The following is a 133,675-nucleotide window of genomic DNA, read 5'->3' on the forward strand; positions in this document are numbered from 1 at the left end:
AAAGTACTGGTGTATGCAAATCGCACAATGGTCAAATAAATCAGTTGACGAGATAGGAGAAGTACAAAATAGCGTTTTTGTAAGAGAGATGAAAAAGAGAATTAGAAGAGATCTCATTTACACATTGAAGAAATTTGTTTTACACATACATATATATAGAGTATTAAATCACCTTATGTTACAATTTGAAATTCTTAAATTTTATGGGTGTGTTGTCACTCATATAACATTGAATTGATGCTTTCTAACTTTTCTCTAATAATTTATAGGCCTACGGTACATGTACATGTATTAGAGGCCTTACAACAAACAGAATTTAGCACACCCTGCTGGAAAGAACAGTGTGACAGTGTGTGTGTTCACAGTGTCAAAGAGTGTGTTTAATGTCACAGAATGTGTTAACAATCTCACACAGTGTGCTCACAGTGTGTTTCCCTGTGTCAAAGAGCACTCAGTGTCACAGTGTTCCCCCTAACACAGTGTGTTTGGTGTCACAGAGTGTGTTCACAATGTGACAGTGTGCTCAGTGTCAGTGTGTTCAGTGTCACAGAATGTGTTCATAGTATGAGTGCGCTCAGTGTCACACAGTGTGTTCAGTGTCAGAGAGTGTGTTCACAGTGTGACAGTGTGCGCAGTATCAGTGTGTTCAGTGTCACATAGTGTATTCTCAGACAGTGTTACAGAGTGTATTCACAGTGTGACACAGTGTGCTCACATGGTGGTTTCTGTGAAGATGTGATTAGCACATAATGCTTGAAAGACACGTCCGCCCCATGGACACTACATTTTGAATGTTCATCATGTTCATGAAATGTTCAAAATGCTCAAATATAACGTGTGATGATTATTTCACACTGTGAACACACTATTGGACACGGTGAACACACTGTATTCTTTCCAGCACTGTATTACCAAGTAGACCTCCATGTACATTTAAGTATAGATCAGAATATCATGTGGTAATTAATTAAGTACTGTAGGCTACTGTATGTTCGATCGACCCTGTTCACTAACAAAATCAATTACTGAGCTAATTACTACCATCGTTAATGGACTAATTACCATTTACCTATCATGATGCATTTACAATTAACAGAATTACACGAAGACCTACAGCTGATATAATCAAAACACCATCTACATATAGGCCAGTTCCTCAATTTACATGTAAATTGTTAACAACATGCATAATTTTCTGCAGTCTTTGGATTCTTTCAAATCTGCTTGCATACCCCCAGTCCCCCACCCAACATCTATCAATTGTCCCATCTCATTTCCTCTCCCTTCCTCTCTCCCACAACCCTCCCCCCTCCCCACCAAACTCGGACTCTTTCTTTCTTTCTCTTCCCCTCTCCTCGATTTCCTGTTGAATTTTCCTTTTCTTTCCAACATGGGGCAAGAAGACTGATATGGAATAAAATAAATGTATAATTCAAGAAATTGATCATTCAAAGGAAGGTGTCTTAAATCATTCATCGATGGCACACAATGTTCACATGCACGCCAAAATGTTTCTCAATAGTCTAAATTCACATCATCCATGCAATCTACACAAGCCCTGCATGAGTCACTGCTTGCATATAATGAAGTGATTTAAGAATATTGCTTTCCGGATGTCCACATTAGAACATTCCCTCGCACTTTCCAAAACAGTTATGAACTCTTCAACTCCACACAACAAAATTTCAACAAAATTTGGAGCAATAATCATCTCAGGAACTGAATCAGAAATAAGCTATGATTGTTTTGATTTAAGATGTGCCAGCATTTAAATAGAATCCATGATGCAAAAGGCATGAGAGGGCAGAGAAGGGAAATACCGTTAGAAATGGGACAAAATGCTTAGGTCCAGATCTAAACCTATAGAGACACTGGTGAGACAAAACTAGATCTGATTTTGAAGAGGGGAAAAAGATTGCTACACTTGAAAGAATAATTTACAGCTTTTTAGGAAAGTGACATATTTATTACTAATTACCTCTTTTGGACTTTCATACAGTTCCTATAGTATACTTTTATCAAAAACACTTTTTGGAATAAAATACCTCTTTTAGACTTACATACCCCTACATTTTTAATACAAACTACAAGGTTCCAATAGTACAGCTAGAATAATACCAGATTTCAAGAACACAAGTGAGAGATATGCAGTGACGCAGAGAGATGGGGTAGGGGGCCTCCAGTGTTTTTCAAGAAAAACTGATAGGACTAGTCCTCGGCCTCTTGAAATGTGATTTATGAACAAAGGTTTAACTTTGAAGATGTAGATTTGTATACATTTTAGGCTTACTATAGTACGATTGGAGGGGCACTGGTAGGCCCACGGTATCACAGACTTTCTCACAAAAGCATTTATTTGTCTGAAAAAAGACATTGACAAGGAGACAATCTTCTTCTCACTTTCCCTTGTTTTCATACCATCTAAACTTTTCACCTCTTAAGTTTTCAAACCACTAAAGAATTGGGTGGGCCATTCAGAGGTTTTCTTTGTCCGTTTTATTGATCCATCTTGTGTCCCTTACAGCATTCAACAATACCCTACATCAAAGGATATGTGGAAGGAGACACAGTCAGTTGATTGCTAATGAAGCCCTCCGGACAAACAGAAGCAAATAAGATAATGAGAAATGCTGGAAGAAACTTTCCACTTCTGTGATCTTTTTGACTGCTGAGTTCTGTAGTTCCCACAGGTTTTGTATCTACAGGGACCACCAGGTTTCTATGTACCGGTAGGCAATATGCTGCAATGGATTTATATTGTTCATTTTTTTCATGAAAAGGTTTTTTTCATGGAGATATCTCCATGATTCTATCCATCAATGCAACATACTACATTATATTTATAAGCCTAATGTCCAGGGATGTTTGATATAGTCTCCATGGTGTACATGTATTGTAAGCCTTCATGGTGTCACCTACATGTAGGCCTAGTATTGAATTTGTAAATGTAAATGTCAATCCATATTTTATTGTTCCAAATGGAAATAAAAAATAGAAATCCTCTGAAAATTCATTTTTCCCAATTGGGCCCGGCAGCCACTCAGCAGCTCCGGATTGACATTGCTCTAACCAGTGAATCGTTGGAACACCAAACAGGGTAGCAGCAACACCCATCTTTTAACATCTTTTCACAGCATGAAAACATGCTATTACATCTGGAATATTAAAAAAAACCATTTATTTAATCCGATTCCAAACGATTAGAATTCATATTGCAAACTGGCATAATTCACACATGCTTCCTGGAGTTCGAAGGTTTTTTTAAACTGGAAGGTTGAATATCCTGACTTAAAGATAAATGCCAGTTGTGGTAACGATCTCAAAATGACTTTTTACAGAATCCAAAATAATGACCACCCAAGTGTCTGTTTGTATGAATAAAAAATATGTGCCAAAGGATTCTGGGAGAAATTGTGTAATTGCTGAGAAATAAGCAAAATAAGCAAAATAAGCGCGGATTCGAGCACTTCCGTCGGGTCTTTATTCCAGCAATAATAATATACACTGTCCCACGTGTGCCTATCTGTGTGATATCAGAGGGATCGTTTTTCAGCTTAGATTTTATGATTTCACAAATTTCAGTTTATGTACCTGTACCAGATCTAGATCCATGATGATATAGTAATACTTAACCTTGGTTTTACAGACTTTCTCACGAAATCAGTGTTTTACTGCAACTACTTTCATTTAGCTTTAAGTCGATCAACTCCATCAAACAGCACACCAAGACTTCAAATGTAAACTACCTTGGGAAACCTGAGGTGAGGGGTGAGGAAGGGGGCAAGGAAGGGGGATAAGGTGTGCACAAACAGAGGAGTCACCTAACTGTAGAATAAACAAATAACATCCCAGACAATTGAATGAGGCAGACATAACAATCCCAGTACATATGGGTCTGCTACATTGAGCAGGGCCACAGAAAGAAAGAAGCAATTTCTACACTAGAATGTGATTTATGATCAAAATCAATTTCATTTGATTGTAAAGTTTCATGAGACAAGGCCCCTATATACATATGACTTGCATAGGCCTATCAATTAAAGGAGAATGAAACTCTTGGAGCAAGTTAGCTTTTGTGAAAGCAGAAAAATCAAAGAATAAGATCAACAAAAGTTTGAGTAAAATAGGACTAGCAAAGAAGAGTTATGAGCATTTGAATGTCAAGATCACTAATGCTATGGAGATCCTCCCATTGGCAATGCAACCAAGATCTATGATGTCACAGATCACAACTCTCCCCTTTTGGACACTGAAAATATACCCCAAAACATCTCTTTTTGCTCATTCTAATCATATGACAAACGATTCATCAATGATATAATGTTGTGAAACCTCTGTACTTGTCCTCTCATAAAGAGAACACCTCACCTTGTGATAGACTCTATAAAAGTGAGAATATAAGTGAAATAAATACTAAAGTAATGAGGGAGTTGTACGTGTGTGACATCACAGATATTGGTCGCATTGTCAATGGGAGGATCTACATGGCATTAGTGATCTCAATATTCAAATGCTCATAACTTTCTTATTATTCATTCAATCTTCCTCAAACTTTCAACAATATGTTTCTTTGATTTTTCTCTTTGATATGGATTCAGCTGGTTTCAAGGGTTTCATTCTCCTTTAAGATACAAGTAGGTAACACATAGGCCTATATACCTGTTGAACAGAGGATTGCATTTCCAAATTAGGGAAAACACAATGTCTAACCTCGAGTCTACCCCAATTAGTAAATGGTCAATAAATATATTTGGTGGTAGCAAATTGAAGGTCTGGTTAAGGTGGAACTTGAAGTAAATGGATGTAGGATCCCAAAATACAGCAATTTCATTTATTTACAACTATTAAATAGAATATTGGGGCAAATTATAGTTTGGAAACAAGATTAATTTCCGTTAGGTTATCTCCTGGTTGTGTATTTTTGCAGAGTCAAGTATTTGGGGGTGGAAGGACATTCTGTCCTCATCATCAATGTCATCCATGATCCATTATCCTTTTCGGATGATGGTGTCTCCCATTATAGAGCATGTCTGCCCTTTGTTCAAATACAAAATAAGCAAAGAAATGAGTCAACAGCATCTCACACTCACACTTCACCTGATCATGCATAACATATCCCTTTAAGATTAAAAGATTTAGCATAAAATAAGGGAAAGGAATGACACTCTTTCTCAGGCAATAAATCTACCTTTTCTTCAAGGATTAATCAACTCGGCCCAATCAACAGATCTCAATGGAAACACTTAGGACTGGTTTTAGAAAATTTCTATTTCAGTAAGGTGAATCAGAATGACAAAAAGCTTGAAGAGGGATTAGGAAGCTAATTTTAGATTAACATGCACAAAGGGCATACCTTCCAGCCATGCATTAATTTCAGTAGCAAGAAATTTCTCTACATTCACATTAAATTCAAGGAGGGGAGAAAGGAATGAATATACTGCCAAAGTGTAGAATAGACTATAGGAGGTCAAACTTCTGTGACAGAAAGATAAAAAACATCGCCTATATTATCATGTAGGTCCTAGGTGTTTTATACTCACCAAATCACAAAAGTAACTAATTTATTTCAATGTAAATCATAGTAATAAGGACCTACAATGTATTTACCTAAAAGGTACTTTAAAAAACTATGAAGACTTTAGGAGTTTTTGCAGGGAATTCTCAGAGCTTGCAAGCATATTTGTATTGTGAAAGCAAATTGCGAGAATTTTTAATGTGACACAATGGCAAGGACTCCAAGGAGAATTCATAAATTTGTATTGATGTAAGAGTCTTGTTGCTTGCTCATGATTTTAAGTACATTTGGTTCTGGTGTGAATGCACTAAATGAATCATGTAGGCCTACATGTATTCCGAAGCATGAATAAATTTTTGTAAACTACAAGCATTTGAGAGAATCAGCTCGGTGTGAAGGCATCTATAGATTCATGGAGGGAAAAAAATGCATGAATGATTTGTCTGTGAGTGACAATAAAAAGTTATTACTTACATGTATGATGGTGTTTGTATTTTTCTCAAGGAATTTATACTCAGTTCTATCAGTTTTAATAGGTGTTTGTATTTTTTTGCAAGGAATTTATACTCAAAGTCCACCAAAAACCAATTGACCAGTAGAATATCGCCTCATAGATGGCCTGCATGGAATGTAGGCCTACATTAAAGCAAACAACCTCCTCGCGTCCTACGGCTGCACATGTAATTAGCATTCTCCGCACCTACATGATCATTAGCAGTGGTAGAAAACAGCACTGATGACGCAAGAGGTGTCGGTTTCCCTTGGCAGAAATAATGAGGGATGGAATTTAATTAAATCACGCCCAATATCGATTGATAGCGATCCGCGGGAGCGGAGGAAGATGACAATTAAATATTTTCTTTGTCTGGATGGTGACATAATGAAGGCATAATTACTTTGCAATGGCATATTTTCTACAATAATATTGCAACAATGGTTTGTGATATTGGTAGTTCCTATTCTCACCTAAATACAGTAATGTAATATTTCTGCTTCAATGCGATCCAACCGTTAAAATAAATGTAATGATTTATTCTAAAAATTCTGGATGGATGAATACATGCACAGTTGAGGCCAAAAGTTTACATCCATGGAATTCAGTGAAATTTGTTCGCTTGCCAAACATTGTAAAATGTACTATTTTCAGAAATATAAATACTAACATGACGAATTTGGTATCAAATGAAAGAGCGTATTAAGCTCTTTCACATGATTGGGATGCTGCTAGAATTAAAGAATATTTCAGATTTTTAGGTGAAATTTTCTTTGAAGAAAAAATGTAATATTCATGCCAAACATATTATATTGTTTATTATATTTCAAACATTGTTTCATAGAAATATATAAATGTGAAATATATGATTTATGTTACATTTTCTATCATGATATGTCACCACTGAACAAAAAAGTGTAATCTGAAATGTTTGTGTTGAGAAGTAACTAGCACAAATATAAAATGTTTTTGTCAAGTTTTTATTTTTAATTTGTCTAAAATATGAAGATTTGGGTGGGGGGGAAATGACACCTAAATATTTTTCAGCTCCGATGACAAAGCAGTGTGATGAAGGGGTATGACATACTCGTTTGTTCGATATCAAATTCGTCATGATAGCACAAATATTATATAAGATACAGTAAATTTTATGATGTTTGGCAAGTGTCGACTTTTCTTTGAATTTCCTGGGTGTATGTAATCTTCTGGCCTCAACTGTATCTTGGAGGAAGTCGATTCCTTATTGAAATAGAAATAAATCAATGAATATCTCACTCTTTTTCCTTTTACTACAAAGTATTCTGCTCTTTATACACTTTTTCACATTTCCCAGCTCCTCCAATATATCCATGGAGCTATAGCTCCATGATATATCGCAGGATATCAACCAAGTAGCATTCTCTACTGCATTAACATAGCATGGCTTGCAAACTGATAACACTGTAAACTATTAACATGCTGTTTAAAAGTTTGAGAAAAGCTGCCACTTTTAGACAATCATTGTTAGAGTGACAGGCTTAAACAGCATTGCTTAATTTTTTTTACAGTGTAAAATAAGGCTATGTCGTGTATGGCAAATATTCAAATAAAAAAAGACTTCACTCCAATCAAATGTAATGACAAGATGAGATGGAAAAGGCATATATTTTGTTTGCAAATGCTCAAGGTCTCAGTAGTTGAATAAGAAATAGAAATAGTACTGGTGGTCAAAATAAATAATTTACTTCAATTCTCTTTTTCTTGATAAAGAATTACTTTCATCAAATAGGAGAACAAAGAGCACACAATCAATTGGTCTAAAGGCTACCGCACACCTTACGATTGGTCTGCGACTCAATTTTGCATTATACGTATTACGTAGTAGAATTTGATGCTAATATTGAGACTTGGAATATCTTACTGTGTAATGTTCGAAATCATCTTACAAATACCTATGTTCAAATCTGTGACTGTGCTACATGTATCATCCTTCTTAGAATAAAAGCAAATTTAATATCTAGTCGTAATGACGTCATAGCAGTCGTACGATTGGCTACGATTTGAAACTAATTTGGGCTTTACTCCAAAATAAAGGCTTGCAATCTTTCAAAATGGTTATATTAGTATTCTTTCAATTAATTTTAACCTCAAATAAAATGATATGCTCCATTCACATTTTCAGAAAATGAGCAAAATGCGATTTGTTCCAAAATCGGATCGCGTAAGGTGTGCGGTGGCCTTAACCTATACCTCCCTTGCTTCCAATGTTTATAACTTGATTACATTGATTGGGTCCTTTGTAAATAAATCAATAATGAAATATATCTAGATTTAGACAATGAACTTGGGAAAAGTGCATTCAGCACATACATGTAAGGCCTCGACAAACTCCATAACCTCGCAATAAATTCAACTTTGGTGAGTTCTTGAGATTAGGTCTCTCCTGTCATGTAATGCAATATTCAATCTATTGAAAGAATTAATGAGCGAGGCACAATATCTACAATATGTCAGCCTGTTACGCACACAGAGACCCATCCCATTACTCGTACAAACATCGCCGACGATAGATTCCGAGCTCAGTGACCAAAATTTTAGCCTTCCTGCAAAGGATATTTCAGCTCTGGTTTTATATTAATTTTTCACTATTATTCTTTCCTACTGATATCTACCTTTTAGATATTTTCAAAATATATTTTACTGAAAATAATTATCTTCATTCTTTTGCATCATTCATCTTTTGCTTTTCTTTTACTTCAATCGATTTTTTTCATATTTACTGCATCAATATTTCTAAATCAACAAACCGATAAGCTAAATAAAAAAATATATACAGTAGTTGATCTTCACCCATTTTTTCTTCTCCTCAGTTAGTTGGACTAAACCCATATGGTCATAATGGTCTAATCCAACTATCTAAGAAGTAGACTCACTGCTTGTAGACCAACACCAACAGTAGTGGACAGTTACCCATCCCCCCTTCAGTGTACGCGTCCCTCCATCAAACCTCTTGCTATGCCTCTTTAGACATTATTACCATTGGTCACTAATGAGGGAGAGTGGGGAGGGGTAATTTCAATCAATTTTCTCATTTAGTCAAAGCACACCAGGGGGCCCAAAGATCAAAATTACAATCAAAACAGAGACCATTGCATTGTTGGCAAAAAAATGGTTGCCTAGGAGAACATCTCCGCCAAAATACCCACAAAGACTTGCCTCAATTACTATTCAATCTGAAGTATTAGAGCAAATGGGGTAAATGAAAGCAAATCAGAGAGGTTTGGAAAATTCAGTAGAGCAATCAGGCATTGTTTATTGCTAAATGAAGTACATATGTACAGCAACTTCCCAGATATTCCCAATTTGGTGATATGCACAGAAAATCAAAACATAAGTGATCTAATTTACTGGTCCTCAAACAGTATGGTATAGTACGAGCATTTTTGGGAAAAATAAACATCTGAAATAAAAGGCGTAATGGTCTTTGTTCATCAAAGCATGGTGGTATAACAAACAAGGCAAGTATCTGCAATTTATCATAGGAATTTGTAGATTAGATTCGATTCTCAAGCAAGAAACTGAATCAACCAGGTTCTGAATACTGACTGTTTTATTCAATTTAAAGAAGTACCGCTGTACCGGTAATAACTGAACAGAAAGATATACAATGAAAGTTCAAGTAAAGCTATATATGCAGAAAATAAATTTCATGAGAAAAGAATATTAGGAATAGGATAATAGTGCTTAGAAAATAGAAACATAGCCTTCCTACCAGCGCAGAAAAACATTTCAGAAGTAAAAACAAATGCATGGTCGATATATTTAATTCCAAAAGACCTGCAATCTCACAGGCCATTCGACAGAGAGACTGAGAGTGTAGTTGTGATTTATCAGACTCCATTCTTGAAGAGAGATTTAAACTAGGTCAGGTCCACACAAAAATGATTTAACTAAATTAAATAGAGAAAAATCACACAAGTGCAATACTATTTTTTAATCAAGTCAAATTATGTAGGATCATGCAAAGTAATTGAATTAAAAAATTGCTTATTCTCGCATATTTATGCAGTGTGCACAACAAAGATGATAAGCAATGAACACGCCAATTATGCACAAACTTACTCTTTCTTTTATATTTCTTCATTGAAATTTTGAATTTCATATTTTTGTAATATTAAAATGTTAGATCCTACATAAAAGCTTCAAACAGACTTTGATCAGCTTCTTGTTTGGGAGAGTGTGAGCAAAACCCTGCCATGAGAAACTATTGAAATGTGACACAAGATTCTCTACATTCCTTTCTAGTAGTGGGATCCATGGTGAAATTTAAAAAAGTCTGAGAAGAGAAAGATTCTATGCAGAAAGTTACTGCAAAGACAAGGACAGAGCAAAGCAGAGGGGAGCGACAGCATCATATTCAAAGAAAGAGAGCATGATAGAAAGGGAAAGATAATGAGAAAGGGGGCAATGCAAAATACCAATAATTACATCATGAGATTAAAAATTGCCAGACTAGATAAATCAAATTATCCCATGTTAGAATTTCTGCCAAATTCCTTTCTGAAAATAACTGGTCTATTCTAGTTCTAGTACTTTTTTTTTTAGGATTTGAACTAAGATTCAATGACAGTATTGAGATAAGTATTCTAGTATATAATGCTATCAGAAGATCTGATCAAAGATTGTGGTTCAAAACTTCAAATCAAAAGTAATTAAAATCTCAAGTTGATACAGACCTCAAACCATAACAGATTGCAAATTCTCTTATCAACAAATGTATCAAATAGAATAATCTGCAAATGAGTTCAATTGAGTTTTCAGATTTGAATTGGTATTACATCGAATGTCAGTGATTCACCGAGCCGTGTCTGGACCATTCTTCCCAGGACAATAAAGAGCTTGATAGAATTCAACTCAAATTTGTAACATTACGCTGACTACTGGACTCCTTGTAGATTCCAGCATAATAGGCCCAGGGACCATTTCAATTGCTCCGTGTAAATCATCATGTCAAGTCACCGAAGTCAAAGGCATCATTCCTTCTTTTAACTGTCTCCTGAGCGAGCGTGGGAAAAATTATTTCTACTCTTGGAAGGGAGTAGGGACAAAACCAAACAAGATCATAACTCCAATTCTGACAGGAAATCACACAATTGTCAGTTTCCTTCTATTTTTATTCATTTCCCCCCTCTTTATTCCCCTTCATGTAGTGCAGACAAGCACCATCACCGAGAGTACTGTCAGTTGCATCATGTAATTTGAACAACAAGCAGTTTCCTGTATCCCATAGAAGTTTTATTGGCTACTAGTACTGGGATTCTAGAAGTAAATGAGGGTAGCCAGATGTTCAGACTTTCATCTCTCATCAGACATACAGCATAAAATGTGCATAATCATTTTTGTATCCTCACCCGAATGTCTGAGAAAGTACAATGGCTCAGTGGTCGAAGAGCTTTGAAATATAAGGGCTGGGTTTCAAATCAAAATTGATTGGCCTCTTAAATTCAGCAAAGATTACTCATTTAATACAAGGAAACCCTTAGTGATTTAGTCAGGGTCTCATATCATAAAAATTACTACCATGGCAACTTTGGCATCCAATGGTAATGGTAACAATGTTCAACAGCCAATAACAATGAAAGATTTCATGGAAGTTACCATTGGATAGCAAAGTTACCAAGACAGTGACTTCCATGCAATGGGGTCAATGTCTTCTCAATATTTCAAGCTTCTTTGGAGCAAACCAGCAAACCAATTTCATGTTAATCAAAACTGTGTTTGTAAACGCAATATTTTGAAGGAAACTTATCACATACATGTATGAACAATTTTTCCTAATAGATTTCTGGTTACTTTCTAGTACTGTATACAAATTGTAATCTCAGTTTCTTTTTTAGCTCAAACAGTGCAGTTTCCACTACATTTCCTTTAGTCTGAATGGGCTACAGCAGTATGATTGGTTGTGGCAGATGGGCATACCACACCCTATCAGGTCAGCAGCAGCCGTATACAGGTGGTAAGGACATAAACGTGACCAATAACTTGACCTTATAAGATGTAACTGATCTCAAAGAGCAGACAGGGCGTTCTTGAGGGATTACAAAGGAGTCAAGGTTCTTGTTACCACCATACAGTCGGTCATAGGACCAATGGTTGTCGAGGGGAGCGTTTCGTGTCGGGGCAACTTGCCAGTGATTTTCATTGAATATTCTGTACTGAACCAATTAGATGCAAGGATCTCAGTTGCTCACATTGTCAGTGAAAATTTCTGGCTATTGAGTTTCATCAAATGCTCTCTAGGTCAAATTGGGTCAGGACAATTTGAGAGGAATAATTCTGATTCAGACAGTACAAATAGTACCAACAATTAAACCAGGTTAAAAATGTAGAGGCTGATATTTATCAACAGATAACACTGGTTCAGGAAGATGTTGGTGGTTTGGCAGAAATAAATCAATATTATGTCTGCATTTTGGACACCCATTTTGTTGATAATAAAAATGATAATGCAAATGATAAAAAATAACAAACTAACTCACCATTATAAGGGTGTCTCCTTCTTGTAGCCATTCCTGGAAGGCCCTTCAAATCCAATCTTAGCAGCTTGCTTAATCTCCAGAGCTGATAATCCATTTCCATTTGTAATAATCCCAGATTGGTTAAGCATTCCTTGGCTAGTGTTTAATCCAGTATTTCCTTGGGGTACGTTTGCCTTTCGTTGAAACTTAGGGTTGGTACAGATGCCATTGCGTCTGGTACGTGGTTCAGGTGATCCTGGAACACGATTGTTTTGGGCACCCATCAAGCGTTGGATGTTGATCTGGTTGAAGGAGCCAGGAAGGGAGGCCTTGCGGGCAAAGGCCTGGACCTGATCAGGTGTCAGGTTCACAGGTTGAGAGTTTGAGCGATGATGGGATGAGCCCATCTTCATTTCATTCTGTTGCATGATTACAGATTGTTGAAATGAGTGCTTAGCACCATGTGTGGGAGATGGTTGGAGCTGTCCACAGTGATGGCAGGAACCGTTGCTCTCGTTCATCTGCTTACGGGATAGGCGTGGGGAGTAATCCTGAGGAGGGTAATGAGAACCGTTAGAAGGGTTCTGGAAGGAAGTGTTCAATTCCTGGCTGTTGATGCTTCCGAGGGAGCTGGCCCTGTACAGAGATTGCTGGCATTCTTGGTGCTGTTGGATCAGGTGCATGTGACTTTGCTGTTTATGCCAAGGAGATTGAACATCTTGGTGATTTTGATAGTGCCCATTGCCCATCTTCGGAGGCATCTGCTGACTGCTTGTCCGGGGTACGGGACGTCTTGTTGGTGATGGTGAAGCAGACTTCACATTGTGTACCATCACATGCTGTGATGATCCATTAGGAAGGGGATTTGAAGACTTCCGCACTCTCTGAGGGGTTGGTGGTGGCTTCCGCTCATCGGAATTAGTTGGGGAGCTTGGAGCGCTTGAAGAGCTCTGGCGCCTAGGGGAGTGCCGTGGAGATGGTTGGGAGGATCCTTCACTTGGGGTTGCTGATAGCTGTTCCCGTTGTTGATGCATTGAAGGAGATGACGACCGAGATGTATGAGCAGGTGACTGTGTTCTACGGGATGCAGCACTGGATGGTCCAGATGGCTGTCTTCTACTACCATGTTTTGGGGTTCCTTGCAGCTGCTCTGAACTATGAGCTGTAGTGATGTTTTCAGGTATTGTCTGGAAAGAACTTGTTGGTGTAATTTTTGTTGGAGTGCCATTTCTCATCAGATTGGGGTCTGGAGAGCATGTTCGTGGGGAAGGGGCTCTCTTGTGTGACACCATGTGTTGTTGTAGCTGCTCTGTGAAAGACGTTGTTGTTCGGTTTTCCCTCATTGCACTTAGATGCAAGCATGAGTTGTTGGTAGAGTTTGTTAGATTTGATGACGACTTTGTTGAAGGATTTGAAGTGCAAGATTTTCTCTTGTCATAAGTAGAGTCTGGAGAGTTTGAGGGAGAACTACCTTGGAGTAAGGCACCATTAGTTAAAACTGATGGCTTATTGTCACTGTTGCTTGATGACAAAGAACTACCACTTCTCTTTGAAGATGCTCTGCTTGATGGAGGTGACAAGGGATTTTGAACACCATAATCTTCCAATAACTTACTGACTTCCTCGTGGCCACCCTTCAAGGCAACTTTCATTGGTGTACGTCCGTGCTCATCAGCATGATTTGGATTAGCGCCATACTGGAGAAGGGCTTTGACAACATCGACGTGGCCTTCTTGTGCAGCAATACAAAGTGCAGATGCACCTTGATTACATGTGTGGTTGATATCAGCTCCTCTTTCCAATAATACCTTTGCCACAGAGACATGGCCTTGCCATGCTGCTGACTGCAGCACAGACCTGCGTTCCTTATCAACTGCATTGGGATTTGCATTACTTTGGAGGATGAGAGAGACCATATCAGAGTGGCCTTGCCATGATGCTACATGGAGAGCGGTTCTACCTTCTGTGTCGCAAAGTTCGGTATCGGCACCATTTGCCAAAAAGAACTGAGCCATAGGGAGTTTGTTTTCCAAGGCAAGCATATACATAGTTGATCTTCCTTCAGCATCTCTGTAATTGATGTCTGCACCATGCTCCAAGAATAAGCACGCAAGTTCCTGATGTCCCTCTGATGCAGCTGCCCTGAGTGCTGTACGACCATCATGGGAGCAATGACTAACGTTGGCACCATGCACCAGCAATACCTTCACACCTTCCATATGCCCCTCTTGAGCAGCAAGTACAAGAGGAGTACGTCCATCCCGATCAGCAATGTCCACAGTGACATGAGGCCCCTGCTCAAGGATTGCAAGGCAGACATCTTGGTGACCCTCATAAGCACACATATGTAATGGTGTCCATCCATGGTTATCTTTGTGCATCTCATCTAATCCCCTCTCCAGCAACATGCGGACAATCTCACAATTACCTTGAGATGCAGCGATAGATAATACCGTCCTTCCTTCTCCATCGATTGTATCCACAGCAGCACCCCAATAGAGAAGTGTCCTAACAATTGTGGGGTGTCCCATAGAAGCAGCTACAATCAATGCTGTCCTGTTGTTATTGTCAGTATGATCAACATCAGCTCCACCTTCTAACAGTAGTTCAACAACAGTTTGGTGGCCTTCGTAGGCAGCAACCAACAGTGGTGACATTCCCTCATGGTCCCTATGATCAACAGCAGCACCTTTCTCAATCAGAAGTGTAACAACATCAGTATGTCCCTGATTAACAGCGATGGACATTGCGGCAACAGACAATGCAGTACGACCATCAAAGTCCTCATGGTTTATTTCTGCCCCATTGTTTACAAGATATTCCACAATAGCACTATGTCCCATGTATGCTGCAGCTATAAGTGCAGTCCTTCCTTCATGATCCGCTTGATTGACATTGGCACCATGATCAACAAGAGTTTTCACAATATCTGCATGACCGCCCCATGCTGCTGCTCTCAATGCAGTTCTCTTTTCATTGTGATCACTACAATCCACTACTGCTCCTTTGTTGAGAAGTGTTGTAACAACGTCTGTATGGCCAGCCCAGGCTGCAGAGCGCAAAGGTGTCCATCCATCATGATCCACATGATCAACCTCAGCATCATGGCTCAACAGCAAAGCAACAACTTCCATATGTCCATGTCGAGATGCCAACCCAAGAGCTGTTTGGCCTGTCCTATCTGTTACTCCAACATCTGCACCATAGATGAGTAATGATTGAACAACTTCCAGATTCCCGCTGTAGGCAGCATTGGCAAGAAGTGAGCGACCATTGCTATCAACTTGGTTTATTGATGCACCACTACTAATGAGTGAATGCAGAGATTCCTGTTTCTCAAGAGCATCTTGGAGAATCAAAGAATTCCTGTCCATATCTACAACTCGAGCACCAGCACTGACCAATAGTTGTGTGACTTGCTTATCCTTTGGGGACTGAGAAGCTAGGCAATCATAGAGTGGTGTACCGGCCCAAATTAGCCACAGTGCTAGATGGCTACTATCTAGAGGTGGTGAAATCCCTGCTTGGATCAGATTTCTTGCAAAGTCCTGCACCTGTGAAGGGGTCAAGTCTGGAGCACTACATGTATACCTCAATGCAAGCATGGTGTGGCCTTCAGTGAGACTGCACATGTACTTCTGTGTGCAATATTTGACATCAAGCAGCCATTCAGAGAAGCTATAATGAAATATTAGAATCCGGTTGTCCTTACTTCTCACCAGAATTTTGCACATCATCTTCAGCCTGTCCTGAAACTCCTCTCTTGTCAGGGCAAAATTGCGAGTCTTTGCACATGCATAAAGTTCAAGCTCAGTAAGAGGGCACTGAGCAGCAAGCATTACTCCAAGAACCGGTCTGATTTTCGTAAACTGCTTTTTCAGGAACAGGCGCTGGCACAACCATAGGTACAATCCATTTAGAGTTCCTGGAATTTCAGTGATGTCTTGAAGTGAAATGAAGCCATCTGCCACTCCATCCAGCACTTTCTCCAGATACATGATGCACCCATTGCTCTTGATATGCAACTGATTCAGCATTTCTGCAGTGTCTTTACTCAGCTGCGTACGTATTGCCTCCTCATGATCTAGTCTCCTCAATATGTACTGCTGTACATCCCTCACTACATGGGACTTGCGAAGATCGTCCAGGCTGAGCTTACGAAAACCTGTGAACATACGCGTAACAGTCTTACTTTGACGGCGCGCACTGCACAGGAGGCAGAGCCAAGGTGGAAAAAGTTCATGGTGATTTGCAAGAAGCTCTGCAATGGTTCTGCTTCCTGCAGGACTATCTCCTTCCATCACAGGATAAGCCTCGTCCAAAGAATCCACAAGAATGAAGCAGTTACGAGATGGTGGGTTTAGAGAACAAAGAGGCACCAAGACTCCATTCTTGAATGCTTCATCTGGATTACGCTCACAGGCAGCAGGCTCTAGGACGGCTTGCACACTTGGGTCCCTCAGCTTCTCGTCATAGCCATGGATGAGAGTGGAGCGTGTGATCATGTTGACCAGTCCTAGAATGAACTTTGACACGGACAGGGATTCTCGATTGTGAGCCTCACAGAAATGATATGCCAGCATCCTCTTTGTAAGGCTACGTTGCTTCCCCGAACTAGTCGGCCAGACAATTTCGGAGCAGACCGCCGTCTTTCCACTTCCTGGACCTCCCATAATTAGAGTTCCACATGTTCTTGAAGCCTGTCTGTTGTCCAAGCCATGGACAAGCTTCTGGAAGGCCCATTCACGGCAGTAGAACCGCTTTCCTTGAAGCATGCAGGTCGTCATCATGGAAAATTATTTGTTAGATTCCAAACTTTTGACACACTCAAATTTTTTAATCCTCTCTGTTGAACAGTTTTTTATCTAACTTTCACCTCTGAGCTCCAATCCCGGTAGATATCCATTTCCACTTTGCACAACTTGAAAATCATGGAACCAGTCAGTATCTGCACATGAAAAGAAGAAAACAAAATAAACTTGTTAACCAATGATAATACTTTGTGATTTTTCAAGATACTCATAACCACTATTATCTTTTAGCACAGACTTCAGAGTTCAGACTATCAGTGGGGGATAGCCCAACTTATATTTCTATTGCCTCTTTTGTTGATTTTATTGACATAGCCTCTGTGGTTCTTGATATCCAGACCAATTTTCAAAGTGACAAAATCCTTATTTTCTGGAAGAAATTAAGACACCTGACCACAATACAAAATTACAGATATCCCTGCATTAAATTGGTGATTTATTCTGCATTTTAAGCTCTAGACTAGCTAGAGAATTCACATGACACTAGATGGATAGAATGGTAAGCACCGAATGTGCAATTTGTGTGTACCATTTTAAAGGTAAATGCTAGTTTTGGTAACGATATCAAAATGAGTTCGTACAGAATCCAATGAAATGACGACCAAAGTGTCTGTTTGTATAAATAAAACGCATGTGCCAAAGGATTCTGGAAGATATTGTGTAATTGCTGAGAAATCAGCAAATAAGCACAGGATTCGGGTAGAGCGTCGGGCCCGACGCTCAAAGCAATAATTATACACTGTCCCACGTGCGCTTATCCGTGTTGGGGAAGCTCAGTCTGAACATTATTCAGCGTAGATTTCAAGATTTCACAAAGTTCAGTTTATGTAACTGTACCAGATCTAGATCCTCGATGATATACTGACAATTAAGCCTGGTTTTACAGACTTTCTCATGAAATCAGTGTTTACTGCAACTACTGGAATTTATCTTTAACTCAAGAGCAGCACTTTTTGTATTTTTCTTGAACTAGAGAGAGCCCCAAAATAAAAAAATTGGTAATGAAATCCAAATCAGAATAGATTTGTGTACATTTGCTGAATTATGGTTAGATAGACAGCTGAGCCTTACTTTAATTTCAACTGGTACATGAATCACAAGCAAAATAGGTGTTGGCTTTGACTAAAACCTCTTGACAAGCTTACACAGCACCCCTCCCAACCTCTTTTCCCTACATATAATCTCCACATACTGTAGTCATAGAGGATTATCCCTTGATCTTCTTGGGAGACAACAGGTGGTTTCAAACCGCCTCGATCACAAGAATCCTGGTTAAATTACGAGAACATTTTTAGGCTAAAAAATACCCATTAATTATTCCTGCATTCACACCGCCCCGAAACATACCCTTCGGGATAAATTCCTGAAGTTAGGAGCATGCGCAGTATGGTCTAATAAGCAGACAGGGCGCGAGATTCAAAACCACTAGCCCAGCAGCCACCCACGGCGCCCGCGCACAACGACACGCTGGGCTAAAAGTTCCCGTAAATTGCTTTCACATTGCCAAAATACCTGCGACCTTGGAAAAATCCCCGCGAAAGTTCTCGTAATTTCGCCAAGTACCTACTATTTAGCGGGTATTTTCTTTCTGGGAAATTACGCGTAGTTTGCTTTCACATTACCAAAATACCTGGTATTTTCTGATCGGGGTAAATTTCCTGATCAGAGAATACCTGGAACTAACGAACTTCGAGGCGGTCTGAAACCACCTTTTGTTCTTGGATTCCAAGGTATAGTTATTTTTGTCTGGCACCTATATGAAAATTGGACAGTTAAGCCCCCTCCCTTCTAAATCATAAATCTGATTAACAAATAAGAGTGGGTATTCCAGCCAATGTTCTTTGTTGTGGTGGTTGCCAGTGCTGTGGACTGGAATGCTGGAGTCATGCTTTGCATTGCAGGGAAACCGTAGAACTGGGGATGTCCATGGAGGAACAATTTCCTGCATTGAGTACATGGGATTCTGGGAATGAGGAAAGATCCTGACCACCTCAAATGAAATGTTAATAGAATATCAAGAATTACAACTGTATCACACATTGTACGTGTACATAAAGCCGTAATTCCTAAAACAATAAAACCATTTCAAATCATACTTTAAGTCTGATGGAGCTCTAAATAATTAGCTTTCATTTTTTTTGTTTCGTGCATTCATTGCTTCACTCAACTGATGGATCTCATACAAGAAATACAGAATTACATATGTGTGTTTAGTTTGTTTGATGTTCAGATTTCATTTTGTATTTGGAACTCTAAAAGATGCTCTCTTCAAAACTAAGACTTAATTTCTAGCTGGCCCTTTTTCGTTTTCAGTTATAATTGAGAATCCATTATAAGCACTCTATGGTTAGAATATAGCACTGTGTTCGATATTTACTAATCAAGGAGGTACGCTCAATCAAAAAGAGCAATTGATGAAAACACATCATTTGTGACTAACGCAAGGAGTCCCTGATCAGACAATACACTTTGGTACTCTCTTTGAACTTCACTATGGAAATCTTGAAAAAAAAAATATTTTTATTGTTGTGCAAGGGTTTAGATGCCCCTCTCATGGGCTTTTTTTTTTGCTTTGTTGTCAATTGTGCTAAGTGCCACCCTTTCTCCATTCTGTTAGATCCTGGATCTGCCCCTAACCACATGACCCCCCCCCCCCCCCCTCATTATTCTACCAGGCCTTCAGAGCTGTTACATTCTTAGGTGCACATGTCCTATGAATAAAACAAAAAAAAACAAGCTAGTACAAATATTAAAATAAATCTTCTTGGGGGATTAAATGATGAGTCAAATCCACCTGCCCTAAACATACAGGTAATTAAAATGACAAACAGATTAGTCTTTCTTGAGGTCAAGCTTTTCAGATTACATGTGCAAGTTAACACCAGTCCTAATCACATGATCATGGATTGGAGGTAAGAAAGATTTACCTCTATGATGGGATAGATGGAACAATTATTATTGCAGGTTGAAACAATTTTCATGTAGGGCCTGATAACTTTTCAATAAAATTTGATTATTTGACCAACTCTGGCATTCTCGAATTTAGGAGTTCACATTAAAAAAAATCTTCTTGTGGGCCTACCTTTTAGTCCATGTAAGTATTGTCATATTCAAATTGCAACTTTGAGGATATTATTACCTGCAAGTAATCCGCTTAAATTTTTTCCTGTACTGATGTTCTTAATGATCACTGCTTCATTATTTTTAAGCCTACATTCTAATCAATTATTGTTATTTTTCCATGCTGAATTATAATTACATTTTCAATGCAGTTAATACAGTGGCAAAATGAGCCAAAAATTTGAGAGGGTTAGATGTATGGCGTATCACATAAAAACAATAAAAAAAAGTTGTGAGTGAGTGAAGCAAGCAAGCAAATATTTTTACATAATATTCAGAAAATAATATATTTCACCCTTCTCTTTTTAATTTTCTTTCCTTTTCTCTTTTTTTCCTTGGTTGTGAAAAATTTGGGTAAGGCAAGAACACCTCAAGCCCCCCCCCCCTCCCCCACCCATATCAGTACACCAGTGAGCTAATATAAGATAAAATGTGAAAGCAAGGAAATGAAATGTCACTTAATTTGAAATTGAAAACCTTATGTAAATCTAATGTTCAATATCAAAGTAGAATTCAGAAGTTAGCTGAACTCTTCCAAGTATCAACAATTAAACTTGCATGAATCATTATCATGCTCTATGTAGTGTCTAACATTGTCATTAAGCTGGAAATTTTATCTTTAAATTTTTTATGTGAATATTCAGTATTCAAAGTTCAAATGCTTAATCCGATCCAAATAATTTTGTAAACCAAGCTATAAGAAAGGCCTCTATAGATTTCTTTTTTTTTCATATCGATGATTACAACATGGGGATGTGTTGTTATGAAATGTGAATATACAACTTTCATGAACACAGGGAATTTTCTTTTATAGTCACATTAACAGTCAGTTATGTGTCAAGCCCTCTGATTATAATGAGCCGGGCATGAGTAACGGCCATCGTCTTCATCAGTCAAGAAGAAGAGAGCATCCTGCTCTGAATAATTCAACGATGACAGTACCATGCTGCACTGTATTGCAGTCCAATGCAATGATGACTGACTGAGAAAAGGCCTTTCATTCTCCCCAGCCACACAACGGGATGTGATGGGAAGGAGAATGGGAATGTCACATGAATCATAGCAGAGCGGTGTCAGGTTGCAGTGTGATACAGCACATTCTCAATGGAGTGACTTGCAAGGAGGATTTTAATATGGAGTCCAAGAAATTTACTATCAAGAACCAGTAATGATGTTTCTTATTATTGACTTTTATAATGACTTGAATCTGAAGGCAGAGCATCTAGGAAAGATCTTTGCAGCAATTGGTGCACAGCACACAAGATTGTCGAAACACCATTAATCAACAACAATGACGATTGCATCATATTTTTCAAGAAATATGAAGAGACTGATATCTCTCATATTTTAGTGATTTGTTTAATAGGAATCAAGAAATATTTTATGAAAAGACTACTTTACACTTGTGAAAATTTGATATATATTTGCATCACAAAGATTGCAGTTTGACATTAGAATGGTTTTATCATGTGAAAATTCTGAATCAAATGCTAGAAACAAATAATTTTCTAGACTAAAAACAGAGCTGCGATCTAATTTCATAGATTTGCACCTGTTAAAAAGTTACAGTCAAGGTTACTTTGATTCATGCTTCTGCCAAACTGAAGCGAGGTCAGTGGTATGAAAGAGGTTTGTGTCCGCCCACCCGGGTAGGATGTAGAAATAAATTGATGCAATCCTTTCTGCAAGCCTGCAACAAATCTTAAGTTACATGTAGGAACACATGATATTCCCCCCCATAGCCCCTATAGCCTATCAGACTCAGAGACTATGCTTGAGTTACAGATCACACTTCTTCTACTATCAATGATTAATTTGCATTGATCACATGTTTTCTAGGAACAAAGTTGGGCTTAAACCTGGAGGATTTTTATAATTTATTTTTGTCATTTTTCAGTTTATCTAAATATACCATTTTATTATGCACAGAAGCCTGAAATTGTAAGATGTTTTGCATTGTGAGTGCAGATCACCACTATAATATAAGGACTTCACCCATCGCACACTGAGCCCACATAGGCTAATCATAATTGTATAGGCCGAGGCACACAGGCATATGCAGGCTGCAGTCTTCGGTAAATGCATGACAATCTGCTGGTCTTCAGTGGGTTAAACTTGAAAATGTAGCCTTCTAAATGTAGGGGGCAGCCTGGTACCCAACACAGAAACACACTGCAATGTAAGGGGAATTATTATCCAACAAGGCCTACATGTATAGGCAAATTGGTGAGGTTGAATATGGAGTTGTGAGGAGATTGCATCCTAATTTCTCAAAAGTGATGTAATACCAAACGAACCAAAATACCCAACTTCATTTACATGTACCTCCCTCGGCCCTCCTACATAATTTTTTTTTTGTATTTTTAAATTTTCCTCATACCAACACCCCATCTCTCAATCCTCCCTTGTCTACACCCCCCCCCCCCCCCCCCCTCTGCTCTTTATACCACAAACCTACGTTGCTCCATACCATAATAGACAATAAAGTCTTGTTTTCAAACCTAGAAAAATTTCCTCTGTATCTTATCTCCAAAACCCATACATCCTTCTATTGGTCTATTTGGAATTGAGAACGAGATGTGAGCCCAATGACAAGTGACACTAATCATTATGAACAAAACAATGCAATGAAGGATTGTTGAATTAGGGGAATAGAATTTAAATAGATTACATTAATTACCAATCAAGCTCCTTAGACCAACCAACAAATGATAAATGATCAATTTTTAGGTCTAGATCTAATTTCTTCAAGCCATGGGGCTGGGCCAAGTCCATGCATGCTATTCACCACAGTATATCCAACCAGCAGAGACGATCTCCCTGAGAGCTCTGCTGAATCTGGCAATTCGACTTGGCGAACACACTCCGTACCGGTATATTTTTTATGCAACGGTGCATGGCTATCATTCAAAAAATAACTAAAATTATAATATTAGAATCTATAGAATAAAAGTACAGACCAATTATTACTTACGATTCAAGTGAAGATGACGAACTCTTAATGTGTACTCCTGTAATAAGGGTCCGATGCTAATGCAATGAAATCAAAATTGATAATATCCCGTATAAAATATCCTGTAAAATCCATATAAAACTTGTGGCGGGTATACGACGGGTTCAGATTCTCACGATACGAGAACAGCAGTATGGATGTCGTCTGCTGAGTGTGTCGGTAATCAGCAATGCAAAATGCATGTGCGGCTTGTATTTTCGCTCGAATTCCCTGCAAGGCCTATGGGTGAACGTTCGTGTGTATGACTCGTGTTGCCATAACCTATCTTGGCCAATCAGGGCCTCGGGTCGGATATGGTGGGTGTGGTTTCTATTTGGCCGGAGAGCGCACGGACGAATGAGATTACAGAGTGATTGACGTTTCGGTAGGTGTGTGTTGTTCCCCAGCTTCACAAAACGACCGTATTTCTACGCTTTTCTCTTTCTTTCCTTTTTTTTGTGGGTGATACGCTCTTTTTTCGATGAAGAATACTGTTCGTTTGCAGTCGGTTCATTCATGGCAACTCAAACAAGCCGTGAATAATAGATGTAGTGGAATAGAAGATGGGAGAGGCAGAATAAAAGATAATAAAGGCATGAATAGAATTTTGAAATACGAAGAGGATATTCCTTTCTGGTTTGTTGACGGTTTCATGTAAAAAATAATATAGAAAAAAGATAGCTTCCGGGATGTGAACGGCAACTAAACGCATGTCCATGTTAAAGTAATTACAGGAGTCTACGAAGTAAAATAATAATGATAATAATAATGATAATAATAATAATAATGATAATGATAACAATATTCACATGAGAAAAATGAAGAGCTCATTTGCAAAAGGGGTTAGGGCCATTTTTCATCAAATTTGATTTTTATGTCTCAATGTATAGATTTTAGTAGCTCTATAAGATGATACCAAAGAAAAGTTGAAATTCCTATTAAAAAGTGAACTAAAATGGCAACGAAAAATCACCTTTTTTTTCAAAAGGGGTTAGGTCCATTTAAGTTTAGTTGCAAAAGGGGTTAGGTCCACACAGAATTTTTTTGGGAAAAGAATATCCTTAAAAATATGAAGACAGGTAGATTTATTTTATACCCAATTTTATGTTATCATGGTAGGGTATCATGAAAATTCAGTTTCGCATAAGAATATTGCAATATGGGATAATTAAAAAAAATGATTTTCTTGGAGTGGACCTAACCCCTTTTGCAACTAAACTCTTCTGAAGAACTCATTTTTCAAGAGGGGTTAGGTCCATTTTTCATAAATTTTATTGTTTTCTGTCTCTAAACCTCTAAATTTTTAGTCACTCTGATGATACCAAAGAAAATTTGAAATTCAAATGAAAACGTGAAAGAAAGTGGCAAAGAAAACTGACTTTTTTCATCAAAAGAGATTGGATTCATTTCAGTTCGCTTGCAAAAGGGGTTTAGGTCCACAATTATAAATTTGTTTAAGTATGTAGAAAAAATTGAAGACAGGTAGATTTCTTTTATACCCAATTTTATGTTCACATGATAGGGTAGTACATAATGACAATTTAGTTTCTCATAAGAATATTGCAGTAAGTGAGAATAAAAAACGTGTTTTTTTTTTCAGAATGGTCCAAAGTGGACCTAATCCCTTTTGCAACTAAACTCTTCAAATAATCATACGGTTTTAATGAAAAATTTAAATAAATAATATGAAAAGCCTAAAGGCAGAAATCATGTAATTTATAAAGTAGAAACCATCACTGTTTATTTTCTTTGTTATAACTTTGTTTTGTAATTAAACTATGGTGAAAAGAGGTATTTTTTCGCCATATTTTACCAATAAAAAATCTTTCTCTCGTATGCAAGAGCAGGTTGCGAAATTACATTCAGGCATACTGTCAACAATAACGTGTGGTTCTTTCTTCTTCTTTCTTTATTCCGATTTGGACAGTTTATACAATATTTCGAAAGATCGAGCAAACTTCATGGGCATCAAAGAAGTTGCCGGGTGCATGTTTTCACACCTATAAAGGCCGTAGCAGGGTGTCTCTTGCAACAATGCAAGCACGCGGGACTATTAGCATTACCCAGGTCAGGGCTAATATACTGTACTTCAAGCTGGGTCAGCCAAATAAAATCGTCTTGAATTTCAAGACCAAAATAAAGAAAACTATAGGTAGGAACATAATATTGTCTTATATTTATTTTAAAGGTGGCTTAGGTGCATGAGTTTCTCTGAATAATTTTAATGCTGTGAGCATTTCGGCATGTACAAGACTAGCTTTAGAAGAAGGAGAAGGAGAAGAACTGAAGAAGTAGTAGTAATAGTAGAGGAGGAGAAAGAGAAGGAGAAAAGGAAGAAGAAGAAGTAGTAATAGTAAAGTAGTAGTAGTAGTAGTAGTAGTAGTAGTAGTAGTAGTAGTAGTAGTAGTAGTAGTAGTAGTAGTAGTAGTAGTAGAAGTAGTAGTAGTAGTAGTAGTTGTAGTAGTTGTAGTGTATAGTAGTAGTAGTAGTAGTAGTAGCAGTAGTAGCAGTTGTAGTAGTAGTAGTAGTAGTATAGTAGTAGTAGTAATAGTAGTAGTAGTATAGTAGTAGAAGTAGAAGTAGAAGTAGTAGTAGTAGTAGTAGTAGTAGTAGTAGTAGTAGTAGTAGTAGTAGTAGTAGTAGTAGTAGTAGTAGTAGTAGTAGTAGTAGTAGTAGTAGTAGTAGTAGTAGTAGTAGTAGTAGTAGTAGTAGTAGTAGTAGTAGTAGTAGTAGTAGTAGTAGTATAGTAGTAGTAGTAGTAAAGGTATGGTAGTGGTAGTGATAGTTGAAGTAGCGTGTATAGGCCCCGCTTTTCAATTTATTAATTATAGTCTCGAGATTCATAAGCCCCTCCCCCCCTGCTTTATATAAAAATAAGAATGTAGACCTTTACATAAAGCAAATCACACAGCGAATGGGGTTTATAAAAACAATAATACAAAACTCGCGATGATTATGCCTCAATGTGGCTAATTTGATTATAGTTTCAGATGAGTCGTGCTTGGGTTATCAGACACTCTTTCAAAGCCGTTCGACTGTGGTGATAATAAAATGATCTGGTAGGATAATTGCCTCGATCAATACATTCAAGTTCAAAAGTTCAAAATATAGCTCTCTTTTGCAACTCAAACAAACGTCCTGATCGCTGATATTAAACAAGATAATTTGAAATTTAAGAAGAGGCCACGAAACTGTACCATGCTATTGTTTACAATTCCGCTGTCTGCGTCTGCGAATACATTTCGTGCAGATGGATATCTTTGTTTTGAGACATGAACATGGAGAATAGCATGCATGTGTATACACACAGACCACTTTAAAAGTTTGAAAGTAATGATATGGAGCCTTCTGAATGTTCATTTTTATACGAGGATTGTAGGCCTAAATGTTTATGGCGACTCACACACTGTATTTCATTCATTGTCCTCAGACATCAATCCAATATTCGGTTCAATTCATTTCGGTTTTATTGTAAAGACTTGGATGACAAATGGATGACTGATACCAAGAAAGATTACAATGTAATGTAGATTTATAATTTGATAAGTGAGATATCAAAACAGAAAAGGTTATCATTCCAAAAAGAGCATTAAACATAGGTGCACAGAAGAAAAGAAAAAAAAACACACGCAACAATAAAACAACAACAGTATAGCATAGCATCGTATGGTCATGGAGCTAAATAGCTCCATTGTATGGTAGAGTAGAGTAAAGTATATTGTCTATTTTCTGTATAAAACACAAAAATTCAACATTTCAAAGTAGGCCTATATCTCTAATGTCTATTATCTTCAGGAAGAAGCAGAGTCAAAATATTTTGACAGGGGGGCAAAACAACTTGAATCACAAATCTTTTTTTTTAATTCTTCTATCTCATTTCTTCTTTTCTCTCCTATTTTAATTACTTGAAGAAAAAAAAACATAGAGGTGGTTGCCCCCTTCCTTGCCCCCCGCCCATGTGGTATATCACCCTTGTCTACAAGCTATAGACGACCAGATATCAATATGTTTATTGTTGATTAGTCAGAAGACGAGCATTGTAATTATGAGCATGATGATGAGTGTCGGTTTATGATACAGAAATTGAGATTATAATCTCTATAGGCAGTTAGCATTCCGAACTCAAATTCGAATCCCTTTTGTTTCTTTGCCAGACAATCGTGACTCCGACAGATCATAAAGATATCTTTGATCCCCGAACAGAAACAAAGATAAAAGAAAGCCCCTGACTGTCCCCACCCCCTCGAAGTTCCACGTCAGCTAAAATAACGTAGCATATAGTATAACCGACACGCTAGACAATTTCATTGAATATTATGTTCGACTTTATTAGTCATGATATTATTTTCTGTCTGCATTAAAATATGAGGATTCTTCCCATATACAAAGCTGGTTGTATTTACTTATGACACCCATTTATTTCATTGCCACGACACTATTTATGATCCGATTTCAATCAAACAAGTTTTGTTATTGGACCAACCTGTGAAATCCACTTATAAAGTGGCTCCCCAGGCTGAATTTGAATATAGACTTGAATTTGAACCTCGGCTACATGACTCTACCCCCTCCAAAAAAAAAACCCAGAAATTTACCCCACGCCACCCTAGCCTTATGATAAATGTTCTTTTCTCATGAGTATTATGAGCATGAGAAGATATCGATGAAGTCAAATATTTGAGGAGCGGGTGATATACTTCATCACCCCGGCATGGAAGTGTCGAAGTGTTGAACTTGAAGATAACAAAATATATATATATATACCACCATAACCACAGGGGCGACGAAAAGAGAGAGAGAGAAAAGCGAGCTATATTGGCTGATTAGTCCTGGTCACGGTCATTGGGCATTGTCTCCAGTTTATATCTCGGCTGGATATCAATTGGGGTGTACTTGTTTTGAGAGGTCTGAACTTGGTTTTGGTCTGTAACTTTGGAGTAGATTATCACACCTTCGGTTCGACCCGGGGAGGGGTCAGACAAACACGCCCTCTGGCAGGTGGCAACAGTCTCGATACACAGACTTCATTTTAATTTAGAACAAATAGTGGTGTATATTATGACGCTAAGTTTGATCAACGGCCGAACCCCACCCCTTCCATTTATGAATGAAGCAATGCTCTCTATTTATTGGATGATATAACAATGATTATTATTATGATGATGATGATAATAATAATAGTGATAATGATGATGATGATGATGATATAAAAAATAATGAATTAGAAGGGATGTGCCATTGCATACAATACATGAGTTGAGCCTCTATTGTTTTCATATTGTTATCATTATTATTGCTATTTATAAGAAACACCACACTGTCATGTTACATTTTAGACGAAGCACCCCTCCCACACACACACACACACACACACACACACACCCTCACACACACCTACTCACATATTCAGTTATTCATGCATGCCTGTACCAAACCAGTAAAAATCCAATGCCAATAATTGCAGTGCTCAATCATTGAACATTATTTCCATATTTATGCTAACTCAGTCTGATCAAACCATACTATCAGATTTTAAACCCATTATCTAACCTGACATGGAACCCTTGTTTACATTAGAAGTATTGTTTGTTACACATTATTCATCAGCCTAAATTGAAAATATTTATTATCCATAGTATCAGCTACGATTGTTGAGAGCAACAGTCGATGCATTAGATATCATCTCGTTTGAACTTGTAGACTAACCTATAGCCGAGACGAATTCTGTGTCGGTTATTTTTAGTTCCCACGAGTGGATATAGGCCCCCTATACCGTGACAATCATTTCATATCTTATAGGTGATGATATTACAATCTTTTGGTGAGAGATGGACATATTTTTAAAGGTGAAAAACAAATGAGCATTGGCATACAGATGGGGGACTTGGGGCCATGGACCCCCCAAAAAAAAATAATAATAAAGAAAAAAGAATCACGACCTAGAAAAGGGAGGAAGTGAAGGAGAGGAGGGTGAAACAAGATATTATTTTCTGAATATTCTATCACAAAATTAGATTTTGCAACGGACCAACCGATTCCTATATACCCCTTTCAAACTTCATTTGGCGGGGTACAAAAATAAAAGAAAAAATGATTTAAAAAAATATTGTTAAAGGTTTACGGAATATCCAACAAAGAATAAAAAGCTATTAGAATTTCAGTTTTTTATCAATGACGTCATATTATTTTCTCACAATATCGTATGGTAAAAAAATCAGTGAAATTCTATTTTTTCAGAAAACGGAATATGGTTAATATTTTACCTCAGTATATCAATCGACAATTTATTTCACACCCGCTGCGAGGCCCCTTAAAGAACAAATAAAAGAGTCGTCACGAACCGTTTAAAAAAATAAATTTATGCATTTTATATTACATAATGATATGGGGCAGCTAATATGACGTCACAAATCGAAAATTACAATTCTAATAATTTTCTTAATATTTGACAGATTTTCCTCGAACTTTCACCAATATTTGTCATTATTTTTCCTGCTATTTTTACAACAAACTTTTCGTCAGGGTGAACCTACCTTTTAAATGGCTATGGATATTACAGAGACAGAAATTAACGGCCTAAAAGTATCTTTTTATGCTCTTCTCTCTTATTGCTCCCCTTTTCTTCCTTGTTTCCTGGCCTTCTTTTTCACTACTTGAAAAAAATATATAAGGGGTCGCCCCCACCCCACTGTGGTACCATAATAAACAATCATATCATGATATCGTTTGGCTCGGGACCAGTTCGAATTTCACCCCGTAACACAATAATGAAATGATCTCAAATTAACTCTGTGTGATCCATGTTTGCATCGTTTGCACCGCAGCGTGTGCATCCGTGTCAAATACTGAATCAAATTTCAACCTGTATCCTCAGATCCTATTCTTATTTGTTATCATTGCCTATATTATATGAAATAGATGCAATTTAGCATGGGCCACGGAATGGTTTGAAAATAGGGGGACGGTGGGGAGTCATACAAAAATCACAAAATTTTCTCGAAATTATAGTTAATAATAATTGATATAATAAGTTCAGTTATGAACTATTTAGGTTGTATAACGTAAAGCGCTTAGAGAACAAAAAATCAATAGCCGCTATATGAATATTGAATAATCATTTTGACTATTATTTATTAATTTATTTATTTATTTATTTGTTTATTTATTTATTTATTTATTTATTTATTTATTTATTTATTTATTTATTTATTTATTTATTTATTTATTTATTTATTTATTTATTTATTTATTTATTTATTTATTTATTTATTTATTTATTTATTTGTTTATTTATTTATTTATTTATTTATTTATTTATTTATTTATTTATTTATTTATTTATTTGTTTGTTTATTTGTTTGTTTATATAACTTATATTCAGATAAAAACTGCAATTTTTAGAGCCTTTTTTTTATTGTGTATGAAATCAGATATAATGGTGTGTATCCATAGACCAGTCGGCACGATCAGAGCATGGACCTATTTGTAATAGGTCCATGATCAGAACTACCTCAACTCAACTCTTCAAGTCCACCAGATACACCGTCGACGGATTCCCCTCCCTATCCTGCACACATTGGAAAGCCAGACAATAACATTTTTCGAATGATTAGTAGAATTAAGTGGGATTAAGGCGGGGACATAAGATCACAAAAGCGTCTTAAATCAATGTTCTTCTAACTAATACAATCGGCAAACACAGACGTTTTTCTCACAATATCTTAAAGATATAACTGACTTCGAAGAACCGCATAAAGGAATGAATAATAGGCGTGGAGGCGTTTCAAAAGTCAAGTCATTTGTAGAGGTTAATGAACATGGCAAGAAGTCAAAGGATATAACTAAAACAACACAAGAAACTGATTTTAGCCAACATTAAAAATATATATTTTTAAGAAATCTTTTTTTTTATGCTAGACAGGTGGCAGTTCGGATAAATTATGTTTATTTTTAACAAAATGAAAAAGATAATATGAGAAAGTACATCGAAGACGTCGATAATGGGAAAAGGAAACATCGTTTCGAAAAATGACAAATGTTTATGCACTCTTAAAAAGGTTGGGCAAAAACGCCCAATGTTTTAACCATCACTGGTCAACATACTGTGTCCGCACAACTTTTGGTTACAATCTGTCGGCCAAATTGGGTAATAAAAAATAACAAGTGGGTAATTAACTTGCTTAATTGGATAATAATTGCCCCAGAATATATTCATATTTTTTACCAATATACATTACCCAACATAGTGGACAGTATGTTGCCCAACATTTTAAGTGTGTGCACAGTACTTCCATTTTCGTTAGTGTTCGGTCCCGTATATTATGTGTGACCTGATAACGATAAATTCAAAGCGTGTGAAAATGCGCTTAATTCGATTATCACAAATTACTGACTACTTATAATGGCAATATGAAAACTATTGCTCCAAAGTGATCATGAGACTAGTAGGCCTATATATTGTTTTCCACCGAACCGAAATTCGAGGGGAAACAGTATAGGCCCTACTTATAGTTTCAAGGATCGCAGTTTTTACGATTGCGCGGTTTAGAGAGGAGTCAATATTTAAAAAATAATAATGCTCTGATCAAATCGTAATAAGAACCAACACGCCAATAAACTATATAATCATAATATACCAATATTCCAATATATCGCTTCAGATAAACATTGTGCTAATATACTGTAACAATATACCAATAATATCCCCTCCAGTAATATGCATGCAGTTGTAAGACAAAAGGCCGATTACATCTTTAATATACAGTCACACTGCATGGCCGACTCCAGACCGATCAAAGCTATTACGTTATTTCCAGTGACATACTATCGGTCGGTTTGGATTCAGTTTCATTGGTGTGACTGTATCATATAAGACAGTGGGTGTTCGCATGAATATCAAAAGCGTGACTGTATTATCGCGATTGTATCAGGATCATTGGATAATTTACAAACAATCTCAACAAAAAAGTTAATCAGATATTACTTCCAGTAATCCCCCAGACACAGATCACATTCGTGAGACGACTGCATGGCGCGGTAAATAGATCTCGAATGTATATATCTATTCGACAAACAGTTCGTTAAAGGGTTGGGGTGGTTTGTTATTTCATGTTTTAACGGTATAAGATATGAAATATTTTTTACCAGTAGCGTTATGAGCTAAAAACTTTGAGGAGGCCAGACATGGCGCACGGGGCAACAATTTCTAAAAAGCTGCGAGCAAAAAAAAAATGTTGACCTTATTTATACAAGAAAAAAATGTAATTTTGTGATATAGGTTATGACATAGTGTTTAGAAAATAATATCATATTTCATCCTTCTCGTTTTCTTTTATTTCTTTGTCTCTTTCTTTTTTATGGTTTTATGAATTTGATGGATGCACGGTCCCAAGCCCCCCTTATCCCACAACCATTCGCGTACGTGGTCTAGGTGCAATATCCGTCCCGTTATCGGTTTCAGAAGAAGAGAAAATAGAAAAGTCAATCTATTAAATGCTGAAAATATCATCAAAATAAGATAGTTATACCATTTTTTATTCAAAGACCATGTGCATAAAACCCATCCTGTAAAACCCAACTGTAAAATGGCGATCGATCCTTGTGCGTTTGAGGCGCCACTAAAAACACGAAAAGAGGGGACAGACCTTCTCAGTAATTACCTTCAGATGGACTGACAGCAATCCGCGGCTGATGCTAATGATCATGATAGGATAATAAAAAGTTATTTATAATATCCATCGTGGTCATCCCGAAACTATATACATGCATGCCTGGGATAACTCATGGTCAATTTGACCATACTGAGCACATGTAGGCCTAGGCCTTGAATTCTAATTGAAATTGTACCACCCCCCCCCCCCCCGCCTGCCCACTCTGGAAAAGTAAATATAAACATACAAAATGTCAGCCACTGTAATTGATTCTTTTTTCTTGTTGTTGTCAGCTCTAGAAAAGTGTTGACCGCTTTGGAATTTAAGGTGAACCATACAATAGCCACCCCCTCCCCCTGTACTGGCATATATTGGGCGTTGGTAGAGTTTTTCCGCCACCCCCCCCCCCCCCAACACACACTGTATTCAGACACACACAATACTATACGATTATTTCATTAAGTATGTTTGTATTTATTGTTTTCTCTCTCCAACAAAAGGTTTAATCTGTAGTATGAATTATAATTGAGATAGTAGACCTATATATTTCTTTCTTTTTGTTCATTTTCACAAACAGGTTCATTGGTTTGGGTTGCACAGCATTTGAAATTAAATAAATGAATAACAGTATGCATGCTCTAAAAACAGAGGATACAAATATGACGATGTGAACATGTTCTTGGGCAGCGCAAACGCGTACGAAAAGTGAATTGTATATTCATAGTTTTAATATTTACTTAACAAAAGTATCCGGAGTGAAAAACAAGGACTGAAAACATCTTGAGGTCAATCTCTACAGTTTTTTTTATTTCTTCGAGATAAGGAAAGTAGTTTGACAAGCACAACGCATTGATTAATTGGTCAAGCGACCACGGATCAATTCCCGTTATACCCCTGACACAACCAACACAATAGGTCCGCGTCATCAAAGCCCCTTTGTCGGTGCCGAAAACTTTCATTTGATCAGAAAGAAAAAAAGGCAAATAGTACAAAAGGTATGAAGAGGATTAAGATGGGCAGGGCGAGACGATGGCATTCAGAACCAGAGTAATCCGAATGCTCCTACTGACATCATCAAGTATCCTTTGTATCCATTTTCAATTCACTTCGACACTAACCTTCTTCATTTTTCTTTATTCTGTCAATTTCCAAGCCTATTGATAATCGCCTTTCAGCCACACACGTCGCAGTGGATTTGAAATTCGTTGGCTTTCTTTGTAAATAAAGGACTATATACACGTCACGTTGATAATTATTATGAATGACGATTGGAATTAATTACCGGTAGTTCGTTCCAAGCGAAGGTAAATGTGTGCTGTCATGGGCAGCTATTCTCTCAAGGGGGGAGACGACCCTCCTCCGTAAAATTGGAATCCCAGAGGGACATGTATACGCCCACCCCCCCCCCCCCCCGCCCCGATCGACGCCCATTGTACCGTGGTTCAATTGTCATATCATGGTCACGAAATATCATGTTTATCGATTATCGGCAAGTTGGTCATTTTAGTACAGAACCAAAAAGAGACATCCTTAATTAAGGTTATGTAACATTAGAAAAGGATCACTGAGGAGGTGATTTGTAATTAATAACAACAAAAAAACTCTCTTATTAGCAAGAACTGACATGACCGAGTAATTTTCTGAAGTATTGTATGCCTAACTTGTCAGTAGTTGGTTGAATCCCTCTTGTTATAATATTTTATCTGGTCTTGCATTTACCAAAACAGAAGACTGATCAGAATATCTAATTGAGCTGTTGTCAGGGGCGGAAATCTTTCCCAAAAGGTAGGGGGGACACAGGGGCGGATCCAGCCTTCGCCAATAGGGGGGGGCGGAAATTTGTTTCAGCCATATTTTCCCCGATCGGCAGCTCAAAGATGATTTGTGTTTGTTTCTTTGAAGGGGTAGTCGTCATCAGTCACTTCTAAGCTTTATTCTTATAAATTCATATATAATATCATAATCCTTAATTATATGATGCGAGCGCGAAGCGCGATCTAATATTTTGGAAATTTTCATGTATTTTTTCTTAAAATTTGAACATTCTGGGCAATGTTTGTTATCCTGAAAAAAATCTGTATGCAACTTAATAATTACTACGAACGCAAAGCGCGAGCAAAAATGAACTGATGGAAAAGATACCTGTTAAAGACTGCGTGCAGTTAGCATTTAACAATCAAATAATGCGAGCGCGAGCTGAGTTTTTTGACATTTTCACCTAAAGAATGGAAATTCTAAGCACTTTTTGTAACTCAAGCAGAATAGGTATATAAGAAGACAATTGATGCGAGCGCGAAGCGCGAGCGGAAAATTTTGAGATTTAGTCCTTTAATATTTACTGAACGAGACACTCTATTCATGTTTTGTAAATCATGAAAAGGATGAGTATTAGTCATGCGAGCGCATAGCGCGAGCAGAAAATTTTTATATACGTACCTGTTGAAAAGGTACCTGTTAAGGACTACTTGCACTTAGCCATGAAGGCGTTACATATTTCAACAATCAAAAAATGCAAGCGCGAAGCGCGAGCTGAAAATTTTTGCAAATTTCTAAAGAAAGAATGGAAAATTTTAATCAATTTTTGTAATCGTGAACAGGATAGCTATATAATTCAACAATTGATGCGAGCGCGAAGCGCGAGCAGAAAAAAAAATCGAGATTTAGACCTAAAAATGGGCCACCCTGTTCATGTTTTGTAAACAGCCATAGGCTGATCGAGGGCTTTTTACCGTGTTTAAATAAAATAAATCAATCAAAATCAATGTTTTGTAAATCATGAAAAGGATGAGTAATAGGGGGTCTTCCTACATTAATAATGCGAGCACAAAGCGCGAGCAGAAAAATTTTGATATTGTGATCTGAAACTGGATAATGATTTAAATAGAGAACAAGTTGAGTATTTTAATAAACATGCGCACGCGTGTTTCATATTTAGACCTAGAATCTAGGCATTCTAAATACATCTTTAATCATGAAAATCATGAAACTTTGATATTCCGATCTGAAAAAAGAGTCAATTACAGCTTTATATTTCAAGCACTTTGTAGGAAAATTGTAAGGTGGATATGGATTGCACTTAAAAAAAAGAGCTAAAATTGTCATTATATTACTTTGAGTTTTAACATAGGACCGGGACATCCTTACGACATGTCATGAAAATGATGACTATCTTCCTATTCCTCTTGCTAAGCGCGAGATGAAACAAAAGGGACAATTTAATTATTAAATTAATATCATATTTATTAACGCCCAATGAGGGCGCGATATCTGATGATATTATGGCATAAAAACTGGACATTTCACTTTTATAATTATGAATAGGATGCATCAGTTAATATATTTTTAACCATTAATGCGAGCGCAAATCGCGAGCTAAAATTTTTGATAAACCGTCATGAAAAGGGGATTTTAAGTAGTTTGTTGTATAATCAATATTAAAACATACGTAACTCGCCAATCAAAATGCCAGCGTGCAGCGCTAGCTGATACGTCTTGACAATCAGACTTGAAAAGGGATATTTTGAAAACTTTATGGAATACACGAAAATAATAGGTACCTGATAAATCACGATTTGCGAGCGCGCAGCGCAAGCAGCAAATGTTGATAAAATTATTCAGACCATAAAACTGACATTTTTTTTACAGAGCACTTTTTAAAAATCAATTTGTAAATCACACAAAATAATGAAAGTTCGATCTCCGAGGTGAAATATGTTTGTATATTGACTTCTACACTTGATATTTGAGCTCCATATTGAACAAGATATGTAAATCACCTAACAGGCAATGCGAGCGCGAGCGAAAATTTTATATATTGGCACGAAAGATTCTTTTTATTTTCCAAGTTTTCCCCTCATCTTATTTTATGCTCTGGTCCTTTTCTTTTTCTCCTCTCTTTTTCCCTCCTTTTTTCCTTTTTCCTTTTTCCTTCTTTCTTTCCCTTTTTTCTTTTTTTTGCTCCGCCAATAGGGGGGGGGGGCCTCGGACAAGGGGCGGGAAAATTTGACAAGCAAAAAAAAGGTTATCATCCCAAAAGTACGGTCATCTCGTCCCAAAATACATGTTTTATTTCGATTTAGAATGATGTATTTCTTACCATCATAAAATACAAAAAATAGTAGGGGGGACATTTGATATTGTGTCCCCCCTACTCTTTTGAGTAGGGGGGACACGTCCCCCCTGTCCCCCCTGGGATTTCCGCCCATGGCTGTTGTGTTATCAGATTATAGTTTTAAAGCATTCATCGCCTCCAATAAGAATATCATGAACAAGACTCAAAAGGACACGTTCCAACATTTATATTTGAGAAACACAATGGACTCCTCAAGAGAAAGATGGATGACTTTGGACAATCCATAATATTCTGCGAAGTATCGAATTTGTATCAATAATTGTGATAATGATTCTTCTGCGACTTTCATTGACGGGATTAGAGAAGAATGTTATTGTGTGTCATTATTTCGAAACTACCTTTCTACTCTAATAGGCCTCTCGTCACAATCGATAGTTCATAATGGCCATCAGAATGACTGGAATGTGAAGAGCCAATCATGGAATGTCTCAAGGTGTACAGGGCTTGATGACCTCCAAGATGCAAGAGATGACTCGCATGAATGGTATCCTCACGGGAAAGAATATTGTCAAGTCATAACTGAACAAAAAAAAAACTAAATCAGTTCAAAGTTACAAAAGAGATTGACAGGGCTTTTAGTTTAAAGATGTCATGGTTGTGAGTGGGAAAATTTTGTTCAAAAGACAAAATGTAACAAAAGTGAAGAACACGTTTGAGTTTGTATGCAGTGGCATAAAGGGCGAACATAGAAGTAGCAAAACAAGGGGCAAAGTTTCTAAAAGGTCTCGAGCAAGCCGAAAATTTTATCTTTTAAACATTTCCCATAATTTCAATTTAAGTGGAGGGTATACATAATAAGTCTTTGCCTCTTTCCCATCTAGTTTGTTTTCTTGGTCTTGTAACTTTCTTCTTTTTTTTTTTTTGGGGGGGGGGGCAAGTTCCCCAAGCACGCCTGTGTTTGTCAGTATAATTGCTACGAAACCACTCAAAGCATAACACCACCATACGGGCTCCCAGAAGCTTGTAATGTACAGATGTAGGCCCACGGTTGAACAAAAGAGATTACCTACAAATAACTCTCAGTCAAGCCTAACGGTAATAGAGGGGTCTTCTTCATCGATCATTCTTTGATGGTATATGAACAAAGTTGAATCAATCGCTAATTTACTTCAATTGTGACTCGAATTTAGCTGATCATGAATAGATATTTAATAATCAAAAATTTACACACAGCAAAATCGTGTAAGGAGCACACCAGTCATTTTTCTCCGGTGTTCAATTTACAGTGTAGGCCTATACAATAAATCATAGTTGTTATTACAACACCTTTGGTAGTTTAGTGTTTAGTTTAGCACTCTTTGTTGTTATGTTCAATCTCTGTGGTGTAATATCAAGGTGTTTATCTTAACACCCCACTTTTATTACAGTGGAAACGATACACCACCTTTCTCGTAAATGAAACTTGCCTTATAGCCTTCGAATGTATGCCCCGATTCTGTACTCTTTATTCAAAATTTATCATTACTGTTATACCAGACATTGATAATGTTAAACTAAGTTGCTTATTTCCGCTGATATGTTGATGTGTCATCTCATTTGCAAACTTAATTTTCCTTGCAATAGTGATTAATGCGCCAGTGAATGGCATATTTCCCATAAGGGGATACTGATAAGGGGATAATTCAATTCAATTCAGTCATATTCATTTGGAAATCACTTTTAGAAAAAGAAACACTATTTTCATAACGGTAATGTTTAGTCTTCAAATCTTTTTTTTTTGTCAATGACTGTATAAGGTACATTCCCCCCTAATTTTGTAAAGCAAAGAGTATATAGGACCTAAACCATCAAATTCGTAGCCATATTTCTGTCTAGATCTCTTTTGATTATCCTTTTTCAAGATGTCAAATGAATCCGACAAATGACTTGCAGAGCTAATGTTATTTCTGCTAACTTAATGACGAGGGAATTATCGAAGTAACACACTACCATTGGAAAAAAAAATTAAACATAAATCAACTATGCGGAAAAAATGTAACGACTAGATCGCCACTCCACTGATTTTAAAATAGAATCGCGATTGCTGAGAGAGGCATTACAACATTCTTTCTCATTTGGTTAACCCTCAGAGGAAAAATCATAAATCATGCTCCCCAAATTAAGTGCTCAATTAATAATGTAATCTGGGTGAAATCCGGGCTTAATCCCTCAATCGAAAGTAGAAAAGAAGAGATGAAAAAAAAGTCATGTTCTGATTTATGTGGAGGTATGAGGTGGAGGAGAAAAGTTAATTTGAATTGATGTCGGATCCTTTGAGATGGATTGTGGAGTCGGCAGAGAGAAAGGCATGTATCCCCAGGAGATGGCAGGCAACAACAAGTATAACTGCTTCATGTCGTCCTGAATTGACGTATAGAGCGAGTTTAAAAAAAAGTTCATTGGTCGAAAAAAAAGGAAAATGAAATGCATTAAACATGTTAAATGTCAACGTGAAACAAAATTATAAAAAGGACCCTATGGCCAAGAAGTCATTTATCGACTTTCTTGCTGTCGCAAAACCTGTTATCACGACATCATTCATATCATTGATCGTAGCTGATAGCACCCCACCCCCTCGATCTCAAACTGTGATCATGACTGTGGCGAAGGTGGAAACGCACCCCCCCCCCCCGGTTTCATGGAGATAACTCTTTTCTTGTTGATATACTTGTCGAAATTTATTCAGCAATAATGACCATGATGACTTCATTATTTATTACTTGCAAAGAAATATAAAACTTTGGTTGCCCCTCCAAAAGTAATCAAACAAAAGGGCGAACCCCCCCCCCCCCCCCCGCCAAAAAAAAAACTTGTTTTAGAAATACGTAGCGAATTATTACCGGCCATAGCTTCCAAGCTAAAAGACATGCTTTGAATAAAAGGGGTATATTAACAAAAACATAGCACTAAAATATTTCTTCATAGTCGGATGAAAAAAAAAAAAATTATGGAACTTCAACTTTGCATTTATATTCTGGTGAAACAGTTAGAAATATGTCAAAAAGATTCAGTGATTAATTCCTGTATTTCTGCCCTTTTCCTAATTTTATAGTCCGTCAGGAGTATATTCAAAGCCTGTACATACCTACATTATGTCTACTTGTACAGCCTTCCATAAAGACAATGTTGAACTTGCTCCCCGCAATGACGTCACAATATTTGATTAATATACCGCGTTTGATTCCTTTGAAGACACCGTAGAACACAGACACAACATTAACTAGAATGAGACAGAGTGTAAACATGACTTTCGAACCACATCCTTTCCCACAGTGTATACAAATGCAAAATAATACCCATATCACAGGTAGACTAGACATTTGCGCTATATAAGAAGCTACTATTATCTTTTGTTATCAAAAAGACATACAGCTAGATTAACTTTGCCATTAGTGTAACTATGGTCATATTTATTGTGATAGGCTGTTGCATCACTTGCATGAGATATGATAGTTATGCCGTAATGACAAAGTTAGCATAGTTGAAACAATTTATGAAACGAACCCATACACTTGTTTTAAATTATCACACACAGTTCTACATGCTCAAGGCAACGGAGAAAGATTCGACTTTAATCAATGCAAAGTCTAACCATGAATGTATACCAATAAACCACATCTTCCGTTAATTAATTATCTTTCTTGGCCTCTACATCTGCCCCCTTGTATTTCATAGTTTTTCAATCGTTAATAATCACTTAATGTAAACAAAATTCGTTATATTTTATCATAAGTTACTAGTAACTAGGGGCGGCGTCAGGATATTTTTGACGGGGGGAGGGGCAAGGTGACCTCACAGATTCGTCACATTTTTTTTCCTCAAATAAATTACAGGGGTATTATAGAGTTATACGCCCAAGACATCTCATTTTATACCCTCCATTATTTCTTGGCCTTTTCCCTTTATTTCTTTAACTTTACTTTTAAAAAAAACACCTAAAAACTTTCTGTTCAATTTCTTAAAAAGCGCCTTGAGTACTCCACAGAGTGAATTTATTATTATCATTAATATTTTTCACAGCAACTATGATCTTTACTCGGATGTATACAGTATTACACACATATCATTAAATTCATATTAACTTAATTCAAGAGAATGAAATCGGTTCAGGACACGCAAAGTTCAATGAGGTTGTCGAGTCGTCGTCGTCAATTCACGCTTCGAGGGGAGTCATAGTACAATACTTGGTGTCAAAAAATGATGATTGATTCGTTTTATTGACATCCAAAAATGCTTTGGTGATAAACCGACACCCATTGGGGGAGTTCAATTCTTTGTTTGATAGGCAACCATATTTCATTTTTGTCTTCTTTTCCATCTGTTATCTCTTTGTGATAAGCTCTATTGAGTTGTATTAAATATTGTATTATACAACTCTATAGAGCTGCATAGAGTGGTCACCAAATATTCGAAGAGCAGCTATGTATTTTGTCATTATTGCATTTGTTTTTGTTTTGCAGGTGGACCATTTAAGAGAAGGATATGCCAGAGGCGGTATACTAGTTATCAACACGGCGTACAGATGGGGGGGGGTCATGGATCCCTACCCCCCCCCCCCCAATAAAAAAAACCGAAGACTAAGAAAAACTTAAGAGAAAAAAAAAGAAAAGGGAAGGGAAAGGGTGAAATATGATACTATTCTCTAAATATTATGTCAAAATCTATCAAAATTAGATTTTGGTATAAAAGAGTCCAAAATTTTGCTTCCATGCTTCGCTCACTCGCAGCCTTTCAGAAAAAAACTTGCCTGTACGCCAAATCTGACCTCCTCATTTTTTTTTGGTCTCTTTACGCTAATGGTCATCAAACAGGGGCGGTGGGGGGCAAAGACCCTCATGATTTTTTTTCCAGTCGCGGAAAAAAAAGATGAAGAAAAGGACGAAAGTTTGAAGAAGAGTATAAAAATGGGAGGTCTGGGACGCGTCACTCTATACAACCCCTTGTGCTGCCCCTTTCATTAACGATTTATTTTGTTAAATTGACACACTAATGAAGTAAAACTACATTCTCTATCTTTTTGAAAAATAAACTTATTCAGTTGATCCGGTTAGTAGGGGATAATGACAAAAGAAATAGAATCATAATTTATTCCTATTTATTATTTGTTTGGGGTAGAAATAGTAAACAATATTTGTTTATCTTAAAACAAAGATAAAAGGAATAAATGAAAATATTTAATAAGTCGTTGGTACTGTGTCTGCAATTGGATCATCACAAGTTGATGATGTATTAAAAATAACGATGCATCTTTTAAAAAACCTATTTCCTGAACTTCATAAACGAAACGAAAGCTGCATTCCAAAGCGGACATCGACTTTGCACTTTAGAATTCGGCTACCAAATTACATGATATCAAACAATACAATCATGAATCTTAAAAGAAAGGAGTTTATCGCATTTAAAATCTTTTCCAATCGTTCTTTCACTTCAATTAATAGATCAAGAGTATCAGGTTTAAACGAGTGTAAGCCACCCCCCCCCCCCCCACACACACACACAACGTCACACCCTTTAAAAATCAGTACAATTGGAATAGTAATCATATATGAATCGTACGACCGGAAATATTTTATTTGCTTTATCAACAATAGGTGCAGTTCACAGTTCAAGTTCGGAATGACAAAAAGACATCACATACAGTGGCATGTCTCTACATGCTGAAATCGCTTTCAAATGAAACAAATGAATAAATATCATCGAAAAAGAAACTGAATTGAAATAATGTATTTCCTCGAAGCAAAAGTCACTGACTTTGGTATTGCACAAAGGGTTACCAACAGGTGTATGTGTAAACTTAAAACATTTCAATTAATTCGAAATATAATTTGATTTTTTTTTATTGTTTGTATGTGGTTTGCATTGGTTGAAATGTTTGTTATTAGCAAAAGTTACTATATAGACGTTAGTTTGATAGGAACATAATCCAAGTATGTATTTTACCTTTTGACGCTCATGGTGAAAGGAAAACTTTAGAAACAGATCAGGGTAAATTAAGATTAGAATTTTCTGAACCAGTTATTAAATGAAAGGAGTTCATTTCAAAGCTTTTGGTATGATGTTCGAAGTCTATCTATCAGTGTGTTTTTTCTATGTGTTTTTATTTGCATTAATTATCTAACTAAATTTAATTTATGTATTTGTTATTTTAGTGTTTATTTGTCGACTAATATATGATGAATATTTCATACCTTCTCGGCCTCCATCTTCTTTAGAATATACCATTTATTCTGCATACATTGACCTGTTGACCCTGTCGGCAATAAATGGAGTAATTTCTTTTCTTTTCTTTTTTACACGGGGGCGGCACCACAGGGGGCAGGGGTGACCGCCTGTACGATTTTCAAGTAACTTCAAAGAGGGGAAAAATGCCCCAAAAAAAGAAGAAAAGGGAAGAAAGAATGGAGAGTATACAAAGATATATTTGGTTATGTCAATTTCAGAGAACAGAAAATGTAATATTCAGGTCGTGTTGCCCCGATGCTCCATCCCCTGGCATCAAAATACCCTGGTGCCGCCCCCGCTTTTCGCGGACATGATGGATATCTCCACGTCAGTGGCGGATCCGGGGGGGGGCACAGCCGGCCCGTGCCCCCCCCCCCCCCCTTTGAGAGCCATAATCAAAATTTGTAATGTAAATAATCCGTTTTTACTCAAGTGCCCCCCCCCCACCCCCCTTTGAAAGTGAGGACCTTTTTTTTGCGCTTGTCAAATTTTCCGCGGACGAAATGAACTCCAATTTTAGGGGTGAACCCCCCTTTTTTTTTGCTGGTTAAATTTTCAAATGCGCCCCCCTTTTGGAAAATCCTGGATCCACCCCTGACAGGGAGTTGAGAGTAGACTAAACTCCCTGATACGAACAAGATTTTAATACACTATTGCAAATCATTTCGCAATGATATTCACTACATTTCTATAAAAGAATATTTTATCAAAACAACTGACAGTGACCGTGCTATCGAATTTCATCTTTCAACAACCATGACAATGTCAAATGATAAAATTGTCTTTTTGTTTGTTTGTGGCGCTGTCATCAAAGCCATCATAATGAAATATTTCCAGTTGTGAAAGATCAAATATTTCAGAGAAAACTCGCATTCCTTTCCCCCACGTGGGTGTATGTAATGTAAACTGGCATGCGCCCAGAAAATCCCGCCTCTTGTAATTACAAGCCCAATATTACACGCCCTGCCACGCCATTGTATGTATTTTGATAATTTTGTGTTGTCAGGTTTGTGACACTATCAATCATGTGAAAAAATACAAATAAAAGGACGAGTTTTGCCACTTTTGTCAACTATGGATTCTCTGAAAAGAAAATAATTATTCAGATATGGTCGGAAATCCGGTACATGACAATCAGCAAACTGTGAACCTGGTAATTATGCTCAAATTTCGTCGGTTTCAAACTGCATTAATTTGCGCCCTATTCCACCATTAAGAAAATCGTTCTTGAATTCCCGCTCTCTCTTTTGAGGAGAGCAAAAAAAAAGGCACTGTGACGAGGGACAAAAAGTTTGGGTCTTCCCAAAATGGAATATTGGATTTTGTGGTTTTTTAATTCAGGATGTGATTGTGGTAAAGGATGAGTGATGACTTTAGGGAGCTGGATGTACTTTAATTACCGTATCCTATATTGTAACGCAATTATTTCATATTTTATCTTGAAATGGGTTTATTGAATGATTAAACCATGATTAAACACTCATAATATCGTGAAACGTTAACAGGAACTGTTACACTGCTTGTCCCACATTTGGAATAGCTCAGATTCTTCACACACAAAAATGTTTGTCAAAGAAAGGTTTGATCATAAAGAACCATAAGGGTTCTACGAGGGAATTTCATTTAAAATAATTGAGAAATTTTACGTTTTAGAGTACAGGCCTGATCTTTTTAGTATATTTTTTTCTTGAGGGGGTGGCGCATTTTCCAGTTACACCACTGTCATGACTGTCGGACCCATTGTCCTATATACTACATGATGATGATCAAAATAAAAAGTTAAAGGGGAATCCAGCCTTGGCTATAAAATGTTGTGTTGGGAAGGAGAAAAATAAATTAAACAGAATGGTGAAAGTTTGAAAGAAATCGGACAAGCAATAAGAAAGTTATAGCTGCTTTAAAATTGAGATCACTAATACTATGTATATTTCAAATTGGCAACTGAGTAAGTAAATTATGACAAGGGGCAAGGACAACTTTCCCATAGGCCATGTACTTTATTATCAGGGATTAGTGGTTTTCTCCTAAGTACCCATTCCCCTGGGGCAGTAATCTAAATATAACCCAGGTAGTATATTGTTTTATGTCCTCATGAAAGAAAACTATAATTTGAAATAGAACTTTTGGGGAAAATGACATTTTAGCCATAATATGTATTAGAGTACATGGAAGAGTAGTCCTTGCCTTACATCACTATGACTTCCCATATGTGGCCAATTTGAAGTCTCCATGGGTATAGTGATTACCAATATTTATAACTTTTAAAAATTCATAACTTTCTTGTTGTTTGTCCAATATTGTTCAAACTTTCACCTATCAACTTGTCTGATTTTTCTTTTCCTTATAAAAACAAGTTTTTATTTGGGTTGGATTCCCCTTTAAGGGAAATGTAATTTTCACAAAAAGCAATCTAACCATCCTCTTCTGAAGGACGTATTTGGAACGGATCGCTTGCTCTCGAACAGGGATCCTTATAACCTTTCTTTCTCAAACACGAGTTTCAGAGTCGGTAAATAAACGCACAAAGTCAAGTCGATTTCAACAATACCTACAACACAATGAGGTGCCGAAAGCGGTTTTGTTTTTGTTTGTTTTTTCAGTTTCAAGCATGAATGTAAAAAGAAAGAAAAAAAACTGTAGGAAGTCGCTATGTAAACACGGTATATGAACGCGATCATGGCGATGGGTACTCTAAACACAGTATGAATAATGAAGGAAAACATTCATAGATTTTATACCTATACTATAGCTGTTTGGAAATCAATTTGATTTTTTTCTCTTTGAACTAAGTTTTGTTCATGATAGATTGGAACTCGGTCTAACTGACGCTAGATCTATATTGCTTCCGCTGATTTTAATATAGAAAACGCCAAAATTCAGAAAGGATATTGACTGTACCATGTGCAGATGGGAAGGAGGAATAAGAAAGGGGTGTTGATAGTATTAAGGGGGTAAAGTTTTGGATTTGGGAGGGGTGAACGTAGAAGAAATATCAACTATACAGGACCATTGCCTAATGCCAACCTAGCTGTCAAATGCTTCATTCATATCTATTATCGCATAAGATAAACTTCGATAAGTTTTGTTACGTTCATAATACTCTGTGATAAATTAGCATCAACCCGGTAGGTGGCAAAATTATCATAATTACATGTAATCTGATTTGGGCCTACCTCCATACTAACGTAAAATCTTTATCCTCAAATTAGATAATTACAAGAAAGTGAAAAAAACGATTTACACTGAAATGGCACAAACATCGAATAAGTCGAAAAATTCATGTATAGCTTGCATGTAGGCCTCCAAAGAACTTCTTTCCAATAATCGCATAACTCCGTGAAAATGGATAAAAGATGCAAGTCGTAAAATGAAGACACACGCTAACAAAAAAGTATTAAGCATATCGTAAAAAACCCACTTCTGATATATAGGCTTAAGAAAACAAACAAATTAAATGACTGTATTGGAAAATTCACTGCTTATTTTATTCTATACATACGCCTGTAGAACCAGGACATTATCAGACCGAAAGTATAAGCGTATACAAGAGTTTGTGGGGGTAACCAAAGTAAAAAGGTTATACCATGTCAAATGTCTCCTTTAATCATTGCTGATTGTAAGGCACTATACCGCTATCAAATATATTCCAAAATCGTTCATTCAAATAAATGGATAGAGACATCGCTATCGCCATGGAGATTACAGGCCCTATTTCTCAAGTGATTAAAAAAAAAACAAGCAGTGAGTCTTATCCTACTTTCGTCCGTGTTTTTACGTCACAAGCTCCGTTCTAAACACGCACGGTTAATTACTGCTAATCGTTTGCTTGGAATCAGTAATTAAGGATGACTTGCAAATCGGCAATCAACGCATAATCGGCAATGCAAGAAGTAGTTCGGTGCAGAAGCTCACGCCTGATGGCGCATATCGTATGCCTTATCAGGAAATTGCCATAATTGTGCGTAAAGAAAAATATCCGATTTTATCCTTCTTGAATTAGGGCCTACTCGACAGCTTTTAGCAAATCGATCAGCGACTGGATTATCTATTTACGTCAGTGATGTTTACTGTGTTCTTTAAAACATATAACCGAAACGAAGGGCTCTTAATTTTTTTAAGGGGGGTCTCCATAATAATGACAAGTTTGGAATTTGGAATAAAAACTGTATGAAGAATTTGACAAAGAATGGTGCTCTTTAAAGTCCGAGTGAGCGAAGCGAGCGAGTAGAAAGACTTGATAATCAAACATCTAATTTTCTGATAGATTTTTTTTTTTTTTTGGGGGGGGGGGAGGAATCTGTGGAGCATTGATGAGAGAAGGTCCACCCCCTCCCATTAAAGCAATATTGCTGTAATAATTATACAAATTATTACAGCAATAATTAATTATTAATTATAATTAAGAACAAGCATTCTTTCCAGCAGAATTCAGAAGATAAGAATTATTCATTGAATATTTTATTGAAAATGTTTCAATCAAGGAGAAGTTGTGCATTAATTCTGTCGTGGGGAATTATACAGTTAATGAACAACTAGGCCTACACTTGTTTGTAACCTATACATAGGCCACCCTTTGATGATTATGAAAACCAATTCATAGTTATGACAGTAAGACATTTTGAGCATTGTAGATTTGCCCGATTTCCCCCTTTTATGAGATGATCATGTTAACGTGTTTGTCCGTGGTTGTCGAACTCTCTTTTATTAGTGAAAATACTCTTTTGTTATTGTTTTGTTTAATTTTGATTTTTTTTCCTTACATTTTGATGACTTGAATTTGGGTTCTTCATGAACGACAGTATTTTCAGGGTGTTTTGTGTCGAAAAGCTCTATAGAAAAATGTTATGCCCGCTCCTGTATTAAAAACAAAATCAACCCACCGCTATAGGAATAAGCTTATTTCACACCATATACCTATCGTTATCAGTTATTAATGTTTTTTTACTCAGGAAATTTTTCATTAATTATTTTTTGTTCGAAAACTTTGAAATATAAATTCTGCCTCCCAACAACCCACCCGCCATTAATAAAATAATGAATCCACCTCTGGGAATAAGCTTAAGCGTGTATTCCGTCATTGAATGAGGCGCAAAATTCCACCATGTTCTTACACACACACACCATTGGCTTTATCCTGCCTATTATTAGAGGATCTAGAATCTGCCAATATTTGGATTCAATTTTTACCTCTTTTACCAAGAGTGAGCCTGGTTGAAGATGACAAGGGGTAATCTGTTTACCCTCCGTGACTCTTCAAGAGGGGTTGAAACGAAATATTGTGACGTCCATCACACCCCTCCTCAATATCCCAACCGATCGTCCGATATGATGAGAGCTGTCATATCAAGCTTATTGTTCATGTCATCTATCGATGGACTTGCCAGAAAAGGGCAACTGCCACGCCCCCTCCCCGGTCGTAATACGAGATAGAGCTGCCAAGAGAGAGGCGTTGAGGATGTTCAGACCACCACCACCCCCCCCCAAAAAAAAAAAACAATAATAATAATAAAATAATAATAATTCTAAAGATAAAATAAAAGTAAGAAATCAAAATTCTTATTTTAGTCAGATTTGTTACTTTCAGAAATCCAGTCCCTGATTTTCTTATTATTGTGTTTTTATGTTTGACGGAAACTTTTGATAAATGTTCGACTTTGTAAGGTTTTATTTTTATTTTTCGGTGGAAATAAATAAATCTATCTATCTATGAATAAAATGAGAAATGATAGATAAATGAATAAATGAATTAACTAATAGATAAATAGACCCCAAAATAGTTGAATAAACAAATAATAAATATGAGATATATGTATTTGATTTTAACTCCACCATACAAATGTCAATCCCACCTCTTGTTAGACAGATATGATAAACACCGTAAATGTTTTGGTGTTTATCATATTTTAAATACACAAGGATGAATCCCCTGAAATTCATTTTGGTTTCACTGCTTATGTTATATTATAAATTATTCAGTTCTTAGTGTATTTACCTTTAACATAATTAATGTTCATGCAGATGTTCATTTTCGATTCAAATTCGTTACTTATTAAATAAGTGTCACGTTTATTTATTTTTTTTCGTTATGTTAGGGTTTTCCAAAAAGATCGAAATTAATAATAGATAAAGAGCAAGCGTTCACATGTTTATGACTGGTATAATCCTTAAAGTATGTTTGAATATCAATACCATTATCATACTTGGTTTTTTACATCTCCAAAACAAAATGCAGACATGGGAACAAGTTCACGGATTATATTCTGGAAATAGCTCAAATCTCGTAAAATGCCAAACTGAATCATACTTGTCACAGATAAAATTACCATAATGGGTCCATTAACACAGATAGAGTCGACGTAAAGATATACAGATACATTCAAAACCATTAAAAATCTTATTCGAAGATCGATTAGATGAATCTACAAGTCACCATGGCAACGACTGGAGCATAAATTGGACTGCAGCAGTGTTCTATTACGTCACAAGGTCAATCTGTGATCTTGACTGTATAGCGAGTGAAATCATATAGATAAATAAATAAATGAGTAAATAGACGAATGAATAAATAAATAAATAAATGAACAAATAAACAAGTGAAGACTCAATGTAGATTTATAAGCACACTCATGGATAGATATATCTGGCAAGTTTTTCTGGGTTTTCGGTGACAACTCTACTTACTGAATGGTTTTGGATTCATAAAAAATGTTGACTTCTCTGACATTTGGCCGTTGAATCTGAAATCGAAAGCCCGGGGCTGGATGGAATGAAAAGTGTGGAGGAGAGGCGAACAAATTCGGCACCAATGTTTGTCCATCTCGGCATTTCAAGAGCAAGCGTCGTTTGCACAGATACCCAATATTTGCGCGAAATAAAAGAAGAGAGTTGGGGATAGTGCTTTAAACTTGACAGGCTGTTGAGATGCCTTGACCGAGCGTTTTCACACGAGAACAGAAAACCGAATTGAATTGAACGAGCGCGAAAAAACAAAATAAATGGCCCGGGTTTTTTTAATATCAAATTTTATGATAGATTTTGGCATAATATTGAGAAAATACTCACCCCTTTTCCTTTCCTTTCCTTTTTTTCCCCCTTGGTCGTGAAAGTTTGAGGGGTCCACGACCCCAAAGCCCCCCCCCCCCCACACACACACACACACTCCAAACACACACATCTGTATGCTCTTTTCTTTTGCTCTGTTCTTTTGTATAGTGAATAATTTGGCGGGGTTCCATGCAGGCTTTCAGATCAGTGCTCCCAGGCACCCTGTTCCTCCACTATCCGCCACTGACCCGTATACCGTTAGCAGGTTATAGGGCGGTGTTGTAGGGGGATATAAAATTGAAAGAGATTCAAAAAGAAGAAAGGAGTAAGAAAACTCATCAAAGGAGGGGTAGATTAGGCCTATGTTACCCCCGTAATTAAATTAAGGAAACAAAATTGGGTTGCCCACCACCGCCCCACCCCCTATCACAATGCCCTGGCAGGCTGGCACATCCCCTATATTTGGGGTCTTTCAAGTTGTTAAAATCAATTTATATCCTAGATTCTTGTGTGAAAACTTTCTCTCTCAAAAATACACATCTGAATGAGAGGCATGGCGTACGAAACAAGATCCATTACATCACATCTTAATGTAATCAAACATCCCTATACATTTGAGACTGGAGAAACACAATGTCGTTTGAAAAGTATTGTCACTATTATGACCAAGCAAGGCTGCGAAACAGTGAGTGCACCCCCCCCCCCCCGCACACTGACACAACATACACCGACCAGCATTAACCAATCGGCGAAATGAAAAGGCACGTCATGTTAATACCTCTCTACGACTTAGTACTAACTTTTACCATGGACCTAATAGGTCCATGCTTTTACCATTCCTTAATTTCCAAGTTTAGGATGTAAACCTATCATAAAAAATTATAAATAGTTCATCAAATCTTATTAAGTTTTTTTTTATCATTTCAGTGTCCTTTTTCTTAATTAGATTATCAATGTCCGTTTTATCTTGTTCGAGGCCGAGCTATGTGAATGGAGAAGTGGTGCTCCCCCTCCCCCTAGAAAGTTTATGTTTTTTTTTCTATCATTATTATTTGCTTGTCAGACTTTTACGGGAGAGTGACACCGAAATTTGTGGTGACCTTTGACCCCTTTTGCCTGACAAGCAGCACACCATTATTTCTCCATGGGCTCATGTGTTAAAAATGAGAATTGATAAAATCACTAAAAATAAGTGTTCACAATGACACAATAATATACATACCTTTGTCATTAAGAGAACATTAAATATCCTTCATTTTCTGAGAATATGTTTATCGGGTTTTTTTTTTTTTTTTTGCTTGGTATAGGGGGTCTGAAACACAGAATACTCAGAAACTTAGCTGCAGCAACAGTGATGATATGTATTCTTTATGATGGATTTTGTCTACTGTTTTGTTGGAAATGAGAAAAAATAAAACTGAAACTGAAACTACTAAAGTCCCCATAAAATACTAAAAGGATGAAAATATACCACTCCCTAACTTGATTTATCTGAAGCAGTAATAGTCCAAATTCACGTTCATGTGATAAAAAGTTCTCAGATGTGCATCATTGATTTTATATGAATTTATTTCAATGAATGACGTCATTTTACCTATTAGTGGTGTGCGGACTTCACAGAAGTTTGGAAAAAAGCGCCCCTTCAAGTGACCCACCTCAATGGTCATTTTTTTACTTCGACCACTGAACTCACCCCCCCCCCCCCTTTCTCTCTCTCTCTCAACATATCTCCTAGTTTGGCAGAGCAACTATCGTGTCAAAAAAGAGTTGAGCTGCAGTTCAGGTTGTAGAGCGTTGGTGTGAGGTCGGGCGGAACGAGCCCCCACAATGCGCGATATGCAATCCATCTCGGTCGCTTCTATACTGATGTTATCGCTCAGTGGGTATGAATAGATCCATATAAATATGAGCGAAAATATGAAAGATAATAAGGTAAAATAACGGTTAGAATGAGAGGGAAAAGTGGAGAAAAAAATGCAGGCTGAGGCAGTTGAGGAAAATTTACGGAAATTGAGGGAAGGAGAACTAGTAAAGTTAAAGAAAGCTGTGGTGAAATGAGAAAGGAAATATAAATGAATATAGGCCTAATTATGGGCGGCAGAGATAGTATATGCAGTAAAAATCCACACTATTATATCCAAAGCTGCTTGTTTATTTGTTAAGAAGCCTTTGTCATTCTCCTTATAAAATGATTCTATTTGAAATTCTCTTTTAAATGATTACACATTAATCATTTTATTTGAAAAACACAAGTTATTTTTAGTAAAACATTGATAATTAATCCGAGAACATCGGCGTTTTTGGTCCGCTAACAATTTCGAGCAGTATTATTTTCTTCCTTTTTTCGTGAACTGACAAACTCATGCACAACAGCAGAACATGACTGGCTCATACTGTACTTGACCTTGAGGATACTGTCTAGACAACACAGCAATGGTCTTTGACCTTGGTGAATCTCGACAGACTAAATAGAGCAGGGTCCTGTCTTACCAAGAGTTGCAAATGATCTTATCAAACTCATCCGTGGAAGTCCATCAATGTCATAATTTTCCATGTCTGGAAATTTGCACAGTGTCCCTTTGTAAACAAAGGGGAACACACTGAATTAATCAATTGTAATTGTCAAGACAGGAAATGCATGTATTAATATACATCATATCTAGAAATCATTTTGAACAGACGTTTTTTTAGAAGTTGAAACTATGGCTTTCCATATTTGTGGTTGATCAGGGGGGCGTTTCATGAAAGGACTTGTCGGACGTTTTATCCGACAAGTCCCATTTTATCCGACAGTTACCATAGTAACAGTACCTCTCAGCCAATCAACATCAGAGAAAGATGTCAGATCTGACAACTTGTCGGACAAAAATGTTGATGAAACGCTCCCCAGATCAATTGCAACTATTTGTAAGACAGGGCCCTGAGCGTGCGCTTAACGGATTTGATGTGAATGATGGGGGCGCATCATCTCCATGATGTATTAATGTTGACTTTAGGAAAAGAAGAGGAACATGCCATTAACGGTTTTGTCTTGCAGAGCGTACCGTCTTTCAGCACCTTGAAATCCCGAAAGGTAACGAACGATCTTCAGTTCTGAATGGCAGATGTGAAAAGGACCAAGAGGCAGATCCGGGGGGGGGGGGCGGCGGCACAGCCGGCCCATGCCCCCTTTCATACTTGATGAGATAATTCCTCTTGCAGCTCCAAAAGGCTAAAGTGGAATGAACTTTGCAATATGTCGTGAAAGATTGGTGTCACAGTGAAGTGCGTTGTGCAAGTAAAAACCTGGATACATCTTAAAGAACAAGAGATGATAGCCACAATCAAAACTTGTAATGTACATATACCGTTTATACCCAAGTGTGCCCCCCTCCTTTTTTTTCTTGTCAGATTTCTCGCGGATCAAATTACCTTCATTTTTAGATGAAAAGCTTCCCCCCCTTTTTTTTGGGGGGGGGGGGGGCTTGTCATATTTCCATCGGAAAAATTAATGTGCCCCTTTTGGAAATCCTGGAGCCGTCCCTAATTAGACCGCATTTAAAGGTCAAGTCCACCCCAGTAAAATGTTGATTTAAATAAATAGAGAAAAATCAAACTAGCATAACACTAAAAATTTCATCAAAATCGGATGTAAAATAAGAAAGTTATGGCATTTTGAAGTTTCGCTTATTTTTCACAAAACAGTTATATGCACAATTAAGAGACATGCAAATGAGTCAGTCGATGTCTTTTGTTTTTTATTGTTTGAATTAAACAATATTTCAATTTCTACAGATTTGACAATAAGTACCAACTTGACTGAACTACAAAATGTTAAAACAATGGTAATACAACACGTTCAAGGAGGAATACAATTTTGTTTCATAGGACAACAGGGAGAAAATTGGAATATTTCATATTTCATATAATAAAATGCAAAAGAAATAGTGAGTGAGTGATGTCATCAGTCCCCTCAATTGCATACCGACCAGGATGTCAATATAACTGGTTTTCTTTTAATTAAGCAAGACTTTTAAATGTCGTTACTTTCTTATTTTACATGCGATTTAGATGAAATTTTCAGTGTTATGCTTGTTGGATTTTCCTCTTTCTATTCAAATAGACTTTTTGTTGGGGCGGACTTGTCCTTTAAGGGGAAGTTTGCCCAAGTTTACAACATTGTAACATTTTCAAATTCCTGTACAGCTATCCAACCACTTCTTACTTATTGCGGCCTATCACTGATAAATATGACATTCCTTTGTCTCAAGTATTTTTTTTAGATGAAGTGGAGCATAATCATATCTGATAAAGATTTATCGATTTCCATTCGTACCGCGAAAGCTTTGTGCGTCTGCATCTAATGTATAGTATGTAATATATCCGCAACAAAGGAATGCAAAAAGTTTTATATCCTCCATATATTCCCCCGTCACAACTATTATGATTAATACGAGTCAATGATTTAGAATTATTAATAAGAATTATCGTCTGCTATTTTTTGCTCTTGGGCGTGAGTATCATTAAACATTCCTTAGATCTCCCATACTCATATTCATTTCAGGTGGATACGAAACCTCAGGCACAGGCAAGTCACGTAGTGATAGGTGAGAAGTCCTACGATATTGTGTAAGAGGGATCAAAATGATGGGGGTGGGGATTAGTATGGGATGGGGGGGGGGGTGAGTGTCATTATGTCGTTTTTGGGGGGCCTTTCTTTCCTATTCTCCTGCCATACAATATTCTCCCTTTTTCCACTCAATTTCCTCCGTTTATACTTTTGTGGGGACCGCTGCAGCGCGCTGCTAAGTGTGTCCTCGATGTCAAGAATTGAAAACAAAAACCTCGAGATTTCATTTTCTGGGGGAAGACGGGCTCCCCGATACCACCCTTGAATTTTCGCCCATGCATCATGTACAAGAGCCGCGAAAGAATATATTGTTAGGGGTGGGGCATAAAACGACATAAAAGTGACTTCATTGTGTTTTTTCTCATTTTATTCAATTGCATACGAATTTAAACGAATTGTAATACTCAAGGTATCATAGAGTTACACGGCCAGCCCCCCCCCCCCCTCTCTCTCTTAAATACTTCTTTCTCCTTTCTTTCTTTCTTCTTCCTCTTTCCCCCAACTGCTTGAAAATAATATGTGGAGAGTCGACCCCATTACCCCCCCCCCCCCCCCCCTCTGTGTTACCGCGCCTGACAAAGACAAATATGCAGTGAGCATTGGTAACCGCAGACAACGGACACGGATCATTGCGGTGTCTTGCAAACCCGAACAACCGACAGACCGGGTAGACCTACGTGCTCCTTCGCTATTATATTTGTACAGGTGTGTCAACGAAAAACCTCTCATCTCTTCTTCATTTTGAGTTTTTTTTTACAAAGCAAACGGACTGTCGTTTTGTATCGCAATATGATATTAATAAAGATAGCAGTGTGACCTAGATGTCTGGATAGAACTGCAAAAATGCCCCCCCCCCCTGGAAAGGGAACACGTACATGTGTCCTTTTCAGATACATTCATAATAAGGGGGGTACTCGCATCATTCACATCACCCACTCAGACACAAACACACACCACTACAATTAGACGGCATCAACTTCTAGTTAACATTTTCATAATCATTATGTGAAAAAGCTTGTTAACTAGGATAAACAATATAATATTTATTCAATCTTCATCGAAATCACCTCTGCCCTGCAAGGAAAAGGCCTAAAGGTGGAAAAATCACTGAAATCTCTGCACACAATGAGAGTCGTCATTAAATAAATCGGATTCGATGATATTTGGATTAATTTCACTCGAGCGTAGATGATCTTATTTATCATGTTTATAGAAGTTCTCCTTTTACATAATTTCTTTGAAGTGAAGTGCTATTTATCTCATTCTTCTCTTCTCTCACGTGTAAACAACAACTTCGATATAACTTTATTTGGATGGATTTTCCATTCTTATTAATTAGCATTGCGTATGCCTAAATTCTACTCTATAAAGATTTAATTCCACTTTCATTCAAGTCTCGCTCTCTCTCTCTCATTACTCCTCCTTCCCTGGTCAAACATTCACTAAGTTAACAGATGAAGATTGAGAGAGTCAACATGGTCGGTAAATAAATGGAGAATAAGCAAACCAATCCTCTTCTGAGAATTCTAGTTTGAACGGTTTTGCAAACAGCATTAATGAGGGTACGTGGGACTGAATGAAATATATACAGAGCGTCAGCATTGGTATCCTTTTACTTGCATTTATAAGTATTTCGACAAACGATTTATTTTGGCTAAATAATTATCAGGAGCCGTGGAACGGTTTCGTAGGTTGGGGAAGCTGTAAACAAGCACAATTAGATAGTAACTTTTATGTTTTGTACGTGTTTATTGAAAAGAAGTGGGGGGGGGGGCTAAAACCCCCAAGCACCCCCCCCCCCGATTATGGATCTCTAATTTGCAGTAGAACATCAATCATATGATATATTTCTTTAATCTCCCTTATTTTGTAAGTGACCTTGGAATACCTTACAAAATTAATTAAAGCACTTTTAAGCTTTGGTAAGCCCCCCCCAAAAAAAAAAAAAGGTTTATGTGAATGTGTCTGCCCTAAAACAGTTATGATGCTGAATATATGGAATGAAAATGTGTCATAGATATAGACATGTATTTCAATCTGGTGCCCGATCAAAATAAGATATCTGCATGGTTTTATTATCTCTGATATAAAACATATTCCAAAGCTGAAATTCATCTTTGTCTGCAGCTTCTTGATATCTAATACCTAAAGTTTTTCTTTTTTAACTTTAGGTATGCGCAAAGAGCCCTTTTAAAGTAAAACACAAATCCCATCGATAGAGAGTGCTAGATAATTATGTAAAATTAAAAAAAAAATTCACAGAGAATCTGCAGTTGAAAAAAGATCCAACGGCTACAAGTTTTTAACATTGTAATGTTAGATGAAAAGTGTTGCTGTAACTTGTAATATTTATTTCATGGTATATTTATGGATAAGTTCTTCGTTTTTTGTAATGGGTTGGCCCCCTTAAAGATTTCTACTTTTTAGGTCTATACCTTTGTCAATTTCTTCAATTCATTTTAATTCTTATGTACATTTTACATTGGTTGTTTTGAGTATATCTTTTATCTTTTGATATCTTGGGGAGAAATGAAATAAACTTGAAAAAGGAACGCACCTACTATACCAATTCTTCGCTACAGCGGGCGCTATTCCTTTAAGATAACTATGCCATAAGTAATTTGATTGTGATCTGCAGGCTTGTGTGTACTAGGCTCGTGAAAAACAGGTTTTGTATCAGGGAATATTATGAAGCATATAAAGGCTTTTAATTTCTATATTCGAAAAAAAAAACTCTGTCTAAACGTATTTGAATATAAATTTAAAATAGATATAAATGAAAACATTATTTAGGCCATTACATTCTGGTTTGCGCTGGCCTTCTTATGCTTATCTGTTTGGGATCGAATGCATGTACTATGTATAATTGTTTGGATTGAATATATAAAATTCAGTTTTTAATTTCAGTTTGGTTTATTTCGTATCTCACAAAATGTTGTACATTAAGAGTTATAACATTCGAAAAGAGAGAACAAAACATTAATTGTAAATAATACAATACAATAATTCATTAGACATAAAACAATGATAATAACGTTTGAAATTACAGGTTGGGGATAACATTATAATTAATAATCTAGCGAACACTTTTGCGAGAGTGATCACAAATTTCCTTGTTGACCATAGTAGATTGCGAGACAAATGAATACCCTTTAGCGATTATATCAGTCCGCAATAATGAACCTATTTAGTATTAACATTACAATTGATTGAAATCTAATATTGATAATGGAACAAACAATTAATAATCTAGCGAACACTTTTGCGAGAGTGATCACAAATTTCCTTGTTGACCATAGTAGATTGCGAGACAAATGAATACCCTTTAGCGATTATTTCAGTCCGCAATAATGAACCTATTTAGTATTAACATTACAATTGATTGAAATCTAATATTGATAATGGAACAAACAATTTGACATCCCCCTCTCTATTTCTCTTTCTATTTTAAAAGTATATCCAGTCCATTCTGATCGCAGATAAAAATGAAAAGATAAAGCCTTCTAATCAACAAACTGATCCCGATTCCAATGCAATGTGGATGATTGACTCAAATCTTCTTGGCATGTATCTTGAAAGGATTCGGTTTGTTGGTAAAGCCATGCTTGCCACCGATGCTTGTCGGGGCACCCTCTGGCAAGGAAAGCGAGAATCGCTGTAGAAGATTGGTCACAAACAAGAATATTTCCAAGCGAGCGAGCTGCTCCCCGGGGCAAACTCTTCGACCTAGATTGGGGACATTGGAGGTTGATTGAAGAAAAAAAAAATCATTAATAATTATATTTTCTCAAAAAATCACATGAATGATAACATTATTTTATACTTGATAAATTACTTTTCGCAATTATATTGCGAAAAGGATGGATCGCTTATCCCTCAAACACACCTGTAATAATGTAAATACATGTACTCTAAAATCGGGTTAACATTTTTACATTATTCAGTCGGATTTCGATGAGATGGTAACATAAGAATGACAATTTTCATTAGCAATGATTTTAATGTAAATTAGACCGTTTGATCAAATAACAGACACGTTGCTTTCATAAGACCTTGTGTGAAAAACCAAGTCCTAATTTCGTAGATTCTGATATGCACATTAAATTCTTAATTATTTCAGTCAGTTAAATCAATTGTCATTTACTGTTTCACTTTGGAAGGATCTCTAAGCTCTTTTTACGTTTAGCCAGTGGCAACGCTAGGCGTTTTCCAGGGGGGGGGGTGGAGCCCCAGATCCCGACAAATATCGGTACCGACCTTTCATCAATAGGGGGGGGGGCGGATAGTGAAAAATATTTTCATCCACATTTTCCCCGTCGTGTCCGCAAAAAAAAAATCAAATTTTTCATTTTTTTAAGGGATTAGCCCTTACTGAATTTTTATTCTTGGAAACAAGATAAGTATTTCATGTGACCTGAATATATATATTGCCATGAGAGCGCGAATGTTTGGATACTTCATTTAGACCAGAAAATTGAACATTTTTATCAGCTTTTGTAAATGATGAACTAGATGCGTATCTAACTAAACGATCAATATACTGGCTTGCAAATGGCCTTTTAAAGAATGTTCGCAGTGATTCATGAATAGAATACATATCTCACCAATCCAAAAATAAGAGCGCAAAGCGCGAGCTGAAAATTTTGATTTCCGACCAGAAAACTAGATATTCTAAGCACTCTTTGTATGAATAATATGCGTATATAAATATAAGCACTTTATGCGAGCGCGAGCTTAAACTTTTAAATTAACTGTTCTGAAAAGGACATTAAAAATTTTAAAGACTGTTTGCAGTGACTCATGAGTAGGATACATTTCTCAATAATGAAACAGAGAGCTAGCGCGAAGCGCGAGCTGAAAAAATATCCGAGCTAAACACTGGACTGATTAATTACGTTTAAATAAAAAACAGTAACAAACGTGAAGCGCGAGCTGAAATTTTCTTCAAATATAGAACTAAAACAGGACATTCGAAGCAATGTAACCAGAAAAGGTGGGTATAAAAATAAGCAACTGTTACGAACGTGAAGCGCGAGCTGATATTATTTCATTTTACAACCTGAACACTGGGCATTCTAAACACATTTCGTAATCATGAACTCGATGGGTAGTTTATCAAACAAGTTAGTAATGCGAGCGCGGGCTCCTTTTAAGATTTAGACTTTAAAACAGACGTTCCATGTAATCAGGAAAAGGAAGGGCATAAATGAATGTGAGCACGAAGCGCGAGCTGGACATTTTTTATATTTTGACTTGAAAACTAAACATTTTTACATGTTTGTTATAACAAACTCAAATTCCGCATCTGTAATCGAACAAGCTGTATATCTCAATACACATAGTGCGAGCTTTAAGTTTTGATATCCTGACCCAAAATGAAAATTTTAAGCACTGTCCAACTTGAAGGAAAATTGTAGAGGATATGGATCTCATGCGAGCGCGAAGCGCGAGCTGATATATATATATATATACATATATATATGTATATATATATATATATATATATATATATATATATACATATATATATATATACATATATATATATATATCTATAGATAGATATCTTGTCATTGTTCAAAACCCACCTACACCCTACAAAGGAAATTATAATTGGTATAGTGTCGAAAATCTGTTTATCTGACGGTCACTCGGATCGGGGTCGCCCTTGCCACTAACCCATCTCTGTGGTCTAGTGGTTAGGGCACCGGCGCTCCAAGCTGGGAGCCCGGATTGGATTCCGGCAGAGACATTTTTTCGGCATCACTAATTTTCCCAAAGGGCAGATAGCTCTGGGGAACCTTGATTTTAAGCTACGTCTATATACCATTGTCGGTACAGAGATCTCCCCACGTTCACATTGCGAAAACACACAATTAAAGATAGCAGTATGCAATCGAAAAAGAAAATGCAATTAAAAGACCAGGCAAGAACAAGGTACATGGAGCAGTTGGAACAGTCCTGCTTGGCCCGACAGGCGAAAGTCCAACAACCCTGTGCTTGAGTAACAGTTCTCATTCTCCAACATCACCGATTCTGCATCTAAATGGAAATATACGCATTCTTGATAACATGTATGCACTTGTTTAAAAAATAAAAAGAATAATCCTTACCATAACCAAAAGGTAGTGGTTCCAGTTTCTTGTTGAACTGCCCATCTGCATCAAGGAATCTCTCCGGCTTAAAATCTAGCGGATCTTTCCAACGATTACGACTTAGCGCAAGGTACCACAAGTCGCTCGTCACAGCGCTCCCCTTTATGACGTCATATCCACCAATCTTGCAATCACGTGACGCGGTGTGGGGAATATGCAGAGCTGCGGCGGGGTGCAGTCGCATGCACTCTGCCAACGTCGCTTCCGTCAACGGCATGGAATGGCGATCGGAGAAGCGTGGTGATCTGTCGCTACCGACCACATCGTAGATCTCTTCACGAAGTCGACGCTGAGCTTCCGGATGAGCAGCTAGTGTGTGGGTGATCCAGGATATGCTCGTCGTCGACGTCTCCCAGCCGCCAAGCAGCGCGTCGAAGCAACTAGCAATTAGATTGATCTCATCAAAGGATCCCGGATTATTCTTTTATGAATAGAACGAATACAAAAAACATATAGATTACTACCTTGGTATTGAAATATTATTATCATTCTAAAATATCTAGTAAAATCTCAAACTAATCAATTATTATTTTGCGCGTATTTATCATAAATGCAAAAGAGCTAATCTGGTGCCCGTTGCAGAAAGAGTTGTAATCAATCGCAACTCTAAAACCATGCGCAACTTAATTTTCAACCAATCAACAGCGCGCATTCGGGACTTGCGATTGATTTTTTGACTTGCGGTTTAACGCAACTCTTTCTGCAACGGACCCCAGGTCCCTAATCACACTCCTCTTAGAGTGAGACGAAGGACCAGTCGTTTGGAGTGAGATTTACATCTTTTGAGAGTGGATTTACCTCTTTCTGGAGTGAAAATGTCTAAGTCACTGTTCACTCCAGAAGGAGCTATAATACACTCCAAAATGACTAGTCCCTCGTTTCACTCTGATAGGAATTTGATAAGGGAGGGACCCGATTAGCTCGTTTGCATTTAGAGTCAACCGATCTACTACTGCAATTGGGAGATTCTTGCATACTCTCACAGGCTAGAGATCGCAGAATAGCCTGATATTCTGAGATCTAAAGATTCGACAATGAACCCCCTTTTATTTAACATTGGGAAGGGCTCCTCTGACTCAGTCGAATAGGACTGGAGCCCGTAAAACAAAGCCTGGCAATCATCGTAGATGAATATCATTACGATTGATTGCACTGATCACAATGCACAATCAATCGTTAAAATCGAGCGTATGATCAATTGCTAACGCTTGTGCTACGGGATTCTGGGCCCGGTCTTACAAAGAGTTATGATTGATCCGATCAACCTCAACTGTAGGGGAATCCATCATTTTCATATATTTTTTTTCGAAAGGAAATTTGCACATCGTCCTTTGTAAACAAAAAATTAGACACATTGGCCCGTATTCTAAAGTCGGGTTTAACTTAAACTCAGGTTTAAAGTTGTGATTTAAGTATGGATAGCCAATTGCTACACAATCACTAACAGTAGAGATATCATACTTTCAGCTCATTCGGCTCTCAAATCATTCATAATTGTGTAGGAAGTATAAATAGATGATTGTCTTCACCATCGATGAATCAGGAAAGAGCACAGTAAACATAAGAAACATACAACTTAATAAAGATTTTGGTACTTTTGGCTTCCCATACTTAAACCACAACTTTAAACCTGAGTTTAAGTTAAACCTGACTTCAGAATACGGGCCACTGAATATATACATCATATCTAGAAAATATTTTGCACAAACATAAGTTATGTATTAATATTTTGATGTTGCTGGCTGTCCAAAGTTGCAATTGATCGAATCAATCGTAACTCTTTGTAAGATGGGGTCCCAGGGAGCGTTTCATCGACATTTATGTCCGACAAGTTGTCAGAACTGACAACTTTTCTTGAGTTACTGTTACTACGGTAATTGTTGGATAAACAGGACTTATTTCATTTCATGAAACGCTCCCCTGGACTGTTGCAGACTCGAGTGGTAGACAGTTCAAAAGGTCCATTCAGAGACTAGTCGATGTGCTTTAAAAATATGGATTAATTTTTTAATAACTTATTATGAGACGTTAAATAGACAATTTTCCAGGGATGTTGTCGCAGCTGGTACTTCCGATTCACGAGGCCGATGGAGAAAATTTCCACCCATGTATTTTGTTTACACGTGATTCGGCACCGGCCAAATTAAGGCCGAGGCCAGGGCCGGCAAAATGACTAGCTATAGGTCAATAGCTCGAGGCTGGCATCGACTACATCCCTGCAATTTTCTCAGTTCATCACATCGTCGGTCAATTCCGTGAACTCACCTCTTCCTTCCGCCGATGCACCTCTTTCAAGTAACAAGAGATGAAATCCCTTGCCGGTTCTTCCGGATCAAACTCGGATTTGTGAGTTTCGACGGATTTGCGGATCACCTCCAATATCTCAACGGAAAGTGATGTTATCTCTGTTTTAACCGGTGACGGAATTTTCGCTAGGATCGGGAGTACCGAGAACAGTCCAGCCGGCCCCATGATCTCAAAGATCCGACCGGACCGGTCAATAAGGTCTTGGAACTCCCGGTCGCCGTGGTCGTACTGGACACCGGTTATAAACCGGGTGATGATGTTAGCGACGGCGATGTTGATCGGGTTGCAGGGATCGAAGCTGTCACCGTTCTTCTTTTCGATTTCCTGCAGGAGTGATTTCACTTCTGATCCGATGGCTTCTTCAAGTCTTAAAGAGAGAGGGGAGAGAGCGAGAAAGAGAGATCGAGTAAGCAACATTAGGCCTAAACAGTGCGCTGATTTATTGTTGAATGATCTCAGCTGAAAACATGCTTAGGTTCTGATAGAGGTTTCCCGCTAAAAACTAACATTTTAAATGAGCGATTGAAATGTTGGAGTGACCTTATTTCGAATGTTAATATGACCACTATAAATACTTCGAAATGCTTGGAAATAGAGCAGATGAACAATTGCAAATGTATCGGTTGTCATGGTTGTCGTTTGTCCAGAATATACTGCTGTTTCGTTTCGCCAATTTTCGACACAGACTTCTTTGCTGTTCTTTCTCATGACGGGCATTCGACAAGGTTCTTGAATACCCCATACGTCGCTGAACGAAAACTCTCTTTTAGCGAGTTTTCGCATTGCAACAGGGACAGACTCTAGAACCAGTCAGACTGCAGGTCCCAAGAAAGTGGCTTCTTTCATCCAAGTGATATTCATGACTTGAGATGTTTTGCATATTTAATGAGCTTGATGCGGACCAAAACACCTCTTTTCATTCGGTCATTGCTGCTCTAATTATGCATCAAATTTCATGAATTTGGTACCATTGTAAAGAAGAAGAATCATTCTTTCAGGTCATGTGTTTGAATTTATTCTAAGATTTTGTAATATAGGTTAAAATTTTGATCTAAAATATGCTACAAAATAAATATTTTCACCTGACAAAAGCTGCTATTTTCACACTTTATTTTTGTTTGAGCCCAAATGATTTTAATATCATGATAAAGCTGAATATGTATGCTTCGAAATGATATAGGTTTCAAAATAAGAATTGGTTTAATCGGGTCAAGATCACACTTTTCATTTGCCAAGTACATAAAGCAGCTTGAAAACAAGTATACCGCACTCTGATTGGTCAAAAAGACCACACAATGGCAAATTCCAACGGTTCCAGTGCCTGGGTTCGTGGGAAGGTCACACTTCCCATGTGGTAATCTCCTCAAATACGCCGCGCCTGTTGTTCTGTGAACCTTATCCAGCCAATCAGAACTCTGGATTTCATGCAAGTACCATATGAATTTGTTGTGTTCACTTAACGCGCACCGTGGCAAATCCCCTATTCCGGCGTCAAAAACTTGACAAAATACATGTAGACCCATTTTCGGCTCTTTTAACTCATATCTCAAAAACCGCTCGAGATTTTTCACGGGTTCAAACGGTTTCTTAATCTTAGACTTGTTCTTCATCTCATGATATCTGTCATTTTATATTCTGATTAAAAAAACAACCGTGTTTTTTTGACTGAAAATACACAGTTTCTCGTGTTTTTGTGTGAGAGAAGCACTTTTTGCACTGTTTTGGACTCGATCTTCTCTTACAGCGTCTGACTTTCGTATCAAAATGTCTCAGTTCAACGACTATCAGATAGACAGGTTGTAACTCTTTCTTGTGATATAAGGTTCAACCTAATTGGTTGAAAAAAACCGCCGTGTTTTTTAGGTCAAACTTTACAATCCAATGAACTTTTTTTGTATTTATCACGCATAATCTACGTTCATTGATTAGTCGCACTGCGCACGATTGTCTATTTTAGTATGCCTATCAACTCTTTATACTCTTTCCTCTCCTATCAAAAATTGAAAGGGGGTACAGTATCCTCGTCCTAGATATAAGAAGAAGAGAACATTTCCTTTTCATTACATGTAAAATCATGCCCATTCTTGAAAAAAAAAATTCGTCACTTCTAGGTTAAACTTTACAATGCAATTAACTTTTTTGTTCTTATCATGCACAATATCCATTAATTGGTCGCACTGTGCTCGATTGGATTTTGGTATACGATGTTCAACCTGGCAGCAGCGCGTTTTGCGTTAGATTTGGAAATCCTCGTTCCCAGACAGGGATATGTAACATGTAAGCTTTTCATACATATAAAATTCATATTGATTGATTAATATTTAGCTCCGTCAATTTTCACGTTAAATCATGCTTGTCTCATTTTAAGAAGCCAAATCCAGGGATGAATAATGTGTGCATACCGTACCGGTGCATATACGTATACGTGCGCAGCGCATGAACGGTGTATACACCACACAATACGCCGAATACCTTTCTATATGCAATAATCACATACACACACAATGCGCGCAGTAGTAAACAACGCGTCGCTAAGACAACTGAACCTGAACTCGGGAGTACATCGAGGGAAGGAGTACAGAATCAGAGAAAATTATTCTCACTTTTTGGTCAGAAGAAAACATTTCCTTATATGTCTATATCTTAACATAAACAGAAGCTGCTCCGTTATCCTTATGTCGTACCACAGTCAATATCATAAACAAATTACAGTGATTCTATTTTGTCACAATATATAAACTTGATTAGGGCAATTTATGCACCCCCAAGAAGTAGTGTTTACGGCCCGGCCTATCTCTACCACACAGACCACACAGACTTCGCACAGTTCGGTCAAGGCGGTACGCGTATCATTAACTGCCAAATACAGCCGACCCAAGCTGAATAAAACCTTCGTATTAGGTGAACAAAATAGGGGGTAACAAATTCATATGAATTTCAGAAATCTCGTCTTGTACCTTGGTGGGAAAAGTGTGATCTTGACCCGATTAAAAGGTGCCGCATATCAAGAGTGGCATTGTGAGAAAGTACAGAAGTTCAGCTTTATGGTGATATAGATATCATTAAGGCTCAAAATAAAAAGTTTTGCACAATTTGCAAAAGAAAACAGAGGAAGAAAATTCAGTTTTGAGGCACAATTTCAGGCCAGAAATTTACTTATTTAACAAAATATTGTATACAAAATAAATGACCAATATGAAATAGTAACTTTTACTCTATCTGATGGTGCAATAATATTTCATTTAACTTGAAGTTAAAACAGGTAAATTCTTAGAGAAAGAAAATCTCACGAATCACGAGATTTTGCAAGGAGGAGGATTCAGCCACGAGATGATTTGGATGAATCTGGCCTTTTTGCTCATTAGCATAGGGACCTGCGGTCTGACTGGAACATAGTAAATGCATTGAAAATGCCCAAATAACAATAAACAGCTGAGACGTCTTTGTCGAATATTGGTGAACCGGGACAGAGGTTTCGTTCCAAGCGTAGGAGAATTTTGTCAAGAATCAAGAGCTAAACTGCTAATTGGATTCACTTCATTTTCGATTAAGACTTCTTTGCTGTTCTTTGTCATGAGGGATATTTGACAAGTACAGTGCTATATTATGTTCTTGAATCCTGATCTGAGCGAAAATTCCCCATTAGCAAGAAAACGACGTCAAAAACAACAGATAACCTGGAAGCATTTAGCATAATTCTTCATCCGATCAGATCTGACAACTTTCCTTGATTCGTAATGGCTGAGCAGCAAAGTTATTATGGTAACTATCTGAAAATCAGGAATTTTCTGCAAAGTCCTTTCATGAAAAACTCCCCTGGTGTCTGTCTCGAAACCAGAGTCTGTTAATGATAGAACATTAATTTTGGAAAAGAGCTGTCAACGGAAGTAATATTTCTTAAGGGTGCATGATTGACAGATCGAGTGAAAGAATATGTTTAATGAATACGGCAAAGATTTCGTATTACCTTATTACACCTGAATCGATCTTCTTGAAAACCGTCATGAGAAAGCGACGATGTTCTTTCCACACATCACCCATACTGTTAACTAAACCTGATAAAAACGAAATATGAATTACCAGGATAATGATCATATATACACTCATGAAAATCATGAAAATTCGAAGCGAGGGAAACAAAATTATTTTTCACCGCAGAAGAGATATATTCAGTGGCGCACATGGGGGGCAAAATACTTTGCACCACGTTTTCCAGACCAATAAACTTTGCTACTTAATTCTTAATATTGCTAAACATTCTAAAAGTCAATAAACTTCGCTATTAATTATCACATTTTGATGATATTTTCAGCGTTTTGCTCGGTGAATTTACTCCATTTATTCATATCTGAACAGTGGCGTACCGTTTGTCTTGGAATTGGGGGGGAGGGGGCACCAGCAAAAAATTGAGTCACTTAGTGGGCGCGCGAAGCGCGATCAATTGCCAGGTATACTGACCTAATAGAGACATTTAAGGAATGTGCCATTAAACGGATATGTATCTCACTGATCAAATGATGCGAGCGCGAAGCACGAGCAAATTCAGTTTGTAATCATATGTACCTGTCTCACTATACAAACAATGCTGGCATGAAGCGCGAGCTGAATTTTTTTATACTGTATATTGACCCAAAATAGGGACATAGTTGATTTTTTTTTTATTCATGAAGAATATACATATCTCACCATAGTCATGATATTGTGAGCATATACACCTAAACACATGAAGCACTTTTTGTAGTAATTGTAATCAAATATTGACAGCGCGAAGCTCGAACTGATTTTTTTTTAATTCAGACCTGAAGAGGGGCATTCCAAGGCTTGTTTGTATGAATTCACAAAGACCATACGTATATCACTATAACCAAATGATGCGAGTGCGAAACGCGAGCTGAAAATTTTTGATATTCAGACCAGGAAAAAAATTTAAGGACTGTTTTTAGGAATTCACGAAGAGTAGACATATCATCTCACCAATCAACTAATGCGAACGTAAGCACGGACTAAAAAGGTTTAATATTCAGACCTTAAAAGGTGCAATCACTTTAAATAGTCATGAAAAAGAAGCATATGTCACTACATAAAACAATAATAACTCGAAGTGCGAGGAAATATATTTGGTGTATATTGAATTGAAAACGGGATGTTTTTATAAGACAACAGGATTATAATATCTCATTAAGCAGACATTGCATCGGAAATGATGAACACATAGGCCCTTAGCAAATAATATTTAATAAAGTTATGAAAAAAATATTTCTTATGTAATATAATATATCATATATAAGATTATGATATAATAAAATATAAAAAAATTTTGGCCAGCCGATGGGGGCCCGTGCCCCCCGTAGTTACGCCACTGGATCTGAATATAATCAGCCCAGGCCAGAGCACCCCTTTAAACGTAGCTTCAGAGTAAATCACGGTTTTTTTTTATTATTTAAACAGATAAATACTAATTTGGTTAATACTCACCGGTGTTACCTCTCCCAATGATTTCTCTAGCAATGGGCAAGGGTGACCTATCATTGATATCAGGACTATGGTGAAAGGCATCGGAAATAAGACCAGGATCGCTGAGAACATATACCCTGGTCCCGAGCATTTTAAAAGCGAAGATGGGTCCGTACTTGTGGGTCCAGTCGTTGACCACTTCATGCTGCTGCCGTTTGTTGAAGACCAGACTAAAAATATTTCCAAATATCGGCAGACCGGTCGGCCCAGGTGGATAGCGCTTTGTATCTTGAACGAAAACCCAGTAGATAATGGACAGTAGAAGTGCAAGTGCAACGCCAACAAGTCCGGAAAAGCTCACAGACTCTGACGCGGCTGGGACTACGTTCTCGAACTCGGCCATTTTGGATCTCAATCCTTTCTGGATACTTCCGAATAGGCAGAGTGAATTGTATTGATAATGCTCACTGATCTGAAGGATTCGACCTGTGTTAAACACATTGTGCGAAAGTGAGCGGAGTAAAGGTGAATTTGACTCTGAATGTGAAAACCTGGATCTCTTTCACAATACACTGTCACATCCTGAATTTTGGATATTCCATAGAAACAAATTCTAAAGCACACCGTTACTCTCTGGACATTTGAGAAATAGATTCCAGTTACACTTTACGCCAGTATCAACAAGTCAAAGTCGAAGGGTCAATCAGACTATTTTTTTTTATCTCGTCCAGTATTTCAAACTCACTAATTGTCGAAACAATATATTGTCAAAATAATTGACTATCGGATTGTCAGGATAGGATGAAGTGCATTAATTTCCCTTCTTCCATGTTTTAATGTTATTTTCAATATGTAGGGCCTAGTTTAAACCTAGTTTTAACGTTTGGTCATATAAATCTAGTACAGGTGTACTAGTTTAGTAAGGAAATTATACGGTATAGAACATCCATATATAGAATAACATTTCGAATTCAAGAAATATTCATACATGACATAGCTTCAGTGGGTGCAGGATTTACCCCGGGGATTTACATTATATTGTATATCCATGCACTTATTGGCACAATTTTAGTTGAGGCTTCCAAAATTATTGAAGACCCCGAGATAAATTAAAGCAAAGCATGACACCGACCCCATAGTTATAGAAGCTTAAAAGTGCCACCCCGATGTTCAGATAATCATCTCGTCATGCCAACATCCTTTGGGAAAAAATGATCTGATGACAAGATCTCGGATCTCGTAGTGTTTCCAACTCTCCATCTTGTGAAAAGAATGATCTCGGATCTGCCTTGTCTACATCCGATATCCTGTAGGAGAGCAGGCGCGGATCAAGGGGGGGGGGGGGAGTCGAGCCGGCCCCGGCAGACTGGATCTAGGGATATATATCATACACCGAATTTTTCTATGTTGATTGCAATTCTTTCCCATCTTGACATCCTTTTATATGAGTAGTAAGAAATGAGTTGAAATGGAGTTTATCCGTTTGCTGATTAATCTTTCTATCACCTTTCCGTCGATCTATCCGATCTATCTTTATATCTATCTAGATGGATATATCCATCCATCTATTCATCTGTCTAACCATGGAGCTATTAATAGCTCCATGGTCTAACTATCTATCTACACAGTAAAAAAATAGCGCGTTGTTTATGCCTGTCACTCTAACAACAAGTTTTTAAACTTTTTGTTGTAATTGTTTAAACATTTTAAACAACTTGTTTAAAAAGTTTAAACAGTAGTTGTTAAAGTGACGAGCTTAAACAACGTGCTTAAAATTTTAAACATCGTTTTTACAGTGTATCATCCATCTATCTATATATATCTACCTATACCTACTAACCTGTCTATATTATCTACCTATCTACTTACCTATATACCTACCCACTTGCCTATCTATCTACCTACCTATCTATCTATTCACCTCTCTATCTTTCTTTCTTTATATCTCTCTATGACAGGAAAGTGGTGAAAAACATGCGTACGAGTGTGATCAGATGAAACTACTTCCGCGAACCGGAAAACACGATTTAGTCATTTCCATTTCAATGTGTATTGACAACACAATTAACTAACATTAATATATTTCCTTATTACAGAAAATATGTTTACAAGATCTTTCCTATTCTAAATTCTAGTAATAACTGAAATGCGTCAAAGCACTGCCTAATTGCACACAAAATATGATACCTTATAAAACAGAACACACCTCACCAACGGAGATGCCCTTATTAATCATATAATGGAAGCGCGAAGCACGAGCTAATTTTTTTTTGAAATTTTATGTATTTTGTCCTAAAATTTGAAAATTCTGGGCAAAGTTTGTTATCCTGAAAAAGATGTGTATGCAACTAAATAATTACTAAGAACGCGAAGCGCGAGCAGAAATTTTAGATACAAGTTTTGAACTGATTAAAAAGGTACGTTACATATTTCAACAATCAAATAATGCGAGCGCGAAGCGCGAGCTGAAATTTTTTGACATTTTTACCTTAAGAATGGAAATTCTGGTCACTTTTTGTAACTTAAACTGAATAGGTATATAACTCAATAATTGATGCGAGTGCGAAGCGCGAGCTGAAAATTTCGAGATTTAGACCTAAAAACGAGACACTCTATTCATGTTTTGTAAATCATAGAAAGGATGAGTAATTGGTGATCTTCCTTACATTAATAATTCGAGCGCAAAGCGCGAGCAGAAAATTTTTATATACGTTTTGAACTGATCGAAAAGGTACCTGTTAAGAACTGCTTATTGCACTTAGCCATGAAGCCGTTACATATTTCAACAATAAAATAATGCGAGCGCGAAGCGCGAGCTGAATTTTTTTGGACATTTCTACATAAAGAGTGGAAAATTTTGATAAATTTTTGTAATTGTGAACAAGATCGCTATATAACAATTGATGCGAGCGCGAAGCGCGATAGGAACAATTCGAGATTTAGACCTAAAAACGGGACACTCTATTCATGTTTTGTAAATCATGAAAAGGATGGGGATCTTCCTACATTAATAATGCGAGCACAAATCTGAAACTAGATAATGATTTACACAGAGAACAAGTTAAGTATCTGAATAAGCGCGTGTCTCAGATTAAGACCTAGAATCTAGGCATTCTAAATACTTCTTTTATCATGAAAATCAAAGCGAGCGCGAAGCGCGAGCTGAAAATATTTGATATTCCGATCTGAAAAAAGGGTCAATTTCAAGCACTTTGGTGGATATGGATCGCAGTTAATAAAGAGCTGATATTTTTCATTATTATTACTTTTAGTGACATAGGACCGGGACATTCTTATAAGAACATGTCATCATATGAAAATAATGACTATCTTACTATTCCTCTTGCTAAGCGCGAGATGAAACAAAAGGGACAATCTAATCTAATTAATATCTCATCTATTAATGCCTAACGAGGCGCGAAATCTGATGATATTATGGCATGAAAATTGGAAATTTAGTTTTTGTAATTATGAATAGGATGCATCAGTTAATATATTTTTAACCGTTAATGCGAGCGCAAATCGTGAGCCGAAATTTTTGATAAACTGTCATGAAAAGGGGATTTTAAGTAGTTTGTTGTATAATCAATATTGTGACATACATAACTCGCCAATACGTTTTGACAATCAGACCTGAAAAGGGATATTTTGAAAACTTTATGGAATACACGAAAATAACAGGTACTTGATAAATCAAAATTTGCGAGCGCGCAGCGCGAGCAGAAAATGTTAATATTCAGACCATAAAACTGACATTGTTACAGAGCACTTTAAAAAAAATTAATTTGGAAATCATACAAAATAATGAAAGCTCGATTTCCGAGGTAAAATATGTCTTGTATATTGACTTTCAAACTTGATATTCAAGCTCCACATTGAAAAAGATATGCAAATACCTACCAGGCAATGTGAGCGCGAAGCGCGAGCGAAAAGTTTATATAGTGACATGAAAGATTTATTTCATTTTCCAAGTCTTCCCCCATCTTATTTTATTAACTCGTCTTCCTCCTCTTCTTTTTTCTCCCCCTTTTCCCTCTTTTTTTTCTTTTTTGCTCCGCCAATAGGGGGGGGGGCGGGCCCCCTGGATCCGCCTATGCTCATGTAACGATAATGAGCATATTCTTCCAAAATTCGAATAGAAGATACGAAATTATGGGGATTATCTCTTTACAATATACTCTTTCTCCATTTGGACAAAAAAGCTTCCTTTGTCATGGGATAAAAAACTTGCAAGTAAAGCTATGCTCTTTCATCAGTAATTTTCAAAAGAAAACCCGTTCGTTGGTGTCCTTAACTTGTCTTTAGTCCAAACAACATTTGGACACATGACAAATAAAAACTGATTTGGGATGATTGTCCATGTTCCCTCTATAAAATACAGTCACACCAACGATACCGAATCCAACCGATCGATTATGCCATTCAAAATATTTGGGTGGCGATTTGATATTTTCATGTGACTATATACCAGGTTTATTGAAAGTAACAGCTTCCAAATTTTACATGGCTTATTAGAAGAGTGGGTAAATATAAGACATATTAGAAGTACAGAGTTTGGGAAAGTGGTGATTTTTAATAATAAGCTTATTCGATATAAAGGGAGTTGTATATTTGATAAGATTCTATACGATAAAGAGGTTTATAAATTGCATCATATTTTGGATAATAATGGTAAACTAAAATGTGATACACATTTTCTTAATTTGAATTTAGATGCAAATGATGTTGAAAAGATCAAGCATATATATGCCTGTTTACCCGTTAGTTGGAAGAACAATATCGAAATAAATGCAAAGCATAACTCTGGAATCGATTTCAATTTGGGTAAGAAAACAACTAATTTTATGCTTTTAAAATCAAAAGAAATATACGAGCAGCTGTTGAATAAAAATGACATTAAACCTTCTATTTTCGACAAAATTAGAACGAATTATGATCTTACCAATAAGGAAGTAGAAAGTATATTTTTAAGACTAAGATATTGCACACTGAATAGTCGATTAAGGGAGTTTCAGTATAAACTTTTGCATAATATTATATACACTAACCACCACCTTTTCCGTTTTGGTCTTGTTTCGACCAATTTATGCTCATTTTGTGAAAAGGAAGAAGAAACGTATGAACATCTATTTTATACTTGTGAATTTTCAAAATCACTTTGGGATATGTGTGCAAGAAGTTTAAATTTTGAAATAAATAAATTTAGTTGGCAGGAAATTCTTTTCGGGAAGCAGAAGAAAATTAAAAATAAATATCAATTAATTAATCATGTTTTGATTTTAGTTAAATATCTTATTTACAAAAACCGAGAATTAAAAAACCTCCTTCATTGAATGAAATAAAAAATAGTATTAGGGGGATCAAAGAGAAGAAAAGAATTTAGCAACAAAGAGGGGGACTCTTACAATCCATTTCTCTAAATGGGAAAACTTAATTATTAGACCATTTATTGGAGCCCAGAGCCAGCTCTCCAGGGGATGGGGGGTTTTAGGGAGGGTCGGGGGGAGGGGGGTAGGGTCCAGGGCTGAGTTTGTTGTTGAGATTGATTTTATTTCAGTGAAGAGGCCGAGGCAATGGGTTTTAAAAAAAAATATGCTGATGGCTTCAATTCGTTAGGTTTTATTAATGATTTATTTTTGTGTATTTGACACTGAAAAAAATGCAATATGTTGAATTTATTGTAGAAGTTTATTCTTAATGCATATTATTATCAATGTTATTTATAATTATGTTTTAGAAGATGTCTAACATGATTGTGTTTTATTGTAACATTCAAGAAAAAAAAAACGATGTTAAATTTATAAGTTCTGAAGGTATTTATCAATTTGTAAAGACATCAAACTTCTATTTGTTATGTATATTTTATTTTGTATATGAATTGAAGTTGTCAATAAAAACTACTTAATACAAAAAAAAAATAACGTAATATAGCTTCGATTGTTCTGGAATCGATTTCGTTTGTGTAACTGAGCATTTTGGCTGGTTTATTAATTTTGGTAACCAGTTTCACCAGTTGTAGAACCATGTTGGGGAGAGGGGGGTTCAAAGTAAAAGGGAGGCACGGGCGTACAGAGGGGGGGGGGGGTGCTTTTGGGGCATGGACCACCCGAAAATATTATAACCAAGGAAAAGGGAGAAAATGAAGGTAAATTGTGATTATACTCTCTGAATATTATGTCAAAATCTATCACAAAATTAGACTTTTGTACTGAAACGGTTAAAAAAACTTAGCTCGCTCCCTTCCCAAGCTCGCAACTCTTGAGAAATGTTTTCCTGCATGCCATGTCTATAGCCCCTCATTAATAAAAATACTTATTACACTACTGAACCGTGGGGAAAAGGAAAGAATAAAAATAAGTGAAGAGAAGAATGAAAAGAATCCCCCCCCCGAAAACTGCGAGTGACCTGGCGAGTGACTATAACCATCCTCACTACAGTCATGTTGCTCTCTGGCCTGTCATAGTTTTCATTAAAACAATACGATGACTAATTAATTTGGAATGCTGCCCTTTTCATTTTTTTTATCGCAGGAGGGTGGGCATGATTATCACAAAAAGAATTAAGACTTCTTGATGAACAGGGGCGTAACAGGGGTCGTTGGTGGGGGGGGGGGGAGCAAGAGCCAGAAATATACCAGTCATGTCATGATATGAACAGGATTTTTCACGATTGTACGCTAGCGTTGGCGCAAAGCTCTACGCGGGAGTAGTGTGATGAGCCCCCCGCCCCCCCCCCCCCAAAAAAAAAAAGAAGAAAAAAAAAAAAAAAAAAAAAAAAAAGGGGGCACAGCGTGGCGCGTGTGACAAAAATTTGTGATAAAGTTCCGAGCGAGCGAAGCGAGTGAGAAAAAAGTCACCTTTTCATTACAATCTTACTTAATGTGACATATTTTGACATTTAGAAAATAACGTATACTTTTCCTCCCCCTTTCTTTCTTTTCTACTGATTTTTTTTTGTTCTTGATCGTAGAAATTTTGGCGGCCATGCCCCCAAGCCCGTCCATTTGTACGACAGTGCTATGTGGATTTGGTCCGGGGTCGGAGCCCTCGGAACCTATCGAGATTCAGCCATTTTCGCACTCTCTTTGCTCAAAGAACAATTGCATTTGAAGGGTCCAGGTTTTGGAACGATCTTCCCCATGATTATGGTACATAGTGCCTCACTTAATATATTCAAACGTAAATTGAAAGCGATGCTTATCAATTCTTATAATTTCCCTGTGTAAACTTTTATATACAAGTACTTTGTTAATATACGCTCTGACTGAGTAATGAGTTATAAATAATAGTCATAGAGTGACAGACTCTTTTTTTTTTGTATTCCTTACATATCCACAATCGTCACATTTTGGCATTACTTTATTATAATCAATTTACTTACCTGTCCTCTCCTACTCATTAGGACTGATATTTTTTCTGGATCCTGCAGACTTAACAAGCTTTGCTTTTTTTATGCAGGTTCCCTCATATTTCACTCTTTTAAATCGTCTTTAATTCCAAATCGCTATTTTCTTTAATTTGAATTAATTGTTATGCCTTGTCTGATTTGTATTCTCATGAGTTTTCTGATATTGTTTTCATATTGTTGTTTGTACTTGTGAAATATGTAAAATAAAGTCAAATCAAATCAAATTTTAAACCTTAAAAATGGCCGCTATAATCAAATCACTTATAGGTTTTACATAATACAGTACTTCAACGCAATGGAAAACGAAACATTTTGAGGGGTACAACATAACATATGTAGAAAATTCCTTCGCTAGCAAGCGAAGCAAGCGAGAAAATTTGGGGCCTTTTGAAATGAAAATTATAATTATGTAATAGATACATAGACAATGCTTGGGCTGTTTCTCTTGAACCTCTCGAAGTTCAATAATTTTTGGTCCTGATCGCGACCATTATAATGCATGAAATTAAGCAAGCCTATTATACGCTACCCCATTCTTTCTTCCCGTTCTTTATTTATAATCCTCGGCATCCCGGCCAACTTCTTCCCCCCTTTTTTCTTCATTTTTCAATTCAACTTTTCACATATCATTTTAGCTCATTCCATTCCTTTTTGCCTCTTCATTTCCTGTCATAAATTCTTGTTCAATTTTGCCATATCTTATTTATTTCCCTTTTCTTACACATTCATTAGCATTTCGGGATGATTTGTTCTTTCCATTCGTTTCCCCTTTCCCTTCCGTTTTACCTTTCTAATAACCTTTGCGTTCTCTTCACATGGCGTAAAATGCTCGCCGCAAAAAAATACTTGATATAGTGATGCAAAAATTTAAATCCTTAAAAATGGGAACAAATTTTCTTGAATTAAAAAAGGGAGTCTAGAGTCTCCGAACAGCAGATTTTTATGTAGATTTTCAAAACTTATAACCACGAAAGCAAATTTCATGTTGACCTTTAAGGAAAGAGTGCATGAGACGGCATCGACTCACTAGCAAAATGAAATGGAAGAAAAGAGATAGCTGGGGGAGGGAGAAAAGGGAGAAATCAATGAAACAAATAGATCATAGGAGATAAAATAGGCAAGCTTGAGTACTCATAATTATCAAGAACAATCCCTTTCTTCTCGAACTTTAAAAACGACTTTAAAAATAAATAGAGAGCCAAGTTAGAATATTAGAAAAGACACTTTGAAGTGCAATTTCATGAGGGTTAACATTTTCGTTGTGGTAAAAAGTTACATTTATATTATTAAAGAAAATTCGTTTAAATTCGTTGTCTTTCTTGTATAGCAATCAGAAAGAAAGAAAGAAAGAATAGAAGAGGAGCATGGACAAAACATTTATTTTTCATTTTGCCCCCTCCCTATAAAAAGAAATCCCGGACCCGCCCTTGCTACAAGTATAGGCTTGCTTATAGTGGATAAAAGGAATAATCAATTACTTGTATCTATCAAAGCACGGGTGTTCATCCATTTATCTCGAGGGGATATTTACGCCGCAAAGATTTAATTGATCTGCTTTTGCTGCAGTCAAACAATCTAGTCAAAAATACACCTAACATCTGTCCATAATGAATAATTTTTTTTGCGACAAGATGAGGGAAGTGGATTTAAGTATGGTAAGTGTTTGTACAGACAAAGTAAACATGTTGACTAGCGTGAAAAATGTAAATCACAAAACACTAATGAGCAAGAACAACTGGTGTTTTGTTGGGGGGTGGCCTTTGGGCCATGGGCGAAAGTTCCAAGACCAAGGTAGCCCCCTGTCGAGGCCCTGGCGGCTGCTTCCCAAGCGAAGCAGAGAGCAGCTCGCTGCGCTCACCAGGCGTAATTCGCTCCGAGAATTAGGAAATCCCTCGCTTCGCTCGGGAAGCAGCCGCCAGGGCCTCGACAAGAGGCTAAGACCAAGGGGAAAAAAGAATGAAAAGAAAAGGGAAAATGGTAATATATGTCGTTATAAATCTGAATACTATGTGAAAATATAACACACGAAAAAATAGATATTCATCTTAAAAAGGGTAATATCTTTTGCTGTGTAGCTAGCTTCGCTCGCTCAGACTTATAAGAAATTTTGCCACTCACGTCAGTCTGTGCCCCTCAAGGTTGTTGCCTTGTAAAGTACCCCCTCCCCCGATATTTTCTCAGTTTTTGTCCCGCTGCCCTTAACATAACTGCAAAAATAAATAATATTGTTTTTATCACGAAAAACGTATATCATGTTCAAACATAGTTTGCAACGCTTTTCCATAACCAGGTCCACCCCAAACTAATTAATCTGAATGAAAACATGAGAAAAATCAAATTTGGATAATTATAAGTGCTGAATTTTCTAATCTAAATCAGACAGTTTCGAAATTTATATGATAAAATATCGATCAATTTCACAACACAATTGAACGCAGAACACAAGCAGTATATAGAAGCCGATGATGTCACAATCTCACTATTCTTTAGTTATGAAATATGGGAATATGTATTATTTCCTCAAAGTATGTAAAAATAATTTAATTGTTCCATAATTATGTCTAATTGTAATCATCCTATCTTGTTAGGATTTAATCAAGAGCTTTTTTTGGTTGTTCACAAAAATCAAATGTTAAAATATGAAATGAGAAGAGTGATGTGATGCCATCAATTCTACAACATTATAATGTGCATAATTATGACCATTATTTTGTGAAATTAATCTAAATTTAAGTCTCGTAACTGCGGTGATTTTCACCATTCTTTATTTATTCAAATCAACTGTTTTTTGGGTGAAAGTTAGAGGTCTTTGATCAAACCTTCCGATAAACCATTATTATAATTTTCATTACTATATTGTGCATCAGAACATCTGAAATATAGCCTTACATTCAATGAGGAGGAGGGTAGATTGTAATGGAGGTTCATGGGGAAGTTCACCCTGAAAAGGGTTTGTTGAAGAAGAAAAAAAACGAAAAAAATGAAGAAAAAAAATTGGTGAAGATTTGAGCAAAATTCATTCAAGATTAAGAGAATAATTAGATATTTCAAGCTTTGGATTTATGACGTCATAAACGAGCAGCTGCCACAAATTATGTAATATAAAATGCTCCAGTTTCAATTCTATAACGGTGTCATGACGTTTTTTTTCTTTTTAGGAACGGTTTTAAAATGATTTGTCTATTGATATACTGAAGATAAAGTAAAAAAACATTTTCAATTTTCTGAGAAAATTACATTTCATTTATTTTTTTACCATACGATATGTAGGAATGCTGCTCGCACATGACGTCACAAATCAAATAATTAAAATTCTCATTAAGTTTTTTTTTTTTGATGGATTTTTCTCAAACCTTCGGCAATATTTTATATCATTTTTCTGCTATTTTCACAATAAACTTTTTGCCAGTGTGAACTTCCCATAAAAAAAATTCAGGGGCGTCATCATACCCCTTCATCTTCTCTGATATCCCCCAGGGTGGATCGATTGCACCCGTGACTCGTTGCAGAAAGAGGTGAATTTAAAAACACCTAACAATATTCAAACGCAGTTCCCAAATACATGGTTCTGATTGGTTATAAATCAAGCTGCGTTTGTTGCTTTCGGAGTTGCGTCTGATCATGGACCTATACTAGGAGGTCCATGATCTGATCGCAACTCTTTAATGCAACCGTCCCCATCTTCGCTTTGGTCTGTGGTTGAATGGGATCGAATCTAGAATGGGGATCTTAAAAAGGTTGTCACTCAGCTCACAACAGGGGTGCATGTCTGAAAATGAAAGCAGATATTGCTATGATTTTCTGATTTATGAATCTGTCATCCACAAAGGCGAGTTTTTCGTCTACCTCACATTGTTAATTTTGAACAGAAGTGTACTTCTCAGTTTATTTACATGTAAAATGCAGCTGGGAAAGATAGCGGGATGAAATCAAAGTAAAAAAAATGAAACATTGGGACCACTTTGTGCCATAAGAAATGAAAATCAAATAAACATTAAATATATAGGTTAACATTGCAATAGTGTAATAAAAATAACGATTCTCAACCGTATCAGGAGTTTTGACGTGTTCTGTATCATAAAACCAATCCAGTAAGAAATATAAAAAAAATCTTAATCATGCAGACACAAGATAAATATAGCTGTCATTGGAAAAAAACCCACTACTTCATTCATTTTCTTTAGGTCTTATTGTAATATATTAAGTTTAAAATTTGGATGGTGTTTCTGCACTTTCTGGTCACTTTATTTTCCATATTTTTGAGGCTATACAATGATTTTCAGGTCCACTTTTTTTCAGGGTTTCATTATTTTCATACATCCTATGCGATGCAGGTGACAGATGGGACCTTGAAGCTCTTATTTGTTAAAGGGGTACTCAAGGTCGAAAATAATATGATTTGAAAAGATAAAGAAATATAAGACAAACAAAATACTGACAATTTGATCAGAATCGGACAAGGAATAACAAATCTATGGCATTTTACAGATTTGTATGATTCCAGTGGAACAGTTCGATATCAGTTCTATATATGTCTTCATGAATATTCAATGAGCAAGCTGTCATATCCCCACTTGTTCTTTTTTAATTGATTATATGAAATTAGGTTTATCATATTTTTTCTACAAAGAACAAAAAAAAAGGATTGACAAACTGACTTAATGCATTGGAAATTCATTACTGCAACCTATTTCATTTTAAGGGAGACATATCATTCACACATGTATGAAAAATGAAACAATTATGATTTCATGTGATATCATCAGCCAACCTAATGAATATTCATGACGGCATGCATAAACTATTTTCACAAAATATTGCAAAACTTTGAAATTCAATGATTTTGTCATTTGTTATTAGATTTTGATGACATTTTCAGCATTTTGCTCTGTGAATTTTACTCTACATGTATTCATTTAGATACAAATATTTTCAGCCTGGAGTACCCTTTTAACCAATGCCTTGCACACATAAAAACAACATCAAATCATACATGATCAAATCGATGCAAACTTTAACAAAATGAAAAATACAAGGAATCAAATTCTGGTGAATTTTCTTTATTTTGTCTAATTTAAATTATAAGATATCCAAGACAATCTGGAGAAATAAAGTGAATTTATTCAACTGCAAAACATACAAAATACTAGCAAAAAATTATAAAGCTATTTACATTATTACTCTTTTTCATTCTACAAAATGATAAAATCAGAACCTGGTCTCAAACACGATTTACAATACTGGAAATAAGCAGCTGGAAACGGATTATATACATGTAACTATGGAATGATTATGAAGGCAAACATTCTTTTCTTTCATTGGTTTATGACAATTGACAAACATAATTAATTGCAGAGTTAATTTTAGAGTAAAAGTATTATCCAATCAGTTGAAGTTGCCCTCGTTTACTATGAACAAAGAAGAAGAAAAAAATCCAACCCATGTCTCAATGCACTTTTCAATGGGGTGAAAACACAGATTTGAAATATCAAACAATGTGTTTTATGTTACCTACGTGTTACAAAGTCAAAGTGAAATGCACACCACATATACCATATATTTATCATGTTAAGGTGATATTGAACTGATATTAGATAAAATGGGCTTCACCCTGTATTGTATGTAAATTTGTATTCTGCAGATTGAGTTTGAAAGTGGGGGGCTGAACATGCAGAGTTACAATTTGATCGCAGATTTCATTTTTTTTTCCTGCAAACATCGGGGGGGGGGGGTGCTGAAGCCCCTAAACCTCCCTCCCCATGTCATGTTCGGCAGCCACTGTATGTGTAAACATACTAGTACTTAATACTCATTTTCAATACTGACTGATTTACTCTTCTAATAATTGATCACTAAAGAGAGTTATTTCTCACTCTGTACATGTCTATGCATTCTAATTTGAAACATCTCTGAATGCTCATAACCAGACATCAGTTCAGTATAATGATACCCCAAAAATGAGAAAAAAGGGGAAATAAGTACAGTGTATTCAGGGAGTGCTGATTGATAAAAAAAAAACAACAACAAGAGTTTGGATAGTGTTTACCCTACCCTAATTTTCACATTTTCTACACATTACATTATACCACAATCTCACAGAAAAAGATTTTAATAATGATACAATTCAAATAGATTACAATGATGTACTGTAATAACCTTGCTGGATAGAACACAGAGCCAGACAATTTGTCACACAGTATGTTAACATGGAGGACTATGTGAATATGTGATGCACACTTTTAAAATGTTCAAATTGAACAGAGTGAAGAAAATTTCAAATTATTGACACAACCACAGTAATGTGTTCACATTGTGGATACCTACTTTAGCGTGAGTGTTCACATAGTGGATCATGTGAAAATGTGCACACTGCTAAAATGTTCAGTGTGAAAATACATGTAAATTTGCAATGTGGACACCTCCACAGTGTGAAAGTTCCAGTGTGTTCACATAAGTAAACTACTAAAATGTGATTTGTACTGTTAAAATGCTCAAATTTAACGGTGAGGTGATGATATTCTTGGTGTTCCACAGTGTGAACACACTAGGATATAGTGTGGGACATTGGCCCGTATTCTGAACTCGGGTTTAAATTAAACCCTGGTTAAAGTTGTGGTTTAACTATGGAGAGCCAACTGGAGCACAAATCCCTTGCAGTACACATTCAATTATGACACCCAAATCGTTCATAATTGTCTGGGAATAATAACTGAATTACTTTTCTTCATTATGAAAGCAAAAGGAAACAAAATAGTAAACATAAGAAATATAAACAGAAATTTTGAACTGTTGGCTTCCCGTAATTTTAGCACAGAGTTAGACCATGGTCTAAGTTAAACCTGACTTCAGAATACGGGCCTTAGTGTTCTTTCCAGCTGAACTTGATAGTCTAAACTTCATATATAAGTGTAAAGGATCAATTTATTGATATACTCCAAATTCTCCATTAAAGGCTATTTTTCGGTATGGAAGCACTTTGTGATTGTACATGTAATTCACACTATATGTATTTCACATCTGCTCTGTACACAAACATACTTATAAAATTGTGACACATAGAAATAGCTAGAAAAGGTGTAAGTACAGTATTAAATTTACATCAATTGTGACTCCATGGATTTGAAAAAGAAATTTCAAACTTTTTTTTTGAAAGCACAAAACATTTCAATGCAGTTCTCAAACAAAAACTGTACTTAAAGACCCTGACCAGGGTAAATACAACCATACATCAACAGAAAGGTAATGATTCATAGAATAGAAATATACCAAAAATATTACATATATCTCCTTCCATTAGTTAAAAAATTAAATAGAAATCAAAGATATCGCTCCTCCTGAACATGTTTCGATTGAGCACCCCCACGTCGCATGAAAATGATGACGTCATGTTGTGTATGGAGGGTCGTGATTCCATAGGTTTGTGTACAAAAAAATTGTGATTTTTCTGATTTCCAGATTATGAATTCAATTTTTTTTTTATTATCAGATGAAAATGGCAGTCACAATTATTCAGTGTTCAAATGGAGGGAAACTTACAACTATTCACTAATTTTTTGGTGTGGCTCTTATTGGGCCTAAATTGCTGTCAGGAAAAGTTGTTACACATAATCTGAATGGAGATAGAATTGAAATCTGCGCCATATAAGCAGGAAATAAAATACGGCAAAAACTAGTCCAAAACTGTAGATTTCATGCGGGAAAAAATATATGTGAAATGCGTAATCTGGAAAGCAAAAAAATCACCCAGTTTTTCTGTGTACAAACCTATGGAATCACAATGCTTCTCACACAAAGTGACGTCACGGTCTTGAGGCCGATGAAAAGCACAATAAAGCCTGTTTTCTAAGCCTGATAATTGGAGCTGTTCTTTAGCCAAATACTCAGCTGTTAAGCGGTGAAAATGCATAAAGCTTACATTGCTGTATTTAGTAGTCTTTAAACTTTCGATTGGTATGTGATTCGTCATTTTCATTTTTGGGTCTGGTCTGGGTCTTTAAACAACAAAGCAGGTAAGTACAGGGAGAGACAAAATGCCATACATTGGCCCCATAACAAATCCCCCCCCCCCAAAAAAAAAAGTGCATTCTTGTTTATTACTACATGCACATTACACAAAGTGTATGTCCCAAAACTACACGGGAAATATTAAATAAATGCATGTTTCATATTCATGTATTTTGCAATTTAACATGAAAATTCATGTGATCAAGATTAACCTATCCCCCCAAAAAAAATAGTATAACAGTAATAAATACATAAACACATAAAAATTGAATTAACAAAAATAAAAACTGCATACTTTATCTTTTGGTATGAAACATTTTTTTCTGTGGCATGGAATGGGCTAGAATTTCCACGATTGAATCTTTATCCAAGATGTACATGTATGTACACTTGATGCAAATGATACAATCCTATTAAAGAAATCCTTTTTAAAGAAAAAATAAACTAGAGAGAGAGAGGCGCACTAAATATTCTCATAATGTAAAATTCAAATTTTCACAAAGAATTAATGGACGGTCACTAGCTCACAATGAAGATTGGAATGTTCAACGATACTCATAGTGCCCACCATTGAACATTTAGTTTTACAGTAAGACCTTTGAATGCAGACTACGACATGTATGCAAGAATAAGTGTTCTGTAATTCACTATTATTCTAATCTTTGTCAGTGTGCCCTTTAAATGTTGATACATGCATGTAGCAATTATATGTTGTATCTTGTTTTCTGTGGTATATTTTACAATGATACACTTAAACACTTAAACAAAATACTAACAACAAGAATAAATGTCAATGACGATGAGGATTGATGAATGATGATCTTGTTTTTGATGATGATGAAGGTGATGATGATGATGAAGATGATGGTGATGATGATGATGATAGTGATAACAACAATAATGATAAAAGTAATAAAAAAATAATACAATCATAATACTTCAAATACACGTACCTCTATTACGAAGTACTACAACTACTAATTACAATATTCTAGAAACACCTTAAAAAAAAAAGAACAAGAAAACAAATGGCAAGATGATCTGAGTCATAATCTGTCAGACTCTCATATTTGGAACTCTCACTTCCCTCTTTTATATAAGTCCTCAATTGATACTAAACTTTGAAACTTCCAATTCAAATATATTTATAGAAGAATTTCAACACAAGATTTTAAAATTAAAATTGGAGTAAAAGATTATCCTTTTTGTAATTTCTGTGAAAATCACATTCAAACAATTAATCATCTATTTCTTAGATGTGAATTTCATTTTGGAACAAAGTTCATGAATGGTTGAAGGCCAAGCATGTATTAGAACCTTCAAAATTCAGTGACATTAAATTTTTTTTGGGAGTTTCTTGTAAACTTTCATCTTACCAATATAATTGTGTTGTTTGCAAAATATTTCATTTAAATGTTTTCATGTATTATACAAGAATAACAAACCCACTTTGGCTCATTTTATACTTGGTTTGGACAAAATAGAAACAATTGAGAGAATTGTTGCTTTTAAACCGAATTTGATGAACGTGCATCGAAAAAAGTGGAATTTTGTATAAAAAATGAACTATTTATTTGGATTTGTTTTGAAATGTATGCTTTTTTAAATTACAATGTATCTGTGCATGTGATACTTATGTATGGAATGAGTTGAGAAATATCAAAAAAAAAGAACAAACAACTGATGTTCAACACAGCACCATGTTACATACACTACTACATGTAATCAATAAACTAACTTGAGTGTCTTTTCCCCTCTACACCTTCATGTTATGGAAAAATATTAGCATCTATTATGCACCATGTCTAATCTTAATTTGTTCATCATACCTTTGATACAAAAATCCAGGCACATACAAGTACCAGCTATTCCAAAGGAAAACAACAGCCACTTGATACCATGCATTTATCTATGTAAGGGTGCATGTTGCATATTGGGCATGTATGTACAATATTGTATTGATCCAAGGGCCTGCTGATTATAATATACAAAATATGATTAATCGCTTGTGATTTCTTTGGCTACATGTACACAGCTGTTATCAAAGCAAGTGCTGTGTCCTAAGTTGAATTTCAACCATAATACAAATATTCTGATAGACCTTATTTATGCATCTATGACATCATAATCTCAAAGCGCCCTCCCTCAGAGGATATACGAATACATGTAAATGGAGTTGTCAGAGATGCTCCAGCTGCAGATCACCAATGCATGCAAGGCAATGGCTTCAGCCTCTTAAAGGGGAAGGCTACCCTGATGAAAAGTCTATTGTAAAAATAGTAGAAAAAATATTGGTGAAGGATGGAAGAAAATCCATTAAAAGATAAAGAAAATTATTAGAATGTTGAGTTATTGATTTGTATACAAGCAGCTGCCCCATACTTTTATGATAAAAAATGAATAAATTTTTATTTTTTTAATGGTTTGTGATGACTGAACACTTTCTTCTTTCAGGAGTGGGTGTGAAATAATTTATCTCTTGATGTACTAATAAAGGTACAATAAAACCCATTTTCTATTTTTTGAGAAAATGACATTCCATTGATTTTTTATTTTTTTCAAGATTCATGTGAAGCTGCTCGCATGCGATGTCACAAATCAAAAACTTAAAATTCTAATAACTTTATAAATCTGTGATGAATTTTCCTCCAACTTTCACCGATATTTTTAAATATTTCTGTTATTTTTACAGTTAACTTTTTGTTAGGGTGAACTTTCCTTTAAAGATGGCGGCATGATGGTGTCAATGCATAAGGTCTATAGGTAGGGGAAGGCGGGGTAAGTTGAGCATAGGGGCAAGTTGAGCCACCACCCCAAGGCCAATAATGAATGAGTCAGATATTGTGGTGGTGTCATGTATTGATGACCCATTACATAACCCTTTTACAAAAAGTACTTTTTTAGAGGGAAAAATACAAATTTCAGCCAAAAAAGTAAAAAAGAATGTGAAATAGATCAGTGCTTTTACCCACACACATCTTTAATATAACAAAGAAATAAGAACAATATTGTTAGTCCAGGTATGGATTCTCATTCATTACCTGATGGATGCATTAGAATGTTGTGTAGATGTGAAAATATCGCATTAAGTTTGGACTGGGGGAATTTGAGCCAGCCAATATGGGGCAAGTTGAGCCATGGTAATTCTTATGGTAATCTATAAAAAATAAAAAAAACATTGACATACAGGCAGAAAGGAGCAAATGTACATGACTGTTCTTTTCCTTTTAGAGGATGTTAGTACTTACATGTAGTACAAAATGCAAAAAGTGTCACAACTTACCCTGCCTTCCCCTACTGTATATACATGTATGTTCTTGAAATTTCATGCAACCGAGTTGGCAGCGGCAAATGTAGTCTTGAACAAGCCATTCCTGCATATTAAATCCTGCCACATTGAGAATCTCAACACGTGCACAACCACAAAATTGAGTCTGGAGCAAGATATTGCTTGATAAATTTGGAAACATACATGTTAGGCTTGGGATTCTCAACATTTTAAAGAGCTCAAAACACATTTCAGCTGAAATTAAATTAAAGCAATCATTACATAAAATCTACAACATACATTTGGCAGTATACATGTATTTCTGAGTAATTTTCATACCATAAAACCTCTAAAATATATAAAGTATATTGAATTTTATATTGCATATTAAGCTTCAAACAAAACAAGAAATTGAGAGATTTTCAAATAAAGTAAAGAATGTCAGCACATGTGTAGATCTACATTTGTACAGTTGAATCAACTCAATTAAATTAATTTTATGATGCACTTCAGCCATCAAATCATCACACAAAATATAATGTAAACAATGCAAAACAAATCCACACTTGTACATACATGTAGCAGTCACCCTTATTAAATGGACAAACAATTGCACCACTCAAACCAAAAGAAAATTGCACAAGACGAGCCCCACCCCATTATCTACGTATATAGTTAATCGTTAGCTTAACTGTATATTATAATATGCAAGCTCATGGTTAGCTCATTATAAACTTTTCTCAAATGACCTCTGCCGTTTTTTCATTAGGATGAGCACTAATATTTTCAAATGAAGATGTTGCGTAAGCTTTCTCAGCAAAGCATTCAAATTCTAAGAACAAAAGGCATTGTATAGACCAGTGACTAGAATAGTACATTCGGGGTAAAGTTGGGAAATCTTATTGTTTTTTCTGCTTTTGGCACATTTGACTATTGTTTGGGCTACTGTCAAATACCAGTGATTATGAAGACTTTGTTATTCTTCAGCTTGGATGTGATGAAAAGAATATTTTAAGAGTAATACATGAATAATTGTGAATTCACAAATGCCTATGTCAGTGAATTTGAAAACTGCCTTCATGGTTTATCACAAATGACCATTTACTGCTCGTGCGCAGTTTACATCAGTGAACAGGCTTATTAGATTGGCAAAAAACAAAAAACAAACTATTTCAGATGTATCTCAAAAGAATAAGGATAACTGCACATCATATTTGACTCATGAACCAGTAAACTTTCAGCTTATTAGACAAAAACAACACTAAGCCTGGTTTTCATGGGGATCACAAATATGTTGTGCTCAGGTTTTGCAAGGAAGCGAATGCCAAGAAATGGCGAAGTCCAACATTTGTATTTTTCCAACAACAGTGTGTGAAAGTGCATGACTTACATGTAAATGTTCTGAAGCTTTGCCAATTGTTCGCAGGGGTTGCTGTTAGTTCGCAAGTAATTCTAATTTTGTTCAAAAACTTCTCACGAACAAAAAGCAATTCCAAGTGACCCCAATGAACAATTGGCAAAGGTTTTGTGCACTTTTGTCACATAAAATGGGAATGTTAGACTCTGTAAATTTTGTGTCCTTGCCAAAACCTTAGCCCCAATGAAAACCAGGCTTGAAAACAATTACTGATGAATCTAATGTTCTTGTAAGGGTCTTACATCGGTGAAACAGCCCGACCGATAGTTGAACGCATTTCTAAACACAAGCGCGATGTTCGGTTACAGCGAACCGACACATCCGCAGTGGCAGAACATGCTTGGGAGAAGCAACACCACCCAGATTGGGAGGGTGTACATTGCGTTGCCAAAGAGAGACATTGGTATACACGCAGGATTAAGGAGGCTATTAGTATACATCTTTGTCCTAATAGCTTCAACAGAGACAGCGGGATCGACATCTCCGATTTCTGGATGCAAACCATCCGACAGCACAATACCCCCTTACCTGGCAGTGCACGCTGACCCGATCGTTCCCAGCCCCGAGCGAGGGACTGCTCAGCTAGTCAACCCCCACCCACGGGAAACTAGCGAGTCCGCCAATTTTGTCTTATTTGCATATTGCCGACTCGCGGCGTATTTGCATACATATACCTCAGGCTTATTTGCATATACAGATCTCCGGCCGCACCGTACATCGACGCACTGATTGGTGAAATGCCCGACCAATCACACAACGGATCAGTGCCCACCTATTGTTCCCGTGTTCGTGCGTACGGTCCTGGGGATTGGTATAAGTAGACTACGTTATCAGATAATTTTCGTCACTTGATAAAGAGTTGCAGCGGCACTCGAAAGCTCGTGAACTTGTAAGCTAGTGAACACTTTTTGCGAGAGTGATCACGAATTTCCTTGTTGACCATAGTAGATTGCGAGACAAATGAATACCCTCTAGCGATTATTTCAGTCCGCAATAATGAACCTATTTAGTATTAGAATCTAATGTTATTGCAAAATATACTTAAGTACAGTATGTATAAATGTACAAAATTCCAAGCAGAACATTGTCATAGTATTGGTCATTGGTCAACCAATTTACATATTTTCTGATGTTTACTATCATCTAACTGTTGCCTTCATGTCTCTATAATTCTCTCTTTCATTTAAACTTAAAATTTGAAATACCACATAAAATGTACATCATAAATGCCAATTCCCCCCCCCCCCCCCACCATGTAGTTTCTTGACTTGACTTCATACGTTTTCTAGAGGTACATGTACACAGTGTTCACATGAACTTCACAATTTTTTGTCTTGACAATTGATTAGAAACCAAAGAATGATAATTTCAAAGACATTAAAAAAATTGTGTACCTTTTCCTTCCATACCTGTGCAGTTTTGAAACAATATTAGAATTTGTTCATTTTTAAATGACAGTGTTCATTTGTTCATCATCATGTATAAAACAGAAGCACAATTACCTACATGTACATTCTATAGGATTAACACTTGCATGTACATACATGTATGTAAAATTCAAGTGCAATTATAATCCATATAGATTTAGCTTGGTATCATAAATTTACATGTACATGTCACATATTGGTTCTTTGGTTGGTGCATGTATTAAAAAAGGATGTTATACACACACTACATGTATTTACAGGGTATCACCATTTAACCAATCAACATCAAATAGCATACATCAAGCATCATTACAACTCTAAATTATTCTTTGTATTAAAGAATAAACCTAAATTAGCTGCTTGCAAAGAAAGTCCCCAAAAGCAATTCACTCATTTCACTGCGCGGTGGAACAACACAACATCAAACTCTGTTACACTGTATAATACAAACTCTCATTTAAGGCATTTTGTTCTTAATGTACATCTGCTTATTGTAAATTTATGTAATTTCAAACCCTGATCTCATGCATACATAACATCAAATCTTTAAAGCAAACAAGTATCGCTTGCTTTCTCATGGGTTGATATGGATTGATTAGAAGGTGATTAAAATCACATTTACAGCATACCGTACTTCTAGGTTACCCTGTTTATAAAGTGACACACATGAATGAGCAACCAAGTTGGACATAGTGTGAGAACTTGCAATAAGATGAGAAGGGATATTCATGGAATATAATGTAGATATCTCTGAAGTAAAAATTACTAATGTGTATTATGATACATGTATAACTGGTTTGTTTAAATGATGATTTACAGGAAATACAGTCATTTCCTTTATACGTTTATCTTTGAAAAGAAGTCTAACTTAGTGCATACATGTACATGTTCATTAAAATATACAACTTACTACATGCACCACCCACCTCCAAAAAAAAAATGAATACATACAAAATCCACTTCCATGAACTACCAAACTTTGCATAACATTGCATTTTGAATTTGGTAAAATACTACATGTACGCATTGGAATGGTTTAAAATGAAAGAGCATGATGTATTTTGAATGATCTAGGATGATTGTTGACACTAGGAGCCCTGTTCACACAAGGCTTCCCGATTGATTGCAAACAGTGATCAATGCAATCATAGGCAGAATTCAACCCTCAATTGATTGCTAGGTTTTATCATACATAAACAGTTTTGGTAACAAGGAAATTGAAAAAGAGTTTCAAAGACAAGGCCTTGTTTTGATTTCCTGGTATCATGAGTTGCAAGATTCTTTGCTAGATCACACTTCATCACCCTGTCAGTGTATCATGAAAGTTTGACAAAGCAGTCAATGTTGACATTAGCCAATAGGAAGCTTTTGTAATAACAAGGAAATTGAAGAGAGAGAGAGAGAGAGAGAGAGAGAGAGAGAGAGAGTAAAGAAAATACTCCTTGACATATGTAGCCAACATGTGTTAATATCCTTGTATTTGAAAACATGACGTAAAGACCTAAGTCCGTTCGGTATTATTTCCTGTGAATTCATAAAAAAATTTGCTGATACTGCATCCTTAGTCCTCGCTTCCCATTCATTACCAATCCCATCTACATGTAGAGCATACATCGTTGACTTGGTGTCTACTGAATTCTTTCAATTCTCATAAGCTTTGTTAAATAGACAACACCCAGTTTCAGAAGGCAGCGGGTCATCAGAACCCTTTGATTGAGGATGGTGTCACATCCTCACAGGATGATGTAGCACTACATGTGTGCAGTACAACCATTGTTTATGATAAGGAATGGAAATCATTATTTATTTTTCTAGTTTATCGTGAAAATTATCATTTATTTCTTAATTATACACACATCTCAATTCAAAGTAATGTGACATAATTCAAAAGAGCACTCTGACAGCAATTCTGGAGTAGATTCAATACATAAAACTGGACCTGACTTTATAGGCAATCAAAGATTTGCACAAGAATGTGCTTGGTCATTTTGCAATTAGAGCTTTATAACTAACTAAGTGGTCCTGGCCTTATGAGTGATATCCTGAGTGAAGTTAAAGCTAGCTATGGCAAGATTATCAGCACCACCAAAGTACTTACCCATTATGACATATGTTGCCATAAGGACTATAACACTCCAAAAGACAAAGGAGGAGAAGATCATGGCGTACAGGGTACCAAAGAACGCAGTCACCCAGAAAGTGATGACAAAGTAGACCTTCGGGAGACACATGGCAGAGAGGTCCAGCAGTTCACCACCTTCCTGGCCCACAAACGTCTTGGATCCAGTGTAGAATTTTTCAAGACGGTTCTCCTTCTCCTTCCACTTCTCCACGCACCAGTTGTCCAGGTCTTCCTTGTTGTTGGGAAGCTCACTGACAGGATACTTGTGGATCAGGAACTGCATCTCCTTGGGAACGTTACCTCTGAAGAAGTCAATCTCGCCCTTCTCCGGGATAACGTCACAGTAGGCCACGGTCACGTCATAGACAGTGTCAACCTTCTTTATCTGCTTCAGGTAGTCCAAAGTGAAGGAAAAACCTGTAGTGTGGGGATGAAGAACATACTTATACATGGGTAGGTCGTTCTTCTGGGCATAGGCATTACTGATCTCTTGACCTGTCCGACAAAAATTGATGCCTTCGGGGAAGAGGAGGAGCTGGAAGTTGTACCGCAGCTCCGCAAAGTACTTCAGGACGGTAGTCATCCAGACACGGTCTTTGACCCATTGGCGGGATAGGAAGATGAAGCAGGCAACCTGCATGGACCAACCAAGACATGGTGCGTTCTTGAGCTGGGACTTCAGGATGATCTTGAGGTCCGAAGAGTTGGTTTGTCTCATCATGCAGGCAATGAAGAAAAGCCAATCTATCCGGGTGCGGTGATTCAAGATGAGGAGGCTACGTTCGTTCGGCACCAGTTTGTCACCAATGCTCTTGAAACGACAGCCATAGAAAATCTCCAGTAACGACACCGGCAGCATCATCCAGAGCCCGATGAAGCGATCTGTGATCCGGCGGTAGATCTGCGGAGCAAGAATCATCAACGGCAGAAATGGACCCATCAAGAAGACCGAGACCACAAAGGCAGAATAGAATGATAAAAATAGCGACAAAAACCCCTTCACTTTTGAATGACCCATCCTGAAAGAAAGAGAGAAAAGTACAGAATGAGAACAAAGGACTAATGAGAACCAAGTTTATACTCTCAAAAGCAGGTCCAAAATGATCACCATTAACCTGTAGTTTAGTAGGTTACACATCTGATCATAAAACCATTATTTGTAATGTCACCTTCATATAAACTCCACTCTTCAATAAGCAATAAATTATTATCAAATAAGAAACAACCTTTAATCCCTGATGCGACCAAACAATTGTTAAAACCCTTTTTTATGAATCAGAAGAACAAACACATTTCCTTAATCTTTGTACACATTTTTATCAGTAAGTTTGGGCACTGACCTCAGAAAAGTAAAGCACTGAGATCAAGTAGTTGCTTTTCTTTTCTTAGTTTTTTTCCCCTCTTTTTTACATGAAGGCTACAAGTGATGCGGGTGCCTGGGAAACAGAACTTTGCATTAGTCACATTTTACTGAAAAATTCAAAGAATAGATAATGAAAATATGATGACATCAACATTTCTATCACAAAAAGATATTGGGTAGGTATTGGAAGGAATAGCTCTCACAAATAATTTTTTTTTAAACTGGGCTTTACAATACATGTTTCAAAACAACATGCAGCTTATAAAAAATGACAGATGTTAGTGTATAAAACCTGGGAGCATTTCTTTCAACATTATTTTGTTGTCCAACATGTCAGATCTGACAATTTTCCTTGATTCTTATTGGCTGAGAAACACTTTCAAGGAGGGAGGGGGGGGGGGGCTGCATGTGCCCCTACCTCGGTTTATTCCCAGTTGGTCTAATGCCAATTCGTCTAATTGCCAACTCATCTTATATCATTTGGTCTACCATCAGTTCGTCCACTCACCATGTGGTCTACTTTCATTTAGTCTGTCATTCCATCTAATAACCAGTTGGTCCAATAGCCATTTAGACAATATACCATTTGCTCTAATTGGACTAAGTGTTAAATTGTGCAAAATGAATGAAAATGAAATGGATGTTAGACCAACTGGTTATGAGATGAAATGGTCATAGACGAAAAGGTTATTAGACTAAGCGATGATTGGACCAAATGGTTGTTAGACAAAATGTTGATGGACAGAATGGCATTAGACTAAATGAAAGTAGACCATGTGGTGAGTGGACGAGTAGACAAATTGGCAATTTACCCCTGGTCCACCACTGTATAATTCATAATTTGACCTTGGTCATTTCATAAAGACTTGTTGTAACATCAAATGCAAAAATTCTATATAAAGTTTACCAGGGCTCCACGCAGAATAACTTTTTTTTCTTCTGGTCCAATCTGGTCATGTCGGACCAGTAGATACCCAGTTTTACCATTTTTTTACTGGTCCGAACCTTAAATTTACTGGTCCCCCCAAAATAATAAAAACTAGCACATCAATGATGTGGAGCTCATCTGGCATCTCGCAACGAAATTTAACACAATTTTAATTTCAGCCCAGTTGACACTGTAGTGAATTATATTGGTGACATAAATTGAGGATATAGAAATAAAATTGATGAAGAAATGACATAGAAGCATTTTTTGTGATCTATGAATAAATTTCATATAAATTAAGCATAAATAATTTTCAAAATTTCTTAACTCTGTGAAGAACCTTGGTGAACCTCATGTAGCTCTCAGATGGAACAAAAATAATCAAAATCAATCAACAAATAAAGTATTTTTTGTGAGTATTGAAAATATATGAATAAATTAGCATATTTAATGAGTTTCAAAATTCTGTGATGAAATTTTGTATCACCACCTCGAGCTATCATAAAAAGCAAACAAAATTGAAATTGATCAACAAATGAAGAAGAAAAAACATTTTTTGTGATTTATGAAAAAAAATTGCATAAATTAGCATAAATAATTTTCTAGACAAAATTTCAAAATTTTGTGTACAAGTTTGGTGAACCTCATGCAGCTCTACCAGATGGAAGAAAAGAAATCAAAATCGGTCAACAAATAAAGAAGAGGCATTTTCTGTGATTTATGAATAAATTTCACATAAATAATTTTCTGCTGAAAATTTCAAAATTCTGTGTAGAAGTTTGGTGAACCTCATGAAGTTCTACCAGATGGAAGAAAAAAAAATCAACATCGGTCAACAATTAAAGAAGAAGCATTTTATGTGAATTTTTAAAAATACGCATAAATTAGCATATTCAATGAATTTCAAAATTCTGTGTAAAAGTTTTGAATCCCCCACCTCATGCTATCATATAAAGCAAACAGAATTGAAATGACGAAGAAGAAGCATTTTGAAATTCAGTCAACAAATAAAGAGGCATTTTCTGTGATTTATGAATTTCGCATAAATTAGCATAAATATTTTTCTACTCCAAATTGAAAGATTCTGTGTAGAAGTTTGGTGAACCTTATGAAGCTCTATCAGATGGAAGAAAAAAATTCAAAATCGGTCAACAAATAAAGAAGCATTTCATGTGAATTTTTAAAAATATGCATAAATTAATTTCGCATAAATTAGCATAAAAATTGTTCTAGCAAAAATTTCAAAATTTTGTGTAGAAGTTTGGTGAACCTCATAAAGCTCTACCAGATGGAAGCAAAAAATTCAAAATCGGTCAACAAATGAAGAAGAAGTATTTTTTGTGAATTTTGAAAAATGCGCATAAATTAGCATATTTAATGAGTTTAAAAATTCTGTGTAGAAGTTTTGAATCCCCCACCTAGTACTATCATATAAAGCAAACAGAATTGAAATCGGACTTGAAATGGCGAAGAAGAAGCATTTTGAAATTGTGGACGGACGACAGACGCCGGACGACACGCCACAAGCTCATCCGGCCCTTAGGGCCGGATGAGCTAAAAACCTAAAAGAGACTTTAGTTTATTTTGCTCTTTTATTGGTTTCATTGCCCCCCCCCCCAAAAAAAAAAAAACCGAACATATATAACAGTACACACACACACAGCATAATTCATGAGCCATTTCTCAATTTTAGAGAGCCATTTTATAATTTACAAAGAGGAGAAAATTGTATGTAGGCCCTCTCAGTATGATATACTTTTACTGATCATGTCGGACCCATAAATCTGGCTTTTTCTGAAAAGTTATTGGCCTGACAGCAATTCTTACTGGTCTAGGGCGATCGGACCGGTGCCAGTGTCGCTTGCCGGGTTTCCCACCAGCAAATGAATCAAATCAAATGATTTCAGTACCTGGTATTTAATCTGTTATTACAAATTTCTTATTTATAAATTTTATGAAACAGCCCCCAGATCTGAGAAGACCAAAGATGGTGGAGGAGTAAGATATTGCTTCACAGTCACAGTGTAATTTGGTAATCCAAAGGCCAAACTCTTTTATTTAGAGTATCTGATATTTTTCAGCGTAGATTCCAGATCTACCACACTTTTGATGTCCCATCCTTCCATTTTAAGTACCGTATTTTAACATAATGCGGATTCTTCCGATAAACGAGTGCTCCTAATCCTGTTTTGACTGAGTTATTGAGTCTTCATAGGAGTACTATAGCAGCTTACAGACTTGGAATCTGCGATACGAAATGTTGCTGCTAATAAATCGTCCACAGAACTTTGAAAATCTAAGTCAAATTCAATGCCATTCCACAGTTCATATTGCTAAAATCTGTAGTACCCTGATTATTTGCAAGCATTAGAAAAATGAGGAATTATGACCTCTCTTTTGACTCAAAAAGACTGAATTTAAAATGAATTAATACACACAAAAACCCATAGGTGAGTACATTACCGTCCCACGTGTGCATTTGTATGTGTGTTGATAGTTAGTTTCTTTCGAAGCTGTGTATTCTAGCCAAAATTAAACATATAATTTCTTTGTTTATAAAGACTTCTTACACCGCTCTTGAGGAACTATTCCATTAATATGAAATGTGGATTTTTCCGACATTTTGGCAAATAAAGCCTTTAGGGAAGGACTTTTCTCACACTTTTTTTTCCAGATATAACTTTTGCCGTTCCCTTATTATTTTTTCTCTTTCATTTTTTTTACAGTGGTTAAGATGTTAATACCCCTTCCCATTGACTTTGTCTGATTAAAGAATATGTTGCTACTGACAAAAAATAATTAATAATACAAACTGAATGATTTAAATAGAAATGCCCCATTCCCAAAAGGCAAGTGAAATTTATTTGCTTGGCTTTTACTTATATTCCAGTCAGAACAGATAATAATAAAATATTACTACGTAAGCCCTGGTCTTATCCACTCACACTAGTGCGAGCGTCAGTATAGAATACTAACCTGGCACAAAGAACCGCGTTTGGCAGTGGATGTCTAACTAGTGGGACGCGCATGCTGCGACGCCACTTCTGGCATCCACAACACATTGACTTCTTCTATGCCCTGCATAGAGAATCTATGGCTTGATTTTTCTCACCCATGGGTGCATTACTGCCACCGTGCACAGTAAAATCAAGGCATGTCGCATGCAACTCTCTCTATGAGCTGATCCTTCCACAGAATTTGGAGATTCCTGGAGTCCAGATAAACCACTTCCATGCACTTGCACGAATCGATATTGCTACATGTATTATAATCTCTCATAAAATTATTCCATTTCACTTACCAATCCATATAAAGTCCATTTGGAGACTTATTTGAGCACTCTATGCGATCGATCAGCGACCGATCGCATGCGATGTTTTTGAAATCGGCCGTGAATAATACGTGTGAGGAAAAAGATAATGGCCCAAAATCACAAATTTTGAGGATAACCGGAGGATGGACACGGAGTGAAATACGGGTGTAAAGTAAGATATTAAGTCATTCATATCCCTCTTTATATTTTTTTTCTTTAATTTTTACGATAACCATGATTGCCATCCCACCTTTTAAAAGTTTTATGACTCGGAATATCCGATCTAGTTCACTGTCCCGATGTTCGGGTAGGTGGAGCGTAGTGTAGCGGTAGTGAAGTGGAGTGGAGCCTGCACGAACATCGCCTGAGGCTGAGGTATAGTATAGGGTGGGCTGAGGTATAGTATAGGGTGAGCTGAGGCCTGAGCTGAGAGCATGAGTGCACCGTAAACGCAACGGGCCCCGGCCCCGCCCCGCCCCCGGGTACGTCGCCGCTGCTTGCCGTGGGCGTGGGCGTGGCGAGCAGAGCCGAGCCCGAGCCAGAGGATCATCGAGGTCGAGTGAGAGAAAATTTCAGTCTAGTTATAACTTTAAGTACCGTATGGGTACTAGTATTCAACCCGGCATAATTCAAAGATTTTGACATATTCCCCAAAATATTTAGAAATAGGGAATTTATCTTAATTTCATACCTTTGTTATTTCCAGGGTAATCTGTTGTCGATATTTTCTTTGTCAATCTGTCGACTGTATGCGCGGAGGATCGAATTATGCGGCGATGGCCTTTTGCACTGAATGGTACTAGTATTCAACCTAGTGAGGATTGATAGCAAATCTCAAAAGGGTTTAGATTGCTAAATTAGATCTAGATCTATGTAAGTCTCTGGCTTTGATTAATTCCCTGTTTGGTCTCATCTCAAATGGTCTAGTCCATAGTCGGATGGGACAAGGGCAGATTGAGAGACGGGGTCTTCTTTCATCGCTAGGTTGAATACTAGTACCGACGGGTTGAATACTAGTACCAAAATCTGTCGCCGTATAATTCGATCGCCCGCGCACACAGTCAACTGGTTGAAGAAAAAAATAACGGAAAAAGAATAACCAGCATTTGCTCTTGGAAATAAGACGGGTCTGAAATTCAGGTAAATTCTATATTTCTATATATTTGAGGAAACTCTCCAAACGGGTTGAATACTAGTGCCCTTACGGTACCGGTAGTATTATCAGATCCTGAAAGATACAGTCTATCTAACGCTCCTAATCTGGACTTTAATTAGACCAAATATACTCACATGAATTAATAACACAGTTGACTTGTTCATTCGCCCACAGTCTCCGCACTATATATATGTCAGTATGTATGTGTATATGTCAAACCCCTTCTTGCTGAACATGGGGAACATGTTTTTTTTATTTATCGGTATTTTTATTTAATGTTATGATAAAAATAAAGATCACCAAATAGTTACTTTTTTAACATATTTTTTTTAATGTTTATATTTTTAATAATCTAAAATTTTATTTGTAATTTATTATAACTTATATTATGCTAAGATTATATATATATTTCCATTTATTTTTTGAAATTTCCATTCATCTTATAGGGCATACTAAAATCAGTAATTGTTTAGCCTGCATATTTTGAGTGCTCGGTTTAGCTTCAATTGACAACGACCTAGCTCGCCTCGCCCTATGTAGGCTATGCTGTGCCTGTGGTATGTAAAATTAGGTTTATTGATATTTCTGGTGGTGATGCTTGGGATTTTAGACAATTACAAACCTCAATTAAATGAAGACATTCTGTTTTATTTGATTTGTTGCATAAAATTTTGTTGTTTACTTCGCAAGCTCTTGTCTTTTCTTGGTCTCTGTTGTGCACGGGTGGTCAACTCAGTCCCGCGTGTAAAGATTCGTGTCCCTATATATTTAAATTAGACCTTAACCGTTTGGCGTTAACCACTCTAGGCGACACCCCAATACTTACCCGTGTTAATAAACTGGGACTCCACTCACGCGCATTTCGGTCGCCCTAGCTTAGAACTAAGCAATATTATCTAGAAATTGTTAAACTGTCGTCATAAAATATGTTCTATTAAATAAATTGATAATGTTAAATCGGTACTCACCGGTTCTTTTGACTTTTTGTTGCATTTTCAGACCATTTCTCACAATTCTTCGTAAATATTTGCGGCAAATCTTGTCGCCATAGACAGCTATACGTCCATCTTTATTTATAAATGGAGCGCCCTTTACGATAGTTGTTAATGCCGCGGAGAAATCGTTAGGCATTTTGGCCTGTGTTCAAGGCGTAGCTGTTCTATTTTTTTTTTATAATATAGGTATGAGATCGAAATCACAGCGAGTATTTACACTCTTCCATAATGATTCCGAAAGGGAGGCGCAACACCCCCCACCCACATGGGCGCAAATTCCAGGGGGACATGTCCCCCTCACCTAAAATATTAGTAGGGGGGCACATTATGAAATGTCATCCCCCTACTATTTTTGGTCTTTTCATTCAAAATCGAATCGAATCGGCTCTTTATTTATAAATGGAGCGCCCTTTACGATAGTTGTTAATGCCGCGGAGAAATCGTTAGGCATTTTGGCCTGTGTTCAAGGCGTAGCTGTTCTATTTTTTTTGTATAGGTATGAGATCGAAATCACAGCGAGTATTTACACTCTTCCATAATGATTCCGAAAGGGAGGCGCAACACCCCCCACCCACATGGGCGCAAATTCCAGGGGGACATGTCCCCCTCACCTAAAATAGTAGGGGGGCACATTATGAAATGTCATCCCCCTACTATTTTTGGTCTTTTCATTCAAAATCGAAATAAAATATGTATTTTGGAAGAGACGATCTTACTTTTGGGTAGACAGCTGGCAGCCGTCTGTTTCGAGGAGTTTTTTAACATTTTTTATTTTTTATTTCTCCTCATACACAGACGGCTCGCTATCGTGCAGCCACCATTAGGGGACTTACAATGCAAAATCCCCCCGTCGGGGCTCTACAATTTTTGTCTTTAATGAATCAAACTTTTGAAAATTATCGCGACCGAAATGCAAATTGATATTCCCTCTTGGCATTAATTGCCAAAAAACGGGGAAAAGCAACTTAAAAGGAACAAAAACAGTGACTTACCTCGGCTGTCGCGCAACTTCACTGCCCTGTATTATCCGAACTTAATACACATAAACATATGGCCATTGAGTCCCCTGTACAGATCGCGCTAGAACTTCGGTCTCTGTATTTGGTGAGTGAAGCCAACGGAGTTCAGCTGAACAACCAACATAACAGAGACCGAAGCTTTTGGTCTAACTTTTGGGGTGCCCTTTTTTTTTTGCTTGTTTGCTTATCAAATTTCTTTTGGTCAAGATGACCTTCTTTTTGTTTTTGTTTGTTTGTTTTTTTCTTGTCAAATTTTCCAGCCCCTGGTCCCGGCTACCTTTGGGGAGAGATTTCCGCCCTTGCCTAACAGTACACTTGATATTGTTTGCGAATCTGCGTGGGCGTCGGGGGCTGGGGGATGAGGAAAAGCGGTGAGACGAGAAAAAAAAATAGAAGGAAAAAGAGGACAGAAAAAAAGTGAACGAAAGAAAAATTAATGGAAAATAAAAGGGAGGAGAAAATAGTGAGAAAAGTGATGGGTAGGTCAAGATTTTATGTGTCCGTGCAAAAAGAAATGAGCAGAGGTTGAGATGTTGTCTGTTTGGGCAAATGTCTGTCTGTTTGTTGGACTGGCGCCTTTTGCAAAAATTATTAAGCTGATGGAATCAGAAAGTTCCAACTGCTTCATGCAGTGGCGTAACTACGGGGGGGGGGGGGGGGGGGCATGGGGGGGCGGCATGGGGGGGCACGTGCCCCCCCAATCGGCTGGCAAAAAAAAAAAAAACGGGGAAAAGGAGAAAAAGAGGGAGAAAGGAAAAGTAAACGTAGTGGGAAAGAAGAAATTATTGTGCATTATAATGTTATATTATGTTATATTATAATTATGTTATGTTACTGTATATTACATTAAAAAAAACTTTTTTAATAACTGTATGAAACATAATTTGCTTCATTGTTCCTGGTACTCGCATTGTCTGTATAACTAGTTGGAATAGATCAAATATTTTTTCGGAATACTATAGTTTTCAAGTATATTTGAGAGACGTGACGTTGTAAAATTAAGTCAATATACACCAAATATATTTCCTCGCACGTATTATTGTTTTATTTGGTGACATATATATGCTTCTTTTTCATGACTACTTAAAGTGATAGCCCCATTTTAAGGTCTTAATATAAAACATTTCCTGTCCGTGCTTACGTTCGCATTAAAGGATTAGTGAGATATGTCTGCTCTTCATGAATTCCTAAGATCAGTCCTCAAAATGTCCCTTTTTCTGATCTGAATATAAAAAATTTTCAGTTCGCGCTTCGCGCTCGCATCGTTTGGTTAGTGAAATACGTATGGTCTTAGTGAATTCCTACAAACAAGCCGTAGAATGCCCCTCTTTAGGTCTGAATTTCCAATATTTTCAGCTCGCGCTTCGCGCTCGCAATATTTGATTAGTGAGATGCATATGATATTCAAGAGTACAATAATATATGAAAAGTGCTTCATGTGTTTAAATGTAATTCTAACCAAATCAGCAAGCGCTTGGCATTCGCATTAGATGACTATGGTGAGATATGTATACTCTTAATGGATTTCTAAAATACAGTCCTTAAAATGTCCCTGTTTGGGATCAATACATACAAACATTTCAGCTTGCGCTTCACGCTCTGATTGTATTTTTAGTGAGACCAGTACATAACATGATAACAAAAATTTGCTTAGAATGTCCCTTTCTCGGTCTGAATATAAAAAATTTTCAGCTCGCGCTTCGCGCTCGCATTATTTGATCAGTGAGATACATATCCGTTTAATGGCACTGTCCTTTAAATGTTTCTATTAGGTCAGTATACCTGGCAACTGGTGCCCCCCCAATGCCGTGACCCACGGTACGCCACTGGCTTCATGTCATACCGACAGTGACAGGATTAAGCGGTTGTAGGTATAAATCACGCTCTAAAACTGTGTTCTTTATTAAAAAGTTGTCCTTCATATTCATTTTCGCAAAAGAATATCAAGTTTTCAATTAATTGTCTATAGTTATCCTGTTTATGATAAAAATACTTAGAAATTGGGTTAGGTTAGGGTTATCAAATTATCGGGGCAGAAAATATATTTTTTCAGTTCGCGTGTCGAGCTGGCATTAGTGATCAGTGAGATTATGTTTTTAATGACATTCATTCTATTCACAGCAATATATTATTAAACATAGCCGCATGAATTATAGATAGGTCTATAGTTATCAGGTGAATAATTTACCGCTACACACTGATCATGCGGATACTGTTTTGTAAAGGGGAATTTCACCTTGATAAAAAGATTGTGAAAATATAGGCCAAAGAAAAATAATTTCAAAATATCGGTGAAGGTGTTATTTAAAAAAAATGGAGTTAGTAGAATTTCGAATGCTTGATTTGTGACGTCATAAACGAGCAGTTGCTCAATATTCTATGTAATATAAAATGCCAAAATTTCCCATTTTTAATGGTCCGTAATGACCCACTTTTTTCTTTTTGGAGAGAGTATGAAGTTATCTATTGATATACTGAATCAGTGAATGTACAATAAAAGTCATTATCACGTATTTCTTGACATTTCATTTACTTTTTACCATAATTATATCCGATATAGCTGCTCGCAAAGGCCTACGCCGTCACAAATAATTATTTAAAAAATCTCACCTTTAATTTTTTTTTGGTGGGGGATGGATTTTTCCTGAACGCATACCAATTTTTCAAATTATTTTTTCTGCTATTTTCATAATTAACTTTAAATAAATAAGTAGCTGAGGGACCCCCCCCTCTCTCTCTAGTTATTTACTCAAACTCGCATATACAAGAGAAGAAATTCTTACTAATCAAAATATTGCGAGCAAAAAGCATGAGCTGACATTTTTTTTAATATTCAAAACTGATAGAGAGACACATTTTGAACAATTCATGAAACATAATAATCATTCATTATAGCTACCAATCGGATCAACAAGATCTGAGAATGAGAAATTCATTAAAAGCATAAAATTGTATAACATTAAAATAAGACGGGCGCAACGCATGAGCTAAAGCTTTATATACCAATTAAAAATTTGGACATTTTTAGCGTTTTCGGTAGTCATGAAAAAGATTCATATTTCATGAAAGCTCAAATCCCGAGGAGGAATATTTTTTATTAATTGACTTAAAAAAGGCTGTTCTAATTAAGCCCCATTTAATATTTGATTACAAGTCTCGTTAAACAGTAAAAGAGGAAAAAATAAAGCATATTGTGTTCCTCAATTCTCTTTCTCTTTAACCTTTTTTTTTTTTTTTTTTTTTTTTTTTTTTGGGGGGGGGAGGTATTTTGGTTTAAAAAAAAGAGAAAAAAAGATAATTGCTGGCTAGTGGGTGTAGTGGTAGGGACCCCCGCCCCCACCCCCGTAGTTACGCAAACATGGGACCAAATGATCCTACTTGTTCCAAGGCGAAACTTGTGCAATCAATTAAATGTTATTTTTGAGAAAATTAAAGCTTGCGCTGTTTAAATTCAATCTCTTTCACCTAAATTTGCGATGAATGCTAGCATTATGAAATATATAATTATCAACGTCTGGCGAAAAGAATAACCAACCGATCAGCTGACGAGAACGTGTATCACGGGATCTGCATATCAGCTTCGATCGCGAGTCAGAAGTGAAGAGCAACTGGCAATAAAATCTGGAAAAAGTCGTCAAAATGTAAGTTCCCCTTCATTTCTTTCAATTTTTTTTTATTGCTAACAATGCTTTAACTTTCTTAAACAAAAATTTAATGAATACACAGTACGATAGCTCGTACTTGTGTTATAATACACAAATAATCATCTTCACAAAGATTTCTGACACAAAATACTACAGATGTCGCCTATGAGGTCCATACATGTAATGTTTGGACCTCATTGGTACTAGGAGTGGGCGTTAACCAGGCCAGGCCAGGTTAGTAAGTATACTTTGTAGTTACTACAGTACTAACCTCGTGCTAGTGAAACCAAAATCACTTGAATATCATGAATTTCATTGATTTTTACACCTTTCTACGCCTAATGCGTAGGACTAGGAAGGTTTTAAAAATTTTAATATAAAATTTTATTAAAAATGTGAAAAAATTAAGGTTTTTTACCTAACTGATGGCGATGCCGAGTAGACCCCTCGATCCACATGTAAACTAAACAACGTAAGTACAATAGCGGTACAATAGCGTCGACCCTTGAACCGCTTATGTATGACGTACTTCCGGCTAGCGAAGTAGCGATGCCGTTCTGATGAATAATTTATAGAAAAAAAATATTTTGCAAATGTTAAAATTTATCACGTAATTATGAATAATTATTTGCATTATGCTAATTATTTATAATCACGTAATAAATTTTAGTATTTGTGAAATAATCATTTCTATCTATAAATTATTCATCAGAACGGCATCGCTAGCCGGAAGTACGTCAGGCCAAACAAAATAATATGTTTGTTTGGGGTAACATGGTTTGAAAAAATTGGGACGGATGGAAGGAAAAAAAAATTATTTTATGAAAAAATTTTATTTGCATATACTAAAATTCTAACCTAATTTTACGCCTAAAAGGTGTAAAGGGTTCAACTCCGTATTCATAAACCACTGAACTGTTTCTGCTATCACTTGTACCATATAACCTTCCTGTATTTTACATTTCCTCTTTGCATTTTTAGAATATGGAAAATACATGTTTAGGGTGCTTTTCAAGACCCCGTGGTCGCGCATAGTATCCACTCGTAAATGGAAGTGGCCCCCCGGGCTCGGATCGAACTCTAAATTCATATAAATTATTATTGGATGTTAAATAATTACGATTTAATAAGATTTTATGGCCATACTAAAAATATTGACGATGTCAGCAAAGAATGTCATGTTCATATGGAAGTAGTAATAGTATTATAGACACACAACCTGTCCGGACACACAACAACTGGGTATAGGCCTACTGGCATTATTTTTATTCTTATTCCATCTCTGGACGAGCTCCGAGAAAAGAAGCACAATGCGCATGCGCGTTCGATGACGTATGACATATTTTCCATTCATTATTTTAAAATCAGAGCCCAAAGTTGGGCACAAACTAGCTTCAAATTGATGGGGAAAATATAAAACGCAATTTTCTCTGTTTTGTCATGTAAAATGTTATTATATGGTGATATTACGATCTTGAAAAGAGTTTCTGCATGTTGACAATGTTCGAGAATCAATCCTGACGTGATAATTTTTTTTTTTAGACAAGTGCACTCACTCAAGTCGATCGTCATGTGATGTCCGTCATTAAAAATTGAAACGAAATACAAACGTTTCACATCAAGCTCTAAATTCATATTAATGATTATCATATGCAAATTATTGTAGCATATTACGATTAAATAATGTTCTATGGTCATGATATTAATATTGTTCATGAAAGCAACGTTTATTTTACGTTGATCGCGTCAATTTTCCGGCCATTTTCTGGTTTGATTAAAGCACAGTACTGCGCATGCACGATCGATGGCGATGACTTCCATTCATGAATTCATCGTGCATAAATTATCTCGGCATGAGCAGACGAGTTAGACTCGAACTATGATCGAAATAAACTTCAAATTAATGGTGAATATGCATCATAATTACACAATCGGTTTCATTTTGGGGGCAATATAAATCAAGTAAATCAAGTAAGTAGTAGTCAAGTTGGACAATACTGTTTATTTTAATGGTTGATTGTGTGAACCAAACGAATCGGCCAGCCGACGTATTTTTTTTTCGATGCACCAATTTTGCAAAACCAGCGCGCGGGGGGTTAACATTCGCCCTGCTTGCTGCGGTGCGCAGCTGAGCTGTGCTGGCGCACGTGTGGCCATGATTGGAAAGCCTCGTCTTGCGATAATAATTATGTGAGTTCTTTTTTTCAGTGGAATCTATTCATTTTTAAAAAGGTTTGCATTAGTAAAGGAGACACCTAAAATAAAAATATTTAATGCTATTTCCGGTCAGATGTGACAAATTTTTACACACGGGCTGTGTATGAACTATTTTATTTTTTCTCAAAAGGCATAAAAAAATTTCTGTTGGCACCTAAAAAAAGGGACGGGCGGGTTTCCCGAAACAAAAAATTTTTCATACATAAGCGGTTCAAGGGTTGACGCTATTGTACTTACGTTGTTTACATGTGGATCAGTAAGGTAAGAAACCTTAATTTTTTCACATTTTATATTATAATTTTTAAAACCTTCCTACGCATTAGGCGTAGGAAGGTGTAAAAATCAATGAAATTCATAAAATTCAAGTGATTTTGTTTCAAAAGATGGATTTCCGAGGGAAATCCATCTTCGTTTTGGTGCTTCTCTTCTGCGACTACTGGAAGAGTGTCAAGACGTCAATGATGAAGAAGTATATTTCATTATTTTAAAAGTCATCATCATTGCGTCCTCAAGACTAGGCTAGTGCAGTGGCTGAAAATGGGCATTTTTGGCCGTGCGCCTCTACTGATGATGTTAGCCGAAACTCATTCCGCTACTCACCAGGGCTTTTTTTGGGTGAAAAGCGTTCATTTTCAATTTTTTAAATATTTTTTATATAAAAAGCATGCAAAAGAGAGCAAAATCGCTTACCTCTTCCTGGAAAGCGGCTTTTGATAAAATGTAGACACCAATATAAATGTAATAACTTAAAAAACATACTTTTTATATTATTTTTGCTGACGATAATACTTTTTGGAAAACAATTCCCATGATTGCTTGATAAAATGTAGACACCAATATAAATGCAATAACTTAAAAAACATACTTTTTATATTATTTTTGCTGACGATAATACTTTTTCGAAAACATTCAAAGCGATGACAAATTAAACAAAAAAATAGAAAATTCTACGTACCTTGAACGAAGCCCGCAGTGCTACCGTTCGTTTGTCAATAAACGTTCCATCAAAGTCTTAACAGTAAAAAGACTGGACACTTTGCCGACTTCGCGTAATGCTTTGCATCGATTTACGTGTAAAATAGTTTTTGTACCTAGTCTTTCCCTTGTAGTGTCTTGGATATGAAGATGAATCGTGCACCCTCTTTAGCTAATTAGACTAAAAATTACGGAAATGGAAGAAAGCTCTGTATTCTGTCAACGAGAAGAAAAATAAGCGCTTAAATTACGCTATTTGAGGGATATTCATGATATTAGGGGGAATTAATTTCACATCGTTCGGTAAGTTTCGTAGAAGGACTTGATTTTATAAAACCTCTTGTTATATTCGCGGAGGGCCATGCAATTGTTGTAATTTTGCATGGGCAGTGCCTTCAATTTTCCTGTACACGGCGGCACGTAATGCACCCATGGGTGAGTGGACCCTAACAACAAGCTAGGTAGGACAAGGAAAAAAAAAAGCATTTCTACTAACATTAAAAAGCATTACCTTAATATATTCTTTATTATCACTAGTATTACAGACATTGCTAAAAAATTACCTCAAATTTTCCTAAATAGTGACAAATAAGGCTTAAATACTCCATAAAATGTGCCTGGAAATGCATGTAGCATTATTGGTCCATCCCTATAGTATAGGCTATAATGTGTGGGCTAGTGGCTAGAAATAGGCATTTTAAAGTCTTTATGCTGACGGTGACGGTCTGACCTTGACTGATTGAGCCTCTGTGAGGAGCTGTTGGAACATGTCACATTGATAGATAATCTACTTGGACGCCAGAAAATGTGAAGATGTCCTACAGTATTTAACTACATTGTTTACTCAAAATATAGAAAGAAATTTTGAGGCCAACTCACCTATTGAGTTTTTGGACACATGTCTACAGCACAAATCTAGTGCCATTGCCTACCCTAGCCTAGCCTAGGCCTAGTCATAGATCTAGGTCTACTAACATAGACTATTTATATCTAGGCCATAGGCATAGACCCTATTTATTGTTTTGGGAAAGAGTGCCCTTTGCGACAGTTAACCAAAATAACAAAAGATTGTTGAGACTTCCGGTTCATTCACTTCTTGTTTTTCTATCGTTTTTTTTTTTTAGTGTTTTTTATCTTGAACTTTTACTTAGGCTTAGCCTTAGGATTAGCTGGGACTAGAACTCACATATTTGTAACTGCAATCAAGATTCTTAACCTAAGAAAATGTTCACAATACGGTCTCAGGCAGGTGAACAAGGGAAGAGTTCCTTTTCGTTCATGTAGATCTATTGTATCTTCATGTTACAATAGAATCTGTGCACTGAGAATTCTTTGATCATTTTCGTCTCACCCGCATAGCAGAGCGAAACTACATGTACAATATATAGGCGCCGCTTTTCCGACATTGAAACATTGAAATCTTAACCAAGGTTAAGTTTTTTTAATGTCATCATAAGTTAGAAAGTATATGGACCTTGTTCATGAAACTTGGACATACGCGCTCATCATTCAATGAACAAGGTAATTATCATGTAATACTGAACATCTTGCCTGGCTTACAGGTCACATGACCAAAGTCAAAGGTCATTTACATGTAGGATCAATGAACTTATGCCATGTTGGGGGAATCAATATCGAGATCTTAACCGAGGTTAAAGTTTTTGAAGTGTCACCATAACTTAGAAAGTATATAGACCTAGTTCATGAAACGTAGGCATAAGGGTAATCAGGTATTACTTAACATTCTGTCAGAGTTTCAGGTCATGTGACCAAGGTCAAAGGTCACTTACATGTAGAATCAGTGAACTTTGGCCATGTTGGGGGTATTTGTGGAATTGTCATCATAACTTTGTGAAATATTATGGATCTAGTTCATGAAACTTAGACATAAGAGCAATTATATATCCCTGAACATCCTGTGTGAGTTTCAGGTCACATGATCAAGGTCAAAGGTCATTTAGGGTCAACAAACTTTAATAATGTTGGGGGTATTTGTGGATTGTCATTATAAATTTAAAATTTTATGGATCTAGTTCATGAACCTTGGACAAAAGAGCAATATCCCTGAACATCCTATGAGACTTTCAGGTCACATGATCAGGTCAAAGGTCATTTAGGGTCAACGAACTTTGATAATAAAAAAATAAAAGAAATAGTGAGTGAGAGACATCATCGACACTCATATTTGCATGCACTGAGTTGTGCATAATTATAGGCCTATCTGTTTTGCTTAAAATAAGCAAAACTAAGTTCGAAATGTGATAAATTTCTTATTTTACATCTGATTTTGATGAAATTTTCAGTGTTATGCTTGTTAGATATTTCTGAATTGATTAAAATCAACATTTTAATTTTACGGTTAACCTTCAATGTTTTTCTCACTAAAAAGGATTTTTCTTACTGGATCCCACAAGAATATCATTTTTGATACAAGACTCAAGAGGAGACATTACAGAGAGACAGAGTGGCAGGCTTTTCAGCAATTCAAAGATCTTATTCGATCTGATGAATCTTTTCAAAGAAAGTATGCCTGGGAGGACAGCCACATGTATTTTAGCACAGTAACATACAAGCATAACTTAGCGTCAGGGGCGCAAGGGAAAGTACGCCTCATGTTATAATGAGCAAAATGTTTTACAAATATAAGCATTTCTATTGGTTGTGATCATAACACATTTAATGATTGGATGACAAGAAATATGGGCGTTTCAGAGATAAATTATGGGACTCCCTTTAAATAGGGAGATAAGAGAATTTTCAGAATACTGATTTGAGATAATAAATAGCGAGCTGATATCTTGCTGAGATATCATAACAGGTACCGGTACATGAAAATTTGAGAGAATGTTCAAAATACCATCCCGAGCTTGTCTGCATTGACTGATGAGTCGCTACATTGAACATACTACACACACTCCAGAAAAATAATGATTGCAATAAAAAATGTTTTGTATTTTTATACGCCCGTCTTGTATTATGGTATCATGCTCGGTGTCCATCCATCCGTCCATCCATCTGTCCGTTAACTTTTCCTTTAAACGCGATAACTTCAATTTGACTTAACCTAGGCTCATATTTTTGGTATGTATGATACTAGCATGGATCCCAGGAAGCCTATTGATTTTAAGGTCAAGGTCACAGTGACGTATTTTCATGTTACCCTTCTGCAGTCCTTGTAAACGCGATAACTTCAGATTAACTTAACCTAGGCTCATATAATTTGGTGTGTGTGATACTAGCATAGATCCCAGGAAGCACATTGATTTTGAGATCAAAAGATTAAACGTCAAGGTCACAGTGACATGTTTTCATCTTACCCTTCTGAAGTCCTGTAAACGCGATAACTTTAGTTATCGCATTTACAAGGACTGCAGAAGGGTAACATGAAAATACGTCACTGTGACCTTGACCTTTGAACTTTTGACCTCAAAATCAATAGGCTTCCTAGGCTCCTATAATTTGGTGTGTATGATACTAGCATGAATCCCAGGAAGCCTATTGATTTTGAGGTCAAAAGTTCAAAGGTCAAGGTCACAGTGACGTATTTTCATGTTACCCTTCTGCAGTCCTTGTAAATGCGATAACTTCAGTTTAAAGTATACATCCAAAGAATCAAAAGTATTTTATAATGACTTTATGTGGTCATCATTGTAAAGGGGAAGTATTCCTAATCAGATATATAACTTCACTTTTCAAAATAGTGATCAGAGATTGCAGAAATCAGCTCTCAAAAATGATTTATTTTCATGCCATATTTCTGCCTTCCACCGGTCCTCTTGCGAGCTCCAGCTGAGTGACGTCACACAATGAGCAGTGAGCAGCTGAGCTGACAGCAGCCCATTGGAGACGATCTTTCCAATCAGCGTTTTTTTCTCTTAGAATTGTTTATTCCTCTTAAGATTGGTCTTGTTATATAGATAAAAGTTTGAATTTACTGAACAGTGAAAAAAAGTGCACATTTAACGTATTTTGGTAACCGATATTTAGCTTAGAATTTTTTTTTTTTTCCAAGAAATATATGTGAATAAACAAAGCATATTTTCACGTAGAAATCACACTTGCGTCACATTAATGTTATAGTCAATATAAAGCATAGACATTCTTCTTTATGACTGAACAAAAATTATGAAATTTCATTAAGTAGCAAAGTCAGGAACCACAAAAAAAACACGGCAATATCCATCGCGAAATGACTGAAATTGCAGTTGAATTGCCGAAGCATTATTAGGAAACAGCGGCGAGCGGACTTTCTTTCATATATCTTAAAAATGACTTTCTGTTAGGGCAATGGTCTGTGGCCAAATGCGTTGGCCATTGTTATGTCATGTGCGAGGACCCTGGTTCGAAACTCGGATTTTTTTTTTCTGGGTATTTTTTTTTTATTCCTTCCCCGTCCCTACCCATCTTTTTTTTCTCTTTTTATTTTCTTGTGAAATTCTATTCAGACCTGTATTTATCAAATCTTGCTTCTTAATTGCTGCTTTTGATTTTCAAGTTCTTGATTAGATTATTTCTACTCTTATTTGGGATGGGAGGGGTAGAGTTAAAAGTCAAGTCCACATCAACTAAAAATTATTTGAATAGAGTGATTTCCCTTGTTGTTTTTACTCAAAACAGTCATATACACAAAACAATGATATGCAAATTAGAGTTGTCACTCACATCACATTCGTTTCTATTTTTTGTGGCATTTTGTTTTTTATTCTTTGCAGATTTGACGATAGGAAACTCTTCATCTGATCACAATAGGTTATATTTACGGAACTGTTAAAATAGTAATTATATAAATTTGAATCAAAGTTTTTATGAAATTTCCTGCAATATCTTGTTATTTTTCTTTAAATTCAAATGAATTTTTGATTGCGTGGACTTCTCCTTTACTCTTAATGTAGGGAATGCATAGCAAAATTTATCCAGAAACAAAATTGTCTTAGAATATGCAAATCAGTAATTGCACACATGTTCACTTTTCTTTCATCCAGGCCACTTCCTCACATCCACCAGGCTTTCAGTCTTATAACAAAAATGATGAACCATCACACAACATTCACAGTGCTTCACAATAAATATTTCACTTCTGTTCATACATGCAATAAATATTGTGGAAAACAAATAAAAGGCGTACCCATATTCAAATACCGTTTAAAAGGACAGATATATTATACCTTTCGAGAAAAATCAGCACGTTAAATATCTGATAACAAAACATAATTATGGGGCACTGCAAGAAACTTATGTTCAATTGCAAATCAAGCGTAAGTCTTAAATTCAAATTCAAGCGTAATAAGGTCGAGTTGCAATCGCAATTCAACTACATGTTTAATAAAAGGACTTACCCTTGATTTGGGACGTGTGATTGAGTATAACATTTCTCGCAAAATGCCCTAGTAACATTAAAATTGTTCTTTCGTTTTAAATTGTGTGTTATTATTTTTGACAAGCTGTATTCCTGTCCAAGTCAAATTTCTTAGTTCTCTCCAAAACTGTGCTCAAAATTGTTTCCAAGATTGATAAAGAAATTTTTTCTTTTGTATCATTATCAGTCCACAACTTGCAAACCGTAGGTCCTGGAAAGAGTGAAGAAAAAAATGGCTATATCCAAATCATAGTAAAAGGACATGATGGAATCTCCCAGATTGAGGTAGCAAGCAGAGACCAGAAGTCACCAGAGTCAGCAATTGTGCAGATCTGTGTGTAGAAGAGAGAAAAAAAGAAATAGTTTAAATAATCAAATCAAAGTATGAATTTAATTATCGTGATGATTGATGACGTGCGGTGGCATGTAATTCCCGGTCAACAACAAATGATAGTAGGTTTAGACACCTGAAAAGTTCCACTCAGAACACTGGTGCTCTACCTCAAGTGATGTTTGTGTAGGCCCCACTCCACTTCACTACCTCTACACTACCGTACATGTACCCCACACCTACCCGGGTAGGTGTGTAGCGTAGTGTAGGCTGTAGCAGTACTCCAGTAGTGAAGTGGAGACTACACGAACATCACTTGAGGTACGGTGCTCTCTGAGTCTCTGTGTCATTACAAAGATTGCATTTATCTTCATTGTTGAAGGCATTACGCATACATATATGCAGCAACACTCTAATCAGAAAGAAACACCAGACTCTAATTTTGGCCCACCCAAGGGTTCATTACATGCCGCCGCGCACAGAAAATTCAAGCCATAGAAGTCGTGGACCCAAGAAGTGAGATCCCAGCACGCGCGACCCACTAGTTAGAAATCCACTGCCAAACGCGGTTCGTGGTTAGTATACTAATACTAACCTCGCAATACGTACTAGTAGTATACTAATACTAACCTCGCAATACGTGTGAGTGATTTTGGCCAGGAATCAGGGCAATCAGTTTTCACTGCTGAAAATTTGTCTGGCTTCATGACATCGGCATCATGGTGATATAATTCTGTGTATAATAAAAACTTAAACATTCCTCTGAAACAGCAGATTTTCAGCCATGGTCCATACCACTCAGTGCTCCTAAATAATTTAATCGCCTGCCTGAGTCCTGACCAGTTTTAGAAATCTGAAGAAAAAATCTGCTGGAATTGTGCCACTCACACGTATTAAGTATACTAACCTCGCACCACGAACCGCGTTTGGCAGTGGATTTCTAACTAGTGGGTCGCGCGTGCTTAGCCTGGAGGAGGCGTCTGGGATCTCACTTCTTGGGTCCACAACACACGACTTCTATGGCTTGATTTTTCTGTGCGTGGCGGCATGTAATGAACCCTTGGGCAGGGTGGAATTGTGCAAAAACATTATTTCTAAAATAAAAACTTTTTAATTTTAATAGTAGTTATGCCAAAATGCATGATTCTAAACTTATATCAGATCTGTATCTGTCATCTGACCTGAATGCATCGTCAGAACAAGTACAGTTTCCAAACATGCTTACCTTGACATGCCTTGACTTTTGACTGGATCAAACAGCGTAGCCTGCAACATGCATCGGGAGCAAGTGAATGGGACCGTGCAGCTTGGAGTTTTTCAATAGTTAGTAGAGCAACACAACGAAGACTGTCGAGTGGACAAAATCGATCTTTCCAGTTCACAATTCAATAAAAAACGGGCAAAATAACACAGTTCTGGTTCCCTTATAGTCTGAAGTTGTCGAAAACAGAATTCGGATGTCACATTACATGAAGAAAACGGTAAATTCGGAAGATATTGAAGAGGTCAGTAAGGCGTGATTCAGTGTATTATGCACAGAGGGATGATGAGCTCGATTATTGTGTGACGTCATTATTCTCGACTGTTTTCACTGCGTGAACTGTCGGTCTGGGGGGCTTAGAATGGTCTCTAATAATTTCATTTCTTGCATTTCCACGACATCAATAAGACTTTTTAGTGACATATTTGTGTATAAAAAGACAAGACCTTTCCATTCATATATAATTTGTCTATAATCATCACTTTCGTGAATTTTCTTTGGATGTATACTTTAACTTTATAACCTAGGCTCATATAATTTGGTGTGTGTGATACTAGCATAGATCCCAGGAAGCACATTGATTTTGAGATCAAAAGATTAAACGTCAAGGTCACACTGACATGTTTTCATCTTTCCCTTCTGATGTCCTTGTAAACACGATAACTGTAGTTTAACTTGACCAGACCTAGGCTAATATAATTTGGTGTGTATGATACTAGCATGGACTCCAGGAAGCCTATTGATTTGGAGGTCAAAAGGTCAAAGGTCAAGGTCACAGTGACATATTTTCATCTTACCCTTCAGCAGTCGTTGTAAACGTGATAACTTCAGATTAAGACTTTAGTGGATTTATTTTTCTGACAGAATATACCAATGCCTGTAGGAATTACTTACACTCGATAATTTGACAGAATAAAGCCATATTTTTTATGTATGTATCTAACTTTTCCTGCCTAAATTTCTTAGGTACTGTATATGTCAGGTATGGGTTATAAATATTTTCCATATTTTTTTTTCAATCTTAGCGGAGGGGACATGTCATGCATGTATTGAATTTCTTGCCTCATTCTTTCTTTATGATTATGGGGATAATTTTTATTTTGTTCACTAGATATAGAAAGTCAAATATTTCCATTAAAAATGCGGAATCATAGCTCATACTAGCTTTAGGTCAAAATTCATTTGCATTTTTAACATATCTTCATAATGTTTTATCGTCACAGAAATTTTCTTCGCATTGTACAGACAACAGATTGAAAGTATTCTCTCCTATCTTCATCTGCTGTAATCAACTTATCATGACTTCCGTTGAAAGCCGAGCAGCCGGAGCTATTGTAGGAAGCTTCATTGCTGATGCTGCAAGTAAGTTTTAGTAGGCCTGGTGATAATACCAAATTAAAAAAATTTTTTTTTTCTCTGTTTCTCAATTCATTATGTGTAGGCAGCAATTTGAATATGTAACCTGCCACCCCCAAAACGAACAATACGTCCCCAAAATTATTTTTGAGAATTTTGTACTGAGCTTGAAAAGGTACTGTATAACCCAAGCTTTAAAATGATACATAATTTGCAAAATTTATCAACAATAGAGTACCGAAGCGATGACGTCAGTTGCCATGGTGTCATGGCAGCCTGGTTCTAAACAAATGAACAGGCATGGGGGCCGTTTCATAAAGCTGTTCGTAAGTTAGGAGCGACTTTAAGAACGACTGGTGATCCTTTCTTACGCGCTAAACCATCGCCAATTTATTATACCATTTACCACAAGAAAGGATCACCAGTCATTCTTAAAGTCGCTCTTAATTAACAAACAGCTTTATGAAACGGCGCCCTGTTTATATGACTCTCAGAATGATGGTAAAAACCAGGGACAAAACACATCACCATGTTTGCAAATACAAATGTGTATAGATGATCGTGCAGCTGCGACTCAGTTTAGAACCAGCCAGTTCGTTGTCATGACATTGTGACGTCACACTTTGATACTCTATAACCCACACAAGTACTTGATTGAATGTACATGTAGAAGGAATCCACTGAGAGCTCCTGCTATAAAGAAGGTTTGAGGTTCACTCAAGCATGAAATGTGCACACTGGATAATCTCAGTGAAAGTTCCAACGAGTCCAAAAAATAATGTTGCCAAAGAAACAAAGACGGCTTGAAGAGATGAATTACTCTTTCAAATAAGCAAATTTCTTAATTTTCATGTTTTAAAATACAAATTATTTTTACTTTTTGAAGAATAAATAATTGTTTTAGCCCTGGTGACTTGATTGTTGGTTTTGGTGTAGCTGACATATATGTAATTGCCCAAATACCTTTTTTATTTTTTTTATAACTCTTTACCTTGTTTACAATGAAAGATCAGGGTGGTGGTTTCACAAAGAGCTTTTAAGTGACTTTAAGTCAAGCTTAAATGCTGATGTGCACACGATATCTAACACACATTTTCATTGAGTGCATGCATTGTGAATAATTTGACCATTGCTTTGATGCATGATATACATGTACATAAACTGCATGCAACTGGGATTCAAAACTTGTAACTTTTAGTCATGCTTAAATCTTTTTGAAACACCCCCTCCCCAATCCGGTATATAATGATCATTGTGATATCCATTATGACGTGGTAATACATGTATGTCCTTTTGTATTTCCTTTTATTAAAAATTGATATCAAACAGCAATTACAGCTATAGCAAGTTTATTTTGATCGTTCCAAGGACCTTCAAAATGGTCTGTAAATACTTTGGTTTAAGGAAAAGCTTGTCTAGATATTTGGTTAGTAGGGTAAACCAAATCATACAGCAATTTAGAAAAAAATTTGTCTATGTATTATGTATCATCCTGTTTTGCAGTCAAACTGTTAAGTACTGAACTGTATTGAAATATCTTCACCATCAAAGCATCAAGCAAATTGCCTCCCAGACAGAACTGAAGTTAACCTTTTTCTCTCTTTCCCCTTTATTGTTGTTTGTCAGAAATGTTTGTCAGGAAAATCCTCCAGAGAATGGCAGTGACCTTTGACATTTATTGATTTGTCATATATTTTGACAGGCAAAGTCCTTCAGAAATTGTGGTGAACTTTGCGCTTTTGGAGAAGGGTCCAAAATTTTGCCCCAACCCCCCCCCCCCCCCCCCCCACCTGAGGAGGTTTTCCCCATTTTACTGGATAATCCCAGGACTGCGCCTAACTATCAACCTATTCGAAATTGCTTCTTGATGATTAGAGTCAGTAGGCGACAGTTTAGGCATATTGTACCTTGAAATAGTGTCAATAACCCATTGAAGATCAGTGAGGAAGAGCTTTGCCCAAATAGTACAATCACATGCCTATGTCCATGTTCTCCTACCTTGTATAGTTTGCTGTGTAAATTCTTTCACTTTGGAAAGTGGTCTGAGTTTTTAGCCTAAAGGCCCTGACTAGGACTTGAGTGTTGAAGGTCCCTCTCACCCACACAAATTTTATTTGTGCTAGATTTGTCTCAAGACTCACTTATTTATTATTTGTTAAATAAATGATGAATAAGTAAATAAAATAAAATTTCATTATTCATTCATGTTTTATTTTACACGATCGGTAAAGACATTGGAGGGTAGTCCGGTTCAGGTGAAAAACTACTTAACAATGGATCCCTCCACAAATAAAAGAACATAAACATGATGAAATAAATCTCGCTGACTGTAGACTATACTGTGTGATAGATTAGACTTACAAAGGGTTCAGACCCTTTGTAATAGATGAACAGTATTTCACCTGCCTCTTATCAATTTAGGATGTTAAGTAGTTGGTGTGAAGGAGGTGGGGAAGAGATGGAGGTAGACATACAAAATTAGACCTGTGTAAACTGTGAGAAAAAAGTGAAAAAAAGTATGTAAGTGAGAAGAGAGAGGGAGGCAGAAAGGTAACTAAAAGAGATGGAGAGATGAACAAGTAAGGGTGGCAGTCCTACATGTAGTCAGCCCATTTTAATAGAATGTGTGTGCCAGTATCTTTATAGCTTCTATATCACAGGTTTACTTGAAATTGAAATGGTAATAGAGAGAGAGAGAAAACAAAATGGAGAGACAGCAGAAGAGAGGCAGAAGAAGAGACAGAAGGAGAGAGACAGATGGAGAGGGCGGGGGTAGAGAGTAAGAGTAAGTGAGATGTCATTTTAGTATCATTATACATGTATGTGAGGGTGTGAGTTCCAAAAATGGATCTTTCCTTTAATTAGCTGTGACCTTGTTCTCATATGTACCTGAGAGATCAGAGTGTTAAGTCACCAGGGATTGAAAGTTGATGACAATTATAGTTAGCAAAAGTGACATCTGGTCTGGATAGCTTCCTCATTAAGCTCTCGTAATCACTACCTATGACCTTTTCAGAGGTATCCCTCTCATGTCAACATATTATACTGTAGCTCCACATTCTCTGGCCTGAATGGAAACATAATGTTGCAAATTGAGTGACATTCACACAGTGAACTATTGAGTAGTTAGATGGGGCTTTTAGTGTGATAGCTCAAGGTTATCCAACATAAGTTCACATGCCTCTCATACCCCTTTCATACTGCCCTCTTCATTTTTCACCGGCGAACTTTATTATATTTTAGTGCATTTTATACATGTAAAAAGTGATTTTTAATAAATATTGTTAGTAAAAAAAATTATGTTCGAGGGTATCTACTTGGCCATAGCATTCAGCTGAGCTTGCATCTATCGCGCGCGGAATCTCGGTACAGGGGACTTTGGGAGAGAAAAAAATTGACCTCTGACGTCATTAAAGAGGAGAAGTTCTCCGGTTTGCTTTCATACTGGCCTTTTCACCGGCGACACCGGCGAAATTCGCCGGTGAAACAGTTTCGCCGGCGAAGTTCTCCTGTGTACCTTTCATACTGGACACTTTCCCTTCACCGGTGAAGTTCGCCGGTGAAAAGCACAATATGAAAGGGGTATAAAACTCTTATCTGAGAATAAGTTAGAGATTTCATCTCTATTTTCTGTATACCCTAGGATTCCTTCTTTCTCTCTCTCTCTTGCTCTGTACTTTCATGTTTTGCCTGTATGTCCACCCATTATCGATTGATCTATCTATCTATCTACCTACCTACATGTACCCACCTACCTTCCTACCTATCTTTCTATCTATCTTTCTATCTATCTATATATCTGTCTTTCCATCTATCAGATCTATATATCTATCTATCTATCTGTCTGTCTGTCTCTAATCCCCCACCCTGCCCTGTCCTGTCATGTGCCTTCCATTTATATCCATACACCCCATTAATTTAGCAATTAATTGGCTGTCGCCTGCCTGCAAAAATAAGGTTGTGCATGAATCTCACTTTCATCGTAGAAATGATGCCCCACTCTCCTCTCCCCATCCCCTACCCTCCCCTATTCCTATCTCCATTCCCCTCCTATTTCTCTCCCCTATTCCCTCTCCTATTTCCCCCACCCCATGTCTTCCCCCATTTCCCTCTTTCCATTCCCTCCTTTACTCCTCTCCCCTATTCCCCTCCCATTTCCTATTCCCATCCCCCACCCCCTCACCCATCATCCCCAATGACTCAGTTTCCCTCATTCCCCTCCCCTCCCCACCCCTTCACCCTCACTCTCCTCCCCTCCCCCATTCAGCTCATCCATCTCACTCTAAAACAGTGTCACAGATGAAGAGAAGGATACATAAATGTAAACAGCAAAGGTAAATCTACCAAGGAGCTTTGGCATAATATATCAGCAAGGCAAAGTGCATTGCAAACATAACCCATGCCACCTAAAGGGCTCTCTGCTGTTTTAGTGCCGACAAGTTGATGTGTTATTGTAATAAATGTGCTTCTGATATTAGTCTGTGTTCATAAATTATTCCCTTGAAGTGGGTAAACATGAATTTGTTACTGAGCAGGCAGATGCCCTCGCCACTTCTCGTAAAAAAATGAAGGAAGAAGAGAACCAAGAATATTTTCATATCTACTACTGATAGGCATAGTGTTGGTATTTGATCCCATGTGTATGTAGCTGCAGATCGATTGTGTACATATAGTCCTACTTGAATTGTTACTATCTGTGACTTCAAATCTTTCCTGAGACCTGTCTAACACAGCAACTTAATGCAGGTGCATCCATGTATCCTGCTGTTTCTTAGTGTTGAAGGATTGAACACGATTTGTTGGCATTTGAGCTGATTTCTCATTTATTTTAGATCTTGATGTTCAGGGTAGCAATTTTTACCTTAAAAATGTCAGTCTGCCTTTTTTCACAAAAACAGTCAGCAGTTCACCACCTCAAAAAGCAAACAACAACAAACAATGAAATAAAAAATGAATGAATAGATATCTTTAAAAATACATAAAAATTTGAAAATACTACCGATAATATACAGTGCGTATCAAAAAAGGTTTACACGTAGAAATGATGCTGTAAAATTATATAATTGTAATATCTTGAAGTTTTTTTCACATTTAAACATTGGTACAGATCTCTTTATAAAGCAAATGACGATATAACTGTCAAAAATCTTTCCACTTGAGTGAGCACCACTTACTTTTGAAAAGTTCGTGAAAAATGATTTGCACAGAACTTGGAACTAGTTTTGTCAATAAAAGTAGATGTTGATCATAATGAACACATTGACTATATCTAGGAAGATTGATTTGAAAAAAATATCATTTACCTTTTTAGCTTGTTTTCTTGCCCAAAATACTTCATAAAGCGCCATTGTGCCCCCCCCCCCTCCCCACACATCGAGACCATCGTGATGATGTCTGCTTTTAATGGAGCTGTGATTCACATGAAATGGCTTAGGCTTGATTTTAGGTTTGTTAGTCATTGTCAAGCTTCTAAAAAGTGTGGAGGAACTTGTAAGTATTAAATGAAATATGAAGTTTAAATGATAAAATCTTTAATAGTGAAAGAATGCTGGAGATGTCTGAAATAAACTTTTATTTACAATGTCAGTTGTGTCCAGCTGGCACAAAAAAGGTAAAGGTTGTGCTTTTCTAGGGTTTAAATTTAATTTGGATGGCAAAGTTGTCACATAATATTTAAATGTATCTGTTTTATCTCAATTTGTTTAAAATGCAAAAGAAATGTTCATCTGATTTTGCATTTCTGCGCAAACCGATTTCCGCAAGCATTACAAAAATGGATTACTCAAGTGTAATATTCTGTCAAAACTTTTACTTTCATTCAATAGATGAGACCCTAATCCAGGAATATGTGAGAAAAAATATCTCCATGTATATTTTTCAATTCCCAGGACTTTTTCAAAGTGTAAACTTTTTATTGATAGGCACTGTATATTGAAAAAATGAACAATTAAATGATTTCAAAAAAAATAAATCATATATTAATACTAAGAAATAAAGGTTAACAAATATTATAGATAGATACATAGAATGAAATTATACAAATGAAAACTAAGCATACATGAATACCAGAATTGATTTAATAAATTCTAATTCCAAAATAAATTTATTACTGTTAAGAGCATTAGAAACTTGGTACCATCAATAAACTCCATGCCATCAATATTTCTTTTTAATGTCATATTTCTTTTTGATCACTTGCACCCCTGAACAAGTCAAAATAATTTGTAAAATAAAAGAAAAAGTAAGTAAAAAGATACATGTAGGTATAAAAAGAAATCCAAGGAATGGTATCATGCCTGCCACATGTAGCAGTGACTTCCTTTAGAATGACGGAATAAGTCCGAATTACCTGATATAGTTGGTTCCTGTTGCTTAAGAGGAAGAATTAAAAGAAGGATTAGAACAGGTCTGTAATTCTATAATAAAATAATAATATGCGACATTTATATAGCGCTTAATACAAATGTCTCTAAGCTCTGCATTCTATTACTTTTAGTATGCAGATAGGACGCTCAAGCATTCAAGGAATTTCTTGCTACCGGGTACCCATTTACTACACCTGGGTGAAGAGTGGCAAATGTAGATAAACGCCTTCCCAAAGGGAAGTGTGTGCTGCGGTGGGATTTGAACCCTGGACATTATGGTTCAAAGTCTGGAGGCCTATCCACTGAGCAACAACACTTCTGATTGTACATTGTGAATTGTGAAATTCCTTTGTTGATGTAGCTGATGTGGAAAAAATCTAAATATTTGTATAATTTCATACTTGAATTGGGACCTTTCCAATATATTTTTTTTTCAGTCATGCTCTGAACATGATTACTCAAATTTTGTCTCTATTTTCAGCTAGGAAGTAATTATGTGATGCTTACACTTCTGTAATCTTCCAATCTGAAATAAGTCTGTTGGGAAATCCTTTTAATCCTCCATTAGAAACACTACCCTTGAATAAGCATATCCTTTCCACGTAGAAGCTCTTGAATGCTTTTCAGATATGTTATTCTGTAATGATAAAATCAATAATATTATTACAGTGTATAATGCATCGGAATAACATCTCTAAGTGCTTTACAGCTGTACCTATTATTAGCGCGATCATCGGATGCTTGCATGGCCACACATGATGCATGCACTTTCTCCACTCCTAGGGGAACATTCCAAGTTATCCAAGAGGAGTTTCTAAACTGATGGTCTCGTATGAATATCATCTTCTTCTGTCTCTCTCTCTCTATGCAAGTTATGATCAGCTAATCACAACAATGTCGAAAATTGAAAATAAGAAATATCATCATCTGTCTCGGTCTTCGCCACTTCAACTGATTTATGTAATCTTTCGAGGCTTGTCTGATGAAAAAACTCAGTATCACTTACAGGATGTGGGGTGTAGATGAGAAGAAAATCACGGCCGTGTTTTTAGTTTTCTGGCTGTCGGTGTCTGGAAGTGAGACTGTTTTTCCCTGCAACCCTGTAAAGTTTGACATTGTATTTCAGAAGGCTATTTCCACATGAAGTTTAACTGTGTCTTTAGTCGTAATAGAAGTAAGAAAAAACAAACCGTAACAATGCACCATAAGCATCAGTTCAGTCGTACATTTTATCATTTTATCTATAATATTGTAATACTGTATTTTGATTCTCATGTTTATACCTGTTGATTTGACAAATTTTAAATTGGATGGAATAAAACCAAATTGAATTTAATTTATATTGAATGGAATTAATCAAAATGAATCAAATTTAATTGAATCTTCAGCCAATCTGTGGCCTGCGTACTCACAAAATAACACAGAAAATCCATACAAGAATACTACTAGAAAAAAAAGACAAGTGATCTGTATTGTAACAATGGTAAAATCATGGTCCATCAGTGAAGTAAATAAAAAATATACATTGTTCCTGATATTGCTTTTTATTCAGATCTAAGTGCTGCGGTAGGGTTATAAATCACTGGGATGAATGGATGAAAACATTGCAACAATACACAGCCTTGACCAATCATGGGAATCTCAGAACTTATATCTTGCAGCAGCTGGAAAAATATGAACAGTATTATAATTTGGCTTTATAAATTGCTTATAAAGGACAAGTGCACCGCCAACAGAAAGTTGATTTGAAAAAAAGGAGAAAAATCAAACAAGCAAAACACTGAAAATTTCATCAAAATCGGAAGTAAAATAAGAAAGTTAAGACATTTTAAAGTTTCGCTTAATTTCACAAAACAGTTATATGCACATCCTGGTCGGTATGCAAGTTGGCAGACTGATGACGTCACCCACTCACTATTTCTTATGTATTTTATTATATGAAATATGAAATATTCTTATTTGTCAAGTGAAACAGAGTTTTATTTCTCCCTGAACATATGGAATTACCATTATTTTAACAGTTTATCGTTAACTTAAGTTGGTCCTTATTGTCAAATCTGTAAAAATTGAAATATTGTATTATTCAAACAATAAAAAACAAAAGAAATAGTGAGTGATGGACATCATCGACTCTCATGTGCATATCGCTGAGTTGTGCATTTAACTGTTTTGTGAAAATAAGCGAAACTTAAAAATGTCATAACTTTCTTATTTTACATCCGATTTCGATAAAATTTTCAGCATTGTGTTTGTTTGATTTTTCTCTTTGATTCAAATCAACAATTTTCTGGGGTGGACTTGACCTATAACTTTGAAGTTTAATGAGCAGCTACTTGTAAAAAACAGTTAGTTTCCCAAACCCCTATCAAAATTTGTAACTCTACATTCTAGTCTGACAATATTATTTAAAAAAAAACTATATCAATGGTTAAAAATTATTTTTATTTTTTTAAGGGGCTATCTTTTTTTCCACGTAAGGGCCATTGCAGAATTTTTAAGGGCTATTATTTCATTTCAAGGGCTACTTTTTAGGGGCAACAAGCAATTATGTAGTGTATGTTATGTAGTACGCCAGATCTTTTGGGTTGGGAAGAGTGTCATGACCCACTCGCTATCACGCTGTTTCATGAGGACATGTGTACACGTACAAGTTGAGTGAAATCTAAAATATTCATATCTGTAGTGCACATAGACAGACGACTACATTGACGTGCATGATCAGTCGACTGATATGCTGTTCTTGTTTCTAAAACTCCCTTTTGATACCAATGTGTGTACATGTTTAAAAAAAAGATTATCAATCAATCAATTAAAAACAGAGAGAAACAAATACACTGTCAGTGCACTTGATATTGTCTTCTCAAAAGATGTTTCCACATACAAGAAAGCAGATACATTCTGCTATATATAGATATCTTCTTCAGTAATATTACTCTTTAGGATAAATATTCTCTCTTTCCAGCACATACAAGTTTGCATGAATAACACTCCAAATTGGAAATTGAATTGCTTTGGGCAAAAACGGAAATAAAATGGAGGAGAAAATAAAATTACTTGCAATAATCTTGGAGACAAGTTGTATCCATTTATTCAGTACTTGCTACATTACACTGATCAGATTGCAGTGAAAACAGATAATTTTGACGGGTCTATATTGGATTGTGTGTCATACAGATGGGAGGGTGTAATATCCTGGCTGCTTCAGGGATGAGCGGTTGAAGGACAGTTTTACAAGGAAAAATAACCAGGACTGGCTCCACTTTAATCAACAGTTGGCAAATCAAAAACTGTCTTTGATGCTATTGTCATTATGGTTGAATACTAGAAAATGAACGATGTGTCCATTATGAATTTGTCATTTTGGCAAGGCTTTGTATCATTTGATTTGATTTATTGTTTTCTTCTGCATCCATAACATTCGTATAATACATTTTTCATAACATAATAAACATAATATGCTAGCATTTTTGGCATGAATCATAAATAAAGAGTATTAACAAGATAATTTCAGACAAAAATGATTAATTATATGATATTCACAATTTGCAGGAGAAGGATTGTCATCATAAGCAGATTGCTTGAAAAAAATGACAATCCCAAACTTATACTAATTGAATTAATTAATACATTTATAAAGCAGAATGGGCATACATTTTCAAATACGAAACATGAATTCATGCAATATTATAGTATGAAGATGATAAAGCTGAGGGTGACGGTGATATGATGATGATGATGATGATGAAGGCCATGGAGATGATGGTGGTCATGATGAAGATATTGGTAATGACTAAATCGAAGGAGGAATAAATTCACGATAAAAAGGATATGACACAGAAATTTTACTTCAAATATTCTGATAATAATCATCTTATTGATTTGTGAATATAAATCATGTAAATTCAGTGACAGTTAATTCATTTTTTGTGAAATATTGGTAAAATTTACAACCTGTTCCCCAACAAAAGTTTTTAAAATCGCATGTAATTTTCTCTTTGGTGTATTAAAAGTGTGTCTGAATCACCAAATTGGATATAACATTAAGGATACAATCTTCTTAACTGCATTCATATGCATTCACTTTTGTAATACACGAAAATTGAAATTGGCCTTCATTTTGAAAATGAAAACATTTTTGACAAAGGGCACAAAATATGATCAACAGAAAAATTCGAAATTTAGCAAAGAATCTGTCAATGGAAATATACGTAATACATTAATGTAAAATTAAAATGATAGAGTAAAAGTTAATTTTAATTCACCTTTTACAACATTGATCTAAGGGGAGGGGTGGGGTTTAACCCTTGCTTATTTTTCCCAAAACGGTGATATTTCACAACTCAAATGAGACATTCGATGATGTCCCTCACTCACTATTTCTTTTGTTTTTTATTGTTTGAATTATATAGTATTTCATTTTTTATAGATTTGACAAAAAGGGCCAACTTGACTGAATCATATAGTATTTAACCATGCTCATTCCACATGTTCATGGAGGAATTTATGATTGTTTCACTTGACAATGAGGAGAAAAATAGAATATTCCCTATTTCATATAATAAAATACAAAAGAAATAGTGAGTGGATGACGTCATCACTCTCCTCATTTGCATACCCACAAGGATGTGCATATAACTGGTTTTTTAAATTAAGCAAAACTTTAAAATGTCATAACTTTCTTATTTTACATCCGATTTTGATGAAATTTTCAGTGTTATGCTTGTTTGATTTTTCTCTGTTTACTCAAATCAACTTTTTGTTGGGGTGGACTTGTCCTTTAAAAGACACTCTCATGAAATAATTGTTTACTGCACAACTTCTTTCCTTTACCTTTTATGGAATTATATAAAGTACTAGTATTTTAAGAGAATACAAGCATGCAGAACAGGTAAAGATGTTTTTATTTGAGTGAAATTAAAAAAAAAGTACATCTTTACCAAATGTACTTCTGGTAATAAATGCAGTGAATGTGAATAATGATAATTGACGTAGAATGAAATGGAGTGTCAGCAGGTAAGTCTTTATAGAAAGTAGATACAGGAAGATAGAGACATTGGGGTAGAGAGGGGTTCAAAGTAGACAGAGAGTGAGGAGAGATAAATAAATAAAGAGAGAGAGAGAGGGAAAGACAGACAGGGGGAGAAAGAGACAAAAGTGGGTCTTGGTAGCCTACCCTATAAAGAAAATAATAAAATAAAAAAAATGTATAAATAATTAGATAAATGAATACACAAATAAATATATAAAGATAAAATACCAAAAAAATAAATAAAAAGTTAAAAAAGGGCCTTTTCTTGTCAAAGTACTTTGGAAATGGGTTGAGAGGGGTTTGAAGTTGACAGAGGATGAGGAGAGAGACATGTAGATAGGGAGATAGAGAGATACAGACAGAGGGGTGAGAAATACAAATGTGAGTCTTGACACCCACAATAAAAATAATGATAATAAATCATGAATGAATGACTAATTAAATATATAAATACATGAATAAATAAATACTTTGCAAAGGAAAATGCTCTCTGTATTAAAGTGATGAGAATTTACCTTTTTTTTACTTCTTAGTCGCTGCCCGGAAAGCAGTAGATGGCAGGTTCGAATCCCACTGGTTCCAATTTTTTCTGACATGTGATTTTCATTACAGATCAAGCATCCGATCTTAAACTTATAGGAGTAATGCCGAAAGTTTGTTCACAAATTGTTATTTTTGTTTAAAAAAACTGCCCCTTCCCACCACCCTGATACCCCACCCCCTATTGCTGACTATGAATAACATCAGATTGACAAGTAGATATAATTCTAACATTTCTACTTTAGTTGATAGTTGTGGTGTTTAAGTGGAGATGCTGTTAAGATGGGCAGTGGAGTGAAGCTGATGGGTTAAGGTTAGCCAGGCATGAAATGGTATTTGTGATAGTACTGATGTAACAAGATGGAACAGTGATCAGAGATTCTGAAAGGGTGGAGGCTTTTCAGACAAGAGCAATTTGGCGTTGGGATGAAATATTTGTAGGGATGGCACTGTAAATTCCGATAGGACTTTATTATGATTATCATTGTTGTAATCATTTTCATTTTAATCATCATCATAGCAGCAATTTGTATCCTCAGGCAAAAAGAACTTTATAAATCCAGCTACTATTATTATTATTATTATTATTGTTATTATTAACATCATGATCAATCATCATCATCGTCATCATCATCAACATCATCATCATCTTCACCATCATCATCGTCATCATCATCAACATCATCATCATCTTCACCATCATCATCGTCATCATCATCAACATCATCATCATCGTCATCATCATCAACATCATCATCATCTTCACCATCATTTTTCATCATCGTCATCATGATTGTCATCATAATCATCATCATTGTCATCATCTTTATCCTCCTCCTCTTCATCAATCATCATCACCATCATCAACATTATCACCATCATCACCACCATCATCATCATCATCATCATTTCCATCATCATTATCATCATAGCCGTAATCATCATTATAGATCATTATCTACCAACATGCTTTAAATTTCATTTTAGGGTCAGGGTGAGTTTGGCCATAAATTGTTCATATTGTTAATAAGGCACCCAAGCTTTTCAAAGGTTACCAAGTACAAAATTTATTTTTTAATGGGCATCAAAATTTATTGATAATTGAGAACATGCATGCCTGGCTTGTACATGTACCAATGATTCACTGATAATGGCTGGCTACTGAAAAACATTATTTTGCCAGACACAGTGTGTACTCAAAATTTAAACGGGCTAATTTAAATTGTGCAAATAGTATTTGGTCAGGGCTCTCCTGGTGTGAATTGCCTTCGCAGACCTGCCAACCAGTACGTTTTAGCTGTATTAAGTACGTTTTTGCAACCAAAATACGGCAGTACGTTTTTTCTTTAAAAAATACGTTTTTTTTTTTTTTTTTTTTTTTTTTTTTTTTTTTTTTTTTTTACAAAATCGTAATTTATTGAGAAAAATCATCTCTATATGTCTCTATTTCATAAAACGTACACAAATATGGTTATTAGATCAATGTAATTTCAGGTAACTTGGTTTTTTTTTCAATCATTTTGTAAAAACCAGGGTGAGATATACACAAGTTTCAATGGTTTTTTTTTTCATCTGCAAGAGCAGTGCGCATTTTAGCTTGCATGCAGCTTGAGCGCCGTGATGGGCGAGTGTGCCAAGCATTTTATTATGAAATACACTTTTTTGGGGGAAAATACAGTTTTTTGTATCACAGAATACAGTTTTTCAATCCCAGAGGTTGGCAGGTCTGCCTTCGATTCATCTCATTGGTTTCTATATCAAATCTTTTCAATTTGACCTGTAAATTGTGATTTGCAGTTCATTGAACATGGTCTTTTTTTATATTAAATTCCAACTTGTTTCCATTATACTTTTGCTCCTTATCATTTGTTATCCTTGGCCCCACAACAACAACAACAACAACAACAACAGTAACAACAATATTCTGCACAGTTCTTGTATAGGGCATATCATGCATATACCAGACTACAATTGAGTTTGTGATTCAAATATTGTGTAACGATGAAACCTCACTTTGTTGTTGACATTGAGGTTTATGCTGTAATCTGAAGACATTCTTAAGAGGAGAATGATCTGTGAAATTCGATTACCAGGTGGAAGCATCTCATCCTTCTAAAGATGCGGTCCCACTGGTATGCTCTCTAATGGGTCTTTGCAAGAAACTTACGATCAATTGCAAGTTTATTGTCGGTCCCTAAATGAATCATATGTCTTGCAATGGATTAAAAATTTGCGATCGATTACTAATTTGCCTCTTGAAGCAATGAGTATAATCTGTTTTGCTGGTGTTAAAATTGATCAATTAATTGTAACAATGCAACAGAATATTTGCAATTGATAGTTCTGACTCTTGCCTTTGAAACCGAGTCACCGCGAACCATTTAACAATTCAAATTAATGCATGTTACATAATGTATGTGTCAACTGCTTGTTTATGATGTCACAAATCACCACCTTTGCACGTTAAGAACCCACTGCACTATTCGTAGAAGAGTAGGGGGAAACCCTGGTGTAGTGGTCCACCTGCATTCCCCCCAATCAGTTATATCGGGAGGAGAGACCTGCGGGTCATAGTGATTCAGTTCGCTTTTCGCCTCCCAGGCACAGGTGACGCCAAACAAAATAATAATAATAACAACAAATCAAAAATTTAAATTATAATAACTTTCTTAATCTTCAATTATTTTCCTCAAATTTCACCAATATTTTTTATTATTTTTACAACAAACTTTTTTTCAGGGTGATCTTCCCATTTAAAGATGAAATTATCTATATTTTCAAGGTGCATTTGGCGAAATTTTTCATCCTAAATTAAGCAGAGTTGTGCCCTTTTGGAAAGGAGCAAATTTGAATGCAAGAATGTATTCTCCCTAAAACTCTATACAGCTTTCCACATTTCAAGGTTCAAGCAAGAACAAAGAGCTGCATTATTTGCACCTTATTACTTTATTAGGGTGGAAGGTTGCACCTGAAAAAGTGCTGCTAGCATTGCATTAATAGGGTGCAAACTTCAACTTTTTTTTAGTGTGTAATATAGGCACATGCTCTGTACATGTACTTGAACCTTGAATCACATGACCACGGAACTAATTGTTTTTGAGGATGTCATGGAAGGACTTTGGTGTTGCTCTTTTTGTTGTTTTGAGTTTTAAGGCATGTACCATTCAATTATACACCTATAATGATATTCATATTTTGCATTTTGTATGGTATGTAACCAAAAGAAATTCTAAAATTGCCCAGCGACGCTGATATGACTACATAAATGTAGTCTTTGACAGCCCTTTCTGTTTTTGCTTTGTATAGCAATGGTAAAAACCCAATTACATATCCGTGGAGCCTTGTCAAAAGGCTATGAAAGTATCAGCTCTTTTACTAGTCTGCAGGCACAGACCCTGATTGAAACTTTGATCAGCAAGTATGTCTCCACACAAAGACTAGCACATACAAAACTTGCTGTTTCAATTCTCGAGCAAGAGGGCCTTCAGTACATAAGGCATGAGTAGGCTGCACATTCAGACCCTTAACTAGAGTGAAGGGTTTGCACAGCAGACTACTCTCTTACCATGTGTAAGACTTGTCCATCGTCACATAGTAAAGTGTGTTTACAACGATGGTCACATCAACTCAGGATCAAAACCAGGCCTCTCTTTTATGATAAGGAAGCTGAAGATTAAATCCAGAAGAGAAAATATGAGGAAAACCTGGCTAATCGGTTTTCGGGGAAAGATGCTGGAAGCACTAACGGTCCCATCTAATGGTTTTGATGCGTGCTTTGCGTCCCCTTGTTTATGTGTGGTTGTGCACGGTGACTCACTGGGTTGGGATTAAATTGTGCTTTAGGGAGGGATGAAAGATACCAAGGAAAGAGAGAAAACAATAAAGGCCTCCTCAATTTAATCTCTACATTTTGAGATGGGGAAACAAAGACGGTGTGTACCAAAGATCAGATTTTTAGTCACCCTCATTCTGCACAGCAGAGCATATGCTGTGTTTTTACCATGAAGATATTTATTTCATTACAATCGAAGCATTGGCAAGTAAAATACCTCATTAAGAGAAAAATTGCTGTAAAGTGATGAGATTATCAACTCAATGGGAGACTAAAAATTCAATTTTTTCCATAAAACTATTATTTTCCACCAAGTGTTATGCATTGTCAACCATATAGTTTTCTAAAAGTTTCATTTTTAGAGGCATTTTAGAACAACTAAGTCTTAGAAAACAGACTACAATCAAATATTGCCATTTTGAAGATCTATTTCTGGATTACTGATTGTCTAATAAGTTCATATCTTCTACAGATAACATACTTATGATTTCTTAGTTCAAGCTGCATCGTGTATATCACTTCCACTATTTCACAGCAACAAATTTGTAAATGACTTTTAAAGGTCACACTGAAAGTTATATTCACAATGCATTATACAGTAGATATTTGTATTTGTGGAGCATTGTGGTCAGTTGGTTCTAACTCCTGTCTTTGAAACAGGGCCGTGGACTCGTTTGTTCAGATACAACCATGCACAATTTCTCTCAGCAAGAAATTGATCCACATTTTGTTGCACTCAATCCAGGTGAGCTTTATGGGTACTCAGCGGGTACAATGTAGGGGTATTATGGCTCAGTTGATAAGCCTCCGGATTTAAAACTCCAAGGTTTGAATCCTACCGAAGCACTAACATCCTTTAGCAAGGTGTTTATCTGCATTTGCCACTCTCCACTCACGTGTAGTAAATGAGTTCCTGCTATATGAATATTGCATATATAAATATTGCATATTATTATTATTATTGTTGTTGTTGCTGTTATTATTGTTATGATGATGATGATGATTATTATCATTCCTTGAATTCATCAAGCGCCCAGAACTGCTGGAGCTAAAGCCAGGTTAATGGTTTGCCATTGAATAGGCAACTAGACAATCAGTTCCTCATTAATGCTATAATTACCTTCAACTGCAAAAGAGTTATGCTAGATTATACACCACAGATGTTAAGTCTAACAAAACCCAGTGAAAACAGAAAACGATACCAACCAGGAATAGGCTATGAAGGATAATCAACAAATTACAATATGCATGAATTCATCACTTTCTTTAGATATCTACAAACGAGGTAAACATGACCATGTAGTGAAGTGTTTACGCCCCTGGGAGATATACCAGTCATGATTAAATCTCGCGATCATGAACTGCTCTGG

General features: G+C 36.4%; 3 protein-coding genes across 5 annotated transcripts; all 3 read right to left on the reverse strand.

Annotated features, from left to right (window-relative positions):
• Positions 1-10,146: 10,146 nt before the first annotated feature.
• Positions 10,147-23,676, reverse strand: LOC129261129 (ankyrin repeat domain-containing protein 50-like). The gene is made up of 2 exons (XM_054899177.2): positions 23,411-23,676; positions 10,147-17,453 (listed from the first exon to the last, which is right to left on the reverse strand). Exon 2 carries the CDS (start codon positions 17,293-17,295, stop codon positions 12,529-12,531), a length of 4,767 nt encoding a protein of 1,588 aa, XP_054755152.1. The 5' UTR covers positions 17,296-17,453; positions 23,411-23,676; the 3' UTR covers positions 10,147-12,528.
• A 31,876-nt stretch (positions 23,677-55,552) lies between these two features.
• On the reverse strand, positions 55,553-70,891 carry LOC129261294 (cytochrome P450 2J4-like). Its single transcript, XM_064099199.1, has 6 exons — positions 70,850-70,891; positions 69,002-69,466; positions 67,494-67,581; positions 63,485-63,893; positions 61,178-61,640; positions 55,553-58,790 (listed from the first exon to the last, which is right to left on the reverse strand). Exons 2-6 carry the CDS (start codon positions 69,381-69,383, stop codon positions 58,615-58,617), a joined length of 1,518 nt encoding a protein of 505 aa, XP_063955269.1. The 5' UTR covers positions 69,384-69,466; positions 70,850-70,891; the 3' UTR covers positions 55,553-58,614.
• A 10,540-nt stretch (positions 70,892-81,431) lies between these two features.
• On the reverse strand, positions 81,432-99,624 carry LOC129261128 (lysocardiolipin acyltransferase 1-like). 3 transcript variants are annotated; one of them, XM_064099201.1, is made up of 2 exons: positions 99,520-99,624; positions 81,432-93,644 (listed from the first exon to the last, which is right to left on the reverse strand). In XM_064099201.1, coding segments are annotated over exons 1-2 (1,131 nt in total). In that variant the 5' UTR covers positions 99,522-99,624; the 3' UTR covers positions 81,432-92,515. The 3 variants fall into 3 exon arrangements, with proteins under 3 accessions (XP_063955271.1, XP_063955272.1, XP_063955270.1); XM_064099202.1 differs by lacking the exon at positions 99,520-99,624 and adding an exon at positions 98,921-99,052; XM_064099200.1 differs by lacking the exon at positions 99,520-99,624 and adding an exon at positions 97,893-97,965.
• Positions 99,625-133,675: the final 34,051 nt, after the last annotated feature.

The sequence above is a fragment of the Lytechinus pictus genome, chromosome 5 (genome assembly GCF_037042905.1).
Source record: "Lytechinus pictus isolate F3 Inbred chromosome 5, Lp3.0, whole genome shotgun sequence".
Classification (NCBI taxonomy): domain Eukaryota; kingdom Metazoa; phylum Echinodermata; class Echinoidea; order Temnopleuroida; family Toxopneustidae; genus Lytechinus; species Lytechinus pictus.

Coding starts and splice junctions, on each gene's coding strand:
- LOC129261128 (XM_064099200.1), bottom strand. CDS start 97,945: ATGCGCGTCCCACTAGTTAGACATCCACTGCCAAACGCGGTTCTTTGT. Junction 93,645..97,892: donor AACGCGGTTCTTTGTGCCAG/GTTAGTATTCTA, acceptor TCTTTCTTTCAG/GATGGGTCATTCAAAAGTGA.
- LOC129261294 (XM_064099199.1), bottom strand. CDS start 69,383: ATGGCCGAGTTCGAGAACGTAGTCCCAGCCGCGTCAGAGTCTGTGAGC. Junction 67,582..69,001: donor CATTGGGAGAGGTAACACCG/GTGAGTATTAAC, acceptor CGTTTTTATCAG/GTTTAGTTAACAGTATGGGT. Junction 61,641..63,484: donor TGCATCGGCGGAAGGAAGAG/GTGAGTTCACGG, acceptor TATTCATAAAAG/AATAATCCGGGATCCTTTGA.
- LOC129261129 (XM_054899177.2), bottom strand. CDS start 17,295: ATGATGACGACCTGCATGCTTCAAGGAAAGCGGTTCTACTGCCGTGAA.